The sequence below is a fragment of the Diuraphis noxia genome, unplaced genomic scaffold (assembly GCF_037042655.1).
Source record: "Diuraphis noxia isolate RWA-SAM2 unplaced genomic scaffold, SU_Dnox_SAM2 contig0005, whole genome shotgun sequence".
Classification (NCBI taxonomy): domain Eukaryota; kingdom Metazoa; phylum Arthropoda; class Insecta; order Hemiptera; family Aphididae; genus Diuraphis; species Diuraphis noxia.
The window spans coordinates 4,553,647-4,697,825 of NW_028301715.1; the positions used below are offsets into that span (position 1 = coordinate 4,553,647).

The 144,179-nt window shown below is 28.0% G+C and overlaps 6 protein-coding genes and 1 long non-coding RNA gene across 11 annotated transcripts in view; 3 read left to right on the forward strand and 4 right to left on the reverse strand.

Annotated features, from left to right (window-relative positions):
* The window catches only part of LOC107170909 (ATP-binding cassette subfamily G member 4-like), a 6,597-nt gene extending 4,770 nt beyond the window's left edge, over nt 1-1,827 (forward strand). For all 3 annotated transcript variants that reach the window (XM_015521125.2, XM_015521124.2, XM_015521126.2), the window contains exon 12: nt 365-1,827. In XM_015521125.2, the coding sequence (XP_015376611.2) occupies nt 365-514 (150 nt within the window). In that variant the 3' untranslated portion in view covers nt 515-1,827. The remainder of the gene's footprint in view (nt 1-364) is intronic.
* Nucleotides 1,828-4,773: 2,946 nt separating this feature from the next.
* LOC107170908 (ribosomal protein L27) lies at nt 4,774-9,704 on the reverse strand. 2 transcript variants are annotated; one of them, XM_089228980.1, is made up of 5 exons: nt 9,545-9,704; nt 8,918-9,149; nt 7,591-7,730; nt 7,421-7,524; nt 4,774-4,879 (listed from the first exon to the last, which is right to left on the reverse strand). In XM_089228980.1, exons 2-4 carry the CDS (start codon nt 9,134-9,136, stop codon nt 7,470-7,472), a joined length of 414 nt encoding a protein of 137 aa, XP_089085106.1. In that variant the 5' UTR covers nt 9,137-9,149; nt 9,545-9,704; the 3' UTR covers nt 4,774-4,879; nt 7,421-7,469. The 2 variants fall into 2 exon arrangements, with proteins under 2 accessions (XP_089085106.1, XP_015376609.1); XM_015521123.2 differs by lacking the exon at nt 7,421-7,524.
* A 3,587-nt stretch (nt 9,705-13,291) lies between these two features.
* Nucleotides 13,292-19,035, reverse strand: LOC107170907 (uncharacterized). The gene is made up of 6 exons (XM_089229689.1): nt 18,319-19,035; nt 16,821-17,025; nt 15,348-15,736; nt 15,070-15,262; nt 14,099-14,386; nt 13,292-14,031 (listed from the first exon to the last, which is right to left on the reverse strand). The coding sequence occupies exons 1-6, from the start codon at nt 18,576-18,578 to the stop codon at nt 13,618-13,620; spliced, it is 1,749 nt and encodes a 582-aa protein (XP_089085815.1). The 5' UTR covers nt 18,579-19,035; the 3' UTR covers nt 13,292-13,617.
* A 6,258-nt stretch (nt 19,036-25,293) lies between these two features.
* Nucleotides 25,294-69,768, reverse strand: LOC107164262 (ATP-binding cassette subfamily G member 4-like). 2 transcript variants are annotated; one of them, XM_089228591.1, is made up of 13 exons: nt 69,395-69,768; nt 69,190-69,332; nt 56,911-57,155; nt 45,595-45,712; nt 38,581-38,815; nt 34,313-34,458; nt 31,120-31,358; nt 29,139-29,240; nt 28,865-28,992; nt 27,165-27,333; nt 26,442-26,542; nt 26,192-26,347; nt 25,294-26,079 (listed from the first exon to the last, which is right to left on the reverse strand). In XM_089228591.1, the coding sequence occupies exons 3-13, from the start codon at nt 57,017-57,019 to the stop codon at nt 25,732-25,734; spliced, it is 1,851 nt and encodes a 616-aa protein (XP_089084717.1). In that variant the 5' UTR covers nt 57,020-57,155; nt 69,190-69,332; nt 69,395-69,768; the 3' UTR covers nt 25,294-25,731. The 2 variants fall into 2 exon arrangements, with proteins under 2 accessions (XP_089084717.1, XP_089084718.1); XM_089228592.1 differs by lacking the exons at nt 69,190-69,332; nt 69,395-69,768 and adding an exon at nt 52,541-52,636 and having other exon boundaries at nt 56,911-57,154.
* Nucleotides 69,769-89,930: 20,162 nt separating this feature from the next.
* LOC107164269 (medium-chain acyl-CoA ligase ACSF2, mitochondrial-like) lies at nt 89,931-108,518 on the forward strand. The gene is made up of 13 exons (XM_015512026.2): nt 89,931-90,194; nt 93,215-93,380; nt 93,494-93,622; nt 93,690-93,913; nt 93,985-94,102; nt 94,264-94,359; nt 95,005-95,153; nt 96,169-96,346; nt 103,149-103,256; nt 107,064-107,209; nt 107,293-107,434; nt 107,494-107,604; nt 107,689-108,518. Exons 1-13 carry the CDS (start codon nt 90,154-90,156, stop codon nt 107,821-107,823), a joined length of 1,743 nt encoding a protein of 580 aa, XP_015367512.1. The 5' UTR covers nt 89,931-90,153; the 3' UTR covers nt 107,824-108,518.
* Nucleotides 108,519-113,046: 4,528 nt separating this feature from the next.
* On the reverse strand, nt 113,047-128,392 carry LOC107164274 (very long chain fatty acid elongase AAEL008004-like). Its single transcript, XM_015512031.2, has 8 exons — nt 127,989-128,392; nt 121,861-121,940; nt 121,503-121,693; nt 116,991-117,071; nt 115,370-115,426; nt 115,180-115,285; nt 114,330-114,466; nt 113,047-113,725 (listed from the first exon to the last, which is right to left on the reverse strand). The coding sequence occupies exons 2-8, from the start codon at nt 121,922-121,924 to the stop codon at nt 113,549-113,551; spliced, it is 813 nt and encodes a 270-aa protein (XP_015367517.2). The 5' UTR covers nt 121,925-121,940; nt 127,989-128,392; the 3' UTR covers nt 113,047-113,548.
* On the forward strand, nt 119,918-121,293 carry LOC149054783 (uncharacterized). Its single transcript, XR_016191992.1, has 3 exons — nt 119,918-120,355; nt 120,455-120,932; nt 121,170-121,293. It is a non-coding gene; the product is annotated as an uncharacterized LOC149054783 (long non-coding RNA).
* Nucleotides 128,393-144,179: the final 15,787 nt, after the last annotated feature.

Sequence of the window (144,179 nt, forward strand, 5' to 3'; positions counted from 1 at the left end):
TTCAATTGACTCTTTTTAAAAACACTGATGCACGCAAACTTTAAATTTATTATGTATTGCATATTTTATTTCTATAACAGTTGATGATCATCAATATGTTTTAAACTTTATTCTATGATAAACAGCAGTAAACTTTGCTATTGAATCCTTATAATCCAGCAATAGTTCAATGTGTTACACAACTGACTGTTATTTTTGTTTCAAAAAATCTAAAATATTTGTTTCATTGCAATTATTAAAATGTAATTTTGTCCGAACTGAATTAAGTTTTATATTGTTAGTATAACATAGTTTTATTTTGTCATGCATTTAGGATAAAGTATAGACCTAAGTTTTAATTTTAGAAAAATAATTTTTTTTGTAGATTTATTGTTATAATGGCTCACCAGAATTAGTTCTCAAAGATGTAAGTATGAGTGATAATATGTTTTGGACTAGCATCGGATACATCACAGCTGTATTTTTATTCCTTAAAATTTGTACTTATGTTATTTTAAAACATAAACTTTCCTGAAAAAAATAATTTTTTATGTTTTATGACTAATATTTGTTACTAGTTACTAGTCAGTGTTGGTATAGTTAAAAAATCTATTTGTTTGCATAAAATATATTTTTATAGTTATATAATTGCATATCTTCTGTCAAGTCAGATGATTAAAATTAAAATACAGTATTTATAATTTTATATTTACTAAGACTGTTGTAAGCACAGCTATAGCTTATAGATTATCTATTACAGTAAATGTTCACATGTCTTTAAAAATAATTTAGTTCCCTTATTATAGCTTCTCTCTCTAACAATATTCTTACTGTTCAACTGTTATGGTTTATAAGATAAATATTATTATGTGTTTTAAGTTAAATTGGTATGTAGTATGACATAGATAACCCAAATATTTTTGACTAAAAATAATGGTTGTTGGGTAAATAATCGATTTGAAGACTTTATTTTATTATGTTTTCTTTAATATTATAATAGATTTTATGTACAAATGTATTGCTAAATTGACATTATTCTATAATTAATGGATAAAATTTAATGATTTAAAATGTATGATGCGCATACAGACCATTTGTGAAATGCAGCACTCTCCTCATTTACAAAACAACAGAATTTGATTGACCCACCTATCAAATTTACTTCTAGCAAACTTTAATTCTTAGTAGAGAACTAAAATTTCCAGACAATTCAATGCTCTAGTATTTTTCTCAAAATTTTTCAATAAATAATTAATTAAAATGAGGTCTAAAATCAAAACTATAATCTCTTATTGGCTATTTTTTATTTAGGATCATCGTTTTGCTGTATAGCCTACAGATATATAGGAATCACGTTCAGACCAAATGTCAATATAGTTTACATGTGTATAAAATAAATAAAATGTTGCATGTGAAAATTACCAATATCAAAACCTAAACTAATGTTTCAGGTGATTTTGTTTGATCTGAATGCAATTTAAAACTATAAAATTTTTTTTTTATTATATTAGATTTTTAGTCATTAATTATTATTATTATACTATTATAGTTTTTCTCCGTTAATTGAAATGAATGTTTAAAAATAATTTTTCTTTTCTTTTTTTAATTTTTAATTTTTAATTGTTATCTATGTCTATATCTGTCTAATTAGTATCCAGAACCCACTTCATTGTAACATGAAATCTCTTGATTTCTGATCTCAAAACCAACGAATTTATTAACATGTATGATGTATTTAACCATATTATTCCATAATATATATTGTTTTGCTCAAATGAAAACTACTACTGTCTTTTTTACTGTTTGAATTGCTTAAAAATTATAAATTATCTTTATTTTTTTAAATAATTGTTGTTGAATGTTGTTGACATTATATTTTACTGTAGCTCAAAATGAATATAATTCTTCTGTTAAATATTCAATAAGTTTGTCAAGGTTACCTCATAGTTTGTATTAAAATATTTTAAATTACATTAAAATGTTTTCTGTTGGTCGTTAAAAATTTTCAACTAATTTTCTTGAAAAAAAATATATTTCCGTTAAAACACTTCTAAATTTAATTTAATATCATTATTCATATTTACCCTAAGCATTGATTTTATAATATTATAATATAATATATTATAAAATCAATGCCCTAAGTTTATTCTAGAACAGCGGTTCTCAGCCTTTTTATAGTCGCGTACCATTTACACAATTTACACCATTTTTTTTTTGCTTATTAATAATGTATACATTTGTGTTATATATATGTGAATACATATGAATACGCTTTGACGGGCTTATCCGATAAAGTTTATCAATTTATATTATATTAAAGAGAATATTGTTATCTTAATTGCTACGATTACAAACGACCTCCACACCATCAAATAAACATTAAATAAGCCAAATAATATTTAATGTTAAGAGGACGTGATACCCACACGTGTTGTCTCTGTCTTACAAGTAAATTTTACGTTCAGCAGAACACGTGTAGCTCCGTTTGCTTAAAAATTAGAGTGAATTGACCTCTTATAAAATTTAAAAGTATGATTGTTATCTAGTCAACCTCATATGCTTTTTAATATATTTAAATTTTAAAGGAAGTTATGAGTATTTTAAGATGCAAAAAAATTCACAATTTTAAAATACTCATAACTCGCTTTAAATTTGATATAAAATAAAAAGCAATTGAGGTTGTCTAGATAATAATCTTACCTTTAAATTTTATGAGAGGTCAGTTCACTCTAATTTTTAAGTTGACGGAGCTACACGTGTTCTGCTGAGCGAAAAATGTACCATGTTACGCATTTGTAAGACGGAGACAACACATGCGGGTATCACGTCCTCTTAATAATAATTTGTACCAATTTTTTTTTATAAAGGAAGATTTTCTTCGCGTACCACCTATGAGCTCTCTGCGTACCACAAGTGGTACGTATACCACAGGTTGAAAACCGCTGGTCTAGAATATGAAATATGTGTGTAATACTATTACACATTAGAATGACAACTTATATATTTCTAAGAATATTACCTAGCCCCTTTCACTTATGTATTGTTTATTACAAAACATTGCTTAGAAATTATGAAAATCGTCTTAAGCAATGTTACATAGTTTGTTTCATAAACATTTTTATTATTTCTATGTAGTTTTAATTATGCATATAACTATATAAACATGAGGAGCAGTGTTAGCTGAGATATACCACAGCCGCTGAGAGAGTGCTTCAAGGCAGCGACCAAAACTTGTGTGTTCCTACCATTAGCCCTTCTGAAACGCTGGCCGCCACTTCTTCCATCACCGATACCACCATCAACTAGGTGGTAAAATGGGAGAAATTGGGGTACAAAACTGTAACGCCGTGTCCTACGTGAGTCCGGTGAAAACAAAACAGCTAGTATTTGCTGCATCAGACGCACCGCACTGCGGCAGAACAGCATGGTCAGAAATCAGAATAGAATTCGTTCGCACTCGCTGGATAACTCGTAGGACAAGCTCCATTTTTTTTCCTGGTTAGAACTGACAGCAGAGGAGGATCTGTTTGCACAATACTACTCCTCTGTTGCTATTATTTATTGATGGATAACGTTAAAACATTGAATCACAATACTTAACATCGAATATACATATTACAATACCTAATGCTACAACCAAAGCTCGATCATTTGGATGCATCTAGTAGCACTCTTGAATTGCTATTGAATATATTAATTTAGTAATTAAACAAATGAGTATGCTTGTAGTACTGGTCATAAAATAGATAAATGCTTAGTAGTTCATGTTATCATGCAATGAGAAATTTTATCGATGATAGTTGTATAAAAAACTGTTGTCCTTTTAATATATTGCCTAAAACAAAATTGCCAATTGATCATAATATTCTCTAGCCAACATCATATATTTTTTTAGAAACCTTGGTATTCCATATATTTAATAGGCGCTGTAAAAAATAACTAGAAAGTAATATCGATTACAGGCAGTGGCAGTCTCATTATATTTGGTGACAAATAATTAAATTAAATTTGTTGAGAATATTAAGCTGTAATTTTACATAAAAATTTATTGACCTGTTGCATTTTGTTCACAAGCACTAAAAGTTAATGATGTATTTAAATGCAAGAGGTAGATGATACAGAACAGGTCAAAATATTGATAAAACAAAAAATATCTCTACATAGTTTCTGAGAATAGGGATTTAATACAGCACCTAAACCATAAATAGTCAATAATTATAATGAAACTAACTGCTACAGTTCTTTCCCAAAAGCTGAAGAGGCTGCTGTTAGAGTTCTGTTTAAAACAAAGCACGACACTATCCATTAGATCAGCGGTTCTCAACCTTTTTAGTCACGTACCACCTACACAATTTGAAAATGTTTACGTACCACCTGACCATTTTTTTTTGGTTAACGTTGTTAATGTAAATTAATTAATGTAAACGTTTAAGTTATATGTATAGAATTTTGTTAATAAATTAATTTGTTATAAAGGCAGATTTTCTTCATGTACCACCTATGAGCTTTCCACGTACCACAGGTTGAGAACCGCTGCATTAGATTATCGATATCAATTATATAATAGATGAAAGTTCAAAATTTTAATACTACATTCTGTTTGACTTTTTTTTTTAAATGGATTACTAGAAGTGTCATGTGTGTATTACACAATAATTATAAGTTTCGATACAAAGTTGAACAAGTAGTGCTTTTGTTCATATTTTCTTAGTAAAACTTAATCTAATGAGATATCATACATTATCACTCAGTATCATAAAATGAGGTTTAATTTATTAAATAATAACACATTGATGAAGATTTTTTTTTTTTTTATTATCCAATAAAATGATAAATCTTACACAATGTCAACTAGAACCTTAACTTCTGGAAGAACCATTTGTTCTTTCCAGACTTGAATCTGTAAACAAAATAAATCAAGTTAGTTATTTAAAAATATAATATTAATACATTTTATATTAAAAAGGACTAAAAAAGAACCATTAGCATATTTGTATCTATATTTATAAGTATTTGTTAGATATCAAGAAAATTGTTTTAAAATCACATTCAGTGGAAAAGAATTGAAAATGATTATAGAGACCTTTTAAAAGATTTTGATCAAAATAAGTATTCAATATTTTAAAATATTTTCAAAATGCACAAGGAACTATTTTTTTCTGTGTAACACATGTATAGAAATAGAATATAGGAAAAAAAAAAAAATTTTATATACAATACAGGGTGATTCTTTTATCAAACAACACTCATTATTTAAAAAAGTATTGAATTTTTTAAAAATATTTTTTTACATAGTTTCAAGTTGTTAAAAAACCAACGTTTTTATTAAAAATATATTTTTTTTAATATTTTTTATTCTTATCATTTTTTAAGTGTTTTAATTTTTTGAATGGCAACATAGTTTTTTAATTTCATATTTCAAAGCAGAATATTTTTCTAAAAATGTTGATACATAAAAATCGAATTTAGGACGAGTAGTTTATGAGTTATATGTATTTAAAGTTTAGACAAGCGGAGTAGTGGACAAAAATTTTGCGGGGTAACCCCGTACCACTCCACTCTGCCAATCTAAACTTTAAATACTTATAACTCATAAACTACTGGCGCTAAATTCGAAATTTTAACGTAATAATTAATAAAAAAAATAACTTTATTAATTTATGAAATTTTAAGTATAGGTTACCATTTGAAAATCAAAAGTTGATAGTGGTTTATCTAATAAATATAATGGTGAAAAAAAAATAAAAATAAACAATTCAAGAAGAGTATAAATCTACAATTTTGAAAAAAAATTAATTTGAAAAAGTCAATACTTTTTTAAATAATGAGTGTTTTTTGATAAAAGAATCACCCTGTATACTAATAACATATCTCTGTATTTCAACTAGTGTGATTGTAAAATTGAAATGATGGTATAATTTATATACAAATTAAATAATTAATTATACCTAACAACTGTATTTTGTCAGAACCTTTTTTTATATTTTTAATCATGAAGACTAGAGATAAGGAGGCCAAACTCTGCTGGACGCCTGCACAAAAATTGGTTCTATAAAACATCACAGACTAATTTCTCCACCAGCCTGCGTGTCGGTCAAATCCAAGGCTGGCTTAGAGTATAATTAACCCGTATTAGATAGGGATATACTTGACTTTATTACCTTTAAAAAATTATAATTAAAAAACTGAAAATGGTATTTAAATTAGAATTTCACCATCGTATTCAGCGCAAATTTATCTTTAAGAATAAATTACTTCTATTTGTGGTAGAGTTTGGCCTCCTTATCTCTAGTCTTCATGTTTTAATTTTAGTAAATTTCAGTTCTTGACTTTCAATATAACAACTTCACACATATTCTACAATATAAAATATGTTGAGAGGATGTTACTACAGCCATGACACATTTTGTCTTTTATCTTACAAATAATGAATTGACCTACTTTCAAACTTAGAAGTAAAATAAATGGTTTTGGACAATATCTAAATTTTGAAAGGAGCAATGGGCATTTTTAAATATTAATATTTTCTAAAGATACTAATAGCTTAGTTAAAAATTTTAATTTGGTAAAAACCCAAAGATAGAACAGATTATGTTTGACTTAAGTTTAATAATAAAAGTCAACTCAATCTAATATTTAAGCTACAAAGTAAAATTTTTGTAAAACTAAAAAAGGGTTTGGTAAAAATTGTATCTAAGAGACACGACAACATAAAATGGGTGTATTGTAGGTGCGAACTCACAAAATCTTCATAAACAATAACCCTGGCCTAGTTTAGCATTAAACAAACAGGTTTGTGGTGATTTGCCACCTGCCAATACAAAGTAATTGGTAATTTTAGGAAAGATGCAAACAAAAACTGGACTCCTACAGGTATATCAAATAAATTTGTGGTATCACCTGTAACACATCCCACCGGTAGGCGGAATCACCAAATGTCAGTTTGATGCAGACTATAATATATTGTTGATAAAGAATAGTTATTCTATTAGTACTCCCAACGGCTTCACAGTTGTTGTTAGAAAATGATAAATTTTAAATTTTAGGAATGTAATGGACACAAAATAGTATCATGTCTAGAATTTGATTTTAATGTTAAAAAATATAAATATGAATGACCATATATCAGAAAGTGAGGCATTAAATTAAGGAATACAAATCTATACATGTTACATTGCTTAGACTCACGAGCTATTAGTGGTTAGGTTTGTCATATAGTAATCGGCTGATACTCGATAAATTTTAAAATGTACTATGTATTGTATATAAAATAATCATAATGTTAAAACCACAATTGTTTTTGAAGTTAAAAGCGCACGTTATTATATCAAGCAATTTGTTCAATATAACTTATACTCTATCCAGAATAAGAATGCACCGCTTTGGCGTATCCAAATGAAACACAGAATGACATCCAGACTCCTTAGCTGAGTATACTCACTCTATGATTGGTCACCAATTTTAGGTTGTAAAAGACGGCACGTTTGCCGTCAAGTATACAGGGCCTGTGGTGGGGATGCATGTGAAGTTTTGACCGGTTTACGTCTGCGGCATTGTTATTCTGGATAGAGTTACAGGTATAAAATACTATAATAAAATTATTAATCTTACTTCTCTTCAAATTTAACTCTGGTCTGGAAACGGTATTTCTTTTTAATCATAGGATCTTTTAAATCTTTAGGTGAAACCTTGTCTACTGTTACATCTTGTACAGAGTATCTAGTTGGCATAAGGTGGTTGTAATTGAGCACCTGAAAAAATAATATGGAAATTAATACAAATAGTAAACATTTAAACACATTATATATATACCTAATACTAATAAATAATAAGTAACCACAAAACCTATTATTGTCTAAATTAAAACAATAATGCTTAAAATATGAGTCTGATCCATGGTTAAAATTTCGCTTTACATTTAAAAGCTACAATTTACAAATGTTAATATTTAATAATACTCAACCAAAATTATAAACAAATTTAAATTACAAAAAAAAAATGGATTCTTATAAATTGTTAGCACTAGTTCAAAAATGTAACTGTTGTAAACCATAATAATAGATGGATAGTAAATAAACAATAATTAATTTGAAAAATGTCCATAGGTACCAGGTAGCAGTTTTATTATATTAATCATAATACTGCTAGGAAGTTAAGAAGAGTGACAGTGTGCTGTTTATGTTAAATTGAAAGGAATGATACATTAAATAAAAATAAAATTTGTAATTTGAGAAGATTCTTACACTTAAGAAGATGTCACATAACTCATAATCACAAGGTGATTTCTGCTCTTTACAAATTAAAACATTTTAGGTACATATCCAGCAGAACTAATTTTATGTTATGCATTCTAATTTAAACTGTGTACCTAGTTTAATAGGATACATTTATCAGAATATTTCAAATCTCTTATCATATGTTACAAGGTAACAAATTTGAATAGGATGACAGCAAAGCAACAAATGCATCCTGGCATAGGTATGGGCTGTAGAGTGAACTCTTAACTCAAAGGTAAGATCAATTTCTATGTTTGTACATGCTTTATTGTGTAAGAAATGACAAATGAGAATGTATAAAATAAAGTAATGTTTAAATGTAATTTGCTCAAAAACTTAAATATCATAAAAAAACTGACATACAGACACAGAAGTTGTTTACCTATAAGTTTGGCAACAGATAAATGTTAACGTAAAAGCTAACATAGCACAAATATCGGTTCAGCTGGATGTAAATTAGTTTTATCGTAAGTTAGAGTAACAGAAAAAACACGTAATATGGATACAACGTACTCAAGTGTAGTGTCATCTTACAAATTCAATTTATATAGAAATTAATCTCGTTAAAACTGAAGCTTAAAGCTTAAAAATAAAATAATTAAATCATACATATGAGTGAGATGTAACGGTATAATAATGTGTCAAACAAAACTTAGTCTTACTTTCAGGAAAGGTTTGATTTTAGATCGTTTTTTTAATTTTTCCTGTGACATACGTTTGGTTACCTTCCGAGGGTAACGATCTATACCAGCAACCAGCGCATGACCATATTGTCTTTCTGCTGTACCTTCATCATAGGTCTTCATAATGACAGCTTTTCGGCCTGCGTATCTACCAGATAACACCAGCACGATTTTACCAGATTTCATAATTTTACCCATTGTGCCGCTTTTGCTGTAATCACATAATACAATTCATAATAATGGAACATTAATATTATAGCAATATGTCGAACGCGACGCACATAATATGTGCACAGGGACAACGTCGTGAATGAAATGTGCGAGAATTCTATAGGAAAATCTCCTCCGTAAACGCCACTGGGGAAATATTTCTATAATTGCAAATAGTGAACTCTATCGCTGAGAAAATATTGTCTTTGGTACTCAGGCATTTATTTCGTGGCACGTTTACGTCTGAAAACCGACAGACGACCGTCGACTACGATGGATCCGTCTTTCGTGGATTTCGTTCACGACACGCCTTGACTGTGGCACAATTGATACGAACGCGTACGCAAAGGCAACGCATTTGCTATACAATAATTAAAATAATTCGAAATTACTTACCACAGGACTACAAGATTGTTACACGAGGGCAGGCTAAGAACGCCAAAAGAGAGAACTATTTGTTTTCAACAAGATTTTAAGGTTACGAGCGAAACACCAGTTTCAGTGTTTCACCGACTCGTGAGTCGTGACAGTCGCGAGTCACAGACTACGCCAGGTGCACCTGGAAGAAACAACGAACGCAGGCTGACAATCATATGGTGTTCGAGCATTTGGTTTGCTAGTCCATGACAGTGCTGAGTGCCCGCTCAGCGCCAATGTTTGATTTTCATCTTTCATGTTGTGGTTATGATACGTAAAATTAATACAAAATACGAATAATCAATTTAATACTAATTTATTCTCAACGCCAAAGCCAATACGCCATCGACCGGTGTCAATATAGGTATTATCAATTATTATACCGTAAATGTATTTTTTTTACAGTCATTTATTTGGTCATCTGTGACATGCGTTGAAATTTGTAAATATTTACCGTTTTATGCGATATAAGTAAGGTGTGTAAAGGTATATACCATTTATCAAAATGTCAATATTAATCATAATATAGGCAATTCAGACTTTGATACGTTACACAAAGAATGTACTTACTGTCAAGTGCATTTTCAAATTTTTATCCCAATTTAAGATTTCCTTAAACATAGTTAATATATTTGCAAATTGCAATTGCCTCTCCTCCCATTACCCCTTAGACAATATAGGCTTAGTGGTCGAAGTGAGGATATTATGGGAAACGAGAATTCGACAACTTTTTATAATTTATATTTTCCATCCTTCCGTAATATTTTGATCACTTAATTACAATAAGCAATACGACAATACTAATACCAGGCAATAAACTTACTTACCTACTTTACAAGTTTTATTTTTAAGGGTTATGATTTTTTTTTTTTTTTTAATCATGGTACATCTAGGTACAGCTATTAGGCCATAAGCTTGAATTAAATAAATATTGGTTACTTATAAGTAAATAGATACAGTGGTTTTCTTCGATTAAGTTGTACACATATCAATATTTTTTGACAATGATGATGTTGATGTTGCTAAGGGATGAGGCTAAGGGCTTCGAAGAGATTGACAGATATTCTTAGGCTTTTTCTGATTTCAACGTAGTTTCGACAGTAGATAAGAAGGTGCTTGACTGTGAGAAGTTCTTCTCAGGTTTGACACATTATAGGTTCTTGTATGTGATTATTATATTGTTGAATAATTAGAAAAACTTTAACGCTATTCTCGATTAATCGTAGGCACGTTCAATATTATTTTTGAATGACGGTAGAGAGAATTTGTACGGACATACGATGATTTTCAATAAAATGTATCAGTGATTTTACATATTATTATGTATTTAATCGATTAAACGTAGGTACACTAAATTACGTTTTTCTGAAGAAAAAAAAACATTAAATATTTTTCTTTCTTTTTATAATTTTCACCGTGTCGGGAAAAATATGTCTATTAACCCAATATTACAATAATAGTACCAACACAATTGCAAACACAAGCATACACGATTGTATAAAGAATTAGGTGTATTATATAATTTAAAATAATATACGCGTATTTACAATCTACCCAAAAATGTGTTTAAATAAATGTATAGCAGGGGAACGCAGTGGAATATAAAGGCCTACATAGTGTGATAATATAGTTAGTGTTAAAGGTAACTAGATTACTAATTGACGTTGAATAGATTATTTATTTCCAATATGATGCATCTTATTGTTTTAATTTTTAATAGTTTTAGTTAATTTTTTTTTATGTAGTCAGTGAAAGGGTGAGGTATTATGTTATGACATTTATTATTTTATACAAGGTGCCAAATTAATATAGCAGTAATGAGTTTAAAATCTGACATTCTTAAATATAGAAAACAATTATTAGTGAAATAAAGCAATTTATTATTATTATATAGCAATACATATTATTAAAAGCTATTTATTTTTTATTAATTATTAAATACAAAATAAAATCATTTTTGCCCTAATCGGTTTAAATATGACAAAATATTCATTTATATATAACCTAACCAATGTATTTGAATCTTGTTTGCGCATCCCTACGGTTTGTTATGTGTTAGGTTCTCTGATTTTTATGGTTTAATATGTGCGACCAATAAGAGACGGAGAATGTAACACACAGAAAAAAGTGAGGAATATGCGTATCACAATGTTGCTGACATACATATCACCTTTTACTTTGTAATGAGTTTAAATAAGTTTTAGAGGCCATTGCTTGGCATATTAAAATTAAAAAAAAAGCATTAGTGATATACTGATATTAAATTTTATGTTTCAATAAGTCATTCATCAGAATATGAATTGTTTAGAAAATTAGAAAACAATTGTTTTTATTACGAAGTGAACTCAGTTGGATAATTTTTTTATTTTTGAGTTATGCTCACAATCGAACAAACACTAAAAGTGTACATCTAAATATCAACTTACACTAGATAATTAATGTAGGTAAAATCATTTTATTTTAAATAAAATTTACATGCAGTACACTATTCTAGTATACAAGTAACAACTCTTCTACAATAAACATTCTTGAATGTTTCCAAAAAGTATAATCGCCCAAGAGGCTCAGACAATGCAAAACAAAAGGGTTATTGTAAGACAATATTTTCATAAATAAAAATAAAAAATGTGGTATCAGATTGTCAGCAGGTTGCAGGTATCAGTAAACAGTCGATACTGAGACCATATTTTTAATTTAAATACAATATGCCAATATAAAATATTGAAATATTAATTAACTAAAAAATTGTTTTCCAAAACTATCTTTTTTTTAGGTAATTTTTTTGAAACAAAATAAAACATAAACAGGCATTAAAAATAGATTTTTTCAAAATATTTCAAACAAATAAATGGATTAAATGTTTTTTAACAAAATCTGGAAATAGAAAGAATATTCTTAAATGTCAACAGTTAATTTAAATTGGCTTAAAGCTGACTGCAGGCTTTGGTTAAATACTTTTGAAAAATATTTGGAATAAATACTCAAATAATAATGAAAAATAATATTCCGAATAGTTTAAGATATTTTTTGTTTAAGAAATTAAAATAATGATACCTGCCTTTAGTAAAATTTGAAATCATAGTCAGTGTCAAAATATTAAACTTTGATAGTTTAAGATTTATAGCAAAACAATAAATATAAAATAAAATGTTTTATAATAACTATTAAGTATTCAGAATACGGCATTAAATACTTTTATTAAACAGTATTCTAAAAGTTACCTAATATCTCACCAGTACAGTCTGCCTGATATTATTATAACTAACCTCTGATTTAAATAACAAATAATAACAATAACTAAATTAATTAAATTAGTCGTTATACTATTCATTCTATCAGTTATTTAGAAAATATTTTTTTTTAATTTTAATTCCAAAAAAAATACAATAATATATTGCTGATGGAATATAGTTAGTAATAGTGTAGTGGCTGGGCAGATTAAATTACAATCTTTTGGTATTATCACATAATATTTATGTAAAACTTATTAAATAAATCAAGTTTATTATATATATATATAGATTAAATAGCGCATAGGTTATTTTTTCATGTGTTCGGTTTCGAGAATTGACTTTAGAATTAATATTGTATGACCATAACAAAACAATAGGATGCTGTGAGAGAGGATAATAAGGTATTTAATTCTAACAAGATTAAATTTCTACCAATAACTACCAATAATTTAAAGTCAAAATTGAATCAAATATTGTAAATTCAAATCAAACATTACTGATACTGTTATATATTTTTAAAATAGGTTGATTATAGAACATGTTTTGTTGGCGAAAACATTGTCTATTGACACCATTCTAAAAAAGAATAATTAATCTAATAAAAAAAAAAATATTTCAATCAACTTATTAGTAAAAATTATAAATTAGGCATAAAATAATAAATAACTTTAAACTGCAGATTAATATTTAACAATTAATTAATTAACAACAATAACTGCACAGTACATAATATTAAAAAGTAATTAATATATTATATTAATTGATTTCATATTAAAAACGTTTATTTATGAATTCAATTTATAAGTTTTTTTGATTTCCTCACCATGGTTTTTTAATCTGAGTTGGGTTATTACGCATAAAAATTGTAGTTTTTGGTGTAGAATCTGGTTTTAAAGTTCTCCAATTACCTTCTTCTTCCTTACTCTGGATAGGATTCATAATCTGTTTAGAATTTATATGGGTCCATGATTCTTTACGTTCTCTGTCAATATTATAGGATACAGTTTTGGCTTTAGTATTGCCTGTAACTTTGTTTCCAAAAATGTGTTCTTTATTTTTCATCAAACTTGATACATATAATTTATATGATTCTAGTATTTTCATAACCTCTATAATTTTTTCGTGATCATCTGTTGACAATGTTGTATTTTTTAATGCTATAGAGAGTTTTTCGGATAAAACGTCTAACAAATTAACTTCTTTAGTATATTCACTAAACTTGGTTCTATGTGTCTATAAACAATTTTACAACAATGTTTTTAGTACAACGAAAAATTAAATAAAATTTTTTTTCATATACCTGAAGGCTGTAAACACAAGTCACATTTTTAATGCTCAACAACATTGGGATGTACTTGAGCGCTCGAATAAGATCATTCTTGGTTAGAAGTAAATATGATACAATTTGACTTAGAAGTTTTTCTTGGTGAACAGGATGAGGAAATCTTTTCAACAAGTCTACCATCATTTGTTCTATTGGCGCGGTTTTTGGATTTATTTTATAGAATGTATAAATGTAATCAATAGAATTACCAAAGCTTTTGACATCATAAGCTTTCTTAAGATGAAAATTTGCCTTTACATAATCCTAAAAAGTTTATAAAAAAATTTAAAAAACGTATCGCATTATTTAATAAATAAATTTAGATTTACTTTTTATATGGTGAAAAGCAAATCTATATATTATATGCAATATAGGTGCTAAACGGAAAAAAAAGTCCCACACTAGGAAAAAAGTCCCAGACAAAAGTTTAGTGAAAAATTTACCGATTAACAAGACATTCTGCAAAATTCCGAAAGTACAAACTATAAATTATATATTTATATTGCACGACAAGTTATCATCGTTAGGTATACTAAGTTATACTTATGTTGGAAAAATTGGTGTATTAGATTTTTTAACAGCCATAAGTCACAATATCAGAAAGAGGTGTGATTAAAATATTATTTTGCATATTGTATTATTATATTTTTATATTTATGTATTTTATATTTTATATTTATTTATGTATTATTGACTTTGACTATTGTATATGTTATTCCATTATAACATTATAGTTATTACTACATTTTATCATTATATCGAAACGATTATCAGTATACATACGACTGCCAATCGTCACACAAATAAAAGGTAACACCTAAAATCAAGTCTATATTATTAAAGGTGGTGTAACGTTGTACATTAGGACTTTTTTTCCAAGATTCATATAGGTATAGCATTGGTTGTACATTTGTATGTGTTTGTCATATTATTATGTACCAAGTTACCTTTTTATTAAACAAATAGTAGTTTCCAATTGCCCCATGAACATAACCATTATCACTATGTTCTAATGTATCAATAAGTTGATTCAAGATGATAGTAATATCATTGTTATACTCTTGATTTTGAGAAATTTTCGATAAGCTAATTAAACAACTTTTTAGCAAAAGCAAATCTTTTGTATTGTCTATGACTTCACTAAAAAAAAATGTTCATAAAAATAATTTAAATGGCTAGAAAGAAAATAATTGACAACTAATAAAACTTGACAAATAAAACTAACATAATCAATTTTAATGACTCATCTAGAATTGTATTTTTGGCTTTTTTATTTTTATTCATGTTTTTACTCATCCGTTGATATATATGGACTAAATGCAATTTGTGATGATCCTTGTTACCAAGTTTAACAGCCATTTCAGATGCCTTAATTTCTTGTTCAGAACATTCAAAATAATTGCCACATGTTCTTTGCCAGTTCGTTAATACTTTAGCCATCAAAAAATACCATTCCGCTTCAGTTCCATTTAGTGATAATGCTTTAAGAGCGCTATCTCTTGCTATTTGTGCAAAAGATAAACCATACTCATAAAAGAATAATGTTTGAATACCAAATAATCCAGCTTTATTAGCATTGTTCATGTTATATGGCATAATAAAATGCTCCAATGCCTAAAAAACAATAATAATTAATTAACATCAAACATAATCAATATGGTTAAAATAACAATTACTATAGTAGTCGTGTTATAAGCAGAAATCCTGTTATTTATTACATGGAGATTTAAAGTAAAAAAAAATGTTGTAGGTAATTATGTAAATACAAAACTAATAACATTATTGAGCAATGCATTTTTTAGAGTTCCCTATCTATAAGAGCAGGCTGAGGCTCTGAAGGCCTGGGTGGATAAAGTTTTGAAGACTAGCAAACAAGTGACTTATGTTTTATTTCAGTACAATCAAATTTCTTATAGTATCATTACACCTGTCAATACGTAGATCTAATCAAAACATAATTCTCCTCACCCTAAATATGCTTACCAACGTTTTTTTTTTTTTTTCAAACACCATGGGGCTTTATTATATAAACGACCCTAAGGTCTATATAAATAAATTTATTCATTGTATATATTTTACATACTAGATATAAATTATATAAACTTAATACATTGTTGGAGTCACTTCCAATGAACTTACCAATGTAAATGAAAAAATTAGATAAAACTAAGGACGGTTATTTGATTTGGAGACTATGATATAGACTCATAGAAATATACCACAAATTATTATTATATTAAAGCTTCGGTATGTAATAACTGTAAAACAATATTTTCTTTTTTACATTACCACATAGGCGTGTCTAGACCTCATTCACAGGTCATGCACAAAAGTAGCATATCTAGGGGATGGGGAAACTGCCAATCCTCCCCCCCCCACTCAAAAAAAAAAATAAAAATTTCTGTTAGGGTTGGGGGATATGATTCTGAATCATACACATGATGAAAAACAACAAATTTAATATGAAATTAGAAATTGAGAAAAAAACGTACAATGTAAGTTTGATGAAATTAGCAGGTCATACCTGTGTATGACAAGCATGACCCGTGGACACGCCTATGCATTACCATCTTATATAGGTGATATAGAACTAACTAACAATTTATTTAATTTACTACTTAACATAATTTATATCAGTTTAAACTTTACAGTCAAGATTTCTACTTGGATTTCTAACTAAAGATTATGTTTTACAAACCATGGTTTTATTTGAACATAATTTCAACAAATAACCTTTCATTGAAAATGTGATGTGGTTGAGAGCTATCTTAATAGACTTCAAAAAATTATCATTACTTCCAATAGATGATAATATGCTTTCAATTTCACCAATAATTTCCAAAGCTTTATTCGCCTTTCCTTCAGCAATATATTCATAACATATAACTAAGTTATAACCAAATCTAAAAATAAAATCATTTCTTTTTAATAATCATAATATCATTTACATAATTTATATTTTATAATTCAGCTGCAGAAGCATAAAACTCATATTGTTAATTTGGTATATTTTAATGCTTACATACCTAGCCCCTTAATAAATGTTTAATACTTAATAAAATTAAATATTATTTAAATCATAACATATAATATAATAAATCATTATAATTAAAACAACCAAACCTAATTAATTATGATTTATTGTATTGTCTTATAAAATCATATTAATAATAGCTACAAATATTGGCACATCCTCCATGAAGTTAAATACAATTATATTACAATACGCAGTAGGTAGACTGTAGAGATGTAACGAACCAAACCAAATACCTAAAGTTTGGTTCAATAATCTAACTATAGAAATAAAAAATAAATATTTAATATCAATCAATTTTAGATAATTAATAAAATGTATCTAATTTTGATTTTATTAATGTTCGTTTTGAATTCGATAAAATATTTGAAGAGTTTGGTTCAGTTCAGGTTCCATTACAAGTGTGTAGGTTTTGATCTGTTTAAGTTAGTTATTTTAAAGAAAAGTTCAGTTCAGGTTTGGTTGACCTTAAATATTATGGTTCATAACAACTCTAATAGTAGGTAATCATTAATAAATCAAACAGTTTAAAATGAATAAATATAAAACAAACTTGAAAAATATTACCATCTTAAGTATTTAATTTAGGTAAGTGAAACAAAACTTAAAGTGTAAATGATTTGGTAAAATGGAAACTATAAATTATCGAACAAGAAAACAGTTTTCTTTTAAATTGTAAATTTAAAATGCTTGAAGCATCTATTGATTAATATTTAAATTGAAGTGTGGGATTACTAAATTATTATAACAGTTAAAGAAACTAAAAGGATAATCATGATTTTTCAAAAAGAGACATTTGTTACATGCAGAGTTGCAACAAAGTCTGAATTGATAACGGGTCAGTACATTTTGCAGTAAACAGTAACAGCTTGATGCTTGATTTTGCAACGTAAGTATCGATAAATCAAATTTCTTTCTTGAAAATCTTGAATTATTTATACTTGAGTAATCTATCAATTAATTATTCCTTTTGTAACATTTCATCTCGATATTTTTGCATTACTAGATAATTAAATTAACTACCTAAAGGTCATTATTTAAATAATTTAAAGGAAAGTATTAGAAAAATGATAATTTAATATGTGTTTCACTACTACACAATAAGCATAATTTATTTGTTTTTAAATTATTTAGTATGACATTGCTAATAAGGGTTACTCACAGTTTCCATTTGATGAACTCTGGCAGTTTGTCATACCGCATGCCATATTGGTCCAGCGTAATGGCTTTCATGTCCAAGTTGTCGAACAGTACGTCTGATTGATTGCTACGCCGATTGCACCTCTTTTGCCAAGCCACCGGATTTTCGAATTCATCTACAAAGTCGACTTTTTCCGATGATATGGAGCAGACATTTTTGAAATCTTCGCACATGGTTGTCGACGAGTCGGTGACCGGGTAGTGTTCGCTGTTATTCGCCATGTCTGCTTGCACGAATCTTTCTCAAACAAGGCACAATAAAATAATACTCACATGCAAAGCGGAAAATCGTTAGAAGGCCAAATCGAAAATCTATTTAGCGCGAAAATAGTGGCTACCAGTCTGACGATTTTCTACGACAGATTTTGATTGACCGGTGCGTGACTTGAAAGTCGAAATCTTAGATAAGTATGATATTATTATAAATCGATTTAAACCAAGGCACTGACAACTGAAATTATTCAAAACTAAAAACGAACTGGAGTAGAATAATATTATGAAAAATTAAAACGAGGTCTTCAGTGCGACGCTGGACCGGACCGTAGAATATTATTTATATTAAATTAGTAAATTACCAAAAATGCCGGATACCGTCACAACCAGCAATTAGCCAAGATAACAAACGGAAAATCCCAGTGCCACGGATTAAACGTATCTATTCTAAGACACGAAATATTAATATTATTAATTATTATGTTTCATTCTTTATGTTTATCGTTTATATACCGCGGTTCTGTGAGCAATGATTTATTATTTTATATATACATAATTATAATTTTATATATTTCACAACGAATCGTTACGGTATTACTTAGTATGGATAATCAACACAATGCATAATTAGAAATAACAAAATAAATGAATAATTTAATTTAATGGTTCTCATCATAAAAACAAAAGTTGTGCTAAAAAGAGTTCGTTCGTTATATATTACCTATACTACACCTAGTGAACAATTAAGAAAATATAAATAGAATAAATTAAGTCAGTAGGTAATAAATAAATAAAAACCATTAATATGAATAACAATAATAGAACAATAAATTGTACTAGCTTTAAAATTATCTTATTAGGTACCACTGAAATTGGATAGTGGATAATGGTTGTATACTTGTATCTTTATAAATCAAAAGTGTATACCTATTTACGTGTAATAATAGATTTAACGTTAGACTTTTCAAGGGGGGTAAACCACTAGTCAATTTTTGAACCAAACTTCCAACCATGTGTACTTCCATGTATTTCCGTATACTTCCAAGTACTTCCATGTACTTCCAAGTACTTCCATGTACTTTCTAATACTTCCATGTATATTTCTAAATATTTGAATTATCTATAGTTACCTTTCTAAATACTTTCAACATGTTAAAATATTTTAGTACAGTTTAATTTATTAGAAGCTTAAGTAACTGTTTGAAGTATCTATAATTTTACATCAGATAATCCAAAACTTTTTAGACTTCATTTATTATGTAATTAAAATTAAAAACATATTATACTTGATAGGGCAAAAAGCCAAAGCATATTATAAGTATACAAGTACAACTATACTAAAAATACATGAAAACAATGTTCAAGTAGGTATAGTTAATCAAAATGTATTTTTATCAGGTTTGAACAAAAAATTTTATTTTTTAACTAAGTTTATTAATGTTAAATGCAAGTTACAGATTAAGTACCAATTTAACCCCTGACTTTTCCTTACTCTCAAAGTCTTAAGTCTATGTAATAATTCTTCTGATCAACATTAATAATCAATGTTGTTGGAGTCTTTGATTACTAATGTAATGGCATTATATAATAATACATTATTATATTTTATTTCCATGAATTTAATATTCGGTTGAATGTTTCTGTAAATTTTACTAGATCATTCAATTTTCCTGTTTATTCGTGTTATTGTGTTAACTTTGAGGCGTTTAAAATTTAAAATGAAAAATAGGTAGTCAAAAAGACAAAATAACTACGACTTTGCGAATGTCCAAATGTGTGACAAGACCGACGACGGAGTGAATATGACCTTATTCGTAAGTGCTCACGCTGACAATTTGGTAGAATAGAGTTGAAGAAGAGTTAGAAAAGTCTGCAGGTTCAGTTGGCGCCGGCTCATCTCAATGTTTTGGAAATGGTGGCCGATGCTTGGCCCCTGTGACTACGGGTATCATATAAATGAAAAATTCAGTTAATAAGAATAATACTACCAATTATTAACTATTATAATTATTATTTGCATTCAAACTGATAAAACAGGGCTTACAGCTTTATAAGTGACATCGATATCTATTTATAATTTTTTTTTTTTTTTTAATTAAGCTTCGATTGATCACTGAGGCCATTAGTAGTAGGTTGGTTGGTTGTTATTGTTTGGTTTTTTGGGACTGTAGATTTTTGGAACACTTTTGTCGACCGAGATTCGAATCGACGCTATTTATAATTATAATCATTACCTAGGTATTAATTAAAATTAAAATTATACAATTTGTATGTGCCCCCCCCCCCCCCCCCCCATAAAAATATCAAAGATCCACCCCTGTGCACAGAAACCCGAATATTGCTCCTAAAAAAATGAGTATACTGGTAGATGATACAGCAAATATACGTCAATATTTGTGGTGGATGATTTTTGCGGATGTAATCGAAGAAATAGATTATGGAAATATTACGACAGATTACTGGATAGCAAGCGTTGAAAACGCATACTAGACCTACAGTACTTAGCCTATGCAGCTTGAGATTGTTTTGCCGAAAATCAAACCTGTCCTTGCAACAAATCAACAAAAGTTGATACCGTGGTAGAAAATTCTTCTGAAAATATTGGTAAACCAGAGGATCTAGAATAATAGTCATCAGATATCTATCATGGTGATCGACTGGAAGCTGCAACAGCTGAACGAGTTCGATGGAGGCCGTTAGTATCGGCTTTGGGGAGACGAATTATTAAGGTCCGTAGAAAGTCGTGCTGCCATCCTTGGTACGGTAATTATAAGAGATCGTCTGGCTGATTGAGAAGACGACGAGTATATATTCAAGATCTGGAGGATGGAAAATCTGCGTTTATCCTGTGCTCATTCAGTATGCATGCTGTGTTTGTCCTGTATCTTTGATCAAGGACCCTAGTGCGTAATAAATATTTACAAGACAGCATATATGTTACCTATTTGCTATTCAGTGTATAATACTTTTATATTTCATGTACATAATAATATATTGTTATATCGAAAATAACAATGAGATACCTATTTCCAAATCACTTGTTATTAATTCAATTGGCTGGTAGGTATATAAAATAAAACAATTCAAACGCAATGGTTCTATTATAATATTCTTAAGTAAAATACAGATCCCAATTATTTTATTAAATGTTGTAATAGTGTAGAATAAAAAGAAGATTTAGTGTATTCGCGAAACATAATAATATACTTATGTATTTATATACTGTCGTGATTTTTTATTTGAAAATCTTAGTTATAAATTTGAACATTTTAGTTGGAAAAAAATTACCAAAGTTCGTTATTTTGACAGAGGTTTTTAAAATTAAAACTTCGATCGATTGATTATAAAAGTAAATCGGATGCAAGTATTATAATATATTTTTAAATTTCTAAAGGAAAAACGTAGGGACGATCTTGTATTAATTTTTTAATCTGTTTGACTGAGCCTAAAATTATTTTATTTTAAAAATTAAGTGAGCAAGTAGATATCAAATAGATAACGGATTTTGATATGTTGCCAACATTTGAACTTTTAATGCTTATAAAATGTCTTTTTAACCTAGTGAAAAATATTTTATCAATATTAAGAGAAAAACATTGAAATTTCAGATGTCTAAAAATAGTTCAAAAGAATAAAAATATATTGGCAATGTTAGGACGTGTAGAAAATATTAAAATAAACATTATAACAGAAAATACCAAGCATCTGCGTAAGTATATTTGTTTTTGAAATACAACAAAATAATATTAGTGTTCCATGAAAAATTGTTAGTTTATGATTACGAGTGAATTTATATCATGTCAAAAAAACTAAATTCAAATGTTCATAAAAAATGAATTCGACTTTCTGGCACAATTTCTTCTTTTGTTAATTATTGAAAAAATTTGTTTTAAATTTTTAATTAATTTCCAATAACTATATTGAATAACTTGCAAATTTTCGCGATTTTGATAAATTGTATTAAAATTCTAAATTCAATCCCTTTAAAAAAAAAAGTTGTTAATTTACGCTCAAATTGTTGTTAAACTACATTAATCTGTAATCATAATACTTATTGGCAACTTTGTTTAAAAAATTTCCATCGACAATTATAATTGAAAATAAACTAATAAAGATCGAAACTTTCTAATTTTTGTTTTATTTCTCTCAGAGCTTTTGAAAAATTCTGAAAATTTTCAATTTCGAACTTTCAAAAGTAGTACCAACCCGATTCACTTTTTCACCAGAAATAACTGAAGTTGAAAATCAAATTATTATTACGAATACCTTCTTTCCGTGTACACATAAAATTGTGCAATCTGCAAATACATATAATCAATATATTTATCATCGACAATATTTTTTTTAATTTCATGAACATGCTTATTTTAGATTTTGAGCGGAGCGAGGAATGTACCTATTGATTTTACAATGATGTGGGTATTTTTTTTTTGTGTGTGCCTTTAATCACGTTTTGGGACAGTAGAAATGCTTCGATATTCGACTTCAGTACATTGTTAGATCAGAATCTAGTTGGTACCTACTTGGGGGGGGGGAGAGGCAAAAGTAAAAATTTCTCAATATTTTTCTAAATAATCGGGATAAACAAACTAAAAATTAAGAAAAAAACGGGAATTTTTACGCACTATCAGTTTTCGACAAAATCGATTATGGTTATTGATGTAAATTTAAAATAAATTACCATAGATACATGACATTTTTACCGAATGTTATGTTTATATAAGCATATTCTATCCACCATGCAATTTTCAAAAAATGTCGACTTAAGTTGAATTATTTATAGGCATATTCAATTTTCGTTCATTATTATTATTTTTTAAATTAATATCAATGAAAATTTATTTGTTGGGTAGAAAACAAACACATTGTTACAATATCAGTTGAAAAATAAAAGAAATGCATCGTCATAATTTTTTTTTATAAGCATTCAAAGTTTGAATTTTGACAAAATACGTATAAATAACGAAAATTCGCAAATTATTTTAAGGTAGAAATTCATAAAAATGTAATAAAAGATTTTTTTCAAGTTTTTCAACCTTTATCATAAAATAAATATCCACCAGAAAGTCAAATTAAGTTTTATAAGCGTTTGAAATTTAAATTTTTACAACATTATTGGATTTTCACTAGATTTCTCATTTAGCGATTTTCTTATTTTGGTGTACTTCTAAAACAAATGACTGTAGATACTTGAAATTTTCACTGAATGTTTATGTAGGCATTTTCTATATTTGATAAAATTTTCAACATATTTTGATTAGTTTTGAGCTGTTACTTGCCATTTTAATTTTTCGAATTTTTTAGTTTTTTTTTATCTATAAATATCGATAAAAATTTATTTGTTGGGTAGAAAAGCTTGAAAATTTAATTCAAGACACCTAACATATTGTTACAATAGCAGTTGAAAAGCATATAGGCATGAGTTTTTTTTATAAGCATTTCAAGTTCGATATTTACTAAATACGTGAAAATTACAGCAATGAACAAATTATCTTAGATAGAAATTCATGAATTTTTCTTTTTACCGTCTCTGCTCAGAATCGTTTCTCGTATACAATGATGTAATATCATTGGATTCAAATTTAATTCCATTCATTACAGTAACCTACTGTATAGCAAAGCGGTATCCACTTTCCCGCTTTTTGACTTTATTAATATTATTTAGGTATACGTAAATGACGATGGATGTTTTTTCTTAAAAGTTCTAATAATAAGCTTATATGCATGGTTTTAGATAAACCTACATACATTATTGCGCTATTTTACCCTTCAGTATTGCGTTCTATAAAATATAAATGCTATATTTTATAAAGTGTCAAACATTATTGGTGTTTGAATTTTCATGATTTGGCGGTTCTAAACAGATTCAAAGTTTTGAATATTATTAAGAATTCTTCATAATTTTGCACAGTCTTGAAGATATACATTTATAATTTTTATATGTACCATAGTCGGAAATCCATTGAAAAAGTTGGGGGCTACCAGACCCGCTCATAAATAATATTAAACAAATTTGTAATTTAATATTGGAAAAAATTTAACTGAACAACTGAACGGAAATATAAAATAACTGTCCAATTATTATTTTTATATTTGAAATTTAATAATATAATATTTTATAACATATACATGATAGTATAGTATAGGTAAGTATACTGTATTAGAAAAAAAATACTATAAAATAACAGTCTTGTTAAATAGTTAAATATATCTTATTACAATTAATGTTTTATTTTAAAACCATCATCCTCGAGGATTTAGAAAATTCGTTTAAAGTACATTAAGTATCAATATTTTTTGTTACATCCTTCTTTATGTGAAGATTAGAATGATTAGTAAAACATTCTTGATGCATAACCACGTCTTTATTCTTCACATAGCCGAAAAAGATCGCTCACATGTTGCAGTGCCGACGTGTAAAGTAAGTGCTACTTGTAGCATTTTGTAGATATTTGGAAAAAATTTTTTTTTTATTGTTGTTTTCAAATCGCCAATATTCAAATCATTATTATGTGTTATATTTCTGGTTTTTTAAGCATGTAATATATGAAAATGAAACTACAACATTTTTATGTTTCCAAGAGTATTTGGGGGGGGGGGGGGGCTTGGTGGGCTTTGGGCGGGACCAAGTCCCCTCAAGCTCCCCGATTTCCACCAATGGTGCGTGCATTCCCATAATAATTATTGTTCCTAAAGTATAAATAATAAATACAATTTAAAAACATTTGAAAAATTAATTGCATTTTATTTTTACGATCAACATACCGTATTAAGTACTAATTCACATGGATAGAAACATTATAGTTATATGATACCTAAACTATAAGGGTACTCTTCATAATATATAGGCACCTAAACATCTATAAACACTATTTAATTTCAATGATATAAAAATTAAATTCAACACGTCTTACAGTTAACATAAATAAAAATATTAAAAATAATATATTGAACAATGTTCTATAAATCTAAATAGCAAAGGTTTATCTACCACTTAAGTTTAGTATAAATATACCGTTAATCCTAAATCTTAAACAAAAAAAATATTTACATTAAATAATTATGATATTAAATTACAGTAAATTGGGTAAATCTTTTACCAAGCAGTTAATGTAACAAGTTCATCATAAATTTTAAAGATTATAATCACAGATTGACAGGGTTAATGGCATTTTAAACTTTTTCGCAAAGTCAAAAAACTAATTATCACAATGACGAACAAAAATCCAACCATTACTGATATGTCCGTCCAATATTTCCCATCGGTCATACCGATCTCTTTGAATGTCGTTTCCGGGAAGCGGTAATGACAGTAACCTTCTTCGTTCAAACAAATCAGTGGTTCGCGACCATAACCGTAAATGGAGACAACCAGCCCCTCTAGTGCATACCTCATGTAACTGATGTAGGACACATAGTACAGGATAATAGGCATGTGGTTGAATAGTACTAAGAAACCGGCGAAGAGAATACACAGACAAGTGATGATTGAACCAATGAAGACTCCGTTCTGAAATATTACGCGTAATCATATATTAGTTCGAGTGGAAATGGACAGGATTTGTAAGCAGAATTTGATATATGTACAATGTACATACTACATAGTGATAGTATCGACTTACTACTGGGTTCATGGCTGTCCCGAGAATGAGGCCAATGCCTTCAGATATTAGGGTCATTAACTGACAAACAAATAAGAACATCAAGAATCGGGTCCACGTCATCAGTTGTGCTGACAAGTAGTAAGATATAGATGTGTAAATAAAACAAAACATCATCTGTGGAAAACACAATGAGCATATTAGGTATTGTTATAATGGAGAAAATATGTTCGTACGAACAGTTTTGGTAATAATTTGATCATTGACTTACCTGTAAAGGCATATTCGTCACGAGAAACGCTACGAAATAGGTTGATAGCTTATACCAGTTGTTGAATAACTCTTTTCTCAGAATGTGAAGTTCGGATGGAACTGAAAAATTAAAATATACTATTTAATTGACATAATATTATAAAACACTTTTCCGTGTGCGACACGCGCGAGTACTCATTATAAAGGTGGGCAAGTTAATGAAAATATATAAATCAAGTTAAGTTAACTGAACACATAATCGATACGTTAAAAGTTAATATGGAAAAAATATTAACGTAACTCAGTTTAAAAAAAAGTTAATCTATTTTTTTATTTATTTTTTATTTTTTTTAGTATGTAAATCATAGAAAAAGTGAATTTCTTAACTAATAAACTAGGTATATCAATAAACAAAATTATTTTATTAAGAAAAAGAACAGAAATGTCTGTGTTGTTATAGTAGGTATTGGATTATTTTTATTTTATATTAATATTTACATATAAACGAAAAATTTCGAAATTTTTTTAACTTGATAGATTATTTTTAAATCAACCGAGAAAAGCTTAGTTATTTCAACTGTCAATTAAACTAGTTAAGTTCATGCGTTGATTTGAAATAAAAAAAACTAATTAAAAAGCTTAAAAAAATTCATTTTTAACTTAACTTCAACCCTTTTAACTAGTTAATGCCCACCTTTGAATTGTCAATGCTATATTAGATATGCGTATTATTTGTATTTACATTTTAAAATAGCTGGCATAATGGATGTGTAACTTAAGTATACAAGTGTTACAATACAGAATCCGATATTGTTGATAGTCTTTCCACCATCGATGCCGGCGTTTTCAAACAAAAGTCCCAGTAAAATCCCAACGAGGAAGTGCATACATATTTTAACATGAGTAACCGTCTATAACAAAATAGTCAAATCGTGATGCTATTATAATATAATGTATGAAATATGCATTAAATAACAATATAAACTCAATATATTTTGTATGTTTGCTTTTATTTTATTTCAGGATAAGAAACAACATCATTTCTTTAATTGAATACCTAATTGATATAAAGAAAGGAAGACATTGATTCCAGTCATTTCGCTTGCTTGCCTTGAACAAGAGGAAGTCTCATGGGAACTGTGTTTTGGGTAGGTTATTTTGATATATTTTCAAGAGTTTAACAGTGAAACTATATTTTGTTCGAAAAAAAAATGGTACTTTTTACGATGTATTAGGTTTTATTTGCATTTCATTAAGTATCATATTGAAATTTTATATAATAATAGTTGCCAATTTTAATAATATATTATAACTAGGTACAGTATGGTAAATGCACTTGATTAATTTCTAAGAACATTAGAATATTTGAACTTTGAATACTAGCGTGACCTGATTTTGTAGAACCTACAATTTACATGAGAATTGATTTTGTTTTATTACTACTACTTAATATAATAATATGTGATATAATAACGAGGAACTTTATTGACCTAGTATTTATTTATTATATAGTTTTCCTACATAATAATTACTTTCTTGACAGATTTTAAAACTAACAACATATTTTACATAAAAACTAAATCTTATCTTTTCAAGAAGTTCATTGGTACCTGTAAAATTTACCGAATCTAATTTAATTCCAATTCAGGTTAATTATAAGCATCACGGATATCATTAACAATTAAAGAGTTGTATAATTTAAACATATATTAAAACTATTTGACCATTTTCAAATTATTTTTAGGTAAGTCTTGTTGGTCCACTGCAAGATATTTGAAAAATTCAAATTTAAATACAAAATATGAAAAAGAAAACAATGGCTTAGTTTATTTGTTTGTAAACAAATATTTAAAACAACTTTTTGTTGATACCTTCTCAAGATTTAAGCACTGTTTCAATATACCTATATATATAGGTAGTTAAAGATTCTTATTTTTGTAACTATAGTATATTATAATATCATAACAAAAATATTCTTTAATGTAACCTACTTTTGCGAGACAATCTCACCTACTACTGTTAGTCGTAAAAATACATCTGTATTTATTAAATAATATAAACATTTAAAATTATTATGCTAAGAAAATATGATTGGCTTTAATGATGTGCTAAGACTAATATAGCTCAGTGGTATAACCACCAATTTTTCGGAGACGTTAAGCAGGCAATTTCAAAATGTATTTCTATTATATTTTTTTTATCATTTAAATATCATATTATAAACTATGATAATAGGTAGGTACATATTTACTATCAATATGCTAGTAAGAAAAAAAAATATCCGTCAATAAAGTATTGTACTAGGTATGAGTTGGGGTGTTTACTCTTTTCTCAGAGTACACTCCATCAGAGATTTAGTGGGTGACTGGAACTGGTATAAGACATACCTTCATATAGCTGGAAATACAACTAAATGTATAAACAAAAATATATTTCACTAACCCAATCTCTGTAGACCTGCATTAAACTTCTGTGTATCAGTACTAATAATTTATTGAATTCGGAGGGCTGGTTGACCAAGACCAATGTAGTCGGACCAGGGTTCTTAGATTTTCTTTTTAACAATGAACCTGGAAATTTAAAAAAGCAATTATTGACCACAAAGATCAGTTAGTTTAAAATATGTTACTCAAAGAGATATTTCTTAGTACAATACGTAAAAGTGAAAGAAAATAAGTAAGTAACTAAAAAAAAATAAAACAAGTACAAATATTACGTGAATCGGTGATTTGAGGTGGTGTCCGCCATGATTTATCAATAGCTGCTGTTTTGAGTTGAGATGTGAAATTTCCATATTCACCTGTCACTACTTCCAAAACTATAACATTAAAAAAAAGAAAAAACATATTACTAAATATTCGACAGTAAGTGGACAATTTATAATAAGATAGAATAGAAAATATTGTGTTTTAGTAAATATAGGGTTGCAGGTAATATTTGAATAGTTGAAAAAGTAAGAATAGATGGTTAATCACCCAAAATCCATAAGATAAAATAGTTAAGTAGAGAGTAATGAGTATGTTTCCACATACTGTTTATTATATTGTAATTCTATACTAAGTGGATTTGTTATGATGGATACCAGTGGCGAACGCAGGGGGGAGTTAGGGGGTTAACCCCCCCCCCCAGAAATAGCAGATATAAAAAATAAATTATCTGACCTACAAATGTATTAGGTACTAATAACATTTCAAAAAATAATTAGTTAATCTATAATACGTAACATGTATAATATGTATATAGAATAAGTGTCTAAAATAAAATATAGTAAGAGAGTAATACAGTATGAATAATATGATATTTATGAATACCTACTTTAAATTTTTCAACCCCCCGAATTTTTTTCCTGCGTTCACCCCTGTTGGATACCTATGACAACACAGACATGCAGGTGAAATAAATCAAGGCGGTATCATCACATAAAGTTAAATTATTGGCAAGTTATATATTTTAAGTTAAAAAAGGATGATACAAATTTAAAATATTAGTTTATGGATTATTTGTATTTTATTATATTAATTATTACGAAAACTATTTTAAAAACAAAGCAAACCATTAAATACATAAATACCAGTAATATTTTACAATTCGAAAAATACACTCGTGTAAAATCAAGATGACATTTTCGTTTATACTTGTAATAAAATACTGTTAAAAATGCTGAAAAATAAACTATACCTATACTAAACCTACCTATCTACTACCTACTCGTCGACCGTCGGATACGAGTGTTATACGGCTATAAGTTTGTAGGGACAAACAAGATTTATAAATAAAGAATTGTAATTAAATATAAAACTGTAAGGTCATCAGGAAACTCAGGTGTGTATACCCCCTCTTCTTCTAACAAAAATATGTAATATTAATCAAATAATATACACACGTTATACGTACCTCTTTATATTCTAAAATAGGAATACTTTACACGTGTTGATATAGGATCAATTTCGACAAAACAAACATTAAAAGCGATATATAATTTTTTCACTATCGAGTTAGTATTATAATACAGCTATGTAGTCAGGAGACCACTTAAACTGTGTTACGGAGAATAACTTCAATAACAATAATAATAATAATATAATATTGTCTTCAAAGATAATATAATATTATTACTATCATTATTTCTACGTCAGGTTCCCATTAGAAATCCAGGAGTCAGGATCCAGTGAGGGGGTGGTGGGTCATGGTCCATACCAGTGCACAAACACACTTGTCCAATTTTCTCATATTTTAATTTCTTCAAATAGTTTGTGAATAAATTATTTAAAAAAATATATATATACTGTATGACGTGTGATACTTTTCTGATAAAAAAATGTGTGTGATATTATACCAATGCACGTTTTAAGTGAATCTGGCCCGCTCAGATCATCACTCTGGATCCGTACCTACTACTCGGTGCCTAAAATATAGTTATTATTTATGTTATACGCATATAGGTACAATTGAAGACGTTTTGTCGATGATCACGGTACACGATGATTTATCAGCCCACCGGAGATCGGATCGACCCCGGTTAGAAGAAGAGTTCGCAGTTCGACGGAGTGACCCCGACAGCAAGCATCACATGGACGACGATGATTACAATATATGCGCGCGTTGGAAAACAGTCAATGAAAATGGAAGCGTGATGATGATGGTAAACATAATATTATTATGAATTATAGTATTTATAATATTGTTGTGGTACTCACTGAAATCAGCCGGATTGTGGTATTGCGGACAGTTAAGTCCGATTGTTTGCAAATAAGGTATGGTGTTCTGACTAGAGCCCTGGTATACGCAGTGTCCCTCGGCCATAATGTAGACGTGATCGAACATTTCGTACGTGCTGGCGCTAGGTTGGTGTATCGTGCAAACTACTGTCCGTCCGCCTTTGGCTAGACCTTTCAATATCGACACGCACTGATGAGAGCTTGTGCTATCCAAACCACTAGAAATAATAAAGAACACGTTTACATACTATTGTGAATCGCTATTATACATATAGATAATATGAACAGAATATATCTAGACATAAAGATTCGAAAAACTCGAACGTCAAGATATTTTCATTTTTTTTTTTTAAATAATATTTTATTTGAGATTATTATTCATAATTATTACTTTAATTAAAATAAAACGATAATAAATCAATTAAAATGGGAATCAATTTAACATCTTTCAAGTGGATCTTAGTTGTATTTATCTATGCAGGCAAATATTTTATCTTAAATAGCAATTTATTGATACCTTCTGTTCAGGTTATTTATTTATTCATCTATAACAGATATAAAAGATAGATATAAAAAAAGTGGATGTCGTTCTGTTGTACATTAGGTGGTGGGGTGGACCTCTGACTATAGGGTAGGTTAGATTTGAATGCAATGATAGGTATCATTGTATACGAAAAACGATTCTGAATTTCTGAAAGGAGATGAATTGTCAGTCTAGGATATATTATATTTAAATATTGTCATATTCTATTCTATTTTGAAACAAATATTTTATTTTTCAATTAGGACGCATTTTGCATAAGGCATAATATGGTTAATCAATTTTTCCAAAAACATTGCATGTAGTTATCATAATTCATAATACCTTATATTATCATAGATATATACATATAACCGGATTTCATAAAAATTTAAAACTCAAACGCTTAAAACATTTTTCCTATAACAACGGTTCAAATTTTATTTATAGCTATTTGAAGCAAAACTTATGTAAAACTTAGTGTTGCATTTTTTAACCTTAGATATAAATATTAAATACAAACAATTTTATGAATATTGAACTACAAAATAATTTGCAAATATTCATCGTTTTGACGAATTTTTGTCAATATTTGAACTTCAAATGCTAATAAAAAAAAATTGTGCCTATGCATTCTTATAATTTTTTTATCACCATAAGAATAACTAATGAGAAACTTTGTATTAAATTTTCAAGTATTTTGATAAGGCCAAAGAAATTTTATCGACACTTCAAAAAAAATTTTTCAGAAAAATTGAAAATTTCAGTCGTCTATAAATACCTTAAAAAAAAAAATCAGAATATTTTGAAAATTAAATTATTTAAAGAATATGCCAACCTAAATAACTGGTAAAATTTTCAAGTATCTACGACTTATACTTTTGGAATAATAACAAATGTTTAAAATCGTTTGAGGATAAATCGTTATCGTTACGCTATTTTGTAAAAATTTAAAATTCAAATGCACTTAAAATTTTTCCTATAATGATGCTTAAATTTTTCTCTATAGCTACTTGAAGGAAAACTTATGGAAAACTTAGTGTTGTATTTTTAATCCTTAGTTATAAACACAAAAATTTTTATGATTTTTCAACTTCAAAATTTCTTCAAATTTTCGCGTTTTCGACATATTTCGTAAAATTGTGAACTATAAACGCTTATAAAAAAAAATTGTGACTAACGATTTTTAATTTTTTTTAGCTACAATAAGAACAACTCATAAGGAACCTTGCATTAAATTTTCAAGTTTTTTTGGTCATTTAAAATTTTTTTACCGACACTTCAAAAAAAAATTCTCATAAAAATCGAAAATTTCAGTGGTCTATAAATATCTCAAAAAATGTCAAAATGTAATTATTATATCAAAATAAATTTTGAAAATTAAACTGTAAATAGATAGCACTAACATAAACATTTGGTTAAAATTTCAAGTATTTACAGTGATTAGTTTTTGAATAACAACCATGTAAAAAAATCGATTTGGTCAAAAACTAGTTTTGCGTAAAAATTCCCGTTTTTCTGTCATTTTTTTTTTGTTTTCTCGATTTTTTGGAAAACTGTTAGAAAATGTTTACTTTCGACCTCTATAATGTATCAAGGATATTCTTTTTCCCATCGGAAACCACCCCCAAAGTTTGAAATTGAAGCATTATTTTGACTAGTTATGCTGTGTATACAGACAAAAAAAACACATATTATTGTAAAATCAATACATTCATCACTTCGTTTAGAATCTAAAATAAATGAAAAAAGTATGAAAATATATAATTTTTTTATTTTATGCTTGAGTACATTTTGATAATCACCGTTTACATAATTTTGTGTCTTGGTGACTAAAAAAAAAAAAAATGTTGAAAAGTGGGTACTTATATAAATCTAACCACAAATATCCGCTATAGCTTGCTACTTCGACGAAAAGTAATGATTTAGTATTTAAGTAGTATTAAATTTATCGTGTCTTTGAATAATATTTGTATTTAATAATCTTTTGAACACAGAGTGTACCATTCTTTTTTTTAGCTTAGTACATTAACTATTACAGTTTAACAATTAACTTATTTCTACAGATTACAGAATTAATTAAAATAACAATAATAACAAATATATATTATAGTATATAAAATGATACAATATGACAGGTAAAATAATACGATAATAAAATTAAAGGAGTATTATAATTTATAAATTATAATCATAAATATATATTTTTACTTTTGTACTGTTATAGAATATTATTTAGATACGAGAATATAAGTATTTTTTTTTATCACGGTCCAGTCCGTTTATTTGTTATTAAAATATATTGTATAACCACTAAACCCCTTTCAATTCATCTTGTCACTGGGTATATTCAACATAAACCTTTTATTGCGCTTTAAAAAAAAATTAGTTCAAAAACTATATTTTTTCTTATATAATAATTTTTGGACCACTGTATTTTTTTAAATTTAACGGTCCCCGAATGCCAAAACGAGCTTGAGTCTGGATGGGTTAATACTTTAATAGTTATATACAATGTACCTACCTAATAATAATTGCATGTTTTGTACCAAATATATATATATATATAATATATATATTGTATACAAGTAATCTTAGCATATAATATGATATAGGTATTATGTAAAACGTTAAATTTTAAGACGAGCTTACGTGGTGGGTTCATCGAGAAACATAATAGGTGGATTGTCAATAAGTTCAAGAGCGATGGACAAGCGTTTCTTCTGTCCACCGGATAGTCTACCACACCTGGTGTGAAGGCTGCCAGAGAGTCCGATGCTGTCTAGAATGTCCTCGATCTAATCAAAAAACAAGGAGAACAATGTCAGTTTAAATACGTGATTACAATATTGCTGATGTTTACACGAGTATATTAATCAGGTATGTACATACATGCGTGCGCATGCAGGGAAAATTAAATAACATAATGCAATAGGTACGGTAGATAGGGTTTAGCTATGCCATAAGCTCATTTGTTTTTCGTGACTTAAACATATATTTGGTGATTGATGTGAAAAAGGAAAACTCATGGTTCTAAATTAAAAACCAAAAGCATATAGCTGAAAATAATTTAAATAATACCAATAGTCTGAGTTCTCTCTTATAATTATTCGAAGGATGACATGTAATAAATAGTTGCATGATAAATTAAACCTACACAGCCTTGGAGACGATTGAACGCTGCGGTTCGAAGAGGCCATCAAAAAGACTACTTTTATGCGAATTGCTTGTACAAATGTAATGCGGAGAGACAAATAAAGGAAGTTTGTTCAACAGAACAATGACCTAAACAATAGTATTTTTCTAGCGTATTTAGGAAGTAGATCCTACCTAAAATGTAATATAAATTTATACAGGTACCAATTATCATTATTTATTAATATTTGAATAATTATGCAGTAGGATAAATACATGTATTTGCAAGCGTATCATTGTCGCATGAGTTAATAATACCTACTTAATAGTATAATTTGTTTTAAAAACGACTCGATATAATTAAGTTACTAAAATATTTATTTGGAAACCGTCTTTGTAGTTGCTTTTTTAAATGCATACATATTGCCATTATTTGCATTTTGATACAAATCACAATTTTCAAATAGTAAATCCAAGTTTTTCAAAATTTAAAAACTTAAATTGTCAATGTCCTAATATCACATTTTAAAGATTAGTAATTGTATATTTTTATAATCCCCACAAAAATTCTTATTTATTAGTCATTAATCATCTAAAATATTGTTAGTTTTAATATTTCAGTAAATGTTTTACAAAGAAAAGGTTTAAAGAAAAATATTAAGTTATTTCAAGATTACATTAAACAACAATAATAATATGTGAACTATATATCAAATTATTAGATTCAACTACCTATAATTTCTCTTTCATACAGCTATTTTTAATTGAAATTTAATTTTAAATGATTATCACAGTAAAAAAAAAAAAGATAAATAATATCTTAGAGTCCGGGTTATTGATTTATTAATATCCCGTATTGCTGTTTTAAGTAAATGTAATAAAATTCCTATTTACAAATTTAAATATTACGTTAAGTTGAATTATTTATAGAAACCGGTAATACTATGAAAAAAATTAAATAATTATTCTGAAATATTGAATCATGCTAACATCCTTTGTGAACTAAATGTAGACACAGGGCCTAAATGATAATAACTAAAGATAAAATACGTACCTATATGCGGGATCTATGATATAAATATATAATTATAATATAAAGACTCGTTATAATCCTAGTACCTACCTACTTTAATATTTGATAAGATATATAATTAAAATATAATATATCATGATGTGATTAAGTGATTGAGTAGTTTTTTATTGATGTAAGAAATTATGAAATTTATTTTTGAATTAAGATTGACACAAAATTGTATTTTATTGAATATGAATTTCAAATTTCAAATTAATAAATTCATTAAATTTTATAACTTAATAATATAGTACTATAAAAGAAATTTTTTGTCAAAATAAACGTGTAGTAAAAAAACTAAAATAAATACGTACAAAGATCATGTTCAAAACTAGGTCAAATAAACATTTTTATGCTTTTTCTTCATTTTTTATCAAGGTATTCTAACCCGTCGCACTGACCTTGTCGAAATATAGATATAAAAATTAATATATTATAGTAGGTAATATTAATGATTAGTTAGTACTAATTTAGTTAAGCTTTACGCATATATATATAATATATATATACATATATCTTCTTCTTCTTCTCCTCCTTTTTGTGTCTGGTCACTTTTGCCGTTATATTTTATCCATCCAGTAAGCCAATTATATAAATATAATATACGCCAATTGTATGGCGTTGTCATTATTCTCGTCCATATCTTCTTTGCTGCACATCCCTTCGAAGTTAGGACATTCATATACATATATGTGTATCGTCTTGTACTCTTCCACATTCGCCTTTGTCCTTTCGATGTCTGCTGCGACATCACGTCTAATTTGTAGTGGTGCTATACCACTCAGCATCTACGTATTCTGTTTTGGTAGGTATTAAACATCCTGTCATTATTCGGCGTGTTTCATTTGTGGTTATATCTACTTTTTTAGTATGTACTAAGTTCCTCCATACTGGACAAGCATATTTTTCCGCAGAGAAACATAATGCCATGGCTAATATTCGTAATGTATTCGGATCTGCTTCCCATTTAGACCCTATACTAATAAATTACTGTATTATTCCATTCCTTGTGTTTATTTTTTTCAACGTTTTTTCACAATGATTTTTGTAAATAAGTGTTCTGTTTAATGTCACACCTAAGATCCACCAGATCCACAAAAGCTGTCCCCGTAATCTTGCTCTTTAGAACCTGTCCTTTACATGATTTTCCTGCTCGAAACCCTGCCTGTTGTTTTATCAACTTTGTCTCTATTGTTTGTGATATGTGCTTTAGTATTAATTTTTCAAATAGTTTAAATAAACGACATAACAGGGACACCGGACTGAAATAAGGTACTTGTAATTGGTAGAATCACGTCATCATATCACAAGTAGAAATATAGAATTTTAAGAGGACGCTACACCCGCATATGTTGACTCCGTCTTACAAGTGCGTAACATAGCAAATTTTATGCTCAGCAGATCACGTTTAGCTCCGTTAGTTTAAAATTTAGAGTAAATTGACTTCTTACAAAAATTAAAGGTAACATTATTATCGAGGGCATGACGTAGGCTTTTTATTATATTTTAATTTTAAAGTGAGTTATGTGTATTTTAAGATATACAAACAATTTTAAATTTTAAAATACACATAACTCACTTTAAAATTAAAATATAATAAAAAGCCTACGTCATGCCCTCGATAATAATGTTACCTTTAATTTTTGTAAGAAGTCAATTTACTCTAAATTTTAAACTAACGGAGCTAAACGTGATCTGCTGAGCATAAAATTTGCTATGTTACGCACTTGTAAGACGGAGACAACGTATGCGGGTGTAGCGTCCTCTTAAGATTAGTTACTTATAAATATAAAAATGAATTTGCGTGAATGCGTTTTGTCCATGTTACGTGTGGGTCAGAGAGGGAAAACATGCAGTGCGCTAACTTCTTTTTAAAAATATATTTTGTTTTTTTTTTAAATAAATTATTTTACAGTATATAATATAAAATACAGAGGACTATATAAATATGATATAGGTACGTATTTTTAAATTGTTGCTACCTTTTTGTTATATTTTAAAAATAAGAATTTAAATTAAGGAGTCGAAACAAGGTTTAAAACCAGATAATAATGAGAAAAGCATAAACTATTTTTAGATCAAAATTGAAGAAAATAGAATAATGTTTTGTAATTGAAACTAAAATCAGAAAAAATCAATTGTGGATTTTCATATAGGACACTATTTTTAATTTTTAATTTTTAATACCTGATATGATATTTGTAAATGAAAAAATTAACAGTGATAGGCTATTCTTTTTAAAGTTTAATTTAATGAACGGTTTTATTAGTGTATTCATAACAAAACAATTGAATTATTATTTTATCTGACTTTAGTTATGCCAAGAATGAAATATTATTAATGGTTTTAATTGTAAAAAAGTAATAAAAATATAATACAAATTGGAATACAATCGTTTTTAAACAAATAAATGTTTACACATTTTAACAAAGTTATTAAACATTGAACAATAACATAATATTTTTGATTTTTAAAATCAAAGTACCATATAACAGTATAAAATGTATTTTTTGTAAATTAATTAAATGGTTAAGATTTTTAATTTTATTTCTGATTGTGTAACATCAAAATATTGTTTTAGGGTTCAAGTGCTTATATTTTGTCGAAAACCCTTATATATAGCATCATGGTTAATATTTATAAGAAAATTTAAACAAAAATGTATTCGTTAGTCATATTTTTAGAAAATGACGAATTCAGTCTGATCACTTACTACAAGAAGTTTAGATTTGTAGGAGAGTGTGTATCCGAGTTTCAGGTCAGCTGCCATCATCATGATTTCTAATACAGTGAAAAGTGGGCACAGTTGGTCATCTTGCATTATGTAACAGGATTCTTTTCGGCACATAGTATAACCCTCGTTATTCTTTTTTCTCAAATCATTATTTAATCGCAAGTCATTGTCATCAACGCGGCTTGTCAGGACTTGGCCATTCATTCCTTTGCGTCTATAACACGTAAAACGAAATTTAAAATTTTTGACTGTCAACTGAAAAAAAATGTTGAACTAATTTTGAAAGTTGAATAAATATTTATTTTTTTATTAATTTCATCAAAAAATTTAATACAATATACTTTCAGCTTCAAAATTAAATTTTTTTTTATCAATATTATAGTTTAAGCTTATTATTTTTTTTTTTTAAACTAATACCTACTCAATTATAAAAATGACATAAAATGATAATAATTTCAGAACATAATAATTATTAATAACTCGTGACCTTATAAGATAATATTATTATTAACTAAAAATAATCTTCTTTTTGTAGGTATACTGTTGTTCTAATAAGATAATATTTACAATCTATACTAGAAACAAGTGAATAATAATAATAATTACAAATACTATAATTTCTTCAAATACCTCAAAACATTTATCATTTTATACGTTCAATAAGTATTTGAACGACATTTTTTAAATGTTTTTATGTCTTGCGGCAAGTCAAGTTGACTTCCTATGCAACATTCATTATTGTCAACTAGTTCAATGTGAACTAGACCACCCTGAAAAATACATTCAATGTCCAAATAAAATGTACCTACCTACTTGATATTGAATTTTGAAATGTATATTTTGATTTTTAAATGTGGGTCACCCTGTTGGAGCGTTTTTTGCTGGAAGGTCATGTGTTCGAAACATACTGCGAGCGAGAATAATCATTATTACCTTTAAATGTTTTTTATAACATTATAACCATATACTTATACATAATTTAAAGAATAAAAAAAAATATTGGAATACTCATAAATAAATTATGGCCAACCATAATAAACAAAAAAGAATATTTACGGCTTTCGTGATTTTACAAGACATGTTGGTTACTACATTTAATATGACGATAGTGCTGTATACATTATAAATCTGTAACTGAAACAAATATCATCTCAAGTACAGAAGAATATAAAAATAATTTAAATACATGAGTAGGTAATTTTTACAGTACTAACCACTTTAAAACATGTTATAATATATTATACAGGTTGGATTGCCAGCGAAATATAAATCTCATGTTTTGATAAAAAGCTTTAACAACTAAGTAGGTAGGTATCTAAAAAAATTATATAATTGAAATACTACATAGAAATTAAAACAGTGGCCAAATTATAACAAAATAAATATTTTTTAATTATTATATTGAAGGCTGAAAATAATTTGTTTTTATCTTTAAAATTATATGTGCATATCGACTACCGTGGTCCATTGGCGTCCAAAAATAAGAGCTATTTTTAATATAATTACCATGATTAATGTTTGATGTGTTTACGGCTTGCGGCTGTTATGTTTTTAAATCTATGTAAGTTTATATTTATGAATGATAGACAAATAACATTGTTATGTTGAAATTGTTTTTTAACTGTGATCACCTTATTGTAAGAGTCAAGGTAATACGAATCAAGAATGTGATGACAATCGATAAAAATGATATATTATTACCTATTCTTATTAATAATTTGAATCTTTGATTGATTGTTTTTATTATTATTAGTATCTAGGCAAGGACTTAAATAAAGAGTTGTAAAGTGCAGATATGGCGTTTACACAATACAATATTAAATACGTAGAATCTATAAAAAAGTGCTATACACTATATATAAACAGGAATATAAACACATTTAAAACTTGTAAGTTAAACGATATTTATGGTATTACTTATGTAAAATTAAGCATAATTTAAAAACTTTGGGTTAAAACTCAAAAGTTTTAATTTAACTTGTACTAATCCTCATATAATATTTTAAAAATGCCTAACTATAAAATAGGTATATCGTATAAAACAAACAATATATAAATATAATACGTCTTAATAATATTATTTTCATGGTTTTTATAAATTTGTTTTTTATATTTTTACACTAATCGACAGTCGTAAACTCATTTAGACAATTATTGTCACATGGTTCATGGTTATATATAATAATTATAGGTATACATTACGTAAATTCAATTAAAATAATGAAACTCAATAATGTACCTTGGTAAGTATCAATAAATAAAGGGGATTCGAATAACTTACTGTTTTTTATAGCTTAAAGTTTAAACTAATGTAAAAAGCCTTAGTTTAAACTTAAAACTAAAATTATTTCATTTTCAGTAATTACACTTATTTTAAACGAAATGCATCAGGCGCTATATCCTAACTTCCGCAAGTGGATTGTCTATTTCGATAGAATTTTTCCACAAAGCGATGTAAAAGATAATATATTAATATACCGACTTGACCGTGAACTGAGGTGCGCACTCAGACCAAAATACTCAGTAGTGCACTTTAATTTCTATTTCTTTTTTTTTTTTGCGAGCAAAGTCAGGAAATATACCTAATATATAGTAGTAGTATAGGAATTCCGATCCTGATATCTCCACTTCCTCCACTTCCTTCACCTGTTCACTACACATCCTCCACCACCATCTCCACTTCTTCCACCTGCTCACTACACTTCTGTCAACTGTTCCTCCACCGCCTATATACTTATAAAAATAGAAAACAGGTGGAGTAAGTGGAGGAAGTAGAGGTCACAGGATCGGCATTCCTATACTTTTTATAGTATAATATTTCATATAAATATACGAGAAGCTTTACAACGGTGCGTTGAGAATTTTCTTAACAAGGTTGTGTATATTTTATACAAATTAATATGTTATTCTGTAATACAAATGGCTAAATAAATATAGGAATAATTCTATGCCATAATTTTTATTTAAAAAAAAAATAATGGAATAGATTATTTGGTTAAATACGTATATGTTTATTATTCAATAGTATTTAATTATGGCCGGATGGGCTTAATGTTTGCTCGTCTTGAAAACAATGTTGGTGTTCAAGGCATATGCCTAGCTAATTTTTATTAAGTGCGTTAATAAATTATTTTAATAGCCATTATTTTATATATAACACAATATATCAAATAACATATGTTTAAAAAAAAAATGTTTCTATAATTTTGTTTTAATAACATTATGGAATTACAAAACGATTTTTAAATTTGAACACTTATTAATATTATGTCCTTCTAATACGTCATAATGGCCAAACAAGTGACCGGCGTCCACATATTTTTAATGAGCAATAAATATCTACTATATAAAAGTTTAGGTACGTGGTTGTATACGTTAATGTGGTTTTAGTTTTAATATATATTAATAGGTTATATAATAATCGTCTACGATATAGTGTAGTAACTATTCGTCATATTTATACTAAATTAAAAAGAGTAGTTTGTATAAAACGCACAATATAATACATATTTAATTACATGTATCCATGATAAATTTATTATATTAGCATTGATCAAATATTAATTATAAGATTCATATAGTTGCCATACAAACTGGAATCGTTATCAGTTTTCAAGAGATTATAGGTATATTACGCAGTACAGGTACAAAATTGATTGAGTAAACGAAACTGCAGACCATTTATACTGTAATATAGAAGTTATATATTAAATATTATACAATGTAGCTAAGCTTTTTTTTTATGTCAAGGGCACTATTAACGTCCAGTTATTGGAGAAGTTAAAAAAAAGTAGATAGGTAGTCAAAGTTCGTAAACGATCACGTTCCGCCTTTATTATGGTAATTTTTTTTTTTTTTTGAATGGTCATATTTTTAAGTATTTTGATATATTTGTTTAATAGTATTCTGTTTGAGTAAAGAACAAGAATCATTCAGAAAATTATTAACATTTTGTATACATCAAAAACAATATACTCTATAAGTAGAGTATTAGGTGAGATAAACCTCATGATACACAGGATACTCTAACTTAAATTAAACAAGATATTATTATTGGTATTAAAATTGATTTTGTATAATAATATAATTTATACGGTGATTAATGAACGCTTTATTTTTAACAGTTTAACAGTTTATATCATAGTGATTTTAAAACTTAAGATATCTCTAAAAATAATTAAAATTTCTAGTGTCATAAAACTGCAGTATGATGAAAACCATTTGTAAAATGTGTGAACACAATATTTAACATGGAATAGAATTATCAAACTGCATAATATATTAATATACGAATAATAAATATATAATGCACATAGAGAATATAATATGCGTAAATTAAACTATAATACCTAATAAATAATACATTACAAACGTTACAAACTTCCGAAGCTTGTATTACTTTAATTACAATAATACCCATGGTAATAATTAGGGCTAGCATTTATATATACAACAGAAATGTTAAAATATGCAGAGATTTTTATTTTATAACAAAAATCAACTATTTTTCACATAAGAAGCAGAAATAATTACATATTACTGACTGGATTACCTAAATTGATATCCGACAACTTTAGTTTATAATTTATTAGTGTATTTAAAACAATAATTATATGAATACAATTTGAAATTTCTATTTACTAATTATCATTATCAAAAATACTAAATATAGAATGATATGCATATTGTACAAAATAGGTAAAGAAAAAATATTATATTAAATTTAAAATGAATCGAATCGCGGACATAACTGACAATTAATCAATTTGGGGTATTTGAACTAATACAAATGCTTAAGAATCCTACAGCGATCATAGTAATACATTGTAAAATAATTTACCAGTGAATAATATACAAGGTGATTCACCAAGTATGACCACCTTCAATAAGTCAGTAAATGTTATTCAAAATCTAATTTTTTAGAATTTAGAAATAAATTTAAATTATTAAAATAACAAGATACTTAAATTATTAAACTCTAATTAAGATTTTTTGTACTACCTTAGGAGTGTTTTGTGAGCATAAAAATTTCTTTTTTCGAATGAGAACTTACATTCTACTGTAACATATATTTTGGTGAAATGGTTTTTTGAAAATTATGGCGTATCAAAATCAAAATTCGAACTAGTCGTTTTTGAGTTATTTAACTTTGAGGTTCGTGCTATTAGGTTTGGAATAATAGGGGACATGGTGATTTATCAACAATTATAATTTATAAAAATAATCCAACTATAATAAATACTAGTTATAATATTATAAATGTTATACATTTATTTTATATTTTTAAATGCTATTATTCTTATTATAAACATTTTAATAATTATTGGGACTCTAGAATTTTTAACTAGGTACATCAACATTTTCAAAAAAATTGTCCACTAATATTATCTATTAATCTAATTTAAAGGGAAAGGGGGTTTCATTTGAAAAACAGAAGCTTCAAATTTGTATTTCAATTAGATAATATATTTAAATGGTAAGAAAAAATAGGTTGATCATGTTTGATGATCACTTTGTATATTTGCACCTATATGACAGAATTATAAAAATGAAATACATTCTTTTTGATTTGCTTATTTTATTATTTAAAAAATAGATTTCCAGCGAGGCTATTGGTTTCATAATAACCAATGTATATTGCTTTTTTTTATTTTTAAATTTTGATATTTTAAACAAAAACTGGAGAAAAAGATACTCATAAAAATTCTCATAACTAACCGCTTTTTGGAGAAAATAAGAACGATTATATAAATAAGGTCTCATATATCAATGATATAATATCATAGATATATTATTATGTTTGGTCGTCTTGCATGTTAATTAAACAATTAAATAAATGGATTTCACAATCATCGTAAACCGTTAAAATTAGAATTAAACGAGTTTAATGTTATAGATAAATAATAATAAAGTGCTTTATTGTGCTTTATTATTAAAGTGGTCACCACCAGGTACAGTATATAAAAATTATAAAGACATGTGATTGAAAAATTGTATTTTAATTTAAAACATGTTATTAGAAATAAATAAATTATGATTTAGATCTCACAAAAATCAATTTAGTAATACGAGGACATATTTTTGTATCTAACTGTATTTTGGTAAATAAGATACAAATATGTTTAAATTATCACTATACAAAAATATTACCTATAACATTAGTATATACTAATAGATTTTATAAATTTTGCATTGTATTATATTACACAATTATCATACGAATTAGTGATATTTTGTGGTTTTAGAATTTCAGGTCAATACCACACAAGTTAGCTAAGTACAAGGACGTTTAATGTATAGTTCCACTTAAATAATTTGTAAATTATCTAGTTACCAATGCACATAATACACAGGTATGACTATATTTTTCCCCTAAGGTCTTATAAACAGATTACAGGATCTTAATGGCATGTATTACTTGTCATATATACGTATTTAAAAAAATGTACCTACCTATACATTTTATTATTTTTTAATAAGTAGTACTTATTTAGATACTACGTTATTCAAAATATGAAATAGCTATATTTTGGCGAATTATTATTTGAATCAGCGATTCCGTAAATATAATTTAATATTATGTGAATTTGTTTTAGTACAACTGTGGAAATATGTATGCTAATAATTGATAAACATTATTTCTAATTTTAATTTTTAATTTTTTGGTAAACGCAGTTGATATAGAGTTATCAATGAGTAAACTATCTTGACTTAAATGTTTTCTGCTTTTAATATATTATATGTAATTATATCGCAAAATTTAAAACATATAAAAGATGTTTTAAAACGAAACATGTCTAATTTTTAGTTATTTCAGTGAATTATACAAATATTAGAAACTCTTTAATATATACGGATTCATTTAAAAAAGTGACCTATAGTGGCAATAGGTATCTTTTTTCTCGCTGGACAGATTATAGCTTATACAATGGTTTTTATGTATATTAAAATTATATAGTGTATGTAATTGTATTTGAAAATATAAAAACTTACTCAAATCCGGTAAGAATATTCAGAAGGGTTGATTTTCCAGCACCGGATGGTCCCATAATTACAGTTAGTTCGCCACTGTTAAAACGCCCAGAAACGCCTTTGAGTACTTGTTTCTTTTCTAAAATAAATAAAAACACATATTACATTAAACAAGAAATAACATCATCAACATCAATAAATTCATCTCACATAAATAAACCATCATTGTATTTTATTTTATTACGATATTTGAAGGTACAATAGTACGTATCGACCAGATATTAAATAACATTGCTCAATTGCTATTAATAAAATAATGTTCACATATCACAATTTCGTATAGAATTCAGATTTAGGTACTTATGTTATGTAAATAAAAGATTTCGACGTGAAACCTAGAAAAGAAAAGAATATAGACGTTTCGTGTAAATGTTTGAAAACAATATGAAATGGGACAGATTGATATAGCGCTGTGCTGCACCGCGGAAACCGAGTCAGAGCACACCTATAATAAGTTTGTAGGTAAATTTACCGTTATCTTCTATTTATTTGATTTTGTCATAATGTCATTATTACACAACGTATTATAGTCATTGCAGTGATGTATTTAATTATTTTCATTTTTGAGAAATATTTTAATAACGTAATTTAAAATACATTATTAATTAATCGCTCATCAATAAAAATGTGTAGATATATTTTATAATTGCATTTTAGGTACACCAAATAAATTAAATATTAAATATTAGTTAAAAGCACTATTTACTGACCTCGGATCCTACATATTTCATATCAAATCAATGTTACTATATTTAATTGTAATGATATGATAATTAATTATCATACTTAATGCCAATATTATTCGTAATTTATTATTGTTATTATTTATAATCATATCATACGGATGGCAGGATCAATATACATACAAAATTTACATAGGATACGGCATTATGACTATATAGCTATATGCCTGACTAGAGTACATTCTAATATTATTCTTGTCTTAATATTATACGTTTTAAGTTTGAAACTAGTAAGTTATAACTTAAGATTTCATAGATAATCTATAGTATGCCCATATGTCTCGCGGTAATTACCAACAACTTAAATGATGCGTTTCGTTTGCTATATTTTCGTTAAATGCATTCAAATTATTTTCTAATAGTAGATTGTAGATATATACATATGATTCCTAACAAGGGACCTATTGATTTTAGTTATTGAATTATATGAATCAAATTATTAAAATAATATATAGGTAATTCACATTAAGGTTTACTTGGTGACCATGTAAAACTAACAAACTGTAAGATGTATACAATGATTATAGATTACTTTTATAATAATTTTATAATAATTTTATTATATTCTGAGGTAGTATACGGTATATCCTTTATATTTTTCGCGGCTTATTATAATATATAGTTCATAGATTATTCAGGTTTTGTGCATCCGAATTCCGAGTATAATATTAAATACCTGTTTTACCACACAAGGTAAACACATAGGTCAAGATTTGTTCAATATAGTTATTTAAAAATTTCATTGAGGATAAATATTCCGAAGTCATAATACATATGTTTGATTGAACCAATATAACATAAAATATAATTTATAAGCATACAATTAGCAACAGTACCTAAATATATTTTCATAGCTTTTAAGCAGGTACGTGAAGTTGGCACTACAAAGTACTCAAAACTTTTCAAAAACATTCCAACAATTCCTACTCGGACTTGTTGGACGTTGTTGGACATTTGTTGGAATTTGTTGAAAAAGTTTAGAAAAGTTACGAGACTTTGAAGTTTGTAGTGCCAAGTACATGACCAACACTACAAAGTACTCAAAACTTTTCGAAAACATTCCAACAACTCCTACTCGGACTTGTTGGACGTTGTTGGACATTTGTTGGAATTTGTTGGAAAAGTTTAGAAAAGTTACGAGACTTTGAAGTTTGTAGTGCCAAGTACACGACCAACACTATACAAAGTGATCAAAACTTTTCGAAAACATTCCAACAACTTCCACTAGGACTTGTTGGACGTTGTTGGACATTTGTTGGAATTTGTCGGACAATATTAAAAGCCCTACAATACAAACAAAATATAGTATTGGAACTTGGCATCACATTTAACACTTATAAATAAAAAAAATCATATCAAATTAATTTTGGTGCTCGCACTCCCAGTGACTTTTAGAAATCGTCCAACAAACCTATTTTAGTCTATTGAAAAAGAAAAAATTTCTCAAACTACCATATATACTAACCATATACCTACTATTGACCATTTAACTATATCTCTAATTAATTTTGAAGTACAAACTCCCAATGATTTATTATTTTTCCTGTGAACCATTGGTACGTAAAAACTGGAGCTAGCTCTGGCGTATGGTATAGGAGTCGAACGGACCTCGTCCATACAAAAAACGATTTTGATGGGAGACAGCCTAGGGTTTTATCATAATATTATACTTTTATACAAACAATTTATAGTTCTGATAATGGGTATGTATTTATTTAAAATATCTATAAAAAAATTTGCTCAGATGTACTTATTTCCGATATTTTTTATTGACAGTTGACTCTCTGCCGAGTGGGAATCCCTAGGTATCGAGTGAATAAAAAAATAATTTTTGATGTGTTTTTTTTTTTGTGTGTGTCTGTGTACACTGTACAGCATAACTACTCAAAATAATGCTTCAATTTCAAACTTTGGGGGAGTTTTCTGATGTAAAAGTGAATATCCTTGGTGCATTAAAGACGTCAAAAGTAAACATTTTCCAACAGTTTTCAAAAAAATCGAGAAAAACAAAAAAAAAAAAATGACAGAAAAACGGGAATTCTTAAGCAAAACCAGTTTTTGACCAAACAGGTTTTCTCATTTGGTTGTTATTCAAAAACGAATAATTGTAGATGCATGAAAATTGTACTGAATGTTTATATTTTCATTTTCCCATACACCATAAAATTTTGAAAACATTTTGATTTTTGTTTTGAGCTGTTTACAGACATTTTCAGTTTTCTATTTTTTTTTTTTTTTTTATAATTGTCAATAAAATTTTATTTGGTCGGCCAAAAAGTCTGAAAATTTAATACAAGGTTCCAGATATATTGATAGCATAGCAGTTGAAAAATATTGAAAATACATAGTCTCAGTTTTTTTTTTATAAACATTTAAATTTCAAATTTTGACAACATTTATCAAAATCTCGAAAATTATAAATCATTGTAATTAAAAAATTATAAAATGTTAGGTTTTTATAACTAAGGGTTGAAAATTTAAAACAAAGATCCTCATAAATAATTCATATTGTAACCGAAAAGTCTAAAAAATGTGTAATTCAATTTTTTTTTTAAATATTGTTGTTCATATACCTAGACTGACATATCACCTCCATTCAGAATCGTTTTTCTTATACAATGATATTATACTTTATTATATTACAACTTATTTTATAATTTAAATTTGTTGTTCAGTATATAGTAATATTTATCTTAAAACATTCAATTAATAAAAATATTTTGAAAAAGCCAGGGGGACAAATGCCCCAGCTTGCCCTTCCCTGCGGGCGCCTATGAATATACAGGTTGAATTTTTCTATCAAACAACATTCATTATTTAAAAATGTATTGACTTCTTTCTAATTTTTTTTTTCAAAATTGTAGATTTACACTCTTCTTGAATTGTTTATTTTTTTTTTTTTTCACCCTTATATATATTAGATAAACCACTATCAACTTTTGATTTTCAAATGGTAACCTACACTTAAAATTTTATAAATTAATAAAGCTATTTTTTTTATTAATTATTACGTTAAAATTTCGAATTTAGCGCTAGTAGCTTATGAGTTATAGGTATTTAAAGTTTAGATTGGCAAAGTAGAGTGGTAACCACGCAAAATGTTTGTCCATTACTCCGTTTGTCTAAAATTTAAATACTTATAACTCATAAATTACTCGTCCTAAATTCGATTTTTATGTATAAAAATTTTTAGAAAAATATTCTGCTTTGGAACATGAAATTAAAAAACTATGTTGCCATTCAAAAAAGTAAAAAACTTAAAAAATTATAAGGATAAAAAATATTTAAAAATATAATTTTTTAATAAAAGCGTTGGTTTTTAACAACTTGAAATTATGTAAAAAAATATTTTGAAAAAAGTCAATACTTTTTTAAATAATAAGTGTTGTTTGATAAAAGAATCACCCTGTATATATACTTGATTTAACAATAATAATACTTGAAGTAAGAATTTGATATGGATAGTTCTTTAATAAATGTATTTAAATTATTTATAGACATAATTTTAGGGAAGTAAAAACAATTCTACCTATTAGTTTAATGTAACACTAATACATTTTATCAGTGATATCGATAAAATATGGTTATTTGATCAAATGGGTTTTTTTTTTCTAGTATTCCCATGTATATGAAAAATACAATTTTAGCTTTTTATTCAACTAAATATATCACTTTATAAACTAATACTCAATATTACTGCTAATTATGGTGGATTATACTTTGGTTTAAGGACAATAAAAAAAAGCGGGAAAGTGGGTATCGCTCTGCTGTACATTAGGTGGTGGGGTGGACCTCTGACTAGGGTAGGTTAGATTTGAATGCAATGATAGGTATCATTGTATACGAAAAACGATTCTGAACGGACATGATTTGTCAGTCTAGGATATATTATACGTATTTAAATATTGTCATATATTCTATTTAGAAACAAATATTTTATTTTTCAATTAGGACGCATTTTACATAAGGCATGGTTATTCAAATTTTCCAAAAACATTGCATGTAGTTATCATAATTGATAATACCTTATACCTGGTTTGAGGATAAATCGTTATCATTACGCGGTTTCATAAAAATTTAAAACTCAAACGCTCAAAACATTTTTCCTATAATGACGCTTCACATTTTCTCTATAGTTATTTGAAGCAAAACTTATGGAAAACTTAGTGTTGAATTTTATAACCTTAGATACAAATACATACAATATTATAAATTTTGAACTACAAAATAATTCGGAAATATTCGTTGTTTTGACGAATTTTTGTCAATATTTGAAATTTAAATGCTAATAAAAATTTAATTTGAATGTCCGGTGGACATTTATTTTGTGATAAAAATTGAAAAATTTGTAAAAAATCTTGTATTGAAATTTAAATCTTAGATTTAAAAAGAAATTTTTTTATGAATTTCTAGCTTAAAACAATTTGCGAATTTTTGTGATTTTTACGTATTTTGTCAAAATTCAAAATTTGAATTCTTATAAAAAAAATTGTGACTATGCATTTATTTTATTTTTCAACTGCTATTTTAACAATAAGTTAAAAGTCTTGTATTAAATTTTCAAGATTTTTTACCCAAAAAATAAATTTTTATCGATATTAATTAAAAAAAAACGAATAATGATCGATAATTGAATACCTAGTGAATACCTATGAATAGTTCAAATTAAGTCAAATATTTTTGAAAATTTCATGGTGGATAGAATATACTTATATAAACATTCAGTACAATTTTCATGCATCTAAAATTATTCGTTTTTGAATAACAACCAAATGAGAAAACCTATTTGGGCAAAAACTGGTTGTGCTTAAAAATTCCCGTTTTTCTGTCATTTTTTTTTTTTGTTTTTCTCGATTTTTTTGAAAACTGTTGGAAAATGTTTACTTTTGACGTCTTTAATGCACCAAGGATATTCACTTTTACATCAGAAAACTCCCCCAAAGTTTGAAATTGAAGCATTATTTTGAGTAGTTATGCTGTACACAGACACACACAAAAAAAAAAACACATCAAAAATTATTTTTTTATTCACTCGATACCTAGGGATTCCCACTCGGCAGAGAGTCAACTGTCAATAAAAAATATCGGAAATAAGTACATCTGAGCAAATTTTTTTATAGATATTTTAAATAAATACATACCCATTATCAGAACTATAAATTGTTTGTATAAAAGTATAATATTATGATAAAACCCTAGGCTGTCTCCCATCAAAATCGTTTTTTGTATGGACGAGGTCCGTTCGACTCCTATACCATACGCCAGAGCTAGCTCCAGTTTTTACGTACCAATGGTTCACAGGAAAAATAATAAATCATTGGGAGTTTGTACTTCAAAATTAATTAGAGATATAGTTAAATGGTCAATAGTAGGTATATGGTTAGTATATATGGTAGTTTGAGAAATTTTTTCTTTTTCAATAGACTAAAATAGGTTTGTTGGACGATTTCTAAAAGTCACTGGGAGTGCGAGCACCAAAATTAATTTGATATGATTTTTTTTATTTATAAGTGTTATATGTGATGCCAAGTTCCAATACTATATTTTGTTTGTATTGTAGGGCTTTTAATATTGTCCGACAAATTCCAACAAATGTCCAACAACGTCCAACAAGTCCTAGTGGAAGTTGTTGGAATGTTTTCGAAAAGTTTTGATCACTTTGTATAGTGTTGGTCGTGTACTTGGCACTACAAACTTCAAAGTCTCGTAACTTTTCTAAACTTTTCCAACAAATTCCAACAAATGTCCAACAACGTCCAACAAGTCCGAGTAGGAGTTGTTGGAATGTTTTCGAAAAGTTTTGAGTACTTTGTAGTGTTGGTCATGTACTTGGCACTACAAACTTCAAAGTCTCGTAACTTTTCTAAACTTTTCCAACAAATTCCAACAAATGTCCAACAACGTCCAACAAGTCCGAGTAGGAATTGTTGGAATGTTTTTGAAAAGTTTTGAGTACTTTGTAGTGCCAACTTCACGTACCTCTTTTAAGCACCTTTTTTTCCCTGTTCAAAAACCAGATACCGGTGGGAACTGTTCATTACAATACTTCTACCTGTTCCTGTATCGTTTATTTACCAACATAACAATTTATACAAAATTGAGCACTTCTAACCACCCAGAAACGCTGGTCTTTGGCACACAGAAAACAATACTTTTTACCCTACCCGTCCATCTTTCGCTTGTCTGACGAGCTCTGCAGCCTCCTACTGCCCGAGTATCGTCTCCACCAACCTGGAGCTTTTAAGCTTCTAGATACCTACCTATAAGCATCAAAACAGTTTCTTATAATTTTTCAGACAAAAATATTAAGTAAGCATATTCTAAGCTTAAATCTACAGAACTCATTGAATTAAAAAAAGTTAATTATTAATTTAAAATTACAACAATAATATTTTATGAATGTAAATGAAAATAAACTCTGATAAGGTACTAATTTACTTTTAATTGACTTGTAGTTAATTATAAAATTAGTTTAGAAAATGTTTTGTAAAAAAACGTTTATTTAATAATGAATGATTAGGATATATACTAAAAATATTAAACCTACAAATTAATTATTGAGTTCGATATAATATAATAAAGAATACATTTTGACAATAAAAATTTTTAAATCTGCATTTTTAACTGAGTGCACACGCCATTATGTTATTCAAATTTACACTATATTTCTATATATTATGGCGCTTTTCGTCACGCTTATGAAAACTAGGTTTTTAATAACTTTAAATTTATTCAGGTATAATATTATGATTAACTAACTGTTTACATAAACTCAAATTACCATACTTAGATTTATAGTATTATTACCTGGGATCGAAACCGTTTTAAATTTTAACGGTTTCAGTTTTTGAGAACGGTTTTCTACATTTTCTGGTTTTTGAAAATGTTTGGTTTTGGTTTTTGGAACGGTTTTTTTTCAAACTTTGATTTCATTTTCCTGCGTCTAATAATTGTAGACCCAATTTTTATTATCTATTAACTATTAAGGGCACACACTATTTTAGGCTTAAAAATTGTTAGAAATTTACATTATTTTTATTAACATTTTTCGTTTTTATTACCAATTCTCAATAGACAATAAATAATAACATTATAAATACAATATATCATTATTTTAGTATCTGTGTTCAGTGTTGTAATAGTCAGATCACATGTAAAAAATTTGTATTTTAATTTTGAACCTATAAGTATAATTATAATATAAAATATAAATAGAACAATATTCGTATTATCAATTATTATTTTGTAATACTGAGTACCTTATAGCGTCAGGTAAATTTTATAATGTTTTTTTAGAACATTATATTATTTTCTTCGTATGAAAATACTCGATTGAACTAGAATTATAAATAATGTAATTAACTTTATAAAATTCGAAGAAACCGATATTAATTTTAAATTTTAATCGGTTTTTCAAGCACGGATCAAGAACGGTTTTTCAATTCTATGATTTCGGTTTGGGTTTTGCAAACAGTTATTTAAAAACCTTCGGTTTCAATTACGGGTTTTTAACCGGTGTTTTGAGGCTGTTGGTATCGGTTCCGGTTCCGGTTCCGATGTTCCATAATGAAAATAAACCGCGGTTTTAACCGATTTTTCAGAAACTGGTTTCAATCCCTGATTATTACCATTATTATTTTTTTTGTATGTTATATTGAAATATAAAAGAAGCTAGAGTGTTTCAATAAGCCACAATAAGAAAATAATTAAAATAAACTTTATTTTTGTGCTTAATATTTTATTTAAAATAATAAATAATTTGTATCGTTAAAATATATTGTATATATTGCCTTATAGATTTATTTTTATTTCTATATATTAAAATTTAATTATAATAACATTAATAACTAGTTTTCTATTTTTTTCCAATTATTATTATTATATATATATATAAGTATATATTGGAGTTCATAGTATTTGGTGGCATCGTTTTACCGTTAGCCCCAAATATTATTTTGTCTTAAATTGTCTTTTTTAAGATTGTTTATAATGAATATTATTTTAAATATGGATTATTAATTATTTTTAAGTAGTATTTTAATACAATTTTATCTTATAGAAGATTAAATTTCTCTATTTAATATTTATTTAATGTTTTAGACAGCAAAATACGTCGTAATTACACGTGTGAATACTACTAATGTTCTTAATATAGCTGTCACGGAAATAATCGTATGTTGTATTGGACTAGGGTATAACTAAACAGAACCGGAAGGAAACTAAAGTCAATATAAATTCGTTTTCTCTTTTATTAACTGACAACAAGCTAGCTAGTTCGTCACAGTGTATAATACCTACCATGTATTTTGAATAAAAAAAACTAGTAGGTATAACGAATTGTGCAGTTTGTTTCTAATCAAATGAATTGTTTAGATGTAAAATAATTGACTATACACATTAAACAAAATAAATACAAATATTTATAATATTTGTTAGGTGGAAAATTAATTTGATTTCAAAAAATAACTTTATAGTATTATAGTTTACTCATAAGAAAAATAATACATTATGAAATGATTACATAGAATTTATGAATTTAGAAATGAGAAATATATTTAATATGCATAGTATAAACTAAGTATTTAAACAGATTAACGAAATGTATATATTTCAATATATTTGTCATTAGGTATTGAAATTCTTAAGGAAATAAATCAAAATAACATCAATGTTTTTTATATGGTAGGCGCCTAAGACTATGAAACTATCTTAAATTTAAATTGAACGACGATGCTAAATAAATGGTTTTGAAGCTATTATTTGAACACTGTATAATAGGCGATAGCGCTATCTACACAGAGTAATATTTTTTTAAATGATACACGCCGAATATATTAGGTAATAAATAATAATATATTTAGACTTTTAGATTAAGAGTAAAATCAATAAAAAGTTTTACAGAAGTGATATAGTCATACATTTTTATTTTATTTTTTAAATTAAAATGTTAGTTTTCGAGGATAATAGCTGTACTTGTAAAAATATTATTTAGTTTATTATAGTTATATTAGATTACATTTTGGATGATTTAATAAATATACTAACCAACATGGTCTACGAATATTATAAAAGACATATTTAAGGAAATGTTAATATATGGATACTAAAATTATTTTTAGACATATAAACGATAATTAGTTAATGTAAAATTGCAATTTATAATGGTCTACAAAACCTTTAAAACAAATTAAACACTCCTATTCATTATTGGTTAAAAAAAAAACATCGCAGGTAAGTGAAATTTTTAAACCAGTTATATAATAGATTCACATCTATTATAGATACTTACTATAATAATAAATTATTTAATTATAGGTTTCATGTAGTTTGGTGGTAAAAAAAAACTATGTTGAACATGTTATAATAAAACGACTTTGTTTAGTAAAATTGTTTAATGTGGTAGATCCGAGATTTGAAAAAAAAAAGGGAAGAATTATTTCGGCAGAGCTTATAAGTATTGTATATTATATTCAATGTATAATATTATAGCGTATTCAACAGTAACAGCCCCACGGCCGATTCTAGCTCGTTAAGTCTTTTGAACCAGCTTGCCACGCTGATTGATGTTTTTGTCTTGAACTTCAAGAGCCTATGATAGACCTATTATATATTCGAGTTATAGTGAGGAAATCGGGTACATTCAATAAGCAAAAAAAAAAAATGTTTTCTTTTATAAAAATTATATTGGTGAAAACTAAAAAAAAAAGCTGAAGATTTCCATTATATTTCATTAAATTTAAAAAATAACTATGCACGCATTTCTTCAACGTTCTGTGAAGGAGATTAAAAATGGTCTCAAAAGCTAAACTAGAAAATTCAAAAAAATATTCAAATATGTATCTATACGATCTATGCCGTATTTGAATACTGTATGCATAAAATGTTTAACAGGTTAACTGCTACGTCAGTTTTCAGTACATTGCCAAAAGCGCCACGTGTACCATTTTTGGTACACTTGTTGTTTTTCCAATAAGTTTTTGTGTACCAGTAGTGGTACACGGGAGTATTTGCCAAAAAGTGTTAAGTGTACCTACTATGGTACACATAAATACTTCTTATTTCTTACTTTATGTAGTACATCAGTGAAACGTTGGTTATGAAAATATAATTTACCGGTTATACGTAGAATCTAAAACGGTCTAAAAACGCAAGTTTAATATATGTACAGCGTTATTTTCACTACTTATACAATAATAATAACATACGATGATAATCATTTAGATGTACTTAAATAATTGTTATCGATCAATCACTCGAAAATTTTTACTTTCATCTGCTGCCATTATAATAGGTGGTATACCTATAATTTGTCATGCCTATAAATAATAATTATCAACCGAAATGTTGTTTCGTGGGCCCATACATACACACCAAACAATCACGTACCATATAGTAGGTCAATGCTAATCAAGGTTACGATTTACGAATGTCTTTATGTAACACTAGGTACCAAATACATAAATGATAATATATGTCATTATAAATATTATTATCATCAGTTTTTGAATTCGTAATTGAATATATATTTTTTTACCTCTGCGCAACGTTCCGACATCTACAGTGAACTCAATGTCCGTAAATGTGATGTCAATCGGATTATTTTTGGGTAGGTGCATAAGCACCATTCGAGGAGCGGATGCCATGTTTTAATCCGAATTGGCTTGTTCTCACGTTTTTTTGACTGATCCACGAACTGAATTATTTCTCGGATGGTATCTGTTTTAACGATAATTGTATGTGTATATGTTCATCATAGGAATGCGTCATCCGTTAGGATACCTGTGAACGAAAACAAATTGATGTATAATTAGTAATTTTTTTTTGTTTTTGTTTTTAAATGTAATTAATAATTACATTTAAAAACAAAAATTGACAATATAATCATTGTCACTTAATCGGTTAATGCGACCCATCTTCCCCATATCGTTTTATTTTGAAGGGAAGCTGAAATAACAGTTTTGAGCATCATAATACCTTCCGCGAAACTTCAATTAAATTTATTAAAATTGTATTATTGTGTCAAACAGTGTCACGGCAGTGTGTACAGATATTCATTTTCGTTCTTCTAAACATATTCAGTATTAATATACTGTCTGTAATATTGCAATAAACAGAATTTACGAATTTATTTTCAGCGTAGATATTATTTAAACGAATACTAGTTATGTATGGGCGAAAACGAAACGAAATGTCAAGGATGGATTACTTACTATGTTATATGTATATTTAATTGTTAAATATCTGAAACATATTTCGAACCTTATATAATTATTATTAAAATATATTATGTCAAACGATCAGTATATTATAATATATTATAATGTATAGTTTAGAAAATTATGTTATCAAATAATACATATAACATTATACCTATTAAATTAACATTAATGCATACACTATTCATCGTACTAATAGTCTAGTGTGACATTAAATACAAGAATTAATTAGTTGATCATTTCACAATTTGTCATCATCAAACAAATGTTAGGCAATAAAACCAATAATGAATAGGTGAGTAGAAGATATTAGCTATTATATATGAACTTATAAATATTATTTAGTAGGTATTTCATTTGTAATTTAATATTTTTAACATAATATAAAATATTTCACTTAACCTAACATTAAGATACAATCTAAGAGTAAGAGTAAGACATACCTATGGGAAATATATTATATGAAGCATAATATTTAAATTAGGGCTACATGAATTCTAATATAAAATTATAAATTATATGAGTCAAAACTCAATGACGTTCAAGTATCAAAATAACTTATCTATTCTATGTAGTAAGTTTACTTTATCAACCAATGGAAGTTAAATAATTTAAATAAATCAAATATCTCCGAAGCTATATTTAACCTCCGAGAATTAAAATATAAATACCTATTATAAAAATGTACACATTTTTATTGCAGTTGCATAATATGATAAGCAAAAGAATATAAAAGGTTACATATATACGAGTATACTGAACACTGAAGCACATTCAGGGTGCATCATGATAGAATTTTGACATAATATTTCAATGTAATTTTCTAGCAAATTATTGTTAAGCATGTTAAACCCTGCAATACATTCAGCCTCTTATTTAATAGCTCCTAACATAGAACTTCCAGGAATATCATCTCGTATATTATATAGGATAGTGTTTCACCTTGTTCATTTGTGTATTATTTATATTTACCCATTTTGTGCCTCAGATTTATGACGTACATAATTATAATATGAATTATTTATTGAAATAATTAAATCAATTTTTAAAATAATATTTACATAAATTAATTCTAATTATTCGAAACAATACATTTATGTATTTGTATAGAGGTTTACTGCAAAAGCCTGAGACATTGTATACCTATGACCAGGCCAAGTTTATAAGGGATCCAAATCCAATAGTGTTAGGCTTCCCATGTATGCCCCCCCCCTCGGAAGCTAAATCCTAGTTACGAAGTTGCATACAGTTTATGAAATATTCTATTAGGCAGCTAAATGTTATGTATATTGTTTCAAGCTCGGAACATTTTTATAAGTAATGTAACCAAAATTGGCATGTTTGGGATTCATATTTGATTAAATTTTTGGAAATTTATTAGGTGCAACTAAAAAGAAAAGATTAATATAACAATTTCTTAGTTTCTCGCTTTCAACATTAGTCATTCTAAACACTAACTGTACACTTTTCCCGAGAATGTTATAAAATGATCTGTTTTCTACTTATCCATTACAATACATAAAACACGCGTTTAAATTTTATAGAAATAACGGACATTTAATATGTATATCCCATGACCATTGTCAAGGTTTCCATAATAATTTGTAAACATTTAATACACTACATTATTAATTATTATTCCATATGCACACCAACCACGTTTATAATAATATGTCATATGCCAACATAGGAGGTAAGTACCTTCAGTTTTAAACAATAAATTATGACGTATACATATACAATACATAGTTACATATACACCACCTTTTTCACCACAATCGATAGTTTATAGTTTTATACTATTACTTATTATATATTATTTACTATTTATATTATTATTATTATTAATACATTTGTGCAAAACGAGGTTTAAACAGCAGTAAATGGCGAACGGCCGGTTAAGTAACCGCGTGTGGGTCTGTGTATTACCTATAGGCTACGACGTATATACCGCACCAGTGTTTTGTGCGTTTTATACGCGAGGCCGACGAAATTACAGGTTTCTCAGAGCATCGAGGAGGCTGTATGAGCCGAGCGCATTCACGCGTGTCGACACTATTGCCGCCGCCATGACAATCTCTGCGGCGAAGGAGTTACTCAACGATATACTAAACTGACGACGACACACATATGTTTTATTTATATACGCCGCATAGATAGGACACAATCACCGTAATAATATTATACGTATATACGTATGTATAATCAAGGCTGGGCAAGTTAATGATTTTTTTTAACTCAGTTAAGTTAAGTTAAATTAAAATCTAAATCAAGTTAATAGTTAAAAGTTAATTCAAAATGTTCCATCAATTGAATTAAGTTAAGAGTTAACCAAAATTTAATATTAACTTTTTAATTCAAGTAAAGTTAAAAAAAGTTTCTTGTTTTCTTATAGGTAAAATTAAAATAATCGGTACCTAAAATTGTTCATGTTATTAGACCAAAGATTTATTACTATTTTATGTGTGCAAAAACTAACAGTACACATTTTGTTAGCATACTTTTTTTTTTTATTATTATTATAACAATGCCTCGGCAGCTATGGGCCATTGGCTACAAAAAAATTACATAGTATTTATATAAGCAATAGATAAGTTACATTAAATATGGTAGGTACATTATATTTATAATATATATTAATTTTTTTTTTTTTTTAGCATACTTATAACCTTATAAAATGTGTACCTGCCAGCAATTTGTATTCCTACAATAGTTCACAAAATTAAATTAAATTAACTTAACTTATTTAAATGTAAAATTAACTCAAGTTAATTAAAAGTTAATTCAAAAGCTCCTAAAGTTATTAATTAAGTTAATAAACATAAAAAAATAACTTGTTAAGTTAAAAAGTTTAAATTAACTTAACTTTAACTTATTAACGCGTTAATGCCCAGCCTTGTAGTATAATATTATTACCGCAACTATTATATAATATACATTTTATATTTACAGCCAGCATTTAAGATAGATCCTGGGTCGTTCATCATCACGTGTAAGTACTAAGTATGCATATGTTACCGTAAATGCCCGATCAGTAGGTAAACCTAGGTTTTACTGTTTGTACTCAGTAAATGCGCTGAAATTCTTAATTTTATTCGGGCTTTTACTAAACACGTTGTGTACATCCTAGGATATACGAATTGACTTAGTAAAAGCTGATCAATACACGACACACAACATTTAAGCGATAAGCTGCGTAAAAATTATAATTATATATTATTAAAACAAGCTAATGACAGTTATTTAAATGTTTATACAAAATAAAAATTCATTTATAATGCAATAATAGTACAACATGAGCAAATAAATAAAAATTTTAAATAATAAAAATTTAAATAATTATTTCTAACCCACCAATTTTATTAATTTTTATAAACAAATAAATAATAATTCTTTTTTAAATGCATTTTTATTTTGTATAAAAATGTAAATGACTGTCAGTAGTTTATTTTAATAATATATATATAATATATATTTATATAATTATAATTTTCACACAGCTTATCACTTAAATGTTATGTGTCGTGTATTGATCAGCTTTTACTAAGTCAATTTGTATATCCTAGGATGTAGGTACACAACGTGTTTAATAAAAGCCCGAATAAAATTAAGAATTTCAGCATTTACAGAGTACAAACAGTAAAACCTAGTATTAACTAGTAAAACCTAGGTTTACCTAGTGATCGAGCATTTACGGCAACACGCATATTCCATAGGTACATCGGACATTTCAACATTTTCATCGTAAGCCACGGTAAACGAACAATACGTATTCGTTTTAAAACTGTTATAATTAGACGTAGGTACCTACGTAACGGAGAAAAATAAAAAGTGTGAAGATCTATTTCGATTTTCAGCTCCCCGATTTATTTTTAAAATCATTACAACTTACATAACGTATAATATTACGGCTATACGTATTCAAATATTGTATATGCAAATGCAAGACGTTTAACCAATGCCCAGAGTCGATATTTATCGTAATTAAAATACTATTGAATACTATATGAATGAGCCAAAATATTTTGACCTTCGCTCCCTTGTGACTTGCGTATCTATAAAAAATGAAAATACAATACATAATCTGCAATAACTGCAGAGTCGATATTGAATATATGCATTTTATATTGTAGTCAAAATAGTAAGTATTAAGTATAAAATAATATAAATATAATAATAATAATAATAATAATAATAATATAATATAATATACCACGTACTATTTTATATGTTATCTACTAATCAGTTTCATGTTACAGTCGACTTTCGATAATTCAAACCTTCGATAATTCGAAACCCTCGGTAATTTGAAGTAAATACTCGGTTCCTTGAAAATCACGTGGTAATTCAAACAAAAACAATGTAAGTACACTCGATAAATCGAAATTTTTCGCTCCAGTCAGAACTCAGAAGTCACTGTTGGGGTTTTTGATGCTTTATTTACTATAGAAAATACTAATGAAAAAATGAAACTAATCTTTTATAATAATAATAAATAATTAAAAATGTTAGAATTAATGATAAATAACTCTAATATTATGTATCATCTAATTTACTGAAATAATTAATATATATGTATGAACAATAAAAAAAAACAAAATTTTTTTCTTAACTCTCTATAATTCGAATTTTTTTGCCCTCTCGTTATTTCGAACTACTCGACAATTCGAATTCTCGGTAATTCAAATTTTTTCAACAGTCCCGCCAATTTCGAATTATCGAGAGTCAACTGTATATTATTAAAATATTGACCACAATAGCATAGAATCACAAACCTCATAAAGAACGCAGATATTATAATAAAACAAATACCTAATAAAGTAATATATTTAAGTATAGAAAGTGATTTGTAAGGGTGATAAATTAAGAATCTACACTATTTTTATACTTAAATTGTGCATATATTCAAATACTTGAGAATTTTTGTTCCACTTAAGGATGATTCTGTGACAATACAAACTTTTATTTTTCAAATAGGAACCCCTTTTTAATTTTTAATTATTAAGCAGATATTTTTTTAAGAATTTTTTTTTTTATCTAAATCAATGTTCGCGTAGTTTTTAGTTATTTAACTTTGTGCCTATAGGATAATTATATATATGGTAATGGGTTTGAAAAAGTTGGTGTCAATAGGTATAAACAATTTAAATTAATCAAATTATAATAAATACTATATCAAGTATTACATATAGTCTGGTACATTTTTATGAAACCATTTTAAAGGATTATTATCCTTAATATAAACATTTTAAGAAACCACTAATTCAAATTTTTATTTAGATACATCAGAATTTTCAAGAAAATCATTCACTAATGAATAATGATTTACAGTAAAAATGGTGGTTCTTATCAATCTTATTTGAAAAATATAAATTTATATCGCCAAAAGACACTCCTAAAGTAGCATAAGAAATACTAGAAAACTGAAAATATGGTTTATAGGTATACTTGAAAATTCTAAAAATTTGAATTAGAATAAATGTTTTATGTAAATGTAAAAAAAGGGATGATCATTCTTAAAAATCACACTTAACACTTATAACTTTTAAGTTAAAAGCTATTGAAAACTTCAAAACCGAATTTTAAACACTTTCAATAAATGTAGTTGTTTGTTAATTATACGAATACGTCTGAATATCAGACTTAGACACATCACATATGTATATATAGAATAGTTTAAAATTTGAATGCTTTTGCGATGAAGTTATTGTTGTTTATATAACAAATTATAACATACATTGTTATACGCATATGGTTGTTATGAAATTAATTTCTCATATATTAATAGTTATTGGTTTCAAATATTAGTTAACTGCAGAGCAATTTTACATTTATTTTTCTTTATTTTCTACAGACGAAAGCAACAGAAAGGTGGTATATGAATATTTATAATTTCCTTACTATAGATGATGCTATACCACAGATTTTTTTCGACTTGGCAGAAGAAATATTATCGAGTACTGGTTTTCCGGTGGTTTTCTATATCACTTAGTATTGGGTACTATTGTGTTATATTGCACCAATCATAAAAATATTCTCACAGATTGTGCATATGATGACATTTCCAACAAAGTCATAGTAAGTTACGCATGATAAAGAATGGAGGCTTATTACGAGTATACTACAAAACATCATGCTCATCCTTGTTGATAGTTATGTAGAATAAATAATAATACATATTATATAACTACTTGAGTCTTCTATGTATAAATTAAAATCGAATTTAAAATTTTTTTATGTTTTTAAAAATCGTGTATTTTTTTATAACAATAAATATTATAATTATTATTATTTTGAATATCGCTAATTTACCAACTAATTTATATATGAATCATTCAAGGTCATACCTATTACCTATACTAAATTTAATTTGGACTTAAGTAAATATTGTTTTATAATATAATATTACATGATATTGAAATTCCATTACATATATATGAGTAAAACAAATTTAATAATGATTTTCTTAAAAATTTTACACTTGGTATGAATTTTAACGAAATTAAAAATAAATTTGCATTCATTGTTTTGAGATTATATATTATCTATAGGTAAATATAACACAACTATAATTATTCAATATCATACATGCTATACCATGGAAATAATAATTAATCCAGCTGTTTTTAAATTTTACCAACAAAAGGGAACATCGTTAATTGTAGATCCAGAGTCCAGACTCATAGTTAAAATTTAAACTTATTGTAAAACAAAACAATGAAAATTCACAAAATTATGCTTAATACTATAATAAGTTTAATGACCAATTATGATTATGCATATTTTTTCAATTTGAATAATTGTGTGAAGAGCTATTCGCTTAAAAATAACCTTGGATGTTTATTTTGAGGATAATTGGAGTCACGAATCATCAATTTTTCTACACATTACTCGTATTTCTATATTTTACATTTTCTTGATCACTAATTATTTAATCTTGGCAGTAGATACATAAATAATATCAAAATTAAACGCAAAATAAAATAATTTGTAACTAAAAAAAATAACGAAAGTCGAAAACACAATAAAGTAGTAATGTAGTTATAATATTCATGTTCTGTTTTAAGATTCGATTGTCACTTGAAATGTCTTAAGCTACTTAAACTTCCTCTTTATTAAAATTATACATTGGTATTTACGATATTAATTGATGGCTACTTAATACTTATAACTTATAATTTTAACTTGTAAAATGGTTACTTTTTACAAGTTCTCGGCTATTTTTAGAAATCATTGAAAGAAAATGGATTTAAAAAGACAAAATTAATGTGTATCACATTAGCACATAATATGTATTACTTAAAGTGCCAACAATAATTAAAATGTAGAAATGTCCAATAGGTGACTTTTTAGTTGTTTGGTTAGAAAATAAAGGTATCTTTAAATAAAAAAATAAAGTAGATATAATAAACATCACTAATCATTCAATTTATTAGTACTGATCGTCAAAATAAAATAATAAACTATAAATCAATTAATACCCGTGGAAAATTAATTATATCAATACGTAGGGATGAATTTTAGTTTAATGTTATTGATAATCGTATTGAACGTATATTAATACAAATAATTAAACTACTATCATATTATTAATGACATTCACTATTATTTATATATTTATTATTTCGTGATGCATTTATAATAATTGGGTTAATGTCTGTCTGGCCTCAAGCTTCCACTACTTAATCAGTCGGTTTCATCAGTGACCTCATTCTTCATTTTCCATCTCTAGAACTCATCTGCATTGTTTTATAAGTTTATTTTAAAAGCAAACTAAATCTTAAAATTTCATCATACCTATGTTTAACTGTTAAAGAATGTTCTTGCAATTGTACGCTAAACACAATAAACCTTTCTGTGGTGTAATTTTCAGTACTTAATTACTCGTATATTATAGGTACTATAATACTATTGCATTAAGTTTATCCACGTTATTATCACACACATACTGCAGTTGACATTTTATTGTAAAATTAGATACCTAATAGATACTAATTTTATTGATTTTTGGTCATTGATCGTTATGACTGAATAAACTCATTGATACTTAATTTAATACTTATAAACTGCATATTTATAACTCATAAGGTAACAGGTATTAACTCGATTCTGGTTGTATATTATCATATTTATATAGTACTAACTGGTTTTTTCCTTACATGACAAATTACTAAATTTATAACTGAATATTATTAATTTATTCAGGACGACCCTTAATTTTAAAGACTGATAGAGTAAAGCATTTAAAATGGATTAAATGAAGTATAAGCAATCGTATCTACAAAAATTTGATTATTTAAAGTAATAGATACTTAGTAGATGAATATACATAAAGTTTAATTATAAATATACATTTAAGTAGGTATAAAAATTGGGGCTTATACTTAGGACGTATATGTATACTCATTGACACATACATATCTATAATCTATTGGTTATTATACTATTAGTATACTGTCCGAAGCGTATATAGTATATTATAGTGTTCATAAGGTTTTAAAATTAAAATTACTAATTTTTTTTTTTTTTTATGGTTAGGGCTTCGACAACTGAGGTCATTAGCCTGGGGAACTGTAGGGGAAGGTACTGTAAAGTTTTAACTTGTTTAACTCGTGGGTTTTTTTTGGCAGAATTTTTGAATGGGCACCCGTGGGTTTCTGCCATGCCCTGTTGGGGGTCGGCGGCCTCTCTCTCCAGACATCGCGAAATGCCCAAAGAGCGATGCCACCCGTGACAGAGATTCGAACCGGCGACTGCGTGCGTCGCAACCGACGCCTTAGTCCGTTCGGCCACTCCACCCCCAATTACTAATTTATTTAAATTAATGTTAAAGATTTTATATAATTTTAAGTCTTCTAAACTTTAAAATATTTAGGCTATAAAATGGATATAAACGTGGCTTGAATTTGTATAATTTTATATTAAAACAAGTTTTCAAAATTCAAACATATTAATACAAGAATAAGGCGAAAATAATAAAAAATAATTTGCGTAAATCATATTATACTATTATAGATAACCGAATTACGTAACTATAAATGTTCAAATAAATAACCAATAACTGACTGAATCCTAACGTATTACGAATATATAAGTATAAACTTTATAGTTGATTTTAATTATATGATCTTTAAATAACGAAATTAACGTAAGTAATAGGTACATATATTTTTTTGGATAACTGTTGAAAAAAGTAAAAATTATCGATGAAATATATTGACAAAACATAATTATTAAATAACGAGAAGTATAATACTTTTTCAAAACTTTGAACCCAAAAATTAAGTCACAAAATTGAAAGTACACATAATTATGAAATAAACAGCCATCCCGACACTACCCGAGATTTAAAACTAGATTAAAATAATACAGTTGAGCAATAATTTTAAATGTCTATCAGAAATATTTTAGATGAATACGTTCCTTTAAAAATTCTGATCATGAATTTGATTTATGTTAGGGACTCACTATTACTATAAAATCATATTTTCTGTAAGTATATACAGTATAAATAGCAAAAATCGTATTATTCAGATGTGATTATTAACTCATACACATTGGACCCATAAACAATTGACAGTTTTACTTAGCCGTATTCTATAACAGAATTTGTTGAATTTTATCAAAATATTTTGCAGATAACTGCTGAGAAAATAGAAGAAATCAGATTCATCAAAGAAAGCATATGTATAATATTATGTAAATAAAATGTCTACAAGAAAGTTTAAAAGCTATATTATACCTATTATTAGGTAGGTTTTTTTTTCGATGACTTTTTTTGTTTTTCTTATTTTGTATTACATAATACCTAGCTATTCACTTGATATATTTTTCTTGTAACCTTTTAATTTTATGTATACCAGCTAGACTGGATTTCAATAAGACATAAATAAAAAGCTATAGTGCAATAAACAACAACTTTACAGATTTTTTACTGCTCAAAAAGTAGTAACATATTGAAAACATTAGAGAAAATATCACTGAATCTCTACGATACATTCTCAGGATTAGTAAGATTTAAAATACCTTAAAAAAATGATAATTGATAGTTGATATTCAATTTTTGTAAATGGAAAAACACAGAATGACATTATATGCCAGTTATTCAAATTTAAATACTAGTTAAGATACAAAAATATGGAATTATTATATTTTTCTTAACTTGATGGTGTATTTTAAATTATATACTTTAACTTACATTCAACTATATGTCAATTCATATTATAAGAATATGGCTTATATTTTAGTATTATAAAATAATTTAATAGTATTGCAGAGTAAATTAGGTAATTTTTAAGAACTTGAATGTATAATAATTGAATTTTCCCTAGTGATGAAGATAAGGGCAATTTTAACTAAAACCTCAATAAAAATAAATACCTAGGTAAATAAATATATGTTGAAAACGTTGTAGCTGTATAATAAACACGTTTTTTGAAAATAAACAACAATAATTAATTTATAATAATAATAGTTTTACGTGGACATTCAGGGTTATATTACTAATACGATTAATTTGGTAATTTATAATATTATTTGGTACCTAATATTAAACAATAGGTTTGTAGCTACCGGTGTTTTCGGCGCAGGATGTCAATTATTAGAGTTGTTGGAGAGTACTTATCGATAATTCAAGAACATTGTATGCATTGTGTTGTATGTAAACCATACACAATAAAAAATAAAAAATATATATAGGTAATATACCTATGTAATATGTATATTTGTGATTAAGTAACTGGCGAACACTGGCCGCCTGCTAGTATAATGTGTTAAGAAAGTCGTAACCACCACTTCGTTAGTATTTATAGTGTCAAACATTGTGTAGCGCAATGTATTAATACTCATATATTATAGTGGGAACCTATCTATTCACCTAATATGGGATGATGGAAATAAAAAACAAAAACGACTAATCAGCACGTGTTATTTAGACAGGAAATTGTGGTATATTGGTATAAACACCTATACTGTACATATAATATTATTATTATTATCATTAATATTATTATTTTACCTATCGAGTTAGAGGACCGCTGAAATCTGCACGTGGCATTTTCAAAGCTTTAATTTTTTATCGTACAATATGATCGGTCATTGAACGTTACAACTTACTGTTCAAAGGTACACTAGGTCGACGGTTTGTGCATTTGAGCGTGTTATGCATACGCACGACCGAAAGAGAAAGTAATAACGCATCGTCGTCGTATACCAATACAATAATAATAATAATAATAATAATAATAATAATATGATTATAACGTAGTATAGAGAAACGAGAATAAAACAAAAATCGTAATATCGTATTAAAACGAGAAATCTTCAGCTGGAAACACGCGAATTCAAAAACAAATCATTACCACCACACGAGGACATATCATAATAATAATAATAATAATAATAATAATAATATATAAATATTCGATAAGGACAATAAGGTAATATAGTTTATTAATTATCTTAAATATTGAAATATATAATACAATTTTAACCACACCCAAACGTAGGCCTCAAAAACATATACATTTATGTCAAAGACAATATTGAAATAATAATAATAATAACTACAACAACATTGATGTACTTAAATCACAAACCTGCTATAGTAATATATCCTTTGTTGGAGTAATCGATGACGGACCGCCAAACAATTTTCATCTACGTATATATCCTCTATGCAGGACGTGTGTGGTGTAGTCAAACGGAGCAATTGAAGTGTTGTCGGCGAAAAAATATTGTGCTGTCGATAACCGATAAAAATTTGAAAAAAAATAAAAACCAAAAACACAGTCGGTGGTGTACAGATGATAATAATGGCGTGTTGTTAGTCTCCGGCTCTTCGGTGTCTGATCAGAAGGACTTAGGTCGTTGTCGTCGTCGGCGGCGTCGATTTTCCCGTACGTAACGGAAGACGAAGATAACAATATAATATTACAATACGGAAATCGAAATGAAAAACCGTAAAAGAAGCGGCTTATCGTTAAGCGCCGAAATCTAATTATTAGGCATACGGTATTCGTACGGTTGAGAAACAGAGCGTGTGATAAAAAACGCGCCCAGCTAAGAATAATATACGATTATAATTTATGAATATCGCACTGTGAAGCGCGCCGATATTTATGTGGCGGTAGACCGCTATCGATACGTCGGCGAACACAACTGGACTGACCTGGGTCGACCGATTTGTTTACCTATAATATAATATAATATCGGCGAGCGTTCTGGTGTGCGCACGCGTGTGAGTGTTACCTCGGTAGTAAATCGGTAATAGTAGTGGTACTGGTAACAGTAGTAATAGTAGTAGTAATAGTTGTAGTAGTAGTAGTAATAGTGTTAGTGTATGGTCTTCGTCGCGTGTAGTGACTCACGGGCTGAGGACGACGATGGCGGTGTGATGAAAGAAACGACAAGAGCGAACAGCTGATCGACGGCGCTCACTGCAGAGTATCGCCGCGGCGAACCGGTTAGCGGGACGCCATCTGTGGGCTGATAGGTGCGACGACGATAAATTGCAAACATTTTAGCTCTTGAAATGAATTTAATGTTAAACTAATAACTAATAAGTGTATGTTTTTAGATTCTAAGCGGAGCGATTAATGTAATAATTGATTTTAGAATGATGTATGTGTAATTCTTGGAATTCAAAAAATGTTTGCCTTTATCGTTTATTAAAGTAGAAAAATGCTTTAACCTTCAACTTGAAGGGTGGTTCCTAGTAGAAAATTGGAAATTTAAAAAATAATCAAGAAAAATTTAAAAATAAAATAACCGAAAAATTTGAATTTTTACTTATCTACCAATTTAGAAAGCGACTTCTATACGGTATAATATGTGATATTGTCTTTTACGTTTCAAGTTAATAACAAAAAATGGTATAATATAATAATATATTATTATAATAATACCTGCCATGTTCTTGACAAACATTACTACAATGTTACAGCGTTGATAGTAAAGTATAATAATTATACAAATTAATTAATATACCTTCTAAATTATTTTGGTTTGTTTTGTGATATTAACTAATGAATATTTGAAAAGTTGAACTTTAAATTTGATTTATGTATGATTAAATCACTAAAAAATGAGGAGTATTAAAAATTTGTGGTTTATACTAATCGTATATTATGAAATAAATATAATACTAATTATTATTAATACTGATACTAATACCATCATTTTTTAATCAATAAAAATATTATTACTATGTAGGAATCATCATTTACGCTGAATTATTCTTGATTTAAATGAAATTATATTGTACTTATACAACGGACATTATTATTATAGTATACTATACGGACATGTGTTCGTCAATTATTTATTTAAGAATTGTTAGGTTTATAGACGGAAATAAGTTCTAAATTAATCCGATATTTTTTTGGTAAATTATAAAATAAAATTGAAAATGTTATTCATATTTCAAGTTTTAAAATATTTTCAATTAATGTTCATAATATATTATATTATTATGTTACAATATACATAACATTTAAATGTTATTACTCGTATAAATTTATAATATACTCATCAAAGTCGATTACCTATTCAGTATTGGTTGTTTTCATTTATCTGCGACACCCAAAATCAGATACATGGACATGAAGGTAAGTGAAGATATTCATTCCAAGGCCCAAGTAATTTAGACATTATTATCAATCATACATTGGTATAATTTTTTTTTTATTATTATTAACAGTAATATTTAGCACGAAAAAAAATATATATAAGTATATTTTTTTGTTATTTGAATTTATGCTACCTACGTCATAATAATGCATTCACATTTAAATAAGTATTCACTATATTATACAGGTACGAGAGTGGATTGTGGATATATAAAATCAATTCGCATCCGCATACGCATATTCGTGTAATCGTGATGTTGTTATAATGTAATGACGTACAAAATATAGATACCTATGACCTACGGACACAATATTATATAGATGGCTAGAGGTAAGTATAATTACAATAATTTAGGTGCGTTTGAATTACTCTATTTAATGCTTCAGACGTCAATCGCTATTCTTTGTTAGACAATTTTATCGATGAACAGTTCAAGAACAATAACTAACTATAGTAACCACTAAGAAAAGTTAAATAGGAATATTATATACTTATAGTAATAATAAAACATTTTGAACCTTATCCGCACTCGGAACCCATTATAAATCGTATAGGTAGGTAGGTTAGAAGGACCTACAGTTGTTTATTCGGCATGCTCAGTCAGTGCTCATCCCAATTTTTACTTTAATCATGCATACTAATTCAAATCTTGGTTTTTAAAATGTTAAGTTTAATTAAAGACCATATTTTCAATTACTATATTAGATTTGTTACTAAAAACTGTGGTTTATAGTACAAACTTCTATATATTTTTAATCGAGAATTACCTGTTTTTGCAGTATTGTTAAGGAATTTTTTTATTTTAAATTTTAATATATTTTAATCGAAATTCTAACAAGTAGTTTTTGAGTTTTGCAATTAATTATAAAATAATGTGTTAAACATTGTGTTAATATACTAATGTGGTTATGTGGTAAATGATTAATAAATGCTCTAATCGATATCGATTTAATGACTTCTTTACGTATTAGTTTATAATAATATTATTATAATATGCATTATTAAAGGATAAAAAGAGACGAGCATAATATGTTGTGTGAATTTTACATAGAGTTATTCTGACAGCTTATATACTATATATTAATCATTTGATTAAATATTTTTTAAATTATATCCTAATAATCGAACTTATTAGAAAATCTGACAGGACAGACAATAGTTGTCCTTTTGATGATTTTTTGCGTGTATGTGGGGGAGAGATTTGGCTACCGCTATAATCATGGCAGGTCTGGACGACTAGTGTCGTCCGAATTTAAGTATATATACCAATGGATGGTGAGCGGCCAGCTAGTGCTATGTTCTGTACGTCGATGATCGATGACGATGATAGGTTATAGACTTTTTAGATTTCTAAGTTTTAGTACCTTAAAAACAGTTGTGTCTTACCGGATCGTAGTTTTCCGACACCGTGCACCGTGTTCCATGCATTTGTATAGATATCTTGATTGGCTGAACCACGTGGTAGATATCCAGTATTACCAAGGGTTTTCATGGTATGCCGAGTTTACCAGTGATAACACAAAGTTGAATTTGATTCAACTTTTCATCGAGTGGTAAATGTACAGTGGTACTAATTAATTCAAGTTTAGGTTATGAATTATTGTGATAAAGACTATATGACAATCATTATATTATTTATTACTAAACTATAGTATTAAACTGTTACCATTAGTAACCAAGACATGACAAACGTCACTTCCACTTCCAGAATTTTTACATGCATGATAATGGAACAAGGTGCAGTCAATAATACCAATGCTGTAAGAACGGGTAATCACTAATCCGTTCACTATAATTAAAAACAATATGTGCAACGTCACTAATACCGGGCCTGATCAAAATATTGCGTTTACCTTTGCACGGCCGTTTTATTTTAAAAACACATCTACAACACGTGTTGTTGAAAAGTTTAGTTCGGCCCAACTTTTAAAATTACCCGGTTTATATACCGCGGTAGATATTGGTTAGTGGATGATACCGCAATTACAACGGTCGATCATAGTACGATAAAAACCAAACACGACAGACGCGCGACGTATAAACTTAAACTCTCTTTAAGTTTAAAAAAACGTAGTCAGCGATTGACTTGTGCCCAAAGGCGTGGCACTACTACATGATGGCAAGTTTAAAAGGAAAAAAGATTTGTGAAGAAAGTGTGCTGAATGTTTCGTATTACATTAGTTGACAGATACTAAAAACAGTTATCTATTATATGTGTGTTTAGGCTAGAACATGGAAGAATACAATACACACTGACTGTTCGTTAGTCACATTAAACCATGTACCTACATTATAATTTAAATTTTTATAGATTATGTCGTGGTAAGTTAAATGTAAGTGTCTAATACATTTTGTATTGATTATATAGTTAATTAGACCAGAAATGTTACGAACCATAATATTCGAGGTCGAACCCGAACCAGAACCGAACTTTTCAAATCAACGAATTCGAATAGACCCGAATTCAACCAGTTTTAATCGAATCGAACTCTTCAAATATTTCAAGGAACTCCAACCGAACATTAAAAAAGTCAAAATTGGATATTATTTTATTATTTATTTTAAAATTTATTTTTTATTTTTCTGGTTGGATCATCGAACCAAACTTCTAAGTATTTGGTTCGGTTTGATTATTTGGGATTTCCAGTTCGATTTTCTCTAACTCTGGTTGTGCGGTTCGGTTCGAAAATTGAATAGTTCATAACATATATCTATTAAATAGATATTATTATTATTATATTTTATTACTTCAAACTTACTTATATCTAATCGACATTGTTTTATAAGTCCATTTTTACGCATTCAGTACCATGGACCTAAAAAAAAAGTGCTGTCACCACGTCGGTGCGTCGAAGAATAACTATTATGCATTAGACATTCGATTTTGAATGCTAGTGAGATAACCTACTTATAGAAAATTTATTGAAAGATTCACATTGAACGTCACGCTTTGTTTGTATCATCTTATAATTCACACGTAATAGTTGTGGTTTGAATGTTTTCGTTTTATCCTTGAAAATTAGTCAGTTGGTCGTGATCGAAAAGTATGTGATGGATCAAAATATTTAATTTTAAATAGAACTTACATATGAAATTATATTTTATAATATACGTCTCTAACCAAATTGGTTTTATTTTGTCTGAAAGTACCATGCTATTATGCCACAAGGTTATACAAAACTATAAATAAGTTAAGAATACTTTAAGAAAATAATAATTGTATGCAGTGTTGGCCAATAAACAGAACGACCCTCATATAAATGACTTCATCCCTCCCTTGATCCCAGTAATTAAATCCCAGAGAGACACTATATTTTTTCCTCAATAATTACAGTCAGTGTAATACTTTAGATAAAGATAAAGCATTATGTTTATATTAATATGAACGTCAGCAGATAGTAATTTTATCAGCATAATATCGACGTACATGCTTATAAGATACAAATACATGTATGGGTGGAGACTAGAGAGGTTGGAGTAGAAACGTAAAAAAAAATTCAGTAGATTATCTTTACAATACGAAAACATACGGTGTGATATGTATAATACCTGAGCCTTAATGTTAGTTATAGAGATATAAGCTTAGTATTTTTTATTTTACATACCTATTATATTTTTATAATTTATAAACTATTTATTATATTGGCCAATTATTCTGTTGATTATTATATATTGTGTAGTAGTACATTAAATGTTATGACATACATGGAGGTTTAAAATAAGAATGTTATATTGTTAGGTGTTACACGTCAACTAGGTGATATTTTAGTAAGAGTTTAAGATCTAAGTTGAATATTATATATTATAGTTTATATATTATAATCATATTTACAACACAACTCATATTATATTCTATATACGTAAATCAGTAGCTATTATTAGTCTCAGCTCACAAATAATATATAGTTGTACAACGTATATCCACATTAATTAAGTAGTGTACATTTATTATGCGTTAGATTCAAGATCAAATTCCGTAGGTAGTTACATCTTGGTCGTATCGCTTGGTTATATATTGTCGTACTATCAACATTTCACAAACTTCTTTAATCGAAAGTCTATATTATTTTAATAAATATTTTATGGGAGAGTTTTTAGCTCAAAATATGGTTGTAAAACAGTTCGGTCAATATAATAGTTCCCACAATATATTTCTCAAACATTTATAGACGTGGACATTATAGTAATAATATTAATATTAATAAATTATAATTAATAATATTATAGGGTTGAAAATAGAGGAAGCCTGTTCGTGAACTTCCCAAATAAACCAAAGTCATGCTTACTCATTACGTGGTACCTCCAGCTAGTGCTCAGGTAACTTGAACACAATATTTTAGATCAATGTCAACGACAAAAAACATAATACTGTCAGTAAAGATATATCAAGGGAGAAAGTAGATAACCGTTCTGCTATATAGAAGGTGCAAGCACTAAGGTGTAACTCGTAAGTGTGGAGTAACGAGTAATGTGTGTGTTAAATTTGAATTAAATTACATAAAAATCATTGAATTTACGAAGAATGATTCTGAGCGAAAACCGTCTGTCAGCTTATATATTATAAATTAGGGGTTGCAAATTATTTTAACGCTGTGTGCCAAAAATTACCTTTTTTTTTCGAGCATGCCATGAAAAATATAATATATTATGAAGTATATTACGAGAAATTTTTAATTTTTTTTGAAATTTTACTTTTGACCCACCTACAAAGTACCAATTAGGTCTAATTATTAATTTGTTACCAGAAACTACCACCAAAGTTGAAAATCGGATCATTATTACCTCTCCAAAAATCGACGACAGACAGAAAAAAATGCGTTGTAAAATACTACAGGTACGTTCATCACTCTGCTAAAACACTAAATAAATAAATAAATAAATAAATAAATAATAAACACAAAATACAAAAATACCAGCTATAAAAATATAAAATATTCTTCACATAATAATATGATATTTATCAGGCTGACAAATATATTAATTTCTAAATCTTACAATAACTCTGGGAAATTAATAAATGTTCATGAAAACTGTGTATCCTTTCCATTTTTATGTAATAATTCCATGTAATAATTAAATTGTTTTTTTTTACGATTTTCACAAACACCGCCGAAAAATCGTCAAATTTAGGTATAGTTTGAAATCGATTTAGTGTTGTATGATGTGTTGCGTGCAACTTTTTGAAGTTTAGTACCTTCTCAAAAACAATAAATAATAATATGTAACAGTGTAACACTCATATCCTTCTCCACTGTTATTTTAATACTATTAAAATGTTACGCCTCCGTCGCATTAAATGTGTAAAGAATAATGAATAGCTGTTGGTAATATCATAATAAAAATATATATAAATGCAAACAAATTTTGGGCGCTGGTAATTTAAACACAAAGAGTGCTAATATATACTATACCATCAAGGCTACCAAAATTGCCTGTGATCACGGTTAGGTTGCATGTATTCACAAGCAATTGACATGCATATTATTATTGTTCAGCGCTCAGTAAATGTTGGGTGAATGTCGAGTAGATATTTAGAAATTAATGACTCTTTTGTCCAAAACCATTTTAAAAATAGCATCTGCTTCAACGCACCTGTTGATTACCTACTTAATTTGTCAAGGTAAAAAATTAAATTTGTAAAGGAGAATGACACGCCGACTCTTCTTTAGCGATATTTCTATCTTCCTAATCTTTCATTTAATTTTAAATGCTTACAGAATTGTTGTGATGGTGAGTACCTACTCATACCCGCAATAGATCGCATCAAAAAGTTTGCTATTACAACTAATTATTTAGATTAATTTTATAAAATATTATACTTATAATGTATTGGCAAATAATTAGTAGAGTACTTGAAGACGCGCATATTTCGAACAAACATATTACTCAGCAAAAAACTAAAATCACTGCTTCGATTTGTTTCAACAGTGACCATAGATAATCTTAAGTAACTGCAAGTGAAGCGAAAATTCCTTAAAAATGTTTGGTATAATATTTAAACTCAATAAACATGGAATGACTGAAATAATAAACTATTGAATAAATATTGAATATAAGTACAATATTTATACATCAATACTATTAAAAAATATTCTTTTTTAGTATGAGATATTTAAAATTTGATGGGTGTTGATATCAGATGTTGAGGCATACATCAATGACTAATTACAATATTTTATATTGTATCTACATTTTTTTTAAATTATTATAATTAACCAATTGTTAATGATTAATATATTTGAGTAGTACTAAAATTCAATGAGGTGAGCAATGGATTAGACGCTAAAGTAAAACCAGTTTTGTGTGTAGATATTGTACAACCGCATACCCTTAAGCCAGCGATTATAGGAGTGAAGTCGTGAGGCTGAAATAATCGCAAATCAACCATACCTACATACACATTTAAAGTGACTGTACTGACTATAAAAATTATTCTACTATAATTCATTGTTTCTGCAAATCTTCTCAACAATTCTTAGTGCCGATTGACCATTTGTAAGCTGTCGTATTTGCTTATCATTTATGTTTTTTTTTGTAATCTAAAATAGAAATTGATAATAGAAAATCTATTCATGATTACAGATTACATATTTTATTTGATTATTGAAGACAATGCTGACTGTTTGTGAGTTAGTTGTCTTGCAAAAAAAAATTCGAATCAAATTCGATAATTATATTTTGATAATTTGTGTAAGGTACGAATAAGATTTCAATATTTCATTATATTACGATTCTCAACAGTTACTGTAAAATTTGAAAAATTAAACACAATCAAGAGTATTTTATAATTTATAGGACAGTCTGCATAAAATGTTAAGTTTGACGATAAGAACTGCTTGGCAATACAAATTAGAAACAAATTTGAAGCTTCAATGGGTGTGTTTAGAACGATACAGCTCTATTTCGACTAAATTTTAGAGCCTTCAAATATAAGATTGAATAATACATACAGTTTTCAAATAAATTTAATGCGTTTTTTATCAGATTATTTGATCATTAATCTTTAATCACTAAATATAATATAATTGTATGTTCTAAAATATATGATATTGACCTCCATTGGGTCAGGAGTTTATATGGCTTTATAGTATAATTCGCCAAAGTTTATGAATAGTTAAAAAAATAAAATTTAGACATTTTAATTTTATTTAATTACAATTTAATACCATGCACTATGCAATAATATCAAATGGGGAACCACGGCTACGGAAGGACAGTCTCAACTCTCAACACGCATAATTATGTTTTTTTTTTATATACTTAATTATAATAAAAATTACATAATTTTAAAAACGTAGTTTTAAGAAGGCATCTACTGAGGTCAAATATTATTTTTAAAACCCGATACAGAATATATCCATTGTAAATAGGTAGTAAGCTGTTTAAAATTCAATTTATAAAAATAATAAGTCTGAAGGGGTTCCCAGTTTCCTACATTAATGGATCGCCTTCCTTCTATAATTTATATTATTGTTTTTTTTTTTTTTATGTTTAGTCAATTTATTAAGTGTACAAAAATATGTCTACTGACTGTAAATATTCTTTTATTATTTATAGAAAAAAAAAACAACAATATGTATGTAACTATAATATAAAATTATTGTAGCAGTTTCCTACTTGTATTATTGCGGGTTGGGGTGGTGCGTATGTGTAACAGCTTCGACTACAATAATATAGTTTAATGATGAAATAGTAATAAATTATTAAGGAAGAAGCTTATATAACGAAGAACTGGACAGTAGAAGCAGTAGGTACTATATAGGTAAACCGTCATCGTCAGTCGGATAGTGTCCGAAAGTGCTAGTCGAGTGTCAAAAGAGACAGAATCGGCGACGAGGAGGAAGTAAATCATAATATTATGTAGTTAGTATCAATTTAAGTTAATTATCAGTTTCATAATAAATATAGTGCCTATATTGTTTTGTAAGCGGTAACCCATTTACCCATATTTTAAGGCTGAACTACCGTAACGCGTGCTTATATATATATGTTACGATCAAAGTGTATAATCCGGGCATTGTGCACAGTGCTCATCATATTTGGCCTATTTGGGCAAAGCTGAATCTGATTTTAATTTGAGTACATAGCCTGGTCATTGTAACACAATAGCCGGGCATTGTGTACAGTGCTTAATTGTTTGTGGGCAATGTAAGTTTATCGTGATTCCGCGTCTACAATATGTATAAAGTATAATTTTTCTCTAACGTTACAACGATAACGTCGATAATGATAATCGATTACATTTTCTCCGCGATGGTATATAACTAACTATATAACTTACTGTACTAATGTACGTATTGTAACAGCTGATACTAAACCTATTTGGTTTCGATATCTGTAATAGTACGAGTATAATAATTATTAGAGTATAACGAATATAATAGATTATAACCGCATGATAATTTTATCGGAGGGTTTGCCAATAACATTTAAGACTGGAGATATAATATAGAATTTTAGATCAGTTTAAATTAACGGATCGGCTGTATTTTTACACTTGTTATTATTTTGAATTTTCTTAAAACTTTTATTTTTTTAGATTCTGAACGAAGTGATGAATGTATTGATTTTTACAATGATGTGTGTTTTATTTTTTATTTATTTATTGATTAGCATTTATAGAAATAGCTAAATAATCGAACTTGAAATTAGTTTGATACGGTTCGCCCAGATGGACGGCCCGTGTCGTAAATGAATAACTAAATTTCTTGTTTCGTAATTAAGATCTTTCTATTTCTATTTATAATATATATATATATATATATATATACAATGCAAGGATGAGTAAAGCGTCGATTTGTGTCGACCAGACTTATATAAGTGGGTCGACACAATCGGGGGCGCTTGGGTAGTAGTCGGGTAGTTACCGGACTCTATCAATACAATATTTGGACAATATGATTTTAGATTTGTTTAATTACAAATATTGGGCTCGGGAGCCGGCCGTCGTCGGTACAAACTTAGGTAAGTGGTACCCCGACGACGAGCCTGGCTCGGGAAGGTCAACTTAAATAAGTGCCCTGCGTGGTGAAAGTGTTGGCCCTGAAAAGGGCCGTTTTATTGAAATACTGTATTGTGTATTGTTGCCGTTGGAGTGTGGTTCCACGTTGGTCGACTCGGAGCGGGTATCTTCCGCACAGCTACAATCGGGTCGTTGGTCGGTCTCCGGACTGTCCTGTTGGCCGTGGCACTGATACACGCCGTGGAGCGGTGGTTGCGCTGGTGTTTGTCGGTCGGACGACGCTCGAAGCCGTGGAGCGGCGTATCGTCGTCGAGCTGCGGGTCGGCACGGATATTCGCCGTACAGCGGTAGTTGCGCCGGTGTTCGTCGGTTGGACGACGCTCGAAGCCGTGGAGCGGCGTATCGTCGTCGAGCTGCGAGTCGTGTTGTGTGGTCCGGGTCTTCGATTGTCTGAACTGAACTGGATTGTTGGTAGTGTAGACGGTTTGAAGGCTTGAAGTGGACTGACTAGATTTTTGCTTTGCTTTGAGGGGGGGTGGCTATGCCGTTAACTATTCCAGGCTTATGCCTCTACTAGTGGGTGGAAGTTTATTTGGAAGGTTTAGTTATTCTTATTTTATTGATTTGCCCAGGTGAGTAGGTAGGGTTTGAGTATGCGTTTGGTAGTTGGAGGAGTGTGAGACTGACTAGATTGTCGAAAGTGTCCGGTATTTATACCCTTTTCGACAATCTAGTCCGTCGTTGGTTGGTCCGCGTAAGTGCGTTTAGACGAATAAAAATCACACCGTTGAACGGGCATTCCTATTCATCATGTGTGATTTTCACTCGTCACAACGCATCTTTTTCCCAATATTATTATTTGGTGGTCTTGAAAGACCTTTTTCTATCAACGGTTGTTTGTTCCGTAACAAGTTTAAAATTTAAAATTTAATATACACATGACTATATTATCTTTATTTGCGATATCATATGATGTGGTTTATGTATACCTGTAGGCAATGTGTATTTAGTAGTAAGTACTTTTGAGAATTGGCTATTTGTGAATTTTTAATCTCATTATTTAGTATTTACAATATAAAATCTTTTCGAGGTATTCAAAAAAAAGTTATGATAACCTTGTCGGTGTAGGATATTATGAATTTATTTTTTTTTAATTTATGGAAATATCTGTCCCACTTTTATTCTGAAAATGACAGGAAAACTTTATTTGCAGAAAGTATATTTGGGTAATAAATAATAATATAATAATATTGAAACTTTAAATTCAATATTAAGATTTCAATATGATAATCATAGGCGCAAATAGTGGTGGGACTAAGGGGCTCAGCCCCCCTAAGAATTGCTATAGCCCCCCCCCCCCAGATTTCAAACACTATTTGTGCCTATGATGACAATTAAATTGAATAATTTGCTGTAGATGATACAAATAAGAATACAAAAAGATACATAATTTTTATTTTCGTTACAATTTAGTCTAGTATTTTAGATTCTGAACGAAGTGATGAATGTATTGATTTTACAATGATGTGTGTTTGAATTTCGACAAAATACGTAAAAATCACAAAAATTCGCAAATTATTTTAAGCTAGAAATTCATAAAAAAAATTCTTTTTAAATCTAAGATTTGAAAATTTTTAATAATCTATAATATGTCCTAGACAGATAAACCGTCTCCGTTCAGAATCGTTTTTCGTATGCAATGATACCTATCATTGCATTCAAATTTAACCTACCCTAGTCAGAGGTCCACCCCACCCCCCAATGTACAGCAGAGCGATATATTTTTTTTGTTAGTTTGTTTTTGTGTCTGTATACAGCATAATAACTAGTCAAAATAATGCTTCAATTTCAAACTTTTGGGGTGGTTTCCGATGTGAAAGTGAATATCCTTGTTGCATTATGGAGGTCAAAAGTAAACATTTTCCAATAGTTTTCAAAAAAATCGAGAAAAACAAAAAAAAAATGACAGGAAAACAGGAATTTTTACGCAAAACCAGTTTTCGACCAAATTGATTTTAGATTCTGAACGAAGTGATGAATGTATTGATTTTACAATGATGTGTGTTTTTTAAAAATTTTTTTTTGTGTCTGTGTACAGCATAACTAGTCGAAATAATTCTTCAATTTCAAACTTTGGGGGTGGTTTCCGACGTAAAAGTGAAGATCCTTCGTGCATTATAAAGGTCAAAAGTAAACATTTTCCAACATTTTTCAAAAAAATCGGGAAAAACAAAAAAAAAAATGACAGGAAAACGGGAATTTTTACCCTTACCTTACCAGTTTTCGACCAAATCGATTTTTTTATATGGATGTAATTCAAAAACTAATCACTGTAAATACTTGAAATTTTCACCAAATGTTTATGGTAGTGCTATCTATATACAGTTTAATTTTCAAAAATTTTTGACTTTTTTTGAGTTATTTATAGACCACTGAAATTTTCGACTTTTTTGAGAATTTGTTTTTGAAGTGACGGTAAAAAAATGTTGGACGACCAAAAAAACTTGAAAATTTAATACAAGGTTCCTTATGAGTTTTTCTTATTGTAGCTAAAAAAAATTAAAAATCGTTAGTCACGATTTTTTTTAATAAGCGTTTATAGTTCAAAATTTTACGAAATCTGTCGAAAACGCGAAAATTTGCAAGAAATTTTGAAGTTGAAAAATCATAAATTTTTTTGCGCTTATAACTAAGGATTAAAAATACAACACTAAGTTTTCCATAAGTTTTCCTTCAAGTAGCTATAGAGAAAACTCGAAGCATCATTATAGGAAAAATTTTAAGTGCGTTTGAATTTTAAATTTTTACAAAATAGCGTACCGATAACGATTTATCCTGAAACGATTTTAAATATTTGTTATTATTCAAAAAGTATAAGTCCTAGATACTTGAAAATTTTGCCAGTTATTAGGATTGGCATTTTCTTTACATGATTTAATTTTCAAAATATTTTGACTTTTTTTTAGATATTTATAAACGACTGAAATTTTCAATTTGTCTGAAAATTTTTTTTTGAAGTGTCGATAAAAACTTTTTGGCCCTATCAAAATACTTGAAAATTTAATACAAAGTTCATCATAAGTTATTACTATAGTGATTAAAAAACTATAAGAATACATAGGCACAATTTTTTTTTATTAGTATTTGAAGTTCAATATATTGACTTAATACGTAAAAATTACGACAATTTTCAAATTATCTTAGATCGAAATTCATAAAAGTTTTTCTTTTTAATTCTAAGATTTGAGAATTTAATACAAGGCTCATAATATATTTTTACAATAGCAGTTGAAAAATAAAATAAATGTATAGCCACAATTTTTTTTTTACATGTATTCAAATTTTAATTTTGACAACATACGTAAAAATCACAAAAATTCGTAAATTATTTTATCCTAGAAATTCATAAAAAATTTTCCTTTTATACCTAAGATTTGAAAATTTAATACAAGGCTCCTAAAATAGTTTTACAATAGCATTTGAAAAATAAAAGAAATATATGGTCACAAATTTTTTTATAAGCATTTACAGTTCAAATTTTGACTAAATACATAAAAATTACGGCAATGTTCAAATCATCTTAGATCGAAATTCCTTAAATTTTTTCTTTTTAATTCTAAGATTTGAGAATTTAATACAAGGCTCATAATATAGTTTTGCAATATCAGTTGAAAAATAAAAGAAATATATAGCTACATTTTTTTTTTACATGCATTCAAATTTTAATTTTGACAACATACGTAAAAATCACGAATATTCGTAAATTATTTTATTCTAGAAATTCATAAAAAATGTTCCTTTTATACCTAAGATTTGAAATTTAATACAAGGCTCCTTACAAGTTTTTCAATCTTTATCACAAAAAAAATGTCCACCGGAAATTCAAATTAAATTTTTATTAGCATTTGAATTTCAAATATTGACAGAAATTCGTCAAAACTATGAATATTTGCAAATTATTTTGTAGTTCAAAATTCATAATATTGTTTGTATTTATATCTAAGGTTATAAAATTTAACACCAAGTTTTCCATAAGTTTTGATTCAAATAGCTATAGAGAAAATTTGAAGTGTCGTTATAGGAAAAATGTTTTGAGCGTTTGAGTTTTAAATTTTTATGAAATCGCGTAATGATAACGATTTATCCTCAAACCAGGTATTCGTATATCTATAATAATATAAGGTATTATGAATTATGATAACTACATGATAACTACACTAATTGATTAACTATGCCTTATGCAAAATGCGATTTAATTGAAAAATAAAATATTCATTTCAAAATAGAATATATGACAATATTAAAATATAATATAATATCCTAGACTGACAAATCATCTCCGTTCAGAATCGTTTTTCGTATACAATGATACCTATCATTGCATTCAAATTTAATCCCATCCATTACAGTAACCTACTGTACAGCAGAGCGACATCCATGACTTACCCACTTTTTTAAAATTTAAAACGGTTGATTTAAAACTTTATGAAACATTTAATATTCTATTGAGTAAAAATTTCAAATAATGTATTTTTAAGTGATGTAAAATACAACGAAGTATTAGAAGAAGTCAAACGGTTAAAAAGTGGAGCAAAATTAAAACCAAATGATTATAATTATAAATTATTGAAGCGCTATGCTATAATGAATGTAAGTAATATTGATAAATTAAATGTACCGGTAACTGATCCAAATACTATCAAATATTATGTTTATAGTTTATAACGAAGAGTTATACCTATAAAATAATTCATGACGTGTATTTGCAAACTGAACATGGAGGTAGAAATCGAATGGAACATGAACTGAACGCAAAATATAAAAACATTACTAGGTAGGGAATGTTAAACGATATATTTGAACCTATGTGAATTATATCAGAGAAAAGGTAAAACGGTGAAAAAAGGGCCAGTTGTTAAACCAATAATTTCTTCAGAAATGAATTCTCGTCGTCAAGTAGATTTGATTGATAATATGCAAGCTCAACCTGATGGAAATTATCGATTGATTTTAGTTTATCAAGATAACTTTAACGAAGTATGTTTTACTTAAACCATTAACACACAAACGCGTAGAAGAAGTTGCCTATATATTACTTGATATTTTTACTACATTTGGAGCTCCATGCATCTTACAGAGTGGTAACGGTAGAGAATTTGTTAAAAAGGTTATTTAAAAGTTATATGTAGTATGTGGGAAAAACTGAAAATCGTTCATGTCCAAGCCACGGCATTCACAAAGCCAGGGCTCTGTCGAAAGGGCTAACCAGGATGTAGAAAATATGCTTGCCACCTGGTTAACAGATAATAAAACCAATAAATGAAGTGAGGGACTTAAATTCATTCAATTTATGAAAAATTAAAGTTTAAATCACGAAATTACGTGTTCTCCTTAGAGGCTATGTTTGGTACCCGAGCAAAATTAGGCTTGAAATCTACTTCTCAACCAGAAAGTATCATACATATGCTTAAGACTAATGATGATTTAGAAACCACTCTGAATTCTATTAATATCAATCACGAAAAAAAATCTGTTGATACATCTGCTGAAAAAAATGTTGATGTTAACGAAGAACGAGCTGATATTATTATACAACCAAAATAGGAAACTATCATAGAAAAAATAATGAATTTTTACGCACAGTCAGTTTTCGACAAAATCGATTTTGGTTTTTGATGTAACTTTAAAACAAATTACCATAGATACATGAAATTTTCACCGAATGTTTTTATTAGTAAATGCTATCCAGCATTCAATTTTCAAAAAATGTCGACTTAAGTTTAACTATTTATAGGCATATACAAATTTCGATCATTATTAGTTTATTTTAAATTAATATCGATCAAAATGTATTTGTTGGGTAGAAAAGCTTGAAAATTTAATACAAGGCTCTTAACATATTGTTACAATAGCAGTTGAAAAATAAAAGAAATTCAGTCACAATTTTTTTTTATAAACATTCAAAGTTTGAATTTTGACAAAATACGTAAAAATCACAAAAATTCGCAAATTATTTTAAGCTAGAAATTCATAGAAAATTTTGTTTAAATTTTTAATAATCTATTATATATCCTAGACAGATAAACCTTCTCCGCTCAGAATCGTTTTTCGTATACGATGATATAATATCGTTGGATTTAAATTTAATTCCATTCATTACAGTAACCTACTGTACAGCAGAGCGACATCCACGACTTACCCGCTTTTTTACATTTTATCTACCAGACTACCAACCATATACATTTTTTTATCATGAGTTGAAATCAAGATTTTTTCTGCTTCTAAAGTGATTGGCAGACTAAAAACCAGAATCTAAGTGTAAAAAAAAAAATCTAAGTTCACTTTTTGGTAGCCTCATAGTTCATATTATTACATAGATTAGGTATTTAATTTATTACTTTTAAGTTATAATATGTATGAATATTATTCAAACATTTCGTTTCTTTGTCAAATATTCTTTTAATCGTAATTTTTATATATTTTTAAATTATTTTAAGTGTAATTACATTTTGTATACACTTCTGAAAACCTTTTTTTTAATAAATTTCTAAAAATGTTTTTTTTATACATTTTATTTCAAGCATTTTAATTCCTGCCCATATGAGTTAATAAATTAACAAGTCGATTGTTTTACTTGCGTTGAACTCAAACCACTGGCCGTGACGTTGATTTTGAGTTAACATGGCAAACTTGACCACACTATATGTATTATTATAATTTATTATATACTGTGATGGTCGAAGAGGTCAACATCATAATTTATATACAAATACTTTACACCTATTTACATTTATTTACGTTAATATTATGGATAATATTTTTGCACCAGTGTTTGATCAAGTTGCGGGGTCGTTGACTCTGTTGTTTTTGCACGTTTATGTGTAATTGTGTAATTCACTCAAAAAAATATTCTCTATCTTTTTTGTAATGGGTGATTTTACCCCATATTTACTTAAAAACATAGAAAAAATGATGCTGTGTTCATTCTATGTTTCAGAGCGTGGGCCAGAGAGAGAAAACAAACAGTGTGCTGACATCCTCTTAAATTTATTGTTTCTGCAATAATTGCTAAAAATCGAAATAAAAATTATCTAAATCGAAACAATTCTGGTAGGTGCTCAAAAGAGGTGATTTGTATACCTCGGAGTTAACAGCAAAAAAACAATAAAAAAATAACAACAATATTTTGAAAGTCTGTCTGCTATACCTATTATCATATTCACAATATAATAATATTATGTCCCCACTGATCACAAGGCTAATTATTCAGACGTATTGTATACTATTTCAGACTCCTGAGTGGACCCACCTGTATTTAATTTCAGTTATATTACGAGAATTTAGTACAAAATGGGTTTAATATCGTTGAGAATATCAACAGACAAAACTGTTGACACGTCAAATGTCAATGAACCCATTGGTCGCAGGTAATTTAAGGTAAATGATAAGTAGTATAATAAGTATAAGGTTTTTATTTTGACACAGTTACGGTTATTTGTTTTTAGCTATTGTTATATTACTTCAACATACCTAAATATTGATTATTATATAAATACCTTTATAGTCATCATAATAGATTATCGAATAACATTATAAATGATTTTAAATAAAAGTTGGTTGTTTGTTAAAAAGTCCAAACTAGTAATTATATTTGGGTTAATCCAGGCGGAACCTATGCAGTGAAAAACATAATATTAGTTTAGCGATAAACATTAGGTGGGTCCAACCTACTGATTATACAAAACTGGTTATTATAGTAAAACATTTAATATTAAATTTTAAACATAATGAAAACTATGAGAATATGTATGAGTAATTTTAAATCACAAATAATAATATTACGAGAACGCTATGAACTACAAATTATTGTCCTATCGTTTTGCTATGTCAATGGTAGCCGGTTGGTAAAATGTATTATCATGGTAATATTGCCCCATACCGAAACACGACACTTGTCGAATTTACCAAAAATAAATTAACCAAGTCAGCCATAAGCTGTTGGTAAGTTACTTCACAACTTCTGAAGCAAAGTATAGTTATCTGTCAAGAATAAATTAAGGACAATTTTATTCGCAGAGCGATTATATTTTTCTACCATTGATTGGTTATTAATCAATATTATTTCACTTGAGTTATCGGGAATTTGAATTTTGCCGGCGAGATTGGACCATATTATCATTAAAATTATGTAATATAATATATTTGTGAAATAAATAGGCAAGTACCTACTTATGTATAGGATTATTAGTTCAAATCTCCCGTGTTTTCATTACATCAACAATATTAAAATTCACATCCTTCTGCTTAGTTGTAATTCGTGTAAATTGTAAAATCGTACAGGTACAAAATAATGAAATTTTAATGACATACCTATTCAGATTTGCCACATTTATATTTCAGATATTTATAATGTCAATGTACATTAAAGTATGATAAACTGCTGATATAAGGAATATTGATGCTTTATTAATGGCTGTTTAACTGCTTTTAAATACATTTTCATTACTTGAACGAAAATATTTAATTTTCTTTTTTATCTTAATCATTACGAGCTATTGATGATGGAAAGTTGATTGATATTAAAATGCATTGTTTAAAATACATAATATATCAATATGGAAAAACAAATATATACTGGCATTAGATAAATTTTGTTATTTTACTCGTTTTACATCGATAAAATAAATTGAATTTAATAAATATTATAAATATAAATTTCACAATTTCACGAGTGTCAAAAGCACATTTACGATGAAAAATATTTATCTTATATTATTAACACACCCACATTCACATATTATATATTATTTGTAAGCAAGAACACATTAGCACTTTACACACATGTAATAATGTATTGTTGTTTGATACCAAAATCACCTACCTCGTATTATTTAATGTACTTGGTATTATTACCTCATTTAAGGTACTTGGTACATGTGTATTATTTGCGATGATGACCATACATTTTTTTTAAAATATATTTTTATTTATACAATCATTGTTTAAGTATTATTACAATACAAACATAAGTAAATTTGTGTACCTAAATAGTCACTTTTTGTTTATTTACAACTAACAAGGCGTAGTCATAGACAAGAGGTGATACTAAACATTTTACATTGTAGTAGATATTTTTGAAAACCGAGCAAATAATATAATTTTTTTTTTAAATTTTAGTTTCTGAACAAAACATAATATACAAAGTGTTAAAATACAAAACATTTATCCAATCAATTAAACATAGTAACTATTAACTATATAGGTTCCTATAGTTATTTGGTTTCATAAAGAAAGACGTTTCGAGCGAGACAAATAAATGTATATGTAATTATTAATTTGTGTCTATATAATTATTAGTGTTTGAACTTGATATTATTAATCATAATTTGTAATACAATTATAGTGTACTGATGGGTAGACACTATATATAATACAATTTGCAGGGCATTCCAAATACTTAGAGTGCAGAAAAAGTTATGTTCAAGGTTTGGAAAAAATATAAACTAGAAAAAAATCATAGATTGACACGTGTGTCAATTATTAATTCTAAAAAAATCAACCTTTATAATGTTGTACATTGACTATTCATAGAATTATTATCAAAATATTGAATATAATAGGGGACCGTGGAAAATATCATTGCAAAACGAATTCTGTGAAAATTTTAAATTATAATTTCAAATAGGTACTATGCAAATACAACAAATAATGATTTAAATTTCAATGCAGCGTTATTGTTTTGGTAATTCATTTTTCTTTTACGAGTCGTCCTATTGCTGTAACGTGTTCGGTAAATGTTACATTCGCGTTTAAGTTCATTTGATGAACCAAATCGGAATAATTGATTTGCTTTCATAGATATTTTTCAAGTTAAGTATAAAATCATCAACCTAGTAGCTTGTATAGTGCCCGTCGTATTGAATTGTCATAGTACTATTTGTTTTCAAATAATAATCGTAACGCCTATAAAATGATTGAAGATTATTTCATAAAAAATGGCCAAGGAAATAAGTAAGCATTAATTAAAATGTATATTATATATATATATAAATATAAGGATAGTTATAGTTCTGCTATTAAATAATCTGACAAAAGTGCTGTGTAAACGCGTATTAACAATAAAATGTGTCCACTGAAATATTTTTAAATATATAATTTATAATGTTATGATAATTTTTGGGTACATTAATTATTCTATTCAGCATTCAGCTGAATAAAGTCTTATACTATCGGTTAAAATATAACGATAATTTTTATTTTTATGACTTTTTACATTTCCATTGTACGCCATTCGGAAGTACCAATATCTGATGAATGAAGAAGATATAGGTAGAGCTTAAGATGTAAGGTAATGTTTTACTATCAAAATTATTACGAATTTATGAGCTTCATAATATTTAAATATCATATCTGTAAGCGTATAATATAACTTATATACAATTAATTTAAAAAATCAGTTTACTTATAATATTATCGAGGGGTTAGCAGCGATTAATTGCACGTTCTATAAACCATAAAACTATGTGTTTAAAAATGTTTGAATGTTAATAGAATATATATATTATTTGCCCTCAAAAAAAACCTTCGATTGATTAATATGTAAAATCATGTAATTAAAATATTCTGGTAATAATTACATTCCATAATAATATTATAATACCCGGGTAATGGTATCATATTATATTGAGCGAGTTTCCTGAATAGTAAAAACATTATTATTACAACGTTGCATGTGCGCACGTTTATTACGTTAAAAACGATAAATGAATACAAATCGACATTTGGCAATCAATGTAATAGTCAGCTGGTATCTAAAACTGCAGTGTTTTGGCAAAAAATCAATAAATGCATACATGGATTTGATGTTATAATGTAATTTATTCGTCTTCTTATTATCCACGTAAAGGTAATATTGATTTCGATTTTGAAAGTATGGAAATTTGATTGCTTATATAGATTAGGTTAGGGTTGAAAAAAAAATTATATTATACAATTTTCACTAAATACAAATACGCGTATTACTATGTATGTATTTTGTATATGTATATTATGGTGTCATGTATCGATAAGTCGAACTTTAATAACTCGAAAATCTCAATTCCTCGAATGTTTATCTAGCCCCTTGAAGTGTTTTTAAGTTGTGCTTGAGGTATATAATTCGAAAAATACATAAAATACATAATTCAAAATTATTTTTACTCTCCTCAAAATTCTTATATTGTTTGAGAGTTATTGAGATTCGACTACATTTTAATGATAAACGATAATATACAAGTCATTTGCAGTGGTTTAGTTTATTTATAAGTCGAAGTTATAATTTAGTAAAATAGAGTCAATTTACTAAACGTGTATCGTCTATAATAGCATTGATTATAAATTGTATTTATAATCAATGATAATAGTTAAATACTGGTAATCTTTTAAAATTAATTTCACTATTTGTGTTGACATTAAGTGAAAGTTTATAGACACATATTTATAAACTGTCTACTGATAAGTAACAGAAACAGTACCCACTAAAGATAAACAAACGGTGTATTTGATTTTATTTATTAAAATATAATAATAATAATACTGACTACTGAGGTAAGCACATTGTTGCATCGTTAATATTATTTTATAAAGATAATATTAATTAGGTAATAAAATAAGATTTTTAATATTATTATCTATTGCAAAACTGTCACCTAAATGAGTACATAATTAATTGAAAATAATATTACCCTATCACTTTGGTCTATTCAGACATAAAAACGATTTATTCGTGTTTTGGTATACCTATAAATGTTGCTAACATGTCATTTGATTAAGATTTCCGTATCGCAACGTTTTACATATTATTATATTGTTATAGTGATACGACATATTATTATATAAGTAGGTATCTACTTGAAGAATACCTACCAAAGTCAAGCATAATAATTATGCGTAATTATTTATGCTTACTCGCAAAACGACTTCCTCATATCCATTCAGCCAAAAACAAGACAACTAATATGGTTCTATGTAAATCTACATCACAGTATGATTTATGATTTAATGGTTATCATATTAATATATTATGTCAGTTTCTCACGTATGACCGTTGTTGTTTTTTTTTTTTTACTACAATGAAATTAGTTTAGTTTGATAAAACGTCGAAATAAATTACTTGCTAGTTGGGATGTCAGTACATGAGAAGGTACTTACTTTCAACGAAATTTTTAGGATTCATCGTAACTGTTAACAAAATATTCATATCATCATTAATGTCACAATATTATTATTAGGTATGTGTTATTTGAAATCCTTGAAAAGATAAACTTATGTCATCGATCATATTTTTATTTTTATTTTTTAAATTTAATTCAGTTTAAAACTTTTACGAAGGTTATACGCCTTACTGAAATAATTATGATATTATACTGTGTTATCTATAAGATGATCAGAATGATCAGATGATCTATTAAAATATAACACGTGGAATACTCTAATATAATATTAACCGTAGCACGTTGTATTTTAGTTAAATGAACATATAATATTTCGTACGATTTAATTTATTACGTGCTTAATTTTATTATTATTATTTTTATTTCCAAATAACATATTGTATATACAGTCCTTGTTTTGAAGGACGATTTTTAAAGTCAGACTTGTATACTATTAGATATGATATAAAGTACAAATGTATAGTATTCATTAACAACTATATTTAAAACGATAAAAACAAATCAACTCATAATATACCTACGAACCTGCTAATATATAGGTCGTGTAAGTGATAATGATAATAATAATATTATGTTTTCATGGTTCAATATTTTAAATTTTAATAGTATTTTCGAACCAAACCAATGTTCGATTGTATTATTATTTTTGGCCGTCGAGTATTTAATAATTAAGTTTTATGAATTTATGAGGCACTTTTATTACTGTATATGTTTTACACCATATAATTATATATGCAATAGTTAATATTGTATTGTTAAAAACTGAATAATCTTAGAACGTTTTTTATTATATTTTAAAAATCGAATGATCATCTACAGGTCGACTGCTAAACCGAGTTACTATAAAGGGCCTAAACACGAATCGTTGAAGTACATGACCGTTGGACATTTGATCGACGAAGCAGCAGAAAAATACCCGAACAGAGAAGCTATCGTTTCTGTACACCAAAACCGAAAAATTACATTCTCGGATCTTAAACATGAGGTTGTAAAAATGAAAGGATCGTATTTTTGTTTTTTAGGCGACAAGATATCATTAATATATAATAAATTATTATATAATAATACGATAAAATTTGTGTTTATAAAACAAACAAGGTAGACGAGTTGGCAGCCGGTCTCTTGGAAATTGGCATGAAACCAGGTGATCGGTTATGTTTAATGGGTTCAAATTCGGTAGAATGGGAAATTACACTGTTGGCGGCGATTAAAGCCGGTATGATTGCGGTAAGTTTGATTTCCGGCCTCGGTACTTGAATGATAGTAATTTACTTATTCAGTTTTTGATTTTTAGGTAAATATAAATCCACTGTACATGAAAAACGAACTCCATCATTGTCTTAGCAAAGTCGACGCGAAAATGCTGATCGCCCTTGAGTTTCATCCGAAACAAAACTATTACGAGCTGCTGAAAAACATTGTTCCGGAAATCGCCCAACAACCTCATGGTAAACCGGTTACCACCAGACACTTGCCGAATTTGGAGTTTATAGTGATGAACACTGAAAAAAACCTACCGTAAGTATTGTCAATGAAGCACACTTATTAGTTTGTTAAATTTAACCAAAATGTCGCCAATCGTATTCTAGCGGAGTCATCAAATATTGGGACGTGTGCCAATCGGGCACGATAAAATCAACGTCATACTTGAAAAAAATTAATCGCGAACTGAATCCTCATGCGATATGTAACATACAATTTACTTCGGTAAGAAAATATTTTTTTCGAGGAATATTGATTTTTTTTTTTTTTTTAATATATAATATTTTTTTTGGCAACAACGGCTGCAGCTGTTTAGCAGTTCCGTTAGGTCCGTTATCAATTAACCAATTGATATGAATTATCATAATAATCTATTAATATTACAGGGGACAACTGGCTCGCCGAAGGGAGCATGTCTGACACATAATAATATTGTGAACAATTCGTATTTCTATTGCAAGAGGATGTTGCTAATGGAAAAGGTACCTAATAATTAATTATTATTATTGTCGAGAAAACGTATAGTTGAGTTTAGAGTGTTATCAATGTGACGATCGTAACAATTTAAAAATATTGGATTTTTTTTATGTGCTACGATAATTTCGAAATTAGATCGAATGGTTTTAATACTACTCAAAAATCAGAAATTGAAAATAAAATGGAAAAACAACAAATAGTATGCTCGGTCAATCACCTTGTTTGATAGTGATGAATATTAATATTGTTATAATACATTCGAATATTAGTTAGTGACCAAGAAATAACTAGCAAATTATTATACCGCATATACAGGGGTCAGGGTGTCCCGCGAAGACTTAACTGTTATTGCGATATCTCCCGAAATAATGAAGATGTCAAAATTCTTGTTTTGTGATAAGACTCATAGGTATTAGAACTACAATCATTTTTATGTTTTGGTAAAAATGTTAAAAAATAAATATTTTTTTAATTTAATTATTTCCAAATAAATTGAAGATTTATTATCTATTTTGTAAAGTTTATTTTTCTGAAAATATTGACTTTCAACATTTTATTTTCATTATTTTCCTTAGGTAAATTCTCGTGGAACACCCTGTATACCACTTGATTGTATTGGTAATAGCTAATAATTTATTAATTTGAAATAGGAACATCGAATATTGTTGCAAGTTCCGTTCTTTCACACTTTTGGGACTGTAGTCGGTATTATGGCGAGCTTAAATAGTGGCAGCGCACTGATACTACCAGCCTTTGGTTACAAACCTATCGAGTCTGCTAAGGCCATCTTTACCGAAAAGTTAGTATTGCTAAACGAACGTATTATTTTTACGAGCTATTGGTTTGTTGTTAAGATTAGAATTTATTGTTAAAAAAAAAAAAAACACGGAAGGTATTATACACTTCAATAGTTACATTTTACTTACATAATTCCATATTATAATTCATTACTATTCATGAAACAAATTAACTCAATAATACGCGTGTATGTCAATTACCTATTTGTTTAAGTAGAAGAAAATATATCATCACACAGTGTACATACCCAATACATATGATGGGACACAAGTATACAACACATATCATACAGCGTACAACAATATTATAATTTCATTCGATTTTTATTTTTCAGTTTCCCATAACCATTCAGATTAATAATTATTGTAAACAGTAGATACAAGGGTGAAACTGTATTATTTTCAAAGGTGGGCATTAACAGGTTTAAAAGTCAAAAAGTTAATTTTTTTAAGACTTTTTAACTTAGTTTATTTTTCAATCAACTTATGAAATTGACTGATTTAATTGGCGATTGAAAAGCTTGGTTTTTCTCAGTTGATTTAAAAATAATACATCAAGTTAAAAACATTTTGAAATGTTTCGTTTATACGTAAATATTAATATAAAATATAAATAATCTAATACTATATAATGGCATAATAAAATAGGATAAATTCTTGATAAAATAATGTTGTATAATGGTTTATTTTATTAGATTAGATAGGCACAGTCACTTTTTATGTGATTTACATACTAATTCTTCAAAAATAATTTAATAATTTTTTTTTAAACTGAGTTAAGTTAATATTGTTTTCCATATTAACATTTAACTTATCGTATTAAATCCATAATTTGTTAACTTTTAACTTAACGATCATGTGTCCTCTTCACTTAACTTAATTTAACCAAACATTTTTCATTAACTTATCCAAATATCCACCTTTGATTATTTTCAACCACTTATAATTATTGTAACAATACATTATGTTGGAAAACAAAATACATATTTTGTAGTGTATCATATTATGTTGATTTAGGTGTACAATATTGTACGGGACACCGACAATGTACATTGATTTGATAAACGCATCCAAAGAACTAATGGATCAAGGTCACACATTTACTACGCCTGAAATTGGGTTATGCGCAGGAGCTCTGTGTTCACCCAATTTATTCAAACAAATTAAAACTACATTCAATCTCAAAAGACTCGCGGTAATATATTTTTATTAGATAATAATATGTATAAAGTATAAAAATCGTTATTTTATAACGATAATAATATGTGATGCTTGCATTCAATTGTACTGCGTATACTTGATGTATCTTTTGCAAATCTTTCGTCACTAATATCTGATTAAATAATAATCGTATAGTGTGAAAATCGATAGGTCCCACAGCACTAGTTAAGGAGACTAAAACCATAATAATATTATGGGTCACGCGAAAAATTAAATTTGCAGTTATTATCCAACCGTACAACTCTATACGGCACTGTGAAATTGAATAAGATGCGAAATATAATATTATTATAATGACCGTGATCTGCTGAAGGGGGAATAATTATTGTAGGTATAATGATGTATCCTCTAATAGACGTTTTCTTGCGCCCTACGTGCAACGTCGAAAAATAATAATACATACACAGTTCAAAGATAGAATTTGGAAATAGTGAATTTTCGCAACACCGTATAGTCGTATGTCTAGACTTAAATGATCTCCATCTCGTAGCATTGTAGTAACAACATGTTATAATAATAATAGTAATAATATCCCGTACATAGGTAATTAATTTCAACTGAAATAGACCTGCGCCAACTCGTGGTTGATCTATGCAGTGGTTATAGTGTGGTTACATAATTATTGTAACTTGGTAGATAGGTACGTTTCATATTATAGTTGTTTACTACTATAAAAACACATAATATATAGTAAACACACGTGTATTATATTATGTACGTCGTAACGCAATAGATATAATATAATGTCATAATAGAGTAGTTTATATATATATATATATATATTTAATAGCATAAACTCAAGTAAAAAACTATGAATAATATCGTGAATGATGTAAATATTTTTCCTTTTGTCTTGCACACTGCAAAGTGCAAGTGTATATAATTTACTATAAAAGTAGGCTTATAACCTTTGACGGTGAAGTCTTATCAGCTAATTAAAAAAGAAATAGAAAAAAGAATGTCATTATTAATAACAGAGGGTTTTATTCATGGAAAACGTCTATTATTCCGTCAGATAAATATACTGCAAGATAGCTGGTATTGTATGCACGTTATACAATGTTGTGCATTTTTAGGATTTTGTATTTTTTGTAATTTTTTTTAATTGGGCCTGTAAGGTTTCAACAACTGGGGTCGTTAGCCTGGAATAATTACAAAATGTTGGTCTTAAGACTATGGGGATACATTGTGTTTAACAGTGAAAGAGGTTAGTGGAGTATAATATTTGTATATAAACATAAATATATTTTGTTTGTTTTTTATTTTTTATTATATTGTATTAAATAAGGTACAATCTATAACTACTATGGAAGTTAAAACTAAAATAATAAAAAAGCGGGGAAGTCGCGGAAGTCGCTCTGCTGTACAGTAGGTTATTAATCTATCCATTATTAGAATTAAATTTGAATCCAATGATATTATATAATATCATTATATACGAAAAACGATTCTGAGCGGGGACGGTTTATCTGTTTAGGATATATTAAAGATTATTAAAAATTTTAAAATTTTAGATTTAAAAAGAAAATTTTTTATGAATTTCTAGCTTAAAATATTTTGTCAAAATCCAAACTTTGAGACTACGAATTTATTTTATTTTTCAACTGCTATTGTAGCAATTTTTTACGAGCCTTGTATTAAATTTTTCAAGCTTTTCTACCAAAGAAATACATTTAGATTGATATTAATTAAAAAACAATTAATAATGATCGAAAATTGCATATGCCTATAAATAGTTCAACTTTAGTCAACATTTTTTGAAAATTGCATGGTGGATAGAATATACTTGTATTAAATATTCGGTGAAAATTTCAAGTATCTATGGTCATTTGTTTTAAAGTTACATCAAAAATCAAAATCGATTTTGTCGAAAACTGATTATGCGTAAAATTTCCCGTTTTTCCTTTAATTTTTAGTTTGTTTATCCCGATTATTAATTAAAAATATAAAGATTTTTTTATTTATGACCTATTTACTTTTTTCATGATTGGTATTAATAGAATTCAGCGTGGTTTCTAAATCATCATCAGTCTTAAGCATATGTATGATACTTTCTGGTTGAGAAGTAGATTTCAAGCCTATTTTTGCTCGGGTACCAAACATAGCCTCATAAGGAGAACACGTAATTTCGTGATTTATTAATTTTTCACTTTTGACCCCTCAAAGTACCAACTAGATTCACTTTCTGATCGAACGAGGTACTGAAGTCGAAAATCGAAGCATTTTTACTGTCCCAAAACGTGATGACATACACAAAAAAAAAAATAAAAAAAAAAAAACACACATCATGGTAAAATCAATACATTCCTCACTCCGCTCAGAATCTAAAATGATATAGAAATATTGTACATATTTGTTGCTGTTTAATAATTTTCATTGAGTAACAGTAAAAGTAAAATTGTCATAAAAAGCAATAACTATCTCATTGTTATTATTGTTTTTGTTTTTAAATAATATTTTTTATATAATATATAGTTGCGTGAAAATAATAAACAATGAGCAAGTGTACCTATATGTATATACACTTTGCCCGGGATCAATAGTTAGATACATATTGATATAAAAAAGGTCGGTTGTAAATTCCTATCCGAAAATCATATTTTTTTCTGATATAGTTATTACATATTATAATTATTATAATCATGTAACCAAAGTTCACTCTGCGAAAGTGTTATAAATTTCCGGTTTCCAAATGCATTTTAATATGACGATATTAACTATAATAATAGTCTGTGTAGGATTCAAAAAGAATTCGGTAAACTTAATAATATTTTGATGCATACCTTTCATTTTTAGATTCTGAACGGAGTGATGAATGTATTGATTTTACAATGATGTGTGTGTTTTTTTTTTGCGTGTCTGTGTACAGCATAACTAGTCGAAATAATGCTTCAATTTCAAACTTTGGGGGTGGTTTCCGATGGAAAAAAGAATATCCTTGGAACATTATAGTGGTCAAAAGTAAAAATTTTCTAACAGTTTTCAAAAAAATCGAGAAAAAAAAAAAAAAAAGAGACAGAAAAACGGGAATTTTTACGCAAAACCAGTTTTCGACCAAATCGATTTTTTTTATATGGTGGTAATTCAAAAACTAATCACTGTAAATACTTGAAATTTTCAACAAATGTTTATGTTAGTGTTATCTATATACAGTTTAATTTTCAAGAATTTTTGCCGTTATAGCCGTTATTTAAGCGTTTGAGTTTTAAATTTTTATGAAATCGCGTAATGATAACGATTTATCCTCAAACCAGGTATATGTATATCTATGATAATATAAGGTATTATGAATTATGATAACTACATGCAATGTTTTTGGAAAAATTTATTAACCATGTCTTATGCAAAATGCGTCCTAATTGAAAAATAAAATATTTGTTTCAAAATAGAATATATGACAATATTTAAATATAATATATCCTAGACTGACAAATCATATCCGTTCAGAATCGTTTTTCGTATACAATGATACCTATCATTGCATTCAAATCTAACCTACCCTAGTCAGAGGTCCACCCCACCATACCTAATGTACAGCAGAGCGACATCCACTTACCCGCTTTTTTATTTACCTATTTTTAATATTGGCTAGTATTAGCTTATAATTAAATAGGTATTCTCATACTTCGATATTTTTAAATCTGGCTCGTATGAATTTACTTTGGACAGAACCGTTTTGAAAATTATTTATTTGTTTAATTGCGACATAGTATTAAAAATATTAATATGCAAAATGGTACTATGTACTAGCGTCTAGCAACCAATGAAGTATTGGAATATTGATGTTATTATTTTTAAGTAAGTTGTGACCATTTTGAATGATAAATGATTTAAAACGAACATAGCTTTCTTAAAAATAATAATATCAACATGATCCTCCGAGATGCCCTATATAATATTATTGCCTTTAAATTTTATACGAGGTAAATTCACTCTAATTTTATGCACAAAAGATTAAAATGAATTATTGTGAACGAAAAATGTCCATGTTGTACATTCGCAAGACGGAGATAACAAATGTCCGTTTGGTGTCCTCTTAATGATAATATTATGTCCAATGTTCATCAACGATTTTAAGTAGGGACCAACTTAATATCAAAATTTTACTACCCGCAAAATAGTTAAAATATTTAAAATATTTCCCCTTTAAATGTAACCCACCCGCCAACCCATTTTTTTTATTTCAAACAAATATTTTCGCTGCACTCTACAATAATTATACTCACAATCAATCACTGCAGTAGTTCACGTAAATTAATTGTTATGGACTTTAATTTATATTATACATTTATAAACTTCTCTGCCACACCAATAATTTAACAACAACCCCCCCCCCCCCCACCATTCGATATCACGTAAAATATTGCAATACTTATAAACCTAACTGGGCACCACTGCTGTAAAATCGAGACTGTGCTTACAACAAACGGCAGTCAATTTTACAACTTTCTATATTAATTATGTTATTGCCGGGTCGAGCTTCGTCATAATTAATATCGAAGGAATTGTCTTAATAACCTTTAAATAATATCGGCACAGATAATCATCGAACATTAACAACGAACACGTGAATGGTCATTGAACAAGCAATTAAAAAGATATGATACAATTTGTTTAGCAAAAATATCTTTTGATGTATAGGTATACAAACTACAAAAAATGATCATCCGTTTTAACTGCAGTTATCGATGAACGCATGGGGTAAAGTGCATGCCTTAATAAATTAACTAGGTTACTTGTAAAATATAAAAAAAAGGTGGACTTAATTTATCAAACGTTATGTTCATGTTTTTTTTTTTTTACTGCAGCTTGTAAATAAAATACATCTGCCTGGTTTAGATTTTTTTTTTAAATTTATTTTTCAATATTACCATAATAAATATAGCTATGCTTTCGCATGAATATTTTTACGGGTTCGATTTTTGTCGAAAGGTCGTCCTCAAGTACGATTTAAAACAAAAATCTTTTTAAACCAGCTGGAAATTCAACTAGTTAAGAAAGATATAATATGCAGTTCTTACAATTATAATAAGCTATACCGAGTTTATCAGCATGAAAAAGCCGGCCAATGACCTGTTGTCAGTCCTCCTTATCTAGAATTAATGTAACAAGCACAAATAGCAATTAGCAGGATTCTCAAATTCGATAAATGCAATATTAATTCCCCTATAGCTTATTGTGAGATAAGGAGATCTTTATTTTGGAGCTCATTAATTAGCTCACGGTATATTAATTAACCAATACGATGGTACTTTAATTCGTATTATTACCACAAATTGTAGTCACTAAATTGTTTTGAGTATAATTATTATTAAATAGCGTATTAATAAGCAAGTCTCCCGGGAAAAGAACCTTTGCCGCACAGAGTATAAAATTTCGAAAATAATAATATATAGCCTGCAAGGCTATTAATAGGTTAAAACATAATATATTGTGAGACAGGTGCGCAATTTTGACTTTCATAAAATATTGTCTTTCGTAAACTTCGAAGGTGTATGGCAATCGATAATGAAATGTTAACTATCATAGTGGGTATATATTATATCGTAATATTGGCAATTTGTTAATTTTTAGTAGGTACATCTGTGCTGTCTCAATATAATACAAATCTATTGCAATCATTCATATTTATTACTAAATCTATTTTTATGTTATTAGAATTATATTCTGTATGTTGCAAACGTCATAATATAAGATAGGTATGTTTAAACGTTCACTGCAATAAAATTAAACACGGAAAGTTATTGGGTTGGGAAATTTCTTATTAAATACTGTGAAAACTCTTTATAACGGAACTCGTTACAACGAAAAACTCTGCATTACGTAAATAACATTAAGTTAACTTATAATGGTTGGTTTGATTTAAAACCTATCAATTACTCTCTATTACGAAAACTCTCAATAGGTAACGAAAGAAATACAATGGTCCCTTCAGATTCGTTATAGAGAGTTTTCACTGTAAGTTAAATTAATTTTTAGTTAAACCAACAATTTTCCAATATATCTGACCGTGAAAAGTTATTGCTCAATTAATTTCTACGCGAATAAAATAACTCCACGTGATAAATAATTTAACTATAGATATCGTCGAGGGTAATCTAATAAGCGCATAATAATAGATAACGAGTATGGTAAATAAAAACGCCACGATTATTTACTAACGTAATATTTTTTTTACATAGGAAGCGATATTTTTCTTCGCAATAAATTATGATCGAATATTATTTTTGAAATTAAAACCACCAAGAGTAAAAAAATACCTAGGTAAAAAATCGCATTCACGAGATAAGTGGTGATGGTTTCGATTTCAGTGGAATAATGTATGCAGATCCGCTAGTAAAAAATAATTACAACGATTAAAAAAAAAAAAAAACAGATATGTTACTCGGCGAAAAAATCATTAACGTTTCCTTCGAATTAAAATAATGTAATCAGACACATTTTCAGTTTTGCAACAGTGCAAGCGGCTTCAGATACAACCATGCGTGTATATAGGTACCTATATTAACGTGGTTAAAAATATACTTTGAGAATTGTTTTAGATCGACATGCAGCTTAATATAATAACAGGTTTATAACTGTACGGTAAAATAATTATAATTAATAAATAATATAGCAACATTATAATGATCTACGTATAATAATATATTATGAGGAAGTGGAATTTCGTTAGGGTTTTTTTTTTCATTACTCGATAGCAAGCGCAAAACGTTTTCATTCGACATGATGATAGCTTTAAATTTGAATGTCATTGATGGACGCCTTTTTGATTTCAGTCGATCTACGGCATGACAGAAGCAAGTCCCATAGTGTTCCTCTCGAATGCCAATGAGTCTGAGCACACATCGCTAACAACAGTTGGTCAAGTGCTCGATCACTCCGAAGTAAGTTATGAACGAAAAATAAATGTGCATAAAACATTATCACGCTATTTATCGGCAATCGCAGGACATTTGTTGTTCACCTTGAGACGGTGTTAGCATGGGAAAATATATTACATCCCACACTAATAAATAATAGTGAACAGTATGTTTGTATATTAATTTGTTTTAATGATTTCTGCAGTTTTTTCTCCTCGTAATTAACGTAATATAGGCACTTAAAATTCGTCGTTTCAAATTTATAGTAAAAGATTAATAATTAGTTCGTTTATTTCAAATATGCATATTTTGTATTATGAAAATGTTTAAGCTTATAATTATTTGAGGTTGTGATAAACAGAGCTGTGCATTTAACGTCATAAAAATCCTAAAGATACGGTCCGCGATAATAATATATTATGCTGCACGTTTATAATTTTGCCAAATAAAATGTAAATAAAAATCATTGGTACGAGGAGATATAAGTAATAGTGTACGCAATTAAAAATTTTTTTTTTTTTGATAAAAAATAAATAACTTATGCATTGAGGTTCCTGTGTGTAAAAATCATTCTCAGAGATGTTATAGGTACAGCAGTTATTTTGTGTCATGTGAAGTTTAATGCCTATGGTTATCGCGGAGATGTCTTAGGCACCGTTAATATCCCGACCTGTGAAGTTACTGAATGAGATGTCGCAAAACAATGTTCTATGTTTCATCACAATGTTACTTCCATAAGCAATCAGATTGAGAGACATGAGATTTCCCAATATCAGCACAGTGACTTTTTTCATAACATCTATTGGGAATCATATAGTAATAGTTATGTGATGTCACATTTAAGACTTATAAATACAATCGCTGGGATATCAAAATCATATTAATGCACACAGGGGTAGGTGTATATACATATAGATTATCTATTATATTGTAAATGGTATAATACTATAATTATTATATTTTTATTGTAGATCGAATTTTAGTTTGCGTATATTCACAGACAACTATTTTAATAATTTTTTATTTCTAAACACGGTCTTAGCAAACATTTTCGATTAATATTCAATATAGCGGTGGTGGTCTCCATTCAGAATCGATCTGATCTGATATAAAATGTTATAATGTTTTACGTTATATTGCGTCGATCGCGAGACATTGGCAAGCGACCATGGACTTTTCATAAATTTTTTCTAGCATGGTACATTTCTAGTCTGATCCGCTGAATTCACATCTTGCTCGATACATAAGGATAAAGGACTCATAATAATATGAATCAATTCAAGCTATAGTGTTATTATTATTATTATTTATGTTATACTAAAAATCATTATACGACGCGTTTCGTGATTGTTGTAGCAAGCTTTTACTCGGATTACGCCAAATTATTACGATTCATAACCTGCAAGTCTCGCGCAATCGTTATTCTGAAATTTGGTACATGTGCACCTGGAAGCCAATAATTATTTCACTTTTTTTTTTCTAAAAGACAATATACACTCCATATTATATAACATATAATGATTATATTATGTATGAGTTAAAAAAGAAAAAAACATGAGTTACTGAATTTGGGGAAAAAAGCCACCCACTAATGAAACTTACAATTTATATTAAATCTTTTGTGATTTAATTATGTTTTTTTAGAATTTTTTTTTTTTTAATGTAATAAATCTCTTTTCTATACTTCACATTTTACAATATTATTTTTAATGAGAGGCTCATATAGGGATACGATAACTCGTAAAAAACGAATATATTTTTATTCGTTTAGGATTGCTGTCGTCAGTCACAAGAAATAACACATCGAATCATTATGGTGAAATGTACATAATTTTAGAACAATATTTTAAAATCACTGAAATCGCTGGGTTAAAAACACGTGTAGTTTACACTTAACGGAGCTTGAGACGGGGGTAAGCCCACTGGAATTATTTAATTTAATATCGTTTTATTGCAAATTATATGCACGTTGCAGTTCCTCGTGTAATCGTCGTCATAGAGGCGACGTTGGGATTGTTTAATAACATGTGACAAGTTGTCACCAGTGCTTGAATTGGAAAAAAAAATAGAAGGGGGATGCAAAAGTATAAAAGATATGTGCGTCCCCGAACATTTAAATGTCTTACTGTTAAGTGGTAGCATATGTCCCCCCCCCCCCACTACAATGACATTTTATACCATACAACAATAAACAAATATTCATTTTTATTTAAAAATTAAAAATAAAATATTGTAAAATACATAATAATAATTGTTATTTGTTTTATAAATTTAAATATGCCCATAAATGTTTATAGGAATGATCTATGTCATGTTCTATCTATGTCAATGATTCCCGTCCCAAGCGTCCCATTAAAAGAAATTAGAAGGGGTACGCTAAAATATTTTTAAAATAGAAGTGGGACTCCGTCCCCCCGCCCCCCCCCCCCCCCCGATTCAACCACTGGTGACAACTATATAATATTAACTGCGAAATACACACGATTAACAAAATAATATAATACCAGTAAAATGTTAATAGAAAATAGAAAAATGAAGCAGCCATGAACACGCCCATTATCGTCTAATAATATATTGCGTGGATGAAAATAAAATTATGTGATGGTAGATTAAAATATTGCATAAGTATTTTGTATGAATTTACCACGAATGAGATATGAATCTTATCATTATTTATCATAATTATTTATTTAGGAATAAAATTGATCGCTGTGCGATGTCGTGAAATATGCACAGCCCTGGACCAATGAATGAATATTATCAATAAACTATAATTTAACGTGCCAAGTTCGATTTTAGTAATTTTTTACATTAATAATATTATACTCCTTAAATGGCAAGACTATAGACGAATTATACAACACATTGTTGGTGATACAAGGTTGACTACTCAAAGCGCCGTCCAATTCATATATATTTTAGCCTTAAAATTCGCGTAAAAAAAATAAAAACAATTATTTACAGACTTATTAGTTTATTGCCTATGTGAAGTCTTAATATGATATTAAAAGAGGACAGGTAGAATTATTGTCAGTCACTTTGTCAAACTTTTCGGTTATAATATTATTGATTTTTGAAAGGTTCGATGTATGCGATTCGTATATTTTAATCTCTTTATATTATACATAATAATCGAACGGGTTTTGACTGACTGATCGACGCACAGAAGTGTTGGGAGAGTTCATGTGTAAAAGGATCTCAATTCATTCCCCGTTTATCTCTAAATCTTAACAAACGAACTCGTTACTGATACTATTGTGTATTATTCAAAAAATAACAAACTCGCTCCGAATATTCCAATTTTCGTTTCTATTTTAATCGAATTATAGCCGTAAACAAATAATTATTGCTGTCTTTAAATAATACTTTTTCTATTTACAAGGACAACGATCAGTGAATTAACATACACCTATTAAAAATATCTTCTTACGTTTTATCTCGCAGAAACAACGAAAACTATATATATAATTTAAAGGAACATTGATTTTCGTCCACGTTCCTTATATCTTTATTTTTTAAGGAAGCAGTTCCAAGCTTTATTCCTACGGAAAGAACTCATTCCTGGAACCCTTTTCTTTTCGGAACGAGTTCCTTCTTAACACTGACGTAGAACCTTTAGATTATAGCTATAAGGAGTAAAGACTTAAAATCTTGTACCTGCGAGAGAAGCAATATCTGAACTGAGGTATGCACTAATACCGAAATACTCCGATTTAACATTTTATATTTGTTCAGTTTATCTTCCCATGATGCAAAGTCGAATTATACAGCTCAATTAACATTCAATATCGCAGTGTCTATTATTACACGATAATTTTAATTTATTTTCAGGTTAAAGTTGTGGACAAAAATGGGATCACTGTGCCGATGGGCAGACCTGGAGAAGTTTGGTTTAAAGGCTACAACGTCATGCCCGGCTACTGGAACGACGAGGAAATGACGAAAAAGGCACTAGACAACGATTGGCTTAAATCTGGGTACCTCCTAAAACTATTGGCTAATAATTATTATACTTTGCTGTACGACAAAAATATTATTATTTTATTGTCCGTGTTTACAGTGATATACTAATTTTGAACGAAGATGGTTACGGCGTGGTCACTGGCAGGATTAAAGACATTATAATCAGAGGCGGTGAAAACATACAACCGCAGGCCATCGAGTATTTCTTGGAGTCTCATCCGGAAATCATCCAAGCACAGGTTCGTATCGGAAACAGGAGTTTTATTATTTAATTATTTATTACTTACTCTCAAAAAAGGTGTTTGGAATACCAGACGACAGACTTGGCGAAGTAGTATGTGCCGCTATAACGATCACAAAAGGATCCACCGTCGACGAAGAAACCGTAAAAAATTATTGCAATGGCAACGTGAGTTTTTTAATTATGACTTGTGAACTTATTATTTAACGGGCCTAACAAATGGAACGAATTTATATTTTTTTTTCAATACAGATCGCAAGATTTAAAGTTCCAAACCACGTTTTGATCATGGACGACTTTCCAAAAACTGTGTCCGGAAAAATCCAAAAATTTAGACTTCGGGACATCATGCAAGATTATATAAAAAATATGAAAAATCGTCAATAATACATAATTTTGTTATTTATATTATTTTCAGTTCGACCGCGCTTATTCGAGTGAATAATATTATTAATTTATAATAGTCTCATAACAATATTTATTTATCGGAAACACATAATATAGATGAAGGTTATGCTCGTTTTTAAAGTTCATAGAGAGAAGTGGGTCGTAATAATATTAACGATGATGATGGTCATTGTTGAATAAATAGCAAAACTTTAGTTGCACAATATTTTATGAGCACACGAAATGTAATTGTTTAGTTTTACATATATTATCACACAAATTATTTGTATTTAAATACAATTAAATATTTTATTGTGATATAACAATACAATATTATAATATACGTATGAGATATATTGTGTATGAGCGTTTTAAAAATTACCGACATAATGACATGACGCTATAGCTGAAGTCTGCACGACAGAAACATTATATTTTGTAATTTTTACAGCTAAGGTTGGAAGATGGGCATAACCTTGTATAAGTTTTCTTACAATGTTTCCACAGATTTCAAAATAATAACTCGTTTTTGTCGAAACCTTCAACGAATAAATAAAAAGTAAATTAAAAAATACGGAACTGCAGCGTGTGTGTTCGAAAAACGTTGGTTTTTACCTATTGTTATTTAAAAAATAAAAAAAATATATACTCACACAACAATCGTTTTAAAAATAAATACCGTTGATTTATTTTAATTATTTGGTGAGATATACATAATAATATTAAGATATATAGTCGATGTAGGTAATATTTAATGATCCAGTGAAACAACAAAATTCCTTAAAAATGACACATTAACACACACGTTCGACTCCATTCATTTTCATTTTACGATTGATTATTGCACATTATTTTGATTAGCTATGTATTTTATTTTATCTATTATTATGGTGGCATACTCAATCGAAATTGGAAGATTACCTATCCATATGCGACCGTGAAACAATTTGAACGGAAAAACACCAAAGAGAATCCTTATTGATACTAAAATGTGTATATTTTTCTGTGTTATGTTTGTTTTTTTTTTATTTAAAAGATGTCTGTACATGTTCTCCTTCTCTATCTCTCTGATCCACATGCAACACAAAAAAAATTTACATCATAATGCGCTGACATCCTCTTAAGAATATTGCTGCTGTTTTGATATCGTTTAACTTGTCAAGATATTTAAATATGTATATTTAAATTTTTTTATTCAAGGCGTAATGTAAATACTTACCAGGTAATCTTCTTTACAACAAAATAAAAATGTTCGTTTGGTTGTTTATACTCAATAAAAACTATTTGACCGTTTTCAACAAACGTTATATCAACAAGCTCTTTGAGTCTCGAAAAGTGTTTATAGCCTATATATTTTAAACACCTGTAAGTTATTGCTATACAAAGTGGTTACTCTCAAGGTGACTGTTAAGCATGAGTTTAGTTTTGGCTCATTAAAATCAAAAAACATTAATTTTTTTAAAATTTAAACGGTTGCCATTGGCTAGCACATATAGTTACCTAGACAAAATATGACATACCCAATTTAATTTATTTTTTTAAATATTAATTATGAAAAATATAAAATACTTATTAGTATAATTACATGATTGTCAATAACTTCATTTACTCTCTTAATTCTGGACATACCTTTGATATAAACACATACACAAATGTTAATTTTCGTCAGCTTTTAAGCATCATTTGTTGAATCAATCTCCACTAGAGACGTGTAGTGCACATCAAAAATTATAATATTAATCATTGTAACTGAGTTTGTGTTTTGGACTGAAGAAAAACGGAAAATGGAAAGGATTAATTTAAGTTTCATGGAGGAACGATTATATTATTATTGATTCGGCTTAATGCAATTTTGAAATCGAAATCTAAAACGGCCAGTCAGACTATGTTATCAGAGCTGATAGCCGTCCTAAGTGTAGTAATTTTTATAAAATAACTAATTATATAATTTGTAAATAATTATCATTTGATAAATTATCAAAGTCGCCCCTCTGGCGAATTTAGAGGTTTGAATTACAGGCGGAGCGTATAACCTATAAGCAGATTTTTTCATAGTTTTTTTACTCATCAACATACATCATATTAATATTGGGCAAGCGAAAAAATATATTGCCAATATATATATATATGGCGATACACAAGTATTACAAAATGTTGATAGTAGTTGGCTTAGCCTAGATTTATAATATCACTTTTTTTAAAAATATACATGTATAATAGGTAGGTACACTAGCTAGGTACCCACCTCTTTTCGCAACGTTGCTCCGTTGAGTTTAGACACTAAGATAATCATAAACTTGTAATTATTAACCATCATGATATATATTACTTTATGTGTATTATTACACAGAATCAATTAGGGTGGGCACGTCATACCAGCAACCAATGATGAAGGTGTCGTTATTACGATATATAATTGATAATTATTATACCTATTCAATTTTCGTTTATATTAATAATTACATTATATTATCCTAACATTATTAATTCTATTTATGTTAGTAAATATTTAGTGATCATACTTACTTTAATGATTTAGTTCACGAACTACATAAATATTATTTTGATGACACATTTTCGAGCGTACAAATATATGAACGACGGCACAATTTTAAAATTTATTTTGCGTGTGCCCTGAAAAATTTCAAAACTTGCATTTAAAAAAAGAAAAACCTGCATTGCATAAGAAGTAAAAAACTAAAAACTGACAAAATCATTTCAACTAGACATTGCTGATGAAATGATGAGTATAAAAATTAAAAGTTTAAACCTTTTTACACCTTATATGATTCATTCTTAAGTCTGAGTAGCTTAAAGAAGTTGAGCAGATGATAATCTATTTGTATTGTATAATCGAATGTAAAAAATTGTTTATTTGCAATAAATAAATAAAAACAAATAATAAAAATTCTAAAGTCTTAAAATAATTCAATAGATTTTTGAGTATCAAGGGAATTAGAAACCTGTTGCATATAGATAAGGATCGATACCTGTAATTTTTTCCACATTTTTGTAAGATTTACCCATTTAAGTTAAAATGTTTTTTTTTTAACACACGTAGGACATATTATTATGAATATATTTTAAGCATATTTCTGGGAAAAGTGGTGAGGAAAAAAATTACTAAAAATTATTTCATTTATATTTTGAACTAGTTACTAATAAAAGATACTTAAAAATTTAAATTCTTTCAGATGGTTCTACTATAATAATTTTCTTCCATTTGATAAATTATAAATATTGATGATGTATCAATATTAAGTCAACAGATTATTAAGTCTTTTTACTTTTTAAATTAATCATAATAATATTATTTTTCAAATTAAATATAAATTAGCTTCCATTTTTTATTTTTGTGCGTTTATTACAAAAATAATTTATATGATTGAAATGGAATGATTATATAAAATTATATACTTGGGTATCTTTTTAAAAATATAGAAATTAATAATATACTTAAGATACTTTTCGAAATTTAAGGATGGACAGAAACAAGATATTTTGATTTGTTTTATTGATCTGCATCATACTATAATAATTCGCTATATTACTATTATTACTTATTAGTTATTAATAAAATATACAAAATCAAACTTATTCGATTGTAAGTTTAACAAATTTATTATTAAATTACTTATGCCTATATATTATTTATACAAGACATTACAAAATTAATTATTATAATAAATTATGAAGTAGGGGAAGGGTGAGTAAAGCGAACACCTCGAGGTTTGATGAATTTTTTCATACATTTTACTAAAAAGAAAGTTGTAAAAGAATATAACAATAGCAATAAGTTGTTATAATTTTTTTGATTTAATAAGCTACCTATTTTATTTTTTTTGCGATTTGTTTGATTTTAATTCTATCTAAATGTTTCAGAAATAAAAAAAATTACAAGTAACTTTACCCACACTAGTCGGGCATACTGGCTATAGTCTCTGGCTTGTATAAATATTATTAGGCCACTAATCACAGTTACAGCAATTGACATAATTACATGTTATAATATATTAACATTCATTTCGATTACTTTTAGTGGTTGAATAACATTTATATATTACTTAATGCAATGAATAGAAAAATGTTTGTCAGCAAAGTAACCACCTGTCACTATGGCTTAGCGTGTTGGGTGGCAACTCTGCCATTAAAAAAAAACTACGGATTTACTAGACTTTTCATATTCTAACAGATATCATTTGAAAACTTAGAAGTTTTTGATGGAACCACAATAGATCGAATAGATATAGTTTAAATAATTATTTATCTATACAATCAAAAGTATTCATAAATTTCCCAAAATCTGTTTGAAAATCCAAAAAATAATATTATTATGTAAACACGCTTAACTATCCCAAAATAATGTGACTAGTGATAGTGATAACTTGAGTTTCATCAAAAACGTCCACATGATTGCTAAGCTACATAGCGAAGAAAACTCAAAATATGGTCACTTTACCCGCACGACCACACTGGCCTCTTAACCCACCTTAGTTTTTTCCAGAGTTATTGTAATATTATTAATGGATAACTTGAAAGTAAATTTTATTGAGAAAAACAAAAAAAATGTGTTAAAAATGTTACGGAACAATACCTAGTCTAATCTAACGTTTCGGGACAATATAAATATTTAGCATAATGAACTGCAAGGATTCAGTGAATAAACATCTTTTACACTTAATTGAAGAGGTATTACATTTAAAAATATATATATCAATGGTAATGTTGTAATGTATAATATTACAACATTACCATTAATGTATTCCTAACGTCATAATTTATTATGATACTTCGATTTGCTTATGTTATGTTGTTTACCTACGCCTTGGTACATTTTGTACACATAGGAGTATAATGTTTTGCATTCATTTGTTAAAACAACAGCCATATTTCTGTGATATAAACATTTTGAGTAGAAATGTTCAGGCTTAAATGGTTTTTATTACATATCATTATAGCTGTTAATATAAACAAGTTTGCTCTGAAATTGAATGATTTGTCGGAAACATTAATTCGAAATAAAATATTATATTAATATAATTATTCGTTCTTACTTTAATACAAAAACAATATTATGTACACCTTATGTCAGGTATTGGCATTTATTTTTTGTGAATCATTTATTTTTTTTAAATAATATTGTCATTTGAATACCTATAAATATGAAGTCTCATATAATCATTTATAAATGTCAAGTTATAATATAACGTCTATTCGCTCGCATTATAATATAGTAAATCTATAATCGTATATTGTATAATAATATATAATATAATATAATTATAATAGTATTATAACTCTTAATTTATAATTTAATGAGCATACATCAATATTTATAGTTGAAAAAAATTATCACTAGTTTTGATTATTATAATAATATTTATCTTAATATTATCAATGCACATATTTGATTGTCTAAATCGGTCGACGAACCAAAGTATGCATTGTTTACTTATGTCTTACTTTTTGGGAACAACTTAAATAGGTCACATAATTTACAAGTACAAAAATATATATAATACAAATTAGTTGCAGTTGCACACATAGTGCATAATAATTAACTATCCATCAGTTACAACTGCAGCTTGCAGTGCAGTATAAGACACGAGACGATTATTTTCTTAAACTTAACATTTTTGTAATAGTTGAACGATTTTTTTGTATTGCCAATTGCCATTATTTGATTTTAGTCGTTTGATTGTAATGCTCCGATGTGGCTGTGCGTTTACTGCGATTTGGTTTCGAGCAACTTGGCCTTTTTGTAAGCCTGTTGATAGAAGTCAAAAAATAGAGCGAAGAAAATGGTCGAGTGGACCAACAGGAGGGCGGCCACCAGTTTTGGATATCCGCAGTCAAAGAACAGCACTTGAGCTGAATGGAAAAATACTAACGTGAACTGGAGCTGTGGGAAATCAATAAAACAATATCGTCGTTAATGCGACTGGCGAAAAAATACAGTTTTTATTGCTATATTATTACATGCAAGGATCCAGAGGGGGAGGGAGCAACAGTTGGTCTTATCACAACAGAAATACGATATATACATAAATTATAAATAAAGTATTTATAATCAATAATAGTATCCTTCAGTTGTAAGGAAAAATTTCCCCCTAAACCTTCCCCTTAAACCTCCCCCTCCTCTCCTTCTGGATCGTAGGTATTTAAGTATTAGACTTTTATCCTTATTCCTTAGTATTTCAAGTAGAATAACTCTGGAAGTTTTCGTTCGAATTTTGATTGCAATATGTCAAAATTTTTAGAAAAATTATCTGAATCATATTTTGCTTTAAAACATATAGGTTGTCATTTGATTAACCAAAGTTGGTATCGCTACAAGATACTCCTTAAAAGTTGTGAAAAATCTAAGTACTCAAAAATATCGTCTTTAACTACACTTAAAAATTCCAAAAATCAGAACTTGAATATATGCATAATTTAAGCATAAAAATGGGGTGATCATGCTTAAAAAATCACCCTGTATATAATAACATCTTGTCAATACAGACCAATTGGACGGTGGTCAAATGCTTCTTCCACCAGAGGTACTTTTGATATTGAGGTCCCATCGCGGACATCATGTAGTAGAAGTACATGATCACGTGGACCATATTATTCACCAAGTTCGAAAATGTTCCGTGGCCGCCTAAACAATAACATAAAAACCATTAATTACTTTCGAATACAAACATATTATAATATTACCTACTGCTGTTCGGTTATTATAATATAGTGTGTTACATGGACTATTCGTCACTCGGATTGCAAATATTACAGGACGTGGGTATCATTATTATTTTAATTATATTTTGTTTGATGAAAAAACAATAATAAAATATAGGTCGTCGAAATTAAAACAGTAGGTGCCTATAACAAGTCTTGCCATTTTTTGTTTTTTAATTATTTAATTACGGAATGGCGTGTAAAACGTTTGAAGAGTATAAAAATAAATTTTTAAGTAGCTTACATCATATTATATACGGTGACGCTATAAATTAATTACAAAAACTAATGACTATCACGCGCTAATGACTTGAGTATTTTATATGCTGTAACTAATTCAGATTTTACAATTGAATTAAACACATCATAATGTTATGCGTATAGTGAAGGTAAACACATTATTATAATTCCGTGACCAGAATATTTGTCGGGGACCGCGATTGTACGAGATCTACACGCGCGTAAGCATAGATTCCTCGGGGTATTTAAAATAAGTCGTATTTCTAGATTGTCTAACCCTGCAGGGTTCGAACTGGGTCAGAGTCTCATTTTGTGGATGGCACAGAATTACATGACTTTCGAACGCGCTAAGTGAACACTGCGGCGGTGAAACTACAATATTATATGTGCGTTTACCGGCAATGAATTTGACGCAAATCCACGTTTCGATGGGTGTGAGCGAATGGTGGTACAGATGGAGTAAGCTGATCTGGTTGTCCTTTTTCCTTAATACAAAAAATGCCTGAAACAATACATGAGCATGTTATAATAATAATATTAGTGTTGTGTAACTACGTCGTAACGATTGTTCGTTACGAATATTTACCGTGTCGACGAACTCTGTCAATTTGGATATGTAGTACCACCAACATAAGTTAGCCATCTGAAACACGTTCGGGTCGATAAGTATATTTTACTAAATTATCATGATAGGTAATAATAATATGATAGGCGCCGTAAGTAGCCTAATTTTTTTTTTTTTTTGAGGAGGGGGGTTAAAATTTACAAAAATTATAATACGTGCTAAGTACCTACTTCAGCAGATTACCTCCTAAATTTTTAATTGTGGAACTAGGCGGAAAAAATTTGAATGGATTAAGTCCCCCTCCTCATGTTTTCGACAATCTATACATTATATATGCCTAAATGACAGTATTCTGAATAATACACTACGCGAAATAAGATTGCATAGAAATTCAGAATTTATTAAAAATGTTAACAGAAAATCAGTCAGTAGGTTAGGTTAGGTGTTATATATTATTAGTATGGTGTGGATGGCCAACTGCATACCTAACAATTTCAAACCATTTCAATGAAATAATTCAATTTTGTCCGATACCGTAACAAAAAATATCGACTCGATTAACGATGACAACATTTTGTATTTTATATGTATACATACCTAGTGATAAAAGTTGAATCTATTTCCGATTAAATCATAATTACAGTTTGGTCAGCATCATTTCTGCAGATCTGTTTGTGCGTTTCGACAAGTTAAATTAAATTTATTTTCATACCATCGCGTTTGTCGAATAAAAATTTCAATCCGAAAAATATCCTAGGGCCACTTTTGATGAAATGGGGTTTGTTCGTGTCAACTTAAAATGAATGCTTATTATTGCGGATAGGTATTCAATTTTAGAAATTACAATAGAATTTTAGAAATACTTAAATTAAATTCGCCATAATCAACGACAGTATGTCAATCGACAAAATATTATACATACAATTCGACTTGATTTCGAGATTTACTGGTAAATTATTAGTACACATTCGTTATAATTACGTAAACAAATATTCCATGTGGCTATGTACCACGAACACATTTTAACTTTACCATTTTTATCCTAAACCATTACCGTTATCGAATATTTGCCACGATATCGATGAGTTGGCCATCATCACAATAATGATATTATATAATATGAATTATATGTGATGTTATATGAATCACGCTCGTTGACTGTACAGAGTGATTTACTTAGCAAGCTCACCCCAATTTGCCCGTGTTAATAATGAATTTAATGAAATTTAGTTTCGTGGAATTTTTAATTTACCTACTTAAAGCCGTAACCTAAAATTTTCAAATTGTCGAGTTTTTTTTCACTACTCAATAAGTGTCGCGTATCTATAGAAATTTCTGTTTTTCAAACTAAAACCACTACTTATTGCTGTAAATGATTTATGGAATAATTTTTTGTAAATTTCGATGTATCTAATGCACAATTTGAACGATTTGGTTTAAATACAGTACGAGTATACAATAGTAAAGTTCTCGTTTGAAAAACAGCAGAGGTTTGTATTTCCACAGAACACTCCTTTATGCATAATGCACACAAGTCTCATAAATTTGATAGTTCCTAAAATCAGATTTCGATGAAAAAAATTTAGTGAGCATAATCGAGGAATCACCCTATATAACCGCTATCATATAATATAGTACATACCCTCAGTGCAGTAGGATTGTGTGAATAGTCGACCGGTTGACATTTGTAGCTGTAGTCTAACAACCATCCACTCATCAAGTGCTGAAAAATAATATTCATTTTTTTTTTTATTATCATCTCTATTAAATAAATAATCGACGAGTTTGCAAGGCACATGTCATGTATAAAATACAACTGCAAATACTCGTATAATATATATTAATATTATCTCTTTACGGAAATAATTATTTTTCTCGAATTCCTAGCTGTTTCACAAGACATAATACTTGTTTTTTCGTCAAAAATTGAAAGCACTATATATCATATTATTATACCTAATATATTATATACGTCTGTGTAACTAATAATAATATTATACATTTTACACGATAGCTCCGGGGCGTGTTCAACGTACATACGTTCCAGTGGTCGACTGGGTGGCACAATAATTATTTCATTCATTTCATTTCTTTCTTTCTTTTTTTTTTTTTTTTATCATTATTATTATAATTAACGGGTTCTCGGCAATTTTGAATGTTTCGTAATACCAAACACTGGCAAAGCACAGTCACTGCGGTTTGTCATCGGTAGATTAATGAAACGTATCTGCTGTACAAAACCCATCGACTAAACGATGGAAGGGTTATGTTTTCATTTCCCTATATGTATACATATACATACACCTATGATGTAGGTACAGTGCATGGGTCGCAAAGGTTACAAAATTCCTCAAGACTCACCGTAGCGTCAAAATTGTTGCGCAAATATTATAGTGTACAATTTTACTGACCTACATTTGGGAATTTTAAAATGAAAAAACTGATATTATATTATAATCACACTAAATAAATTAATTGGCACATACTGTTATATAAAACAAAGATTATTGTTACACTCAACGCAATTATTAACAAATAGTTGTTTAACCATTATTTTTTAATTTAATTTGTTTTTTAATGTATACCAGACACGAGTAGGTTATTGTGTTAATTACAATTTACAAGTGATGTATAGATTTTTAGAAGATGCGTGTAAGTATATTATGTTTTTGTCTATAAGAAATATTATGTTAGTCTTACATTTTATTTGGACTTGATTTTCAATGAGATAAGTAATTAAATAAAATAATAAATGACCTTTCTTAAAACGAGTATTATTAATATAATGATATAAAATTGTTTTTATCCGTTTATCGAGCTAATGTATCTCGAATGACTAGCCCACATGATACTGGTAATAAAAAATAAAATCATTGTTTTTATAATTATCGTCTAAGTAGTTGAAAGATATGCTGATACTTGATAATAATTATACCAATTTAATGTGGATATGGTGCGTGCGAAACTTTTTTTTTTTTTGACACTGATTTTGTCTGGATCATATATTCATATATTTAGACAAGGCCGTGTTTAGGCTAACGGACGATAATCGACTGGACCAACAAGAACGAATAGAGACATATTACATCTAAGTACCTAATGCTATAAGCGAACTGTGAGTATAACTACTTTATCTTTAAATCGCTAATTATTACAGAATAAATAATAATTAAATGATACAGATAGAATTATTTTCTAGTCGTGGTCTCTCAATCTGTCTGGTAAAACTAATAGATAAGTGCCTTTAAGTACAATTAGTAAAATCTTAAGAAAATGTTTTAGTAAAAATATAAAAATGTATTGCGTGTGGCATTCACATTTAGTATAGAATTAAAGTACAGCGATCAAAATTAAGAAAAATATATACATTTTTTTTTATTGTTTCGCGAAAATAAAATATGTTAACAATTTTCTCATAAATGGTTTGTATTTTATTTGAACGCCAAACCGTTTAAAAATTTGGGCTTGATGTACAAAAATTAAAAGTCAATAAATATATATATATATATATTTTAATCACAATAGTCTTAACCACATAAAAAACGTGAATTTCAGGTTTAGTTATATGTTGTACCTAACACTTCACAGTTTTGATTACATTATATTTATAGCCCAGTACAGTCGTAAAGGCGTATCTGACGTAGATTTATTAATAGGCATACATCCTCCACGATAATAATTAAAATACTCAAAAATATATATCATTACGCTCATTTAATACTTCGAACGGGGTAAGGGGTGTGGGGCATGGCCGTTTTCGGCCGAAATCGTACCCTTTCCTTTTTGGCTAATATAATTTATTCTGAACATTTTTGTTTTGATCGAAAAGTGAATCGACCTATATTAAATTTGACCGAAAAGTGAATCGGCCGAAAAAGGTAGGGTGTACGGATTTGGTTGAAAACGGATTTGAATGGATTTGGTGTAGCCTCAAATCCCTCTCCCGCGCGGGTGTCGAGGAGCCAACGTGCCATTGTAATTAAGGGTCGTCCCCGGTAAGTCTGCGTGGATGATGGATTGTGCACAATCTTTGCGCTTGTCACAAACGCAATCCACAAATATGAATGACAAACGCGATCGATCCAATCGGTCGTTAACGCGACGACATCGACGACAACGGCGGCGGAACAACAGGTGGCGCGCGCGTGATCATGACCTCGATGCGAGTTGAGCTGCGGCTCGAGTGAAAGTGTAAGCAGTGGCAGAGAAGAAGAAGAAGACGATGACGACGACGACGAAGAAGGAAAAAGGAACGTGAGCTTACCGGGCCGGGGTTGAGTCGGCACGGAGATTACATCACAAGGACGGCAGCAGGGCAGGCGGGCAGGAAAAGAGGGGCGTTTGTTGCCGGACCGCGTGTTACATCATACACCAGTAGATAGGTATGTAAACGCACAACACTCGCATTGTTTATGTGTAGGCACCTTACACTATATTAGGTATAGTATATTATTATTTAATAATATAATATTTAAGTGCGTGTGAAGTCACCGAATCTGTTGCAGATAATATATTATTGTGATAAACAATATAAATTCAGTTACTTTTTCACATACATTTTATATCATTTTCAAATGTTCTTTTTTCAAAATTTTAGTAAAAAATGACACGAATCATTCCACATTAGGATAACAATTTAAGTTATACCATAATTATGTAAAAATAATGAGGTGGAGAAGAGGTGAGCAAACTTATTATTCCAAATGTTATTGGAAACAATGTTATAGTTTTTGTTTGCAAAAATATATTTTTATTATTATTATTAATTAGAATTTATGAAATCAAAGAGTCGGCTGTGATGGACGTTTTGTTTTTATGAGGTGTTCGTCTTAATATTTTGTGGTAACTATTTCGGCTGCTGACAACTTATTTTCGATCGACATCTCATCAATATTCTATTACTAAACTCTACACAAGAACGTTTACTTAGTATCTAAATCCTATGGTGACATCGAGAATGTAGCTGCGTTGAAAATTCATGAATAATAATTAATATGTGGAATACAGGTAAGTATGTTTGGAGCTCAACAAGTTATGCCTCGAGCATTGAAACCACATAGCACTGATATTTTTCGAGTTTTTTAATCTTACTATTCTATAATATAGCGATTCGGTATGACCGACTTTTGAACGGCTGAAAAGTCGGCAGGAACAAAGGACGAAGTGGTACAATACCAGCAGCGTATCCTTTTTTGGTATCTCCATAAGACACGTTGTGTAATGATATTGTATATGCAATATATCGAAACGATTTCGCTGATTTCAATGTCGAAGTTTGGTTTCCTACCAGACAACGAGAAAAAAAAACTATCTGGATAGAAATGGGTCAAGGTCAGATACGTTTACAAACTCCCCGCAAGCGAAGAAATCGCGATGAAGAGCTTCCGCGACCATCCGAGTTCGTCCTTTCATTACCACTCTTGCGGTTGTCTGCCGTCGTATCATATATTATATTATTACGTGATAAGATGTCTTAAAATAATAATATTACACCAAACGACTGTCTCGATGAAAAGATAACAGTCAGAGTCAAGTCTTGTCCCAAATAACGTTTTTCCTAACGGTCGCTTATATATTATAATCGGTTAGTGAAAATAATACTTATATTACACCTGTAGAATATTATAAAGAAAAAAGTTAATAAGAAATGAACATTTTTTGTTATTAAATTCCTAAAAAAAATACTAAACGTAATTAATTCTGTTTCTCTGTATAACTGCATATGATGAAAAAATGTTGTATTTGTGCATGCCATATCAAGCAGTGCGATAAATATACGCCCCTATTAGATTATTATTATTATTGTTTATTTTTTTTTCAGACGTTCGGATGGATTTCACCCATGCGATGGAATAGGTTAGCTCGCGTTATATAACCAAATAAACTATTATTATTTACTATTTTATACCTATGGAAATATTATTATGTATTGGTATACTCGTCTGATTAGAACATTCTGACCCACTGACACTCAAAACCAAATATTTCATTCTATCGCGCACCTCACTGACTTTCGTTCTTTGGTGTTAAAACATGTTTTTATTATGCAATGGTTTAAGATTATGATTGACGACAGAATTTTAAATCTGGTGAGAAATTATGTCTGAAATTCGCGGCGCTTGTTATTATTTTTAATTTTTACAATAGGTCCTACCTCCCACAGCATGACGAGACTGAAGATGACTTGGCCAGCATTGTACCACACTAGTATATTGTTCAGTTTGAAGGGTTTCCTGTTAGCCATTACTTTAGGACCCAGGTATGTGACGATATATAAGTATGTGATGACCATTATAAGTGTCGGGAACGGGCTGTCCATCAATGGCCAGTCGTTCACTCGTGGGTCTGTATTAAAAACGAAAAATATTTTTATTTTATTTTTTAACAAACAATTATTACTGAATTTGAAAATAAAATAATAGTTATATATACTGGTAGACTTTATGTGATTTAATTAACTATATTACTTCAGTTTTTCAAAAAATAAAAATATTTATATAAGAAAAATGTACCGCTTATGGAGTCCACGAGGTTTATATATCTGTCGATGGCCATGTTCACCAGAACCGACGCCATGTTTCATTCGTGTTATCTAAAACAAAATAAAAAACAGATTATGTTAAAAATGTTACTTTTTTCACGGTGGAAGATCTTATACTTTATCTGGATCTTATTTTCAAGGAAATTATTACAAGGTCTTGGTCAGTCCTGTGGTGAGAAGTATCTATATATACAATTAATGTTCTCACTATTGTTTTTCAAATAATTAACATTAACGGAGAACGTTTGGGAGTTGTTATACCCACCAGCTTCCCTAAATTCACTTTTATGTTTATTTATGTCTGGAAATACTATTTTCCTTATTCTACTTTCTACACTGAAAATGACATCGAGACTAATAATAATATATTAAACATTCTAACCTATTTACTTATCAAAGTGTGATTTTGGTTACCTCAACAATAATATTGAGCATGGAATATAAGGAATATGTATTTAATAACGCCCAAAATATTTGTTAAAAGTTGCAGTTTTGTGACGGCGAATGAGAGTTCAATTATGTGGTTTGAGACACATCTAAGTAGTAAATATATTATGATTTATGATATGATTAGATCGGATGAAAAAACCTGTAACGTACGGTTTTGTTTACGATGGACGGTGTTTTAATCGCACACATATTAAAAGACAATAGCAATGACTTAGCTAAATCTTAATCTGTCTGACACAAAATCGTAATTGGGGAATAATATTATTCATGGTGTAAATGAAAAAAACGGAGAAAATACAGACAAAAAAAAAAATATTTAAAAAAAATTCATAATAAATTGCTGAAAAAAACCCCATAGTTTTATTAACTGTACGGTGTGTTTGACTGTAAGGTCATAATATTATCATTATTATTATTATCATCATTAGGTACAGAAACGACAGCAAGCGATATTACGAGTATGTACCTATAAGGTCACTTGCCGAAGACGGTATTATATTTTAGTAGATAGGTATAGGTATCCGACGTTCTATAGTGCACTGCGATCGCGTACAAATCACATTATTATCATTTATCCGATAATAATAATGTAACATTTGTAAATTGTAATGATAATTATTATTTCATATATAATACTTACCTACTGCTCGCATGTAGGTCGAGGTATCGATCGCGTAATTACATTATTGATGGTCAATTTATTAATACAACAGCGAGAAGAGTGAAACCAGTCATATTATACGTGTTGATTATATATATACACGATGTGTTATAGGTACATATTCCTAAGTAAATACCATACAGTGATATAATGACAATTATAGTAGGTTATGTAAACCCTCAGGTGGATTTGTTTTCTAGGGTATAGCTAGATATTTATTTTAGTCAATTGTATAACTAAGACTATAATATTATATGGGTTAACGGTTTTATAACTTTGAAGATGTCCAATAATGTTCAATTGGTACATCATTTGTGTGTGTATAGTTGACCAAAGTTCAAAGTACATCATCATAGTCTTTGCAAAGAACGGATTAAAAAATAAAACTTAGAATTGGGTCACACAAGAACTAAGAACTTTTGAGCACGAAATAATAATGAAAAGTATTATTATAGCCACAACATATAAATTGATTAATGTCCACGAAAAACACAACGATAGTACTGCGCTAATGTTTATTGACTATAACCACGGTTATCAAATGGTGATAAACTATTTGATAACCGTGGTCGGTCATAACCGAATGTGAAACCACGGTAAAAGCTAAATTATTATCACAAACTGCAATGCCATGTGATATTTGACTGCTACGTCGTTCGCAGCCTGCTGTAATCGGGTTCAATGGAAAAGTAATGAGACATTGCCAAAAATACTTAACACATGCCGGACGTATCGATAAAAGAAAATCTATACTTCTCTATTCAGTCTATTCACCGCGATCATAATATGGTACTTTTGGAGCCAAAGAGAACAGAAAATCCGTTTTAGTTGAATATAGAACACAAGTTACAACAATTATTGCCCTAAACGCTATTGGTTGGTTTGCAATACGAAATCGTGTAAGTATTATATTACATTATTATTATGAGATTTGGAATTGATAAAAATAGCTGTACGGACGCTTAATAGTTTTTGAAACTCAATTTATAGGTAGCCGTACATAATAACTCCAGCATTTTATACTTTCACAATTGGGCAACCGATACCGATTGAGTCGAAGAAATGAAATAATCTTAAATACCCTACCCATAAGTAGTGTACCCTAAAATAGATTTAATCTGACACAAAATTGTAAAATGGGAAACAGTATATAATTGTTAACAGAACAAAATAAAAATAAAACTAATCTTTTTTGAAGTCTAGTACAACTGTACGCTGTACAATTATTATTTATTTAAGAGAACTTTTTGTGTTGTTCCGTCTTACTAAAGCAAAACATACCAAATTTTATAATCAGCAGTTTAAATTCTGTGTTGTTAACTCTAATATTAGAGTGATTTATAAAACTTAAAGTAAGAAAATCATCACCTCTCTCGTTTATTTTTATGATATTTCAATTTTTAGTTTTTAAACAATTTAGGAGCATATTAAAATATTAATATTTTGCGTACCAGTACCGTAATTTATGACAGTACATAGAATTTGCAATCATTGTAAGCTAAAAATTTGGAACTGCTGAATTTATATTTGATAAGTCGCCCAGTTATTTTTTTTTTTATTATTTGTGTATTAAGGGCAAGGAAAATAATACGCCCTCTAGTTCAGGTTAAGTAATTGGATTATAAAAAATTTTATAAAAAACTAATATCTGAACTCTAAAGGCGCCCATGATATAACGTCGTCCTAAGCGATCGTTCAGCTCACTCACCCCCAAAAACCAGCTCTGAAGACGGAGACAGCACATGCAGGTGTGACGTCTTCTCAACATTGTGTATAATTATCAAAATTGAAATATTAAGTACAAAATTAGTTTCACTAAATTAATAAGCAACGGATTAAATAGATTTTCAACTAAAAATGTATTTCATGTTATGTAATAACGTGTGCCATTTTTTAAAAAAAAAAAAAAGTTTCTAGACAATATTTTGTAACAAATATTTTATTCATTCGTACTATATTACATACAATGTTTATATTTATTTGTATCCAATTAATTATTTAACCGATTCGAACTGATTATACAAAATGTTAGATTAGAAAAAATGTGCTAAGATCACTGGGACAAATATAATGTATTTTAAAAGCATAAGTCTCAAATTGGTTAACTAAAATGTCCAATAATTAAATAGACAGTTACTATAGAATATTAACTGGCTAATTATGATACGACATAAGTATTCTATTATTTTTTTACCTACTTTTTATTGAATACCTATTATTTGAAAAATTGACTTAATGTTGAAATAGAAAGTAAGGTAACTGCAGTACATATTTACCTTGGGACGCAATAATATTATAAATAAGTTGACTGTTTGGAACATGTATTTAGTTGTAGGTACCTATATATTTTAATCGTTAAACCGTTATTCGATGTTAAAACTTGTACACGAAGTATAGAAAAATAAATGAGTGTAATGTGCTATACAATATTTTTAAAATTACACCTTCTAATAATAATTATGGTTTGTAAAAATATATTATAATATTATGCTAACATATTATATATTACATTATGTATAGTATCAGAAGAACATGAAAATTGTCCTTTGTAGTAATTATTGTTTACCATCTGAACAAATCTCGGTCGCAGAGGAATTTGCCAATGCGTTCAATAATGTTTGAAGGCCTTGTACATTTTATTGGTCATAAAAATATAATATATGGACTTTTACCTGGAGAACCTTTGTTTAAGTCTTGGGATATTATTCAAGGCCCCACGTACCTAGCCAATACATGATATATAAATATTAGTATTATTTGGTACTTATAAATTGAAATTTTTTGCTGTACATCGTTGGAATACATCATACGCAATGCGCATACGAAGTAAGCAACCTCTTTCCTGTGCAATCCTTTCACTCTCAAGCTTGCCCAAGTATGAAATAGGTACGTCTGATTCATAGAGTGTAGGTAAGTGATAATATTTCATCAGAATAGGGTTCTGCTCGTCAGCTAGATACAACACACCTCTAAATATCGGACAACAGTAAATTGTAAAGAATTAAAAATGCCTTCTAGGTATAGCAGTGACGTCTGCAATTGTAGAAAAATAAATCCAAAATCTTTATAAAAGTAGAAACTTACATATTATTATTAGTCTTCCAGTTCAATTTACAAAATAAATATCATACTGAATTATTCATATGATTAGATTTAATTTATCCGAATTATTAATTAGTCAATTTGTTTGTATGGTAAATTACATTGTTTTCGTTAATTAAATACTCCACTGTCGTCTGTTTTATGCGTTAAGTACAACCCTATTTTTTAGACTAAAACTTTCAATTAGCGAACATAAAAACATTCAAAGTGTATTAACTTTCATTAGTTATATGAAGGCTTACTATTTTCTTAAATCCACAAAACATGCATAATATGATAAATCAAATCATTATTTTCCACTTTTTATATATTTTAATATATTTAAAAGCACTTATGTGTAAAATACTATTTATGTAATATATGTATACACACACAGGTATGTATGAAATGTCCAATGGGAAGCAAATAATCAAGTTGGGACTTGTTTGTTCAGTGTGCAATGTTTTGGAAGTCATAACAGCGATTGATTAAATTTGCAATGTTTTTAAATTATAATTAAGGTAACAGTAGCTACATAATTTTTTGCTCGTTATTACGAATGTGCTCGAAGCTACCCGAATAACGATTTCACAGTTAATACACAATTAATTCTATAGAACTTTTACGACTAATAGTGTAAAAATGATTTCAAAAAAATATTTACATGAAGTTTTTTTTTGCTAAAATCAAAGCCAACTAATATGTTTATAGTATCTTATAATATCGAACTTATTTACACATATAATATTATATAATGTTGTATTTTTGACCGAATTTTCATTAATTAAATTATTTTCTTCTCTAGTATCAAGAGATAATAAACGCACACATTCTTATACATTCTAGAGTTTAAAATACTTGAAAACACAATACTTTGACAATACTGCAATTTTCTTACAATAATTTATAAAATTTCTTAAATAAAAATTCGCATCAAAATAGGAACTTATTATGGTTTAAATATCTATTAAATAGTAATAATATATGAATGTATTATGTAAAATAAGATTCTTCGTTTTTCCCTTCCAACATGTATTTAGGTAGTGTGCAAAATACTAAAATTTACAAAATATATTTATTATATTATATGTCAACACGGACATGAGCAGTTAAATAATACACGATTAATAAACTAGTTTAAATCATATTGACCTAGTGTGGCAATTTCTATAAAAATACATACACGTGGTTATGTAATTTTTAATAACTTGCTGTGTACTTTTTAACGTAACATTCACTTACACCATACGTTTTTCAACTTGTTATATTAGTATTATTATCATAGATACGTAAATGAAAATCAAATTAAAATAATAACAACAGCACATACATAGGCCTTTTAAACGGACTTTTATCTTTTTTGAAAATTAATATTTTTTTTTTTAATACCTAAGACAAACTGTAACATATTTTTTTCGCAAACCCACGCATAAAATCAAACATAATTTTCGAAACTCGGTTAAACAAATAATATTATACACTTTATTAGGAGGTACTTAATGTTGTGAAGTATTCTGTATATTATATGATTGTATATAGTAAGTACGTAATAGTATACATGGTAACTTAATGAAGATTATGACGCCGAACCAGAAAATATTTATACAATCTATAGCGTCACAAAAAGTTATTTAACAATAAAAACATAACGCCATTATAATACCGAGCATTTTTAAAGATTTGCTATATCGTGTGGGACAAAATTAAAAATTGCAATCACAAATCACAAAATTATAATTAAAGGCATAGTAATAAAACGGATTCAAACGAACAAAACAATATTTTAACTGCATTATGCTGGTTGGAATGGATGAGGAAACGAACGCTTTCATTTGTGGACTATAATATACCTAATTAGTGTACTAGGTATATCACTACCAAAATATTATTTATATGTAAGTAGGTACCTGAGTTTCGTTGATGCACTAACTTCGGTAAAATCGAAGCTCTCCTGACGATTTTTCGCTGCACTCTTGTCCAAAATACTGTGATAAAAATGAATGACGTTCGCGTCAGGTGCATCAATGGAATCCGTCACCATTCACAACAATATTGGTGAAAAAACGTTTTGTCACAAGCATAATTCGAAGTTAAAAACTTGTATATGGATTAAAACAATTTAAGAAAACAACAGTGTTGATGATATTATTTGACAAATAATGAGCTAAATGTAGACGAAAATGAAAGAGGTACGACGTCGAGCCTGCAGCGCCAGACTGGTTCGGGTTTAGATTCGAGCTCGCGGACTCTCGACAGAAATGAAAGTGAAAAAAAAGGTAAAATAAATATATATGGTTATTACAACATAGAAGGCATATGTCTGCCAGTTCGCTAGTTATATACTCGCGTAATCCGCATTATCTTCCCCACCCGGGCACCTGTATATTATATTTTGTACCTATATAGGCGTCTTGGCGTAATTATTTGTTTTGAGGGTCAGAACTGGGATGAGTCGAGATCGACTCCTTCTTTCTTTCTCACTCTCTCTCTCTCTTCCTTTTACCCTTTCCCTGAGTTCGTAATATGCATTTCTACACACCTATTTACTACACACAATTCATAATAATTATTGACCTTTACAGCGCACTTGACTTCTTTTTTTGTGTATATAATCACTTTGTCCGATTGCCTTGACTTGTGGAAATATATATATTATAACACTGACGTTTCCCGGACAAATAATTGTTTCAAATATTAATATTGTAAAATAATTTAAAAAACATTAATAATAATAATAATATAAACAGTCAAATTGTATTATATAAATATATCTATTACGTTTGTAATAGAGTTACACATTTGATTTTTAGTTTTATAACCTAAATTTAACTTACATTCGTACGTACATGTCGTACATAAGTTTTTTGTTAGTATGGTGCAGTTAAATTAGGTCATTAATTAATAAGTTTATAATAGGTATATAGCCAAATATTATGACGCGTATATGAATATATGATCCGTTAATTTCCGAAGTCCGACTAGTACAAACTAAACAGAATTTTTTTAATAAATAACTGCAGGTATATGGTCTATAATAATTTTTGGAATAAATAGGTAGTATAAGAGGAAAAAATAAGTATGTTAGTATGTATTTATTTATTTTTAATGGAAAGTAAATTGCAGAATTTTGACATCTGCACCCTCCTTGCTCGTTGGAGGCATATTTTCGTTAACACAATTCTGTAAAAGGAATTGTTAATTTGATTATATATAATATATTTATCGATTGGACAAAATTAAAATACGTTTGTTATGGAAACAAAATATATCATATTCATAACTGCAATCAAAATATACAACTTAATAAATAATGAATATATTATCAGCAGCACGATGATGTGAAAAACAAATATAGGGGGCCACCATAAGAAAAGATTTATAAAACAATTACGTATTATAATAATGCAGAGCGTTTTTATTTATCAATCGTTTAGATGAAATGATATAAAGGTTATAACCTTTATAATATCATCTGCGAAATCTACCACCTGCTACTCCAGAATGATACCATAACACGTTCCTTTAGACATTCTAAAACAGATTTTATCTTTATACGGACGATGACTTCTGTTGTTGTTATTTCATTTCCATTGGTGAGATTGACTCACAGAAGCCGCATGACCAATATTATAAGCAACCTAAATTTGTTGTTACCGCCCAATATTTTTAAAACTAAACTACCAGGTAAATATTTTTTTGGAAGTAGTGAATTATTTTTTTCGTTTAACATAAGCAAAACATTTTTTTCCAGTTTTTTTTTTGTTTTAGTAAAATGATAAAATCTCTGAAATCTGGTTGAATGAAATTGAAAAATTGCATAGTTACATTATTTTGAGAATTTAAAATCAAAAATTTGAAAAATTCTATCATGACAAATCCCCACTTCCCGCCCTTAAATAGTTTAATTATTGTTATTACAGCCCATGAAATAATATATTGATAATCATATTAATCATATAATTTATGTTAAGGTAAGATAATGAATTTTTATTTTTTGTCATTTTCGACAGCCTTAAAGAGAAAATTTATATATTTAAATTAAATAATTTAACCTTACGAAAACTTGTAGTTCAATTTTTCTCTTCAGAATCTTCTTAACCGTTTATGATTATTGCTGCATGCAGACTATACTGTTATAACTCGTGTAAATAAATTTTTATTAAAAAATCAAAAGTTATTTGCATTTCGCATCCGCCATATTTTCGATTCAACTTTAATAATTCCAAGTGTGTTTAAATGCCATAGATCACTTCGTTTAATTATAATAAATGGTAAAAATTTAATTTAATTTAAGAATTTTCATGACACTGCCCTAGTTAAATATCTTAAATGGATATATAGTTTTTTCAGATATCGCAAACATTAACAATAATATAATATAATATTTTGTTACGTAATATGTATTTGTATAATAAATTAATTTGTTAATCAAACACAAAATATTTCAGGATGTTAATTTAAACTTTTTTATAAAACTGTACAAAATTGCTTTGATAAAATTGTTTAATATGATTACAGTAATTATATTGTTCTATTGATAAATATTTTGTCATTGAAGTATAATAAGTTATAACAAAAAAATGTTTTTATATGGTTATAACACACCTATAATAGAATACGAATTCCTATACAACCATCAACCCAATTATTTGAAGTTATGTTGATGAATTCGTACAGTAGGCCCTTGGAGAAGATCATCACATCAAGCAGTTTCACTACCAGTAGGTGAGCCGATAAAATCTCAATGTTGTGGTTATTAGCCAATAAACTTCTGTCATGGTCAACTTGTTATCGATATTTAGTGGTAAAAACACAATATTATCGTCAATGGAACAATAGAATGTCTGAGTAAAATAATTCAACCTAAAAGCTAAAATACAACTGTAAGTGTTTTCTTCAAAATTAGTAGCAAAAATAAATGCATGATATATGTATATACAGGGTGATTTCCCTGGCAAGCTCATCTCAATTGTTTGTTTAAATATTAAACTTATTCAAATTCTGATTTTGAAATTTTTAAATATACTCAAAAAATCAAAAAATATTTTTTCAATATTTCGATTTTTTTGTACTACCTATACTTAGATTTACAAACAATTATTTTAATAAATATATTAAAATGTTAATAAATGTTTGTATTTTATCCCTTATTATTTCAAATAATACTTTAGCTTATCAATTTTGACCTCCTTAAAAAATTAATTCAATTTGCTACCAGAAAGATGATCAGAGTATTTTTACCAGAAAAAATATGTTCAAGCACAAAAATTAAAAAATAACACAGTGAGTGAACATCATTTAACAAAACCAATACATTCTTCACTCCGCTCTAAATTTAAAATAATCTTATAAATATGGAGATGTCCCCTATTTCAGTATTTAGCAGACATACATAATTCATATAATTATATGATATATCCCGCGTAATTGAAAGTGTTAAAATTATAATATACTATAACGGTCAGAGCCAACACTGTGTTTTACGGTGCCTAGAGCAAATTATAATCCTATATTATGTTGAGTCCATATAAATTGTAACTACGAGTTAAAATTATATTATTATATTTTCATAATAATAATAATTACCTAACTAGAAGTGATATAATGATTCGATCAGCTTCCGATCCTTTTTAAGAGTAGAGGGTGGAAAGGGATTTGCGGATAATTTATCCGAGGACAGGGAGTAGAAATTATGTCTAGGGCTAATAGACATTTTGTGGTTCCTTCATATACATGCTCACTAGTTAGTGATTACCGCATAGTTTTCGACTGACCACCTAATACAATACATAATTCAGTATAAAAATATAAAAATAAAATTGGCTATAAAAAGTGTGCCAAACCGTATCTGCAGGTAACAACTAATAAAATTCCTATTCCAAAACTATGCTTATTTTATGGTATATAACTATTCTATACCAAATTAATATTAAAACGATATACATCTAGTGCATTATGATTATTAAGGCATATACCTGCTATACGAAGGTTTAACTGTTTAAAAGACGCACACCATAGACAACATAATAGTCTTTATCACTCGTTGTTCGCGTGCCATTTAAAATAATATAAATAAAATAATACAAATAATACAATTTGTTGATAATTTTTACATTCAGTTGGACTTCAAAATTAATGAATTGGACGTTGTGATTAATATAATAAGGACTCAGTTCAACTGAATATTCTACGGTTTGATTGAATAACATGGGTAATTTGTCTGTAGTTTATTTCAAGGCGAGTTTTCCAAAATAATAGCAATATAAAGTTACTTACGAAGGTCACGAAAAATTGTAAGAAATAATTGAGTCATAATATTGTAAGTTAACAATTCGAGAATATTTATTACATTGAAATTAAAATGCCATTGAATATTTTTATTCAAATTAATTTTATTTTAAACCTTAGAATTATTTTGGTTTATAAATTAATAATATAATCGTTGAAAATTGTACGATATAAATGATTGATCGATCCTTAAAGATACTTCGTTTCTAAAAAAACACTTATACCGTTTTAATTGTTTTGGTTAAACAATATATTCAATATTAAAGCATTAATAATTGAAGACATTAGATGTTAGACTTTATGAGTACACTATCATTTGTATCAATTATAGGTAATTCATCATAGAATTATGAGATGAACCTGAATTTGAATTAATTTTTAAATTTTTTCAAAAATTTTAATCATCTATATTCTATGTTATGTTAATTCAAACGATTGATCAGTCGTCTTACAGTATGTAGGTAGGTATAAACAATATGCAATATAGGTATACCAATATTTTACTTAACATAAACACGTTTTTATCTACATTTCATTGTCAATGATTGGATGTTCATATATAACTACATTGTTTTGGTTTGATTAATTGAGTATTTGAGTGATTACAAAATAGTATTCGTCTGTACTGGTGTCTAGTGTCTAATATTATAAATTATAATAATAACAAAACATGTCTGTTAAACATATTAACATGAACTTCCGAGATATCCTTAAAAAAAAATGCTTATTCAGCGTTGAATATGAAACGAATTAATAGGTACATATTTTTATTTTGTCTGTCATGATAATAGTCTGCATGTATGTAGTTTAACACTTTATGTACACGTTGTTTAACTTGATGAAGTTAAACAACGTGGACATAAATTTGGTGTGAATGTACAGCCATAGAGGATGATGCACCAAGCATATGATCACTCTCTTTTGTTCTTTTCAAATTCCTATCTATGAAATTTCAAAACATACTTAAATTTATATTTTTAGATACTTAGATTTTGTATACCATTTAAGAAGTGGTGATACAAAATTCTTTTCTAAAATATGAAACAAGCCATATTATTATTATTATTATTTTGATCTAAATTGTAGAACACGTGTTTTTTTATTTTTTAATGCTAATTTTCAATTGCCTATAGTGCTTAAAATCTGAACAATTAATTTCCGAGCTATTATAAATTGAATATTAGGTATACCATGAAAAAAAAAATGACGAACCTAGATAATGACTTTAAATTAAATGTAAAATTTATGTAATATTCAGAGTAGGGCAGTTATAAGTATTTATTATAAAGGTACTTATACAATAATGAATATATTAACAAACATTACTAATATCTTTAAGTAAATTACAACAATAATTTTTAAATAATGAAATTTCTATAGGTATATTTAAGGGTTGAATCTATTATTAATTATTATAAACTATAATCAAACCTTTTATCGTAGATATATAAAATTGAATATTACTCAGAAACTGAGCATAACTACATAACTAGTAACTACTACAGTATAAAACGCGGTTCTCATTTTTTTTTTTTTTAAACAATCCTTATATAAATGACGTGAAAATATGAGTATTTGAAAACATGATGTTCATAAGTACCTATAATATATTGTTATACAAATCCACAAATTAGAACCTGAATAAATTTAATACTAAAGGAAAAAATGGAAAGAATCAGTAAATATATAAATACTAGTGAAACACCCTATGTATTATACATATTTATTGGTGGTTAACTGTTGAGCTTCACCATCGACGACATAAATTATATCGACGACGGGTTTATCAAAATAATTAAATTTGTTTACAGGACATTTACCATGAAATGTTGATCCAGAGATCGTTTTTTCCAATCGAGCGAGTCGTGGTCAAATAGCTTTAGATGCAACGAAAGTTCAATGCACCGTAAAAATGTATTCTATTCAATTAAAGCAAATTAGGAAAATCGATTCAGAGGTTATACCAATCAGTCCAATTACCTAAAATGTATATTATTTTCAATGTTGCCGTGTTGTGTAACACGCTATAGACGGTATGCAAATTACTCTACCACTCAACTGTAATCGTTAAAACATTCGGAATTAGAAATATGATACATAATATATTCTAAATTTATCTATCGCAGTTAGACTAACATAATTAAATTACTAACGAAGCATCATAATAATATGACTAGTTAATTTAAACAATATTTTCTATTTGACGTACAACTTGCAGCAGTGTACATTGAAATCAAAAGTTTTGTTGTTATTTAAAATAGAAAAAAAACTATTAATATGAATGATATAAACATTAAATCCTTTAAATAGTCTATCTACTATTATACTGAATTAGTTGTCAAATCATATTTAGGTCTTGTTATTATTTGTTCAGTAATTATTAAACGAAAGGTCAAAACATTTCCTTTAAGGACTTGAGGAGCTGTATTTTAGCCGAAATATTTCAGTCAATAGCAAATAGTATTTTATATGAAAAAGCCTACAGAATAATTATTACTATTTTGACTGACTATTTGTCTAAAAAACTTTTCTAAAAATGTTCACGTTTAATATCTTATAATAAATATCAAATAATATTGAACAAATAATTTATTTTAATGAATATATTTTGTTGGTTAAACAAAAGCGGAGTAGCTGAGGATAACACAAGTAAGGTTGGTTGATTATCCATTTTAATCTTGTAGGTACGCATAAAAATAATATTATAGCAACGTGACGTCTGGTTTCGCGCCGCGCATAAAGAGATTTTCACGTCATGTAATCAGGGCCTGGACACTGATAAAAATTAACACGGTAAAGATACCCAATACTCAAAAACGTGGCGGCCATCTTTCCGTTGGCTAAGCAGTGTAACCATATCAGAAAAACAAAATGTTAAATACAATGTTTTTTCAAAAAATGTATAGATCCAACTCTAGTTTTATTCAAATTACTTACTAATTGCTTAAAATTCTTAATTTTAAAATTAGCAACTGCATAAGATTAGTATAAATAAAATATATGATTAAATAGGTATTCATATTAAATATATATTTGAAAAAAATACACGTTTTATTAAATAAAATATATATTTTATTTATTAGAAGCTATAATGCAGTTTTGAAATTTATAAATCACGATTGTTTGAAGGCAAGTTTGAATAGTAGAGGTACATTAAGATTATGGTTTAAAAATAAGAATAAAGATTGAGAAGTAAAAAGATAAAAAGAGTATGTTATTATATAATGCTTCTAATGCACAGTATTATTCAAAAAAGTAAAGACGACAGATCACAACAGAACATGTTCTGCATGTTTTAACTGCAGTTAAAAAGCAGTACACACTAAAAAACGTGTAACAAATGCTTTTGCTAAGATTTTTAATAATCTTAATGTAAATGTTTTTAATTAGATCATGAATTATGATACCAGTTTTTTAACTGATAACACCAAATTGATAAAGTAGCCAACGGGAACATAGCCGCCACGTTTTTGTTTACAATGAAAGTGTCCCTTCTGATTTAATCTATTCTGTGATGTAATTACCATGGTACATATACACAGTTGTTATCAAATCAATTGTTTTGGCTTTAAATTGCGTTTCGAGTTGTGTTTGCGCGGGTGAGTTGATAAAAATGCATAATAATAATAATATTATATTATATATTTTTTCCTAATTTATAACAATATACATTCAAGCACTCATTAGCACTACACGCGCAATGATGCATAAAAATCGCATTATTATTGTAAGGTCCTTGTCAAATCATTGGTGGCCGTTGCAGCCACACACACACACACACACATGGACGTCATAATACATTATTTTATATTACATTATATTATATTATTTTATTATCGCGGCGCGCCATGCAATGTCCTTACCTGCCATATTGTCTAATCATCACGTCTGTCACATTGCATAAATTTTGTAGCTAGGATGTTGTGCCAAGCGACTCTCGTTGTCTTCAAACGAAAACAATATTCTTTGAAAGGATTGTTTTATACAAACGACTGCAGCTTGTTACTGGTCGTCAATCAACGGGCGGTCTAATCTCCGGTGATTCTATATAAAATGTAAACAACAATATACATCGCTGACATGGTATGCCAATTACAATCTCGCATTATTGCTATTTCAGGATGATACTAATAAGTTATTTGAATTAAAAAAAAAATTAATTAAAAAAAAAACAACTATTTAAAAACGTAAGCGTGCTTATTAGTTCTAACTGTTATTAGGTATATTAGCCTCGGTTAATAACACTAACAATATTATAACAACAAAAACAACAACAACGATGATAATCATTGGGTTTCATTATAATTTAGCTATACCGCGATGTCTTAATAGTTACCTAAAGTGTAGGCGATGTGGTCGAGATACAGTGCCATGTTTAAAAGTAATCTGCCATTTTATATCGAGATGAGTTCCAATAATAGAGTGGTCGAAAATGTTTTTTATTTTTGTATTAGTTTCACAATATCGTCGCTATTTTGAGCAATAATGTTAAAATTCACAGTCTAATAAGATGTGCAATACTATTAATTAAGTTAACATAAAAGGTATCAAATTCCATAACTTAATAATTTTACAATATTTTGTTCTGCCTGCAATCTCATATAATTTGATAATACTTATTTAATTGATGACAATTTGCTGCTTTCAACCTTATGCTGTAGAAGGCAAGACTTGGTTTGTCTTTTCACTCTTTTACAAGTGAAGTATTCATAAGTTATCATCCCAATTTTTGCTCAGGTATTTTACATAACTTTAATTAAGTCGTGAAGATTGTCAACTGAAACTGCAGTGACAACAGTCTTGTTGAGAATACTTCTCAAATTTATTCAGAATACGTATTTAAATATTTAAATACTTGGTGTCATTTGTATTTAAAATACTTCCTTTTAAAAGTATTTGAATATAACTACAAATACTGTTTAAAAGTATTCAAAATACTTCAACAAATACTTTTTTTTTAGTTTAATAAATTTGAAAAATTAAACTTGAAAATAAAGACTATTTACAGATTCAAGATAAAAGCCAATCCAACCAGTCGTGGTTGTCTGTGTCCCGTATACCAGGGTAAATGTGAGTGAGGACTGACGAGGGTTCAGTCATTCTGTTATCTACTTATATTTCGGCGAATCTAAAATCTTATTTATAAATTCTCAGAAGTTATAACCATTATGAAATATTGGAAAATAGAATTGGAATGAAAAAAATATTCATAGTATTTTATAATATAAAGACAAATCAAAAGTATTTTTTTAGTATTTGAAATACATTGGTCAAAAAGTATTTAAATACAAGTATTAGCACGCTTAACAAGACTGAGCAACAATAAGATACAACATTTTCAAAACCCATGAAATAATTTATAAATATATGGATAATTTTTTCACGAATACAGAACGTCGATTTTTTCTAAGTATTTTTTTCTTCATTTTTTTCTTCATTTTATTCCAGATCAAATTTCAGTTAGGTACACAGCTAGTATTGTTTATATTAATATCAATATTATAGTATTTTAAAAATAACGAATATTATATCAAAATAATTATATATTATGTTTTATTAGCTGTGTGGTTATTGGTTGTCAAAATATTTATTTTTTTGCAATCACCTTTTGATAGTTGCTAAAAGTACCATTTGAGGGTTGATAATCGCAAATAATTATAAAATATTTGTTGACGTTTCTTAAAATTCAAATGTCTGTGTGGTGGGATGACGCGGGATTACCTGGTTGATATTTATGGCATGACTGGCTCTAAAAAAGTAAAAAACTCATATTGTTAAATCTTTCTGTCCTGTTCAAAAATATAATCGTAATAAAGAACCATTAAGTTAATACATTAAGAAGGTCGATTAATCAAAATCTAGTGCTAAAATTATAAGCAGTTATACACTGTCAATAAAATAAATGCAAATTGTACTATAAAAGGTTAGGTATACATTGCACTGCGATACCTATGGTTAAATCATCTAACATTTTTCCAACCTATGTTTATCAGTATAGGTACTCCATTAGGTCAGTCCCCCTAAAAGTCCAATACAAGGTCGTCTGGTTAAAATATTTATTAGTACTTTGGAGCGGAACACGCATTGTTAATTAATTCAACATCAACACTAGTGTTCCATCTTCCATATTATAATCCATAATTATTACAAGTGTAATTTTACGTAGTTTTAGCGGAATGACATCGACAACAATAAAGGAACGCATAAGTCGCTCTTTAATGACGACATTAATTATAGCGTAATTTCGATGCATTACATGTTAATTGTGTAGCTCAAAAAATCATATCAATAATATTTTTTAAGAATATACATCATGTTTTATGACGAGTCATATTAAATTATCACCACTCGTAAAATAGAATATAAGACGCATTTTATCGTTTGTACTACCTCGGAAAGCGCAATTCACTTATAAAGATAAATCGACTTTTCGTTCGTATAAGTTATTAGTTCGTTTAAATTTAAATAACTCAGAAAAATCTGACCGCTGAAACGTACCTAATAATATTGTTTAACGTCAGTACTAACCAACATAACTAAGTTTCTCATGCGTACAGATTTCTAAGTTTTGAAAATTGTAAAATTAAGTTATAAATATAAAATGCTTAAAATTTAAATCAAACGCTTGCTGTACATACTAATTTTGAATTAGATATGAACGCAATTAACTGATAAATTATAATTAATTTAAATTTGCATATTTTTGCATTTTTCTTTTTTTTTTTTTACGAAATCTGTTTCTAAAATAGAATTGCATTTTATAAATTATAGTTAATTTATAAGTAATTTAAGATTTCAAAGAAAATTAGTGACATACTATAAAAAACTACATAGGTATAGTATAATATTACTCATAGTTGTAATAGTTAAACTAATTAAAGTGGTAAATATTAATACTATTATTAAACATTTTAAGTTATCGTTGATAATTAATTTTTAGTATGATTATCAACTAATTTTAGTATTTGTATATAACTTACTAAACAAATAATGAATAATAGATAAAAAATGTTACATTTTTTGTTTGTTTTAAGGACAATCTTTGATATTTTTTAGATAAATTAGAATAGATTTTTACAGCTTTTAATATGATAACGTTAATAAAAAAGTGAAAAATATTGGAAAATAAATGCTAATCAGGATTCATATAAATCCTGGAAAATTTAAATGAGATAAAAAAAAAATTTAAACCTGTTTAAGCTTTTTATATTGTCATATATTTTTATTGTTTCAAAGACAAACTATGACATTATTAGGTAGATAAGAATTGTAGTTTCTATTAGATATTTTAATATAATAACGCTGTATAAAATGGCAAAAAAAAATACTAATCGTGATTTATGTAAATCGTTTGAAATTTACATGAGACTAAAATAATACATCATAGGTAGTGCTGAAAATGTATATATTTTAGATGTATCTACCTATGTATCATCAAGGTAATGCAGATACCAATTATAAGGTGTTCATTATTGATATTGAGTTACTCAACTATTCGTTTGAATATTGTTTGATATAATGTCCTAATGCTGCAGTGCATTTATATTTAATTTTAAAATGGTCGATCAATAATAATAATAATAAAATTATATTTATTATTTTATATTTATCACGTAAACGTGTGCCATGACATATTATGACAGATGTTAAGGTTATTGAAACCATAGAATTTTCCTACATAATATATATCGCAATTGAATACTAGAAAATGATCGAAATATCTTATCAAAAAATACCATGTTTACATTATGATCATAAATAAACGACAAAACATGGTAAAAAAAAATACATTATAAATGTTATGGTACTAAAGTAGCGGTTATAAACACGTAATCGGCGACGTTTAAAATGTTACTATAGTCAGCTATTAAACCGATTGATACTATAAACCAGCTATTACTTCAATATCATGAGGACGACCCGTCAGTATTATTCTGCAGTTGTTTACTTACTACCATATTATGTATATGTATATAGTCACAATAATATGAATAACATAATGTGTTGCAAAGATAAAAAATATTTCACACACATCGTGCAGTTGGGTTTAGCAATAGACATATTATTATAAATAATAATATACAGAGTGATTCAACAAAACATGATGCTCATCCTGATTTGTTTCCTTAGTAGGTAATGAATTTTATTCAAGTTTTTGATTTTTGAATTTTTTGAATATTATACTAAAAGTAAGCAATATTTGAATTTCTTGAGATTTTCCGACTTCTCTATTTGTATTTTAAATTTTTGTGAAGTACTTAAGGAGTGTCTTTTGGACTGTGGTGATCCAAACTTCTGTTTTTTCAAATGACTCATGGCAATCGCACTTTTTTATTGCAAATTATTTAGTGAATAATTTTTATAAAATTTGAATGTACCTAATTCAAAATCTGAACAAGAAGTTTCTCTTTTATTAAAATGCTATTACTAAAAATAATAGTCCTTAAAAATTGTATTGTAACATTGAATCTTGTATTTATTATACTTTTGCCATTTTTGTCAATAATTGATGTTGACAGAATAATATTAATCACTTAAATTTTCAAATCACCATAGCCCCTAATCTTACAAAACCATTATCGTGAACCTATTATTCTTAGTATATAAGTACCTAAAATAATTCAAAAACTACTCTTATTCTGTAATAAGAGTAGTTTTTGAAGTAATTTGACTACACGTCAAAATGTTCAGAAAAATTATCCAACACTAAATAATTTACAGTTGAAAACAAAAGTTTGTATCTCCACATAACACTCTTTATATAGTATAAAAAATTTCAAGAATTTAAAAACAGGCCCTTTGCAGCAGAGTATGTTTAAAAATTTTAAAAATTAGATTTTGGATAACTGAATTATTGAAAAAAAAGGGGGTGTGAGCATTCTTGGTAAATCACTCTGTATAATAATACTGTACCTACTTAACCATACATACCTAACCCACGACTAAAATGTATATAAATTATAAATTATATACGCTCTTGTATAATAATATATTATATTATTATCTATTAACATAATGTTGAAAAATTTAAACTTTTCGTTTTCGTTTAAAAATTATAAGAATTACACATATTAAAGAGCACGTCTTGAATTTAGACGGATAAAAATAACATCGTATTCGGGACAAAATATTAATTATTATGGTACTATTAACATATTTTTTTTTAAATAATCATCAATGAATTTAGTGATATTTAACGAATCTCACTGACAAAATTCAGACAAGTTTTCCGTTTTTTTATTATTTTTTTTTTTTTAATATCATTCCGTCAGACCTATAATATTACTAATTATTGTGCATGTATTGTAGACGTGCAGCAGTTGCAGGAATGAGCATACGCAATGTTTACACTTCGGAGACATTAATATTCCGTGACCTTTGATGGTTCTATGCGTTTGTAAATAAAAAAATAATCACGTGCGGTAAAAACCGTTTGCATCGCAACGCAGAAATAACAAAAGCAAGAGTGGCGTGCGACCAATGAACGCGAACGGCTACTGCACGACCTATACGTGACGTATATTAAAATAAATTATTATTATTATGTGCATAATAATATTGTGTACGTCGAAACCGAATAAAACAATAATAATTATAATTCAATAACAACCGTTGACCCATAATACTCGTTAGTGAGGCAAGTGGGTATATTATAATAAAATTCACATTCCACATATTTTACAATAATTAATATATATTTTACGCCTCAATAATTTTAAATTTTCTAAGTACAGAAAATTAAAATGTGGGAATTTTCTATTACGGTGTACAATTATTATTAATAATTATAAAAACGAACATAATCACAGTAAATCTTCCGAGAATGAAGTGCACAAAGATAAAATCCGAAGTTTTGTTAAGAGAGAAAGGTCGTTGAAGAAATGTATACCCAACCAAAGTAAAATAATTATTAGACGAGAATTTTTATGAAAATCATAATTTTTAATCACATAGCACACATTTTTAACCACACCAGCTGAGTTAAAATATTCACTAACAGTCTTAAGTCTGTGCAATCGGGAAGGGAAATGTGTGTGCAAACGAGTTGTAAAAATGTGCGCAAACCAGGTATACCCATATTTTCGACCGAACGTGAGTCTATGCGTACCCTGTAAAGGTATCTGGTATCTATCTGCATACCATTCCGTGCACACGAAATGTATGTATAATATTATGAGTACGGTTATGATTATATCATTCACTGTACTATAATATAGGTTTATAGGTAAATTAATTTATATACTTCATGGTATAATAATAATGTACATTGTGACCCGTCCAGTTCATCTTGGCAACCGTTACGACTATAAAAAAATGTTCCAAAAATAATAATATATTAAAAAGTGTAGGCATCATAAACCCACGGATAGAGTGCTGGATCACGATATTAATTTTTTAACATATAACAAAGATGTTTTGGACAACTGTTTATTATATTTATAATAATTTCGACTAATCCGGAGCTATGCGGTCGTCGTCGTCCAAAATACGCGTCACTGACTTACTCGCACACACTCACTCGAAGATTGTAAACAGTCTCGGCGAGTTATGTAATAGTTCGACACTGTCTCGTCCAGAGTCACCAGAGTTGCATCACACTATCGTTCGTGCCCGGCAACAACCCAGTAGCACACTTAAAAGTGTGGCGTGTTCTTCCTAGTTTTTGACCTCATTCGGCGCGTAAAACGTCAGTTTTTTTTCTCCTTCACCCCCTCCCATTAGCGCCATCACCACCGTGATTACTTATATTATGTGCGTATTATAGGTGTTATATTTTATTGTACCTTACAATATCATTATTATAATTACTATCATCATCACCGTTGCAGCTTGTTATTAGTATTAGATAGGTCATAATAAGAGCAATAAATGCCACGCCTGATGTTGCGATCACACGTGGTATACCTATTTAGGTAGGTATAGGTAATAAAATCAGGTATGTCGTCCACATATATCGACACCAGCCGCGGATATAACATTATATAGGCACAATGCGAAACGCGGTCGAGAGATGTGATGTGATGATTGGACGTGAACGTGACTATTATGTATATATATATATATATATGAGCGAGAGAAGAGACCCTCGGGATAACGTCGTATAGTCCAACACACATTTTATAATATATTATATTATATTGTAATACTTGAATCGTACAACTCTCGTGATTATGTGTATTATACATCATAAATATATATATACCTATTAAAGTGTCGTTGATATGATTTATCCAAATGTAAAATACTCTCGTTTTTGTTTTGCTCATTACTAGTATATATATATATATAAATGCGTGATACAAAAAAATAATTGATGCGACATTATTATAATGCTGTAGTAATGTTTGAGTTTGCATGTCTTAGCTCAAGTATACGAGTCAAGTCCACACTTTGAAATTTTCACTCTCTCTCAAAATAAATCAACGAAATTCTGCGCAATCTATTTCTAGCCACTTGTGCTGAATATTCTCGCAAGGAACGTCAAAGTAAATTTGTAAGATTTAAGCACGTTTAAAACATTTCATAAGAAAATGCTGGTGCGATTTGTATGAACAATATACTTACGTAAAAAAAATATAGTACCATCGTAGAATGCAAAATAATAGCACAATATTTATTTTGATATACGAGTAGGCACACATCCAACGATTCCAACACAAACAGTCATGAAATTATATCAAAGGTGGGCAATTTCTTGAAAATAATTAAATCAAGTTGAGATAAGTTAAGAGAGACATTATCGTTAAGTTAAAAGTTAGTATGGAAAAAATATTAACTTAATTCAGTTTAAAAAAGTTAATCTATTTTTT

Coding starts and splice junctions, on each gene's coding strand:
- LOC107170908 (XM_089228980.1), bottom strand. CDS start 9,136: ATGGGTAAAATTATGAAATCTGGTAAAATCGTGCTGGTGTTATCTGGT. Junction 7,731..8,917: donor AAATCAAACCTTTCCTGAAA/GTAAGACTAAGT, acceptor TTATTTTTTCAG/GTGCTCAATTACAACCACCT. Junction 7,525..7,590: donor AGAGTTAAATTTGAAGAGAA/GTAAGATTAATA, acceptor ACAATGCCGCAG/ACGTAAACCGGTCAAAACTT.
- LOC107170907 (XM_089229689.1), bottom strand. CDS start 18,578: ATGGCGAATAACAGCGAACACTACCCGGTCACCGACTCGTCGACAACC. Junction 15,263..15,347: donor GAGTCATTAAAATTGATTAT/GTTAGTTTTATT, acceptor ATTTTTTTTTAG/TGAAGTCATAGACAATACAA. Junction 14,032..14,098: donor CTTGTGTTTACAGCCTTCAG/GTATATGAAAAA, acceptor AATTGTTTATAG/ACACATAGAACCAAGTTTAG.
- LOC107164262 (XM_089228591.1), bottom strand. CDS start 57,019: ATGGCATCCGCTCCTCGAATGGTGCTTATGCACCTACCCAAAAATAAT. Junction 45,713..56,910: donor TGTCGGAACGTTGCGCAGAG/GTAAAAAAATAT, acceptor TATTTATTTTAG/AAAAGAAACAAGTACTCAAA. Junction 26,348..26,441: donor TGACGAATATGCCTTTACAG/GTAAGTCAATGA, acceptor TGTTTTCCACAG/ATGATGTTTTGTTTTATTTA.
- LOC107164269 (XM_015512026.2), top strand. CDS start 90,154: ATGATTGAAGATTATTTCATAAAAAATGGCCAAGGAAATAA. Junction 93,381..93,493: donor TCTCGGATCTTAAACATGAG/GTTGTAAAAATG, acceptor AAAACAAACAAG/GTAGACGAGTTGGCAGCCGG. Junction 107,210..107,292: donor AACGATTGGCTTAAATCTGG/GTACCTCCTAAA, acceptor CCGTGTTTACAG/TGATATACTAATTTTGAACG.
- LOC107164274 (XM_015512031.2), bottom strand. CDS start 121,924: ATGGCGTCGGTTCTGGTGAACATGGCCATCGACAGATATATAAACCTC. Junction 121,694..121,860: donor CCTCGTGGACTCCATAAGCG/GTACATTTTTCT, acceptor TTTTTAATACAG/ACCCACGAGTGAACGACTGG. Junction 115,427..116,990: donor ACAATCCTACTGCACTGAGG/GTATGTACTATA, acceptor AACGTGTTTCAG/ATGGCTAACTTATGTTGGTG.